The sequence below is a fragment of the Zeugodacus cucurbitae genome, chromosome 3, assembly GCF_028554725.1.
Source record: "Zeugodacus cucurbitae isolate PBARC_wt_2022May chromosome 3, idZeuCucr1.2, whole genome shotgun sequence".
Lineage (NCBI taxonomy): Eukaryota > Metazoa > Arthropoda > Insecta > Diptera > Tephritidae > Zeugodacus > Zeugodacus cucurbitae.
In genome coordinates this window covers 1,128,365-1,272,543 of record NC_071668.1, presented here as the reverse complement: position 1 = coordinate 1,272,543, position 144,179 = coordinate 1,128,365, and the positions used below count along the sequence as shown (strand labels likewise).

Here is a 144,179-nt window from a genome sequence, read left to right as displayed (position 1 = left end):
GCAGTGACAGCTGTAAACGCCAACTAGCGGACATCTCATGGCAGTGGCGTTGCGCTGGAAAAGCTCCGCTCCCCTCCGCGCAGCAATAACTAGTTGGTGTGAGATTAAAATAGCATCTGAAGTATTAGCGGACAGCCGTTGGGGCTGTCCAAAGAACATTTCAATATACTTTACAGCAATAACAACAGCAGTAAGCAACAACTTGCCACAACTCGAATTGACTCGTCAGCATTAATTTGCGATGGTGCGAAAAGACATGTGTTCAAGTGGGCATGTGTGTGTGCGCGTACATCGATAGTCATAAATCGAGACGAATATACGATAAATTGGGATTCAGGTCACTATGCTGTGTGTGTGCCGTTCCAGATTCTAACGCCATGACCGTAAGAATGTATGCAACAAAATGAGCTGTCTCACTTTGGCTTTGGTTCGATTATTTTTTGATTGCGAGCACATAAAATTCACTTTTAAACTTGATGGCAAGAAAATCACGTCCAACTATGTGTGTATATCAGAAAGAGTAATACGAGAGTTGAGAGAGATAAAATCTTTTTGAATAGAAATGAGGTAGAGAGAGTGATCTTTTGCTAGATATTTGAACGAGCTTCTTTTCACATTCGAGAATTAGAAGGTCCTCTCACTTTTAGAATAGAATTATTGGGATATATAACAAGATGTGTTCAAAAAATAACGGGAATTTTTGAAAAAAAAATCATTCGGCTACATTAAACTTGTCGCCTTCTAAATAGTCCCCATTCGATATTATGCACTTATGCCAGAGTTTTTCCAAGCGTCGAAACACAGGATAGTACATCTTTCTTTTGTTCGGTTTTCTACATATATTCCCCCCTTTTACAAATTCGTTTATTGCTTCCACTTTAGGTTTTTTCTTTGGACTCTCCATCTTCCTTCGCTGCTTGCCTAACCATACTGATTGCTGCTTATTGCGAACATGACAATAAATTTGCGCTTCGCTTGTCAGAAGCGGCGGCAAAAACATTCCAACAAAGTTGTTAACACATTCGTTAGCACATAGTAAGGCGAAGGAAGTTCGGAAAATGTGCGCCAAACGCAGTAAAAACGAAATGCATACACTCAGTTGCACGCACACATGCACACACATGGGCAAACGATTTCAATCGGTTTTGGCCATGAGCGGCAGCAGCGCCAACCCGCGCCATGGTTACAATGAAAGAAAATAGAAACAAAAAAAAAATACAATAAAAACGAAGAAGCCTATAAGTAGAGGGTAACATAAATGTAAACTCTTTGTTGTTGCTTTGTCTAGTTGCAACTTGACGTTGCTGTCAAAAGAACAAAATGCAGCGCGAAACAGCAAACGAACGCCAACAACAAAATAAGCACTGTATGCAACAAAGCATTGTTACTTGCAACTTCAATTTGCACTGCCTTGCTGCCACACGGCCGCTCTGCAGTTCTGCAGTTCTGCAGCTCTGTCACATCGCCACTGCCTTGACACGTTGATTGATGTGCGAACATTTGTTTTATGCAATCGCGTAACTCAATCTGTTGCAGTCGTTGACTACCGCCTTGTCGACTTGTACGATTGTGTCTGACTAATACACATACATATACATATGTATGTGTGTGTGTGTGTTTGAGCTTCTAAACAGGTATACGGTGTGCCGAGGTCCAGTTGTTTGCCACAACTCAATGTTTTCCTTTTCACGTCAAACTTGCCACAAAAAGTACGCTTACACACACCCATAATGCCAGAAGAGTATACCTCGAGAGGTCTTCAAGCTGTATATTCGACTTCAACAGCTTTTTTCCATTTCATATTTGACGCTGACGACATGACGCTCCGCTGTGCGCTGCCAAAGGGCTAAAATGTTGTCTATGTTGCACGCTAAGCTTTGGTGTTGCACTCCACATAAGACGTTGCAGGAATTTGTTTGCATATTTGCATATGATTTTTTCGCAAAATTCACAAACAATTTCCATATTTCCTGCTAAATAGTAATCACAAAAGAGAAATTTGTATAGAAATGTTCACATTTAGTAATTAATCACTCTACACTATTTTGCAACACTTTCTTCACACTATACGACGGCGGAGCCGTTTACAGAAAGCATAAGTCTCGCTTCAGTATTTACTGCAGGTTACTTTGGAACCCACTTCCTTTTTTATCTTTTTAGTACTACAGAAAGTTTCTTTTATGCTGTCCTTCCAATGGTTGGAAGCCTCTCTTCACTCCTTTAGCAGGTGACCGCTTGAAAACTTTCCGACAGTTTGAAAATGGTACTATTTGCTTCAGCATTGGTCTCGAATATGATTATCTTCAATTACATTAATTTCAGAATATTCTGTATGAGTTGAGAACTTCAAGAAAGGCTAAAAGAAAACGGAATCAAATCACTCTGTACATGCAGGGAATTCATTACCAATAAAATGGGTTGGATTTTCTTTTAAACTGAACAATTATTGAATTCTGAGTTTTTCCTCTAATTGATTAAATTAGCCAGAAGTGCCTTTAGCCTTGAGCTAGCTATTAATGCCCTATATGGCTGTCTGCCCAAGAGAGTTGTACCTAATTATATAATTATGCTTCTCAGCGTATCTTTTGTACTTTGAATGCCGTTGCTGCCGAGAGCACAGTACGAATTAGAAATAGGAAAAAGTACCGTTATACTTCCTTTACTGTTTCAATTGCAAGTGTTGCTATGCAACAACAAATACTATAATTACACATGTCTATGTCTGCCACACAACTAATACTGCCTGCTGTTGCATGCCACATCAGATATGGTCGTTAGTATTTATTGCCAGTAGCCGCCGCCTTGTAGCCGACTTGTGGACTGTCTGCAATTGAGTTGAGTTGTTATAAATCTAAGGGCTTCCATGGCACTTCAACACAAGTCGAATGCGAGTAGCTGAGCGCGAAATGTTTTGTCTTTCTTTCTTCTTCTTCAGCAGAAATGTGCGCATGCGCAATGGCACAGTTTTTCCATTGACTTGCGCATGTGCCCTAATTTTTTTTCTGCTTTGTCTTCTTAACCCTTTTACTGAAATGTAGCTGGTGCTTCCAACATGAAACACATGCGAATACAAACATGTATTAAAAAAATATATATATATGTATGTACGTAGTTATATACGGATTTATGTGTTGAATGAGTTTTTAAATGTTTAATTGCGCAGAATTTATTTCCAAACATCCGCCGTGTCTATTTTATAATGTTTTTCTTTTTGCTTGGCTGCCCAGCCTCTGGTTGAACTTAATTTTTATAGTTTGTTGAAGTTGCAACAAAAAACTTTGACTTTCACTGATAATAATGAACGCTTGCTGCAGTTATTTAAGTGTCTTTTAATGTTGACCAACTGAAAGTCACTCTCCACTCTAAGCTAAGTACGTGCTAGAAAGTGACGATTTTTATCGGAAATACTCAAATTTGTATTTTTACATTATATTTATATTTACTTTAAAGTAAATTATTTACAAGCGAAACACAAAGTAGAAAATCACATAAATTCTCGCATGCGAGAAATCTTCTTTCATAAGTACATAAATATGTCTTCGCAATCAATGATCTCAGCTGCAATTATTCAATTTCTCCTTTTCCGCAATTGTGGCTTAACGGTTTTAGCACCAGCGTTAATTTCCGGAAGTTGCCGTTTATTTCGAAATATTCGAAAATGACGCAGCTGTCAATCACACACCACAAACGGCATAAATTCGCGACCCAATTTCCCCCCAAAACAAACAAACGCCAGAAGTAAAACCATGTCGTTTGTCAATTGATGGCACACACATAGATCGGATTGTTAAGTTCCACTAATACTACAAAACGCTGGCGCAGTGGCTCAGCGTCGCAGTAAAATTTCATGATTATCGTAATATTTTTGCAGAAATTACCATAATTGCTGTGCTCGAATTAGGTTGAGTTGAGGTTTCCTTGCCACTCAACTTCACGCACACACACACACACACACGCAGCGAGAACGAACGCATGGGATTGCACGCGTAGCGCAGAGACCCGAGACCCGCTATATCCGATTACCAACAAAACCAACAATAAATGTGAAGCGGTGATGCCACATTTGCGTCTGCGTGGCGTTTCACTGGCTGTACATCAGTCAGCTGTTCTACATTTCGCACTCCAGCTGACTGTGGTCCGTCCGCTCGTTTCTATAGCCATTCTTCAATGGGTTTCTGCGTATCTGCCAGCACTTTTTACGGCCTAACAGTGATGCTTGTTTTCTTCTCATTCACCAGCAGTTCGAATAACATGGCTTTAGACTTAAATTACAAATGCGTGTGTGTGTGTGTGTGTGTGTGTGCGTGAGCTTATTTGCATTTGCGTAATCTGCACTCACTTCGATGACCTATTAGCGGCTCTGGAAAGTGCTGCTGATGCTGAACTGACATAAATCGCTGGACGCAAGCGCGCATGCAGAGATTGAAAAATCATACAATTACCTACAAACAAACACAAATACATAGAATAGAATAGAATAGATGGTAAAGTTTGAGTGACTGCAGCAGCTGTTAATAACTGTTATTAGTTAACTTGATATAGCTCTGCGTTCGCCGGCACATACCCGTATATGTGTGTGTGTGTGCTCGCATATTCATGCAATTTCAGCTAATCTACATACATTTATGAGTTATATAGCCGAGCGCTTAGCTGGATGAGTGTGTGCAAAAGAATAACATTACGGTTTCAATTAGTAGCCAGCCTCTATCGGCTCGTAAACTGTAACATTTCCAATGCCGTTCGTTGTATTGATTTTAACTGTTTAGATGTACGCATATTTTTCGTAGGAAAAACAAAACAAACAAACAGCGTGGCAGCTATTCATTGTTGCGGTAAACTAATGATTAGTTGCGGTTGAAGTGCTAGAGAAATCGATTTGCAACTCCAATTATAATCTTGTTTATACTCTCGCAACATATTTTGCACACAGTATAATTGTGTTGTTCAGATAACAGTTGTTTGTAACACTCATCCTTAAATTGAAGTATGCGATTGCCGAAAAATGCTCAGAATTTGCGACTAAATTCGAACCAATAACTTACCATCATGAAAATGTACGGCCTCATACTGAAAACCTTATATTTTCACAAGGTCTTGACTGATTTATCTATTTCTGAAATTCCTCAAATATATACTCGCGAAAATATGCATACCTAATTTTATTAAGACATCTCACACAATAACCGTTATATTTGGCAAAAATAAATTCCAAAATGACGAAAATTGTTATAATGCACTTAGGCTAAATCTTTGACCGACATCACCTAAACCTTAACTTGGCAGAGATGATCCCTAAATAACTAACGTACTCCTCAAATTGTAAACAAACCTTACCCCTTTAGAAACCATAAATGATAAGCAAACGATCCAACTACCGCTCAAAATTTAAACAAACCAGATATCACATCAATCTATATAATGTAAGCAAATCTGAGTTCACATAACATCTCTAAACACAAACACACCTGCCCTCACACGATCCCTCAAAATATATATAGGCTTGACCTCATATGACTCTTCAAAATCTAAATAAACCCCGGCCAAATGTCATTGACCTCGACCAATATGTAAACGAACCCCAGCCAAAGTTCATTGACCCCAAACCAAAATGTAAACAAACCTCTGTCAAAGGTCATTGACCCCGGCCAAAGGTTTGTTTACATTTGGGGATCACGTGATGTCAGGTTTGTTTACATTTTGGAGATCCCGTGATGCCAGGTTTGTTTACATTTAGGGATCACGTGATGTCAGGTTTGTTTACATTTGGAGATCACGTGATGTCATGTTTGTTTACATTTGGAGATCACGTGATTTTACGTTTTTTTACATTTTGGGATCACGTGATGTTAACATTTGGAAATCACGTGATGTCAGGTTTGTTTTCATTTTGGAGATCACGTGATGTCTGGCTTGTTTTCATTTGGAGATCACGTGATGCCTGGTTTGTTTACATTTGGAGATCACGTGATGTCAGGTTTGTTTTCATTTGGAGATCACGTGATGCCTGGTTTGTTTACATTTGGAGATCTCGTGATGTCTGGTTTGTTTTCATTTTGGAGATCACGTGATGTCAGGTTTGTTTTAATTTGGAGATCACGTGATTTTACGTTTGTTTACATTTGGAGATCACGTGATGTCTGGATTGTTTACATTTGGAGATCACGTGATGTCTGGATTGTTTACATTTGGAAATCAATTGATGTCAGGAGTCAGGTTAGTCCACATTCATTCACGTGAATTAAGGTTTTTGTACATTTTAAAAGGTAATTGGGGGTGAAGCTTCTTTCCATTTTGAGGATTAGAGGCTAGAGTTATTTGGAGTTCCGTGGAGTGAAGTTTATTTACTAATCTAATTATTTTCTTTACTTTGGGTATTTATTTGCCGAATATATCAGTTATGGTATGAGATATTTTACAATAATGGAGTAAAATATCAAAGGCTACACCCGAAATTAATTATATTAATATATAAACCCTAAAATAACTAATCATCTTTAAATTTTCAAATCAATTGTAGCTTAATTTTTACAAATTGAGAGCAAATCAACGGGAAGTGAGAGTAAACTAAAGACTTAAGCTACAAACTCCCTAGAAGCAAAAGCAGAGTGAAACATACCGACAAACTAAAACTTCTTCAGTTGAGAGAGCTTTTGGAAGCTTTTACTCAAACGACACACAAATAAACACTCAAAACTTTTCCGTATTTAACAACTCTAGAACTGACTCACTCATTAAATTCTTTATTTGTGCTGTTGATAATGGTAGGCAAACAAATATTATTATAATTAATTATACATATTGATTTGTGGGAATTTTTGTTTATTCAAATTTTTTTTAGTAATGATCGTGGACTTGAAAAAGTTCAGTTTGAGGTTGAATGGCAGGGCGCATGAAGAGCGTCACTATGAAGTCTAGCTTAATTTACAAATATTGTTTTATTCTTGGAAATTTTATTCATGGAAATATGAAATGTGAAAATAAATATAATTTGAGCAAGAGAGCTTAGTTTTCTTTCATTAAACCACCGACTTCCCAAATAATTACAAGCTAAATGTCTTATTGCTTCTACTTTCTATTTGTGTTTACTAAATACTCACTTAAATAAATAATAATAGCATTCGCATTCGCATCGGCTGAGTGCCTCACTGACCGGCAATTTTTTTCAATTATCTGCAACACTTTCACCGCTCGGCGCAAATATTGCGAATAATCGGCAGCACGTAGATCAGACTTCGCTACCAGCAGCAGTGGCAGTGGCAGTGATAATGACGACATTAACGACGCAGCAAAAACCGCATTCTTTAAATGCTGCAATAATAAACATAATGCGTTGGAAAACATCAAACACCAAATGCCTGGCCATTGTTATGGTGTGGTGCGATGAGAGCAGTGGCGGCGGTGGCGGCGAAGCGGAACGGCGGTCAACACAAATGGCCGTGAAGCGATTACAAAGAATGATGTTGCATCATTTGTGGCGGTTCGTGGTTGCCACAACAGCGCTTGGCATGCCGCGCATTCTTGCCAATACATTGCAACTACATTCGCTGTTATTGTTGTTGTTGCCTAATGCAGCTGCCGTAATACGCATGGCAAGAACGGCGGCGAGTCCATGACAGCGAAATTTTCGTTGTAAGACTTTAAAGTGTCGCGGAGGAAGTCTCAACTCTCAACAACAACAATACAAGAACAACCATCGTCCGTCGTCTGCAAGTTATCACATCACACACACCGACACAGGCGCGTGTGCGCAGCTGCTTTAATTAGAAGCATCGATAATTGCGTGAAAAATTACTCGGTATTTATTACAGCGTAAAATGTCGGTGGGGCAGCACGATTAGCTTAGCGATTGAATGCTGAAAATGCAGCGTTGAATCATGTTGCAGCCACTGCTCCAGCGCATGCGCGGTGTGTGTAAGGTCAGTGGCGTGCTGGCGTGGCTTCGAAAGCGAAAGCAATACCACGCAATCACCGCATTTTATGAGTTTTCTTTTAGTGTGAGCAGAAGAAGAAGAAGAAGTGTTACAATGAATTTATTGAATTTTAATTTTGCAAATTGCACACTTAGTGGCTAACATTACAATGGCACATAGACAATGAAATTGAAAATCTCTGAAACAGGGTGTTTATGAGGCTGAATAAAATATATTTTTTTTTAGAATGTATGAGTTCAAGTATGATTTCATAGCATCTTAATGCTCTTAAGAATGTTACAAGGAATATAAATAATGCATAAAATATGCCTTTAATTTTCATAGAATTCCAAACACTCTTACCACCCTGTATCGCTGCAGTTAAACTCTGAAAAACTATATCATATTTCATATTTCCACGCTAACGCAGATATTCATCTATTTTGTATTAATATTTGCACATTGGTAAACTCTCGCTTTCATTTCAGCTCACAATCCACTGAAAGCAATTAGACGCGTGCGCGCATGCGTACCATTACATGGTCTCTTTTCTGTTTTGCTTAGCTTTTAACTCAGTTGTCTAATGCATTTTTGATGACCGCAGAGTGTTTCAAGCGGCATCGACTGCCCACCCCGACAAAATATGCTTTTTACTGGCCTTTACTTCATACGCATGTACTTGCCGATTTCTTTTAAATTGTAGGGTTTTTTAAGAAGCACTACCGCCAATGATTTTAATTCTATATTTACTGTAATTTTTTTCTCATCTTCAACTGGGAAAGCTCTCATAGATGATGCCAGATTTTGACTTTCTTTTTAATTTGACTTTAATCACATTTTAACATGATTTTGGGATTATTTTTTAAAGAGAATCTTACAACTAATTCTAATTGCACAGATAGAAGACAGCAAATAGACAATAAGGTTCCCGGATCGTACAAGATGTTCGCTATCACAACTCAACATTGGATAGACAAGTAATTAATGCGTTACAGAAGATACCATTGATTGATTCTGCGAACGTTTGCCTAAAGGTTCTGGATCTTTCCGTCTGACTAACAGCCAGTTAAATTACGGATAGTAAGACTGATAGTAAACCGTAACTCACACTCGTGGTTATATTTTGTAAATTTCAGTAATATTTTCACCAGAAACCATCACTAACCCAAAAGGAATCCACTAATAACGGAACTCAACAGTTTGCGATTTTAAAATCTCTCTTATCTCCAGTGAAAATGCGTGTCGCCACCGAAACCCCACAGAGCTCACCAAGTTCATTGCCCATGAATTTATACAGCGTTCCACAGCTGGAGTCGAGCAATTACATTGGCGCATTGCAGTGGCAACTAACTGTCAGCTTAATTTCTCTTACATTCCACACAAAGTAATCACATTCTGATACAAGCATTATGATATGTACATCTACAGCGAGTGACAGCCCCAACTGATGGCTGGATTGGCCAATAAACCTACAGCTACTTAAACGGCGATACGAAATTGTTAAAAAAGTAAAAGTACATCGATTCTACCGAGTTACAACATTGCATTGCCTTTCATAACATTTGTTGCAACATTGCGTGGCATGGCTGTAACGCAATTGCTTCGACAGCATGCGCCTCGGAAGCCATTCCCAACCATAAAAAGGAAATGTCCACCGTCTCAGAGTCGAAATGCTGTTTCAGAGTGTCTGGGTGTGTGTGGACTGACACAAAGCAATTACTCATGTCCGACACATTCGTCACGCCATAACCAACGGTACGGCCCGCCAACTACGTGAGCAATCGATTTCCATTGCGACCCAGCTCTCTGGTGGGGCACAGCAAGTGGAAAATCCACAAATGCTTCCTGATTTCCATGCTGTACGCTGTTCGGTGTCTTGGCGCTGTTGATGCGTTATCTGATACCCAAACTAGTTCTGCAATTGCATGGACCCATATGTGTGTCTATATACGCACTGGATCTTACATTTGGCAGAGCGCAAGGTAGCAGGCGTATAAATACGCATAGCATATTGCAACAACGTCAAAGTAAGTTGCTGCCACCAACCACATGCAATCGCAGCCTTCGGTCTTCTGGGCATTTGTTCTTGGGTAACAGTGTTGTGACACGCAGCAGCGGAAAGCATTTGCAATGAGCGGTCAACAAGAAGAGTTACCTGGAAATGCTGTTGGCCATGGCAAACTAATTAAAACGGTATTTTTCGTCACCTGCGTCGCACGCATGTCGCGGAAGCACCGCCTGTATCTCGTGAGCACCACTGAATTATTCGTGTGTGTTTTGTTTGTACATATGTGCCTTAACACGAAGGCACGTCTAAAGTTCCACGGTTGCTTCGGTTTCCGCAAGAGATAGACAAACTTTACATGCGTTTCTACGTCAAATCGGCGAACAGCGGATGCGTTGCAACAAGATGTCGCACAACAAATGCGTCAAATGTGTTGCCTGCCATAAGCAGCACCGCTAATCTCCCGCACAGTGGGACAATTCCATAAAAGCAACTCGAAAAAGAACTGAAAGTCGAAGAATCCGATTTTAGGAAAATCGTATAGTTGCCGAACGAATGATCTTTATACAAGGTTAACATCGATCATGTTGTGATAGATGGACGACATGTCTCCAGTGTTTTTGATGTGCGTACGCTTCGTGGTCCCAACATCGACTCGGACCACTATCTTGTAGCAGCTAAGATACGCACCCGCCTCTGTGTAGAAAAGCGCACACGTCAACAAACACAAGGAAGGTTCGACATCGAGAAGCTGCAATCACAACCGACAGCCGAACGATTTTCTACTCGACTTGCACTCCTGCTCTCTGAGAGCACTCATCAGCATCTCGGTATAAGGGAGCTGTGGGACGGCATATCAAACTCCTTACGTACAGCTGCAACCGAAACCATTGGCTTTCGGAAAAGCCAAAAAAACAGCTGGTATGATGAGGATTGTCGTCTCGCAGTGGAGAGAAAACAGACTGCCTACCTCGCAATGTTGCGATCGACCGCAACACGAGCGGGATGGGAAAGATACCGAGAGCTGAAGATGGAAGCGAGACGCATTTGCAGAAAAAGAAAGAAAGAGGCAGAAATGCGTGAGTATGAAGAGCTTGACAAGCTGGCCGACAGGGGTAATGCTCAAAAATTTTACGAAAAGATCCGGCGACTAACTGAAGGTTTCAAGACCGGAGCACACTCCTGTAGGACCCCCAGCGGTGATCTAGTGGTTGATGACCAGAGTATACTGTGTTTGTGGAGGGAACACTTCTCCAGCCTGCTGAATGGCAGTGAAAGTACAACACCAGGAGATGGCGAACCCGATTCCCCAATCGACGACGATGGAGCAGATGTTCCATTGCCAGACCGTGAAGAAATTCGAATAGCAATTACCCGCTTGAAGAACAATAAGGCGGCGGGGGCCGATGGATTGCCGGCCGAGCTATTCAAATACGGCGGCGAAGAGCTGATAAGGTGCATGCATCAGCTTCTTTGCGAAATATGGTCGGAAGAAAGCATGCCCGACGATTAGAATCTCAGTGTACTCTGCCCAATCCACAAAAAGGGAGACCCCACAATCTGCGCCAACTATCGCGGGATAAGCCTCCTTAACATCGCTTATAAGGTTCTGTCGAGCGTATTGTGTGAAAGACTAAAACCCACCGTCAACAAACTGATTGGACCTTATCAGTGTGGCTTTAGACCTGGAAAATCAACAACTGACCAGATATTCACCATGCGCCAAATCTTGGAGAAGACCCGTGAAAAAAGGATCGACACACACCATCTATTTGTCGACTTTAAAGCTGCTTTCGACAGCACGAAAAGGAGCTGCCTTTATGCCGCGATGTCTGAATTTGGTATCCCCGCAAAACTAATACGGCTGTGTAAGTTGACGTTGAGCAACACCAAAAGCTCCGTCAGGATCGGGAAGGACCTCTCCGAGCCGTTCGATACCAAACGAGGTTTCAGACAAGGTGACTCGCTATCGTGCAACTTCTTTAACTTGATGCTGGAGAAAATTATAAGAGCTGCAAAGCTAAATAGAGAAGGTACAATCTTCTACAAGAGTGTACAGCTACTGGCGTACGCCGATGATATCGATATCATTGGAAACAACACCCGCGCCGTTAGTTCTGCTTTTTCCCGCCTGGATAAGGAAGCGAAGCGAATGGGTCTGGTGGTGAACGAGGACAAGACGAAATATCTCCTGTCATCAAACAAACAGTCAGCGCATTCGCGTCTTGGCTCCCACGTCACTGCTGACAGTCATAACTTTGAAGTTGTAGATAATTTCGTATACCTAGGAACCAACATTAACACCGATAATAATGTCAGCCTTGAAATCCAACGCAGAATCACTCTTGCCAACAGGTGCTACTATGGACTGAGTAGGCAATTAAGTAAAGTCCTCTCTCGACGAACAAAAACTAAACTCTACAAGTCCCTCATCATTCCCGTCCTATTTTATGGTGCAGAAGCGTGGACGATGTCAACATCCGATGAGACGGCACTAGGAGTTTTCGAGAGAAAGGTTTTGCGGAAGATTTACGGTCCCTTAAACATTGGCAACGGCGAATACCGCAGAAGATGGAATGATGAGCTGTATGTGTTGTTCGACGACATAGACATAGTCCAGCGAATAAAACGACAGCGGCTACGCTGGCTGGGTCATGTTGTGCGAATGGATGAAAGTGCCCCAGCTCTGAAAGTTTTCGATGCAATACCCGCTGGTGGAAGCCGAGGAAGAGGGAGACCTCCACTCCGGTGGAAGGACCAGGTGGAGAAGGACCTGTCTTCATTTGGTATTACCAATTGGCGCCAAACCGCCAAAAGGAGAGATGCGTGGCGCACTGTTGTGGACTCGGCTATAACCGCGTAAGCGGTTTCTACGCCAGTTAAGAAGAAGAAGAACATCCTTTAAATCCACCAAGAGTCGGAAGAGTTTCGGGTTCGAATTGCAAATAAAGATCGACAGACTTCCAATTATCCTAAATCGTCTTCCACAGCGGATCGCGAAATCAGCTCATATTTTCCACGACGACGATTTGTTCGGCCTCAGTCCACTGTACCGTTATATGAATATGAGATGATTCAATGATTTTGTGGCTTTTTGTTCACGGACTCAACGAAATGGCTGCAGGTGTTTGTGCAACATTGTTCTGTGGTATCTGAAACAGCTTTAAGGAACACAAAGCGATTCTTGTTGCAGCAACAACAACTACTCCTTATGATTTAACCACTGACTGCCTGCTTACTAGCCCACCTATCAGTTGGTGCGGTCATACGACTGCGGTCGGGCAGCAGTTTGTTTGACAAAATGACATTTGTATTCTGCCGCACTCAGCACGCAGCACTCCATAAGTGGCATGCAACATAAAGAGACATACTTATGTGCGAACAAGTCACGCACTCACTTGCCACATATTAACAACTTACAAAGCGATAAAGTATCCATGAGGTGGCACAGCACAAACGGCGTGTTGCATGCAACATACCCTTGGGGAGCAATACAGCAGGAACGAGCACACGCATGACAATTGCTGCGACCGAGACATTATTTTGTAATTCTATAGCGTTTTGTGGTGGCATCGTCACTATATATACAAACATATATATAAATAGATATATAAAGTATATATGTATATAAATATCGGTTTGTGTGAATTGTAAAGCTCATTCGACTGTTTAGTTTCGACTTAAGCAACGCGTCGTAAAGATAACCGCTAACTGCCACTTCGCTCGCACTGCCCACTCTATCTTCGAAACCGACAGCAGAGCTACTAGTGACCATGGCTAATGACACTGAGAGTGCATAAGCTCGTATGTATGTATGTAAATGAAGTTGCATGCAAAGTAAGAAGTAAGAAATTGAATTGTACTCAAAATTTATTATTTGTTTTCTACTTAACAGTAACAATAATTTAAAGATCAAGCACAAAATCATTTCTAAAATGATCAGCACAGAATATAATAAAGGGGCACCAACTCAACTCCTAAAGAGTCAAATTGTAAAATATTTTTTTTTAATTTTTTTGGTTTTTGTTTTTGGTTGACTAAAATTTAGTAGTTCTCAGTTGTTCTGACATAGTTGACACCGGACGGCATTGACACTTTGTCGAATCCTTTTGGGAACAGTTTGTCTGCTTCCGCATCAGTCACATGTGGTAGAATCATGACTTTGGTGCCGGGCTGCATTTGAGAAAAGTAATAAAAAATAATAGAACAAAGTTAGCAAGAAATAAAAAAATAAAAATGTGTAACGATAGTGACACTTACCGTCCAGTTGGCGGGTGTGGCCACAACCTTCAGCTTGTCGGTTAATTGCAACGAGTCCAAGCAACGCAGAATCTCACTGGAATATTAAATAGATTTCGTTGTTATAGAAATAGTATACGATTTTCTATTGCAATCAATGCGCAACTCACTCAACATTACGGCCCATGGACATGGGGTAGAACATCGACACACGCACTTTGTGATCGGGACTGATAATGTAGAGTGCGCGAATGGTTTTGCCGATCTCCGGATCACGTTTCTGTTCCTCGTCCAACATACCGAAGAGTACAGCCAAATCACGATGAGGATCGGCAATGATGGGATAGGGGAATTCTCCGGGAATATCCAGACAATAGGACTTAATATCGTTCACCCAGTCAACGTGCGATTTCAGATCATCCACGGAGTGCGCCAAACACTTGGCATTACGCTTTGCGAACTCTGGCTGGTGCACGGCGATGCGTCCCAACTCGGTGGTGCAGACGGGTGTGAAGTCCGAGGGGTGCGAGAATAGAACGACCCAACTGTGTAACATTTACATAAATGGCGTTAAAATAATCAGCAAATAAGTGCGAATGGAATTTTTATGCTACAAAGCAGCCAATAAATCACTTGAAATATAAATCTTGATATTCACGTGTGTAAGTGTGCGTGTTCTGCCTCTTTCCATAAACAAGCTAATTAATACATTTCAAACAACCCAACCCTCTTTGAATATTAAAATGTACTTTACTATATTTGAACTACTCAAATACATATCTATTCATATAAGTGTGTTGGGTATATACTATGTATATAGGCACCTGGTCACACCTACTTGCGAGTAAAATGACATTGTCTCAACATGATTTTGAAATTTGCGTTGTTATAAACAAATTAAATTTTTGAACATCGTATTTACATAGTAATGAAGTAAGCAATAGTTCTGATTTAGATTCTGAAATGGTTGCAGCTACAAAATATACATATAGTTATATTATATAATCTCTTAACGCCTAAGGCGCTTTTTTCAGGTTATTTTTTTAATATCATATTATTTAACCCTTATCAATCTCTGACTACTTAGTACAAAGTAAAATACATTTTTGTAAATGATTAATTTTGACTCACGAGTTTCCTTGCCAATCGTAGAAGTTGATAGGCCCCTTGGTGGTGTCAGCTTCAAAATTCGGTACTGTGGCTCCCAAACGCATTTTGATTTGTTGTTATTTGTGATTTGAAATCAAAACTAATACTTTTTTATTCAAGCAGAATAGCTGACGGTTTTAACTCAAGCGCAGTTTTTCACTTTCTGATGTCGAACACAAACGCTGCGCTGGCTTATATACACTGCCATCAGCCGATTGCTTACACACATAGACACTCTACATATTATCATTTGCATGCGATTATAGCAGCTTGTTGAGCGTGTGCTTTTCAGTGTATGTGTCTGAGAATTTCATCAAACGCGCAAAACTAACATCAAGCTAACGCTTCCTACTGCTCAAATAAGCAAGCGAGCGACTACGAGTATATCAGTGCCATATTTGAGTTTTTGTTTTTGCTGTCATTTCAGTACTACAGGTATATGGTTATATATGTTCAGATGTGTACATTTATCAATATTTACCTTCTCCAAAACAGTGCAAATAAATACGAAAATAATCTGAAGAGTCTACAGGTGTATTTATGTGTTTACCTTTGTGTACAATCTAAGCAAATATTTAAGTACATATTTATGTACATATGTAGATACTAATATATACTAGGTTAGAGTTGCTAACTAAGTGATTAACGATTAGCTTCGTTTATTAAGTTTTTATAGTAAAGCAATAGATATCGACCTATTCGAGCTCATCTTTATAGGGCTCATAAAATTTACAGATATCTTTTTAAAGATAGCTTTCGGTGAACTACAGAAGTGGCATCTATTATAGCAAAACCTAAACTTAATTAACATACATTTTGTATTAGCAGATTATTTGAAGAAAATATTTGTGGAGAGCTTATCATATTTGGGATTTGGCTAATAACTCAGATTTCGTACTGAAGTCCCCTATTTATGTAAAAGGTAATTAGATACTTTGAAACAGCAGGTGAATAATCCTTGTTTCCATCCACTATCCATAGATCCCTAAAAAGGAGTGATCAGAGGCTGCTGATCTCTTAATCTGGAAACTTAACAGCTGTGTATTTCACACTGCCAGAATTTTTACAAAACCTGGCAGATTTGTTGTCACTTAGCATTCTTCAATTATGACCGGAGAACTCTGCTTGATCAGCACCAATATCGATTTTAGTCCGTTTGCTCATATTGCAACACCTTGTACTTGCCCACATACGCTTTTGATAAAGTCGTGTGTATTTAAAGAAATGGTTGTTAAATCAAAGCGCGAATCAAACACTCGGAAAAGCGCTCGGATATCAAAAGTGTTCTAGCCCTTCTAAGTTTTCAAAATTATCCACCAGCTGTCTTAATATGTAAATATGTATGTGTGTATGTATAAAATTTGTGTTTTTATTATGACTTAACGACGCCGCCAATTTGTAATTTGATAATCAATTTCGTTTTGTTTATTTTTTTTTAATAAATTTTCCGCCGCATTTAGAGCTAAGCGCCGCTTTCAAACGCCGCTTAACCAGCCAGACCCGGTTTGTGGTGAAATTCATTTGAGACCCAGTGTGTTATCAGTTTCCAGTGGACATTAAGTAAACATAAACACGACGAAGCGAGCGTTTATAGCTGAACTACTATCTGATTTGTATTCAAAGGCAAGTGTTTGCTGCTGCTGTCACACATATATGTACATACATACATGTATCTATGTAGTAGATAGAGAATGTAGCATCGAATTGTACACTTGATTGTAAGCGTCTAGAAAAGCTGTTGTAAAGAGTTATAATTTTATATTTTATTTCATTTTTACACAGGGTGACTTTAGTGCAATAACAATATGATAACATACATATTTACATACTTGGCATATATAGAATCATTGGATGTTAGTATATACTAGTTGATATTTACACATAATTGAAAATATTGAAAACGATTGCTGTGGCTGTTGAATTTCCGAGAAAATTTACTAGTTTGCTAATTTGGATTGAGGTCGTTAACTACGAAAATGTTTGTGGCACACATACAGACAAACAGACAAACAGACAAACAGACATACAGATCTACGATGCATTTATGTTGAAATGCTGACTTATTAGCCTAGTTATAAAGAGGCGTTTTCCACCAAAAGATTAGGCATATTCTGAGAAACTCAACGTAATACTTAAACGTAGCCTTCGAAATTGGGCGTGTCTACTGTATGACTGTGCCAAATATGAAAGCTAATAATTTTTCTAATATTGAACTTAATTGGCATATAAAACTTAGTTTATCAATGCATATCTATATTAGTGTCAAATGCAGTATCATTCGTTATCTTATCTAGGCATTTACTATAGCAATAAAAAGAAAATTAATTTTCGATACGAGAATTGTATAATAATTATATTATGGAAACTATTTTAATCAGTCGCGTCGCCAGGCCAACAAATATGCGGGAATCTCAAAACAATAACTGATAATGTATATTTTATTATATACAGTGGAACTTCCACAACTCGAACTTCTATAACTCGAAGTTCTTCATAACTCGAACTCTTGAAGAGGCAATAGAGTGCAACTTTCATACAAATTTCCTTCCATAAATCGAACTTTTTGGTCAGGACATAATACAGAATTTAAAATTTTACTATTGAGGCAGAATTTTAAGAGTCTATTGAGAGTATATTGTACGGAGGCAAACAAAAAATATATTACAGATATGGATTGCATAAATTATCTAACAGAGGCATGGGATATAGACTTCAAAACGCCAATAATAGCAAACTTTATGCGATGTTAATAAATAGAACAGTGTATAAATCTATATTTTACAGCTTTTTGAAAATTTATATGTTTTAATGAAAATTCTATAACTCGAAGCCTCTCTAACTCGAAGTTTTTTTGTGGATTATGGTGATTCGACTTGGAGAACTTCCACTGTATATTTTATTTGTGTTAAACTTATATTATTTTATTAACGGATGATCCATATTTAACTTGATCAAACAGCGAGGAACTTAGTAGAAGTCGGTACGTTTGTACTTTTGAGTGAAGCCTAGATGAATCTTTATATAATTTTGACTAGTTTCTACATTCTTTGTATTCTTACTAAAAAGAATTCCATTATCATTTCAAGGCTCTAGAAGGATCGCATTACATGTACTCGTACATACCATTTTAGGATTTCTCCTTTACTTCTTTAAAATCAAAATATGTCTCTTCAACTGAGTGCAAATATTTTTATAACGAAATACGAATCATATGCCGACTTTTGTCATCCAGTGTATGTAACACGACGAAAATAAACCGAAAAGGAATCATATTATTAATATTAATCTTTTGTTATCGTTACTTGCTATTCCTTTTGTATTTCGAAGATCATTCCGCGCCCACACACTGATCCACTACCTATGCCTATCTACTTATACAAGCCTATTATACATTTTATACACTATCACTTATAAGTACATATGTATTGCATGTAAATATTAATAAACTCAAGCTAGACACATTTGGAATTTTAATGCATAAATTCGCACACAGTCTCAAAAGTTGTGAAATCATTTCTATTTTTCTTTGTTGTAATGAAAGGTTTTTAATAAGAGTTAAAATTTAGAAATTATGTTTTATTATATAGCAAGCTGCGAATCTTAAGTCTTAACTCGTTTGCCTCTGCTCAGCATAATCGTACGTGCTACTGGCCCTTTGGGCAATGGAGCAAATGCTGCTTATCGAAATCGCTTCATATCGGTAACACCCTCAGTAGCTGATAAAGTAGGCAGCGCTCCCGCCACACCCTCCACATCCCTCCCGCCGTCAATAAAACCTGTTATCAACACCTTCTGTAACTAAGCGTTCGTCTGTCTCGCGAATAGCTGGAAGAGAATAATATAATAAGCGATTGTCTTTCAATTAGCCGAGCAACAACGAAAGCCGGCGCACATATAAATAGCTTTGCAGCTCGCTGTTGTCATCAGTCTGTGAAAAAGTGTCTCCGAGCTTGAATCGTGTTATTCGTTGAAATATCACATTCGTGAAATATCATTTGAAAGTGTAAAAAGTTATACATAATATACTAAATAAATATCAAAATGCGTTTGGGAGCAGTTGTGCCGAACTTCAAAGCTGAGACCACCCAGGGTCCAATTAGCTTTTATGATTGGCAGGGAAACTCGTAAGTCTATAATTTAGTGTAATTTTTCAATTGATATTAAACTCTATTATACTGAACTGTAAATTTAACACGGACATCGGACAAATACATATGTATGTATGTATGTAAATTGAAATACCCGCGAAGAAGCATTAAAAGTTGTGAATAGTAGAATATCGTAAATAAAAGAAAATTCAAAATTAAAGGGCGTGAAATGATTAAGACATTAAACTGAAAAAATATATATAAAAATGAAGAGAGAATGAATATCAACAATCAGAGAAAATATTTGTGTGCTCCTTCACACTCACAAAATACTTACATACCTTCTTACCTGCTCTTATTATTTCATAGTTGGGTCGTTCTATTCTCGCACCCCTCGGACTTCACACCCGTCTGCACCACCGAGTTAGGACGCATCGCCGTGCACCAGCCAGAGTTCGCAAAGCGTAATGCCAAGTGTTTGGCACACTCCGTGGATGATCTGAAATCGCACGTTGACTGGGTGAACGATATTAAGTCCTATTGTCTGGATATTCCCGGAGAATTCCCCTATCCCATCATTGCCGATCCTCATCGTGATTTGGCTGTACTCTTCGGCATGTTGGACGAGGAACAGAAACGTGATCCGGAGATCGGCAAAACCATTCGTGCACTCTACATCATCAGTCCTGATCACAAAGTGCGTGTGTCGATGTTCTACCCCATGTCTATGGGCCGTAATGTTGAGTGAGTTGCGCTTTTGCTTCAATAGAAAATCGTATACTATTTCTATAACAACGAAATCTATTTAATATTCCAGTGAGATTCTGCGTTGCTTGGACTCGTTGCAATTAACCGACAAGCTGAAGGTTGTGGCCACACCCGCCAACTGGACGGTAAGTGTCACTACCGTTATACATTTTTATTTTTTTATTTTTTCCTAACTTTGTTCTATTATTTTTTATTATTTTTCTCAAATGCAGCCCGGCACCAAAGTCATGATCCTACCACATGTGACTGATGCGGAAGCAGACAAACTGTTCCCCAAGGGATTCGACAAAGTGTCAATGCCGTCCGGTGTCAACTATGTCAGAACAACTGAGAATTACTAAATTTTAGTCACCAAAAATAAAAACAAAAACCAAAAAAATTAAAAAAAAAAAAAAATTTACAATTTGACTCCATAGGAGTTGAGTTGGTGCCCCTTTATTATATTCTGTGCTGATCATTTTAGAAATGATTTTGTGCTTGATCTTTAAATTATTGTTACTGTTAAGTAGAAAACAAATAATAAATTTTGAGTACAATTCAATTTATGACTTTTAACTTGCTTATGTGTGAACTTTGTTGAAAAGGATATTTAAGTAATGAAAAAAAAACAGTAATTCCTTCGAAATGGAATAGAAAATATTCGTTTTTATTATTTACTTGTATGCGTGTAGACACTCACATACATTCGTTTTTTGTTATTATATTATTATAATTTTTTTTAGTCAGTTAATACTCATAATTTGTTACTTACAATTATGTAATGCTCGATTACAGTTTAATTACTTTTTTGTTTTTGGTTTTGAAGTAAATAATTGACAATCCGAAAATGTATTACTGAGCATTTGACAACAATACACAAAATCGAAATTACAATAGCAACAAAGCACTATGCAACAAGTGATTAAACTCTGTTTCTTGTCCTAATACACGCTACCAATAATATTGCAATGCTACAAACAGAGTTCTTATTTACTTAATACTTTACTAATTTGTGTTTGTATAGTTAAACATATGCTTGCGAACACTTTTTGGAAGCAATAAAACGCTTCTAATCTGCCTTATCGGCCAGAAATGTTATTGATAACAGCATTACTTTGCAAAAATAACGGTAATCAAATAGCAAATGCCTAAAGTAGTTGTACATACAATTAATTAAGGCTAACTTCCTCGCATTAAAATCAAAACAATACGGTAATATATTAGCTTATCAGCTAAAAAAACGTATTCATTTGTTACTGAGCTATTTTCAGCTTCATAATTGTAATTAGCACTGTTTCTGTTTAACATTCCTGACCTTTCAACTTATTATTTGGTTGTCGAAAAGTTAATGTCGTTGTGTTTGCGTTTTTGTTCGATTGTAAAAATTAGTTTCTTATTTTAAATACTCGTTTATTTAATTGTTTAATTTCTTTTTTCTAGTAGAATTTTTGTGCGCCTGACTTAATATGTGATTGATTAAGTTGTTAAAGAGGACAATTCTTGAGTACTTTTTCTAAATTAATTAAATAGTATATATTGAAATTAGTATTGAATTTCAGCATTATTGCTGCCTCGTCAAGTATATTTTAAATTAAACAACGTTCTACACCCTTAATCGGATATGTAGTACCGAATGTCTACGAAATGATTTTCGGCATGCCATAACCACTAAACTGTCATGGCCAAAAGAAGAAGAAAAACAGTTAATATGAAAGTTAAGCGTAAAGGTGCAAGCCGCATGCTCACTATGTTGCTAACAACAAGGCATACTCAAATCCATTGCGCCATTTTGGTTTTCGAAAACTCTTCGGAAAAACCACTCACTACAGTTACTTGCCCAGTGCAGTTGAACTACTTTCAAGCTGCATACGAACTGAACTAATCATTTAATATAATTAAGTAAGCCTACTTCACAACTTTTGCGAATTTCGAGAAATCTCACATAAAACTATTTCAAAAAATATTTTCATAATTTGTGCTTAATACTTAAGAGTAAAAGTAACAGTAAAAACTAGAGCGTGAGCGTTAAATATGACACATACCATATGTTGCTGGGCTAAGGGCTAAATACTAAGCACTTACCATAAGTGAGCTACTTAAAGAACGTAACGGCACTACATACAATACGATACATACTTAATAATATTACATTATTGTTCTTTCGCTAAAGAATAATTGCAACAAAATGTCCACTAAATGATGCCTAGGTGCACAAACCACCCGTTAGCCCTTAGCGCTGCATTACCATTAACGTTCCATTGACCAAACGAACGCCCACTCACTTGCATAGTCAACATTTCGGCGTATTGCTGACTGCGCTGCCCGCCTCCAAGTGCTGCATCAGCAGTTGTTGCAGGCTCGTGCGCAGCGCACGCTCCTCGTTCATTTGCAGCTTCATTTGTGACATTTCCTGCTGCATCTGTCGGATGGCGGTCCATAATTGGCGCAGCGTCGGTGTCATGTCCTCGTTCTCCAAGCCTTCACGTTGTGGCGTTGTGTTTGGTATAAATAATCATTTTGTTTGTTGTTGTCGTTTGTATGTGGTGGTTGTTGTGATGATGGTGATGAAGTCGATTGCGGTGTTCGAAGTGGTAAAAGAAAAGAAAAAACATAGAATATTGTGGAATGGTGTTGTTGCTAGCTGTGATTGATACAAGAATTCTATTGCTGAACTGTGATTTTGATGGTGCAAATACAATCGGAACAAACGTTTATCAAAAGAACATATCTCTATAGAAATAACATTCAACTAAATACTGCAATACAAGTACATATGTATGGAATCAAGGCTTATTGTAATATTTTAGACAAAAGTGATGGAAATTGCAAACGCAGCATTCAATATATTATTATGGAATATAAGTGTTTAATAAATGCTCGCTAACTACATACAATACTTCTCAAACAATATTGTCTTTTTTTAATTTTTTCCCCAGCCTTGGAAAATCATAATAACTAATTTAAGGGGTTATATACAGTTAGACGGCCGAAAAAAAGTGAATTTTCCAAAATTTTTCTGAGAAAACTTTTTAATTTATTGATCCAAACATTTATACACATATTATGGTATCTTTTAACTGTATTTTAAGACTTAGTACTAGTAAAAATATTTATTTGAAAAAGAGCTACAGCTGATCTCCAGGAGCTCCTCTCAAAAAAGACGTTTTGCGGTGACCACTATATCTCGGAACTGGATCATCCGCAATTAAAAAACCAAACAGATTTCGTTAAAATAATGTTAAATCTAGTAATTAATCGAAGGAATAAGCAAAATAAAATTTTTTGACAAAATGGCGGTTTCTCAAAAAAAAAAATCGATTTTTCACCGAAATTTCGGCCTTAAATTGTTTATAAAAAAAAAATATATTTATCGGAGAGAAAAAATCTACGATTAATTACTAAAAAATATATTTAAGAAGGTCGTGTTAAAATTTGAGACTAATCGCTCTAGCCGTTTTCGAGTAATGTTGGTCACCGACTTTGAAAACACCATTTTGAGAAAAACGCTTTTAAAATTTGGACCTTGTACTTCCCAGCACTCTGAAACGCCTTTTCAAATTTTTCATTTGCTTGTAACTTTGAAAATATTCACCGGAACGATATGAAATTTTCTGTGTGTATTCTTGAAGATATGTACATTAAGAAATTTAATTAAAAAAAAAATCGATTTTGTGAAAATTCTAACTGTATATAACCCCTTAAGAAATAAGCCCAAGAACGGAACTGTAGCTGTAAATGTTTAGCTGCCAGGCTTATAACGGCGGTAAAACAAACTGTAAATGATTGTTTTGCAAACGAAAAAACAATACTAGACCAAGGCTGACGATCAACTCGAGCGTATTTTCAATTAATGTATGGATCTATGTGGAAATCTATACCAAATAATTGTTAAATAATATATATTATCTAAAAATATGGAAAAATATGAAAAAAAAAACAAATTTCTTCATTGCTAATGGAAGCAACAAGACTAAAATGCTAAGCTACACTACTACTAAATAGAAAGTATACAAAAAGCTCGTTGCATGCAGACGCAATTTACTGCTTCGTTTGTCAACATGTGCCCGACTTTGGTATTGGTTGCTTTCATTTGTGGTTCTTTTTGCTGCGGATTGTGTGAGATAGTTGATTTTTGATTTCACGCGTGAGTATTAAAAAAATATGCTTCAATTCAGTTTGTATTATTGATTTATTATTTTTGTTCTTTGTTTTATTTTTTTTTTTTTTGTTTTAGTATTAATTTCAATGTAAAACACCTCACACACTGGTTCATGATGACTTAGTATTAGTTACTTAAAAGACTCCTGGCTAACTTAAAGATTAGCAAGTACATTTCAATTGTACATACATTTGCGTTTTGTATTCAATACATACAAATTTAAATACACATATACATAATGTTTTGCTGCATTAACATTTAAAGCATACAGGTTGGTTTGCTGTGTGCTTTTCTATTTAATATATTATTTTCTTTCATCGCTTCTTAAAAATTCTCAAAAATACAATAATATTGTATACGCATTTGCGTCCATTTGCTGGGCGTTACAAGACTATAAAGTAATAAACCTCTTCTTTGTTTCGTTTTACGTCTTTGGTAGAAGTTAGTAACAAAATTTTCTAAATAAAAAAAAATTATTATAAATATAACAAAATGTGTTTAACAGCAAACATGACTAAGGAAAGTATACTTGAAGATGATATTTTTTGTTAAACATGCATACCTCCACTCTTCGCCTATACATTCCATTCACTATGATTTTTGGGTTAGATTTTTTTTAATTTTAAGTTAGAGGCCTGTCATACAGAGCAATCGTGGTAATACATATATCAATAAAAATTATTGAAAATCATCTCAAAAAAACTATTAAATCACTGCGATAAAGTTTCGCTCAGTTGAAAAGGAATTATGCTAGAATTTGGCAACTGACTGTTAAAGTCGCTTATGGCAAAGGCAAGCAGAATAAACGGGAACTTTCAATTATCATGACACAAACAAAAAATTGTTCAGACAGTCTCAGTTTGGCTGTAAAAAAACATAATTATTTGGCTAGAAATGCATTCACTATTTGCCATACAAAATTAATTTCTCACAATTATACACTGGTGTGTAAGGGTTAAACCCAACAGAGAGCTGAATATGAGTTTTATTTGCACTTTCAACATAATCTAAAACAAAAATACACATTTTTCACTGAGTATTCAAATTCATTAAAGCTGGGCTGTTACGGAAAGTGGTTTCGAAAACCTAACTGAACTTTTTCAATTTCATTAAATATATTGGTAAAGCGTTTTGAAAACGACTGGTCGTCTAACTTATATACACACATAGTCGCTATGTACCTACATGAAAAAATATAGATATTTTGGTAAGATTGACTTTACAGTTTCAGTTTAACTGATACCCTTCATACAATACAATATGATCCAAGAGGTTTCGATAAATTCACAACTACTGCCTATAAAACATAGTTTTGCCAATTTACATGGTATAAAAATATATTAAGTATAACTTATTTGTATAAAGTTCATATTTTATGTAAGGCATAGAAGTACTCGTACATACATACATACATACATATCATAAATGTAAAAAGTGGATAGCAACTTTAAGTTTGCATATGTATTTACAAAACCAAACCGTATGTATAGTAAAATATGTAAATATGTGAATAAATATATAAGCAAAAATAAAGCTATTGCAAGATGGCCCGATTTTCTTCATTGTTAATATAATAAAATATATTTTGTTTTTGTTTAAAAGTATCAAACTTGATCGCCAATTTCAACTTTGTATCATAAAATTCAATACAAATTTTTACTTCGTTTTTGCGCATGCGCGAAGCCTCTATCACCGATCGGTATGCCTACAACTAATACTAGGACATTTACGTGTACAAAGTCTGACTTATCCACTACATACACATTTAGCTAATTTAACTGCAGCAGCGCTTGCACAACAGAAAAATAATGAACTAATGACTGTGGCACAGCGCTAGATAAGCGGCACGCAAACGCAAAATGCAGCAAACTAGAAATGAGCAGCAGCGATATGGCAGTACTGGCAGCGCTGGCATTGCACGCTGTCAGCAAGCGTGCATTAAGCGTCTCTATGCAGCCATTTAACAATCAATAATTGTTCATTTTACGCCATTGTTTCATAACAAAATTACCGCAACACCAACTGCCGGAGTGACGCTGGCTGTCGCCGTCTGCGCTGGTGCTCGCCTCATGGTCGCCGGCGGCGCAATTTCCCACGCTACTTCCGTTGCGTAACAGCGCAGCGCTGCAGCCGTGCGGTCCGTCCTCGACGTCGTCGCTGTCGCGTCCGTTATCCACCACATCCTCACCGCCGGCTAATTGTGGTGTGCTGCGACGCAATGGTGTCATCTTATGGCCGGTAGACGGGCCGTAGCCGGACATTATGTAGCCGCCGCCGTAGCCGGCGTAACGGTGCGAAACCGTTGTCTCAAAGGAACGATTCAGGCGACGATCGTAAAGACCTGGCGCTGGTGGACGTTGTTGTTTTTGTAATTGTTGTCGTTGTGTCGGCTCCTGTTCGGTTATCGTCAGCGGTGTTAGATCGAGTCGTTCCGAATCGCTACGATTGCGCAACGTTGCGGACGAAGATGGTGGTGGCGAGCGCTGGTGGGTTTGGTAGCTATTTTTGACAAGCTTTGGCGATGGCTTATTCTTACGCGGCAACAGTGGTGTCATGAAAATATTGTCATATCCCGAACCGAAACCGCTCTTCATGCGATTGAGTGATTTGCGGGTTGCGCGCTCCTCAGAGAGTGCACGTTCGTAAATTGGCAGACTAGAGGGACCACTGCCGGCATTTGTGGTGGCGCCCGAAAGTGAATAGCGGTAACCACCGGCATTCACACCGCCCGTTACTCCTGTTGTTGCTGCTGTTGCGGCATTCAACGACGAAACTGAACTAGAATATAGATTGAAATTGTTTGGACTCGCCTCGCGCCAAATGTACGAGGAATTCAGGCTGTTTGTGGAGTTTTGTTGGTTGGTCGCGCCGCTGTTGCCCGGAAAGGGAACGCCCGTATTGCACAGGTGTGGCAGTTGTGGATTTGATGTGGAAAAGGTTTTGCTGGTCTGCAGCTTTCCGCCGCGTATCGGCAAGCATGGCGTCCACGGTTGCAGTGCTAAATTGGGTCGGAACAATAGTGTAAGAGAGTGCGGGGAAGAGAGAAAGACAAAGAGAGAAATGAAATCGAAGAACGAAAAAAGGCGAAAACCAACACAATAATCGGAAACAACAGAAGTAAGTCAAAACAATGTGAAACGCCAAAGTCTGCGACGACAATGGAAAAACAGGAAAGCGTTATCAATAAACCAAACGATAACCAACACACCACAAAAAACCCAAAAACAACGAAAAAACACAAATACAATATTACATGAGGTGGGTTAAACAAACAAAAAACAAGTGAACAAATTGGACCGAGCTGCAGGTGTTAACAGGAGCAGAAGACTCTATGAGGATTCTTCTTAAATAGCAGGACAGTTATTATAAGAAGTTATAAGGTAAATATGCACAACAACATTGAATATTAAACTAGTTTATGTACATCGTTTAAATGAGATTATAGTTGAAGTCACGGACTTGTAAGCCAAAATAAGTTACAGGATGAGGCTAAAGGAGCCCGCTTTAAAAAGTAAAGAATTTGTAGCTGTATATACATATGCAGGTAGTTAATAGCGGTGAACGGTTACTTCCAGCATTAATCCAGAATGGAAAAGCACAGATTTACAACTAAGTCCCCGAGGTGAAATCGTTTGTGAAATGGGTACATTACAAGTCTGTGTCAGTCTATGCGTCAGCTGTAACCCGGTGGTGCATAACAACATTACTTTTCAACTACAAGGGGAGCGACAACAGAACACATTAATAGGACTTATAATAAATAGGTGAGCAAATATGAACGTTATGGAAAATGGACCCGCAATGACAACAACCCAACGTGATGGTATATATACCAGTATGCTTAACGAAAAATGTGATATCAAGAGCATATAATGGTTACTCAAATGGAATCATAAACGAAAAGTTTTAGGAATACTGTAGGCGTGTTAAATATAGTATGTATGTATATGTACATTTCCAATTGTTATTAAACTAAAAACTAAAATGACTTTTATTCGTTACAACGAGGCTTCGGGTTTCTCTATTCCATTTTCGCTAGCTCCTTATTTGTATGTGTTTGTATTGGTGAGTTAGTGTAAACAAATGGGTATTATTAATGTTTTATTGCTAGCTTTAATCATATATATGTATGTATACTAAGTGGTGGTTTAATATCTAGTAGTTAACAACTAGTTTCAAATAAAGTAAAAACAGCGTTACTTAAATCTAATCCAATATGTAAAACTAAAGATTATTTTATTCGCTAAATATCAACAATAATTAGAACTTATATGATAATTAAGCATTTTATTAAAATCAAATTGTTACTCTAATTAATATGTATTACACCCCTTGGCGAATTATGATTTAATTGCGTAATCACACTTTTCGATACGATTTTTGCAAAATTAAGTCATCCAACCGCAGTTGTTGTTTTAGTTTTTGTCAAATATTTTTTGTAACGGTATGTGAATTATGTTTTGAATGCAACCAAAGAATATACACAAGAGTTTCTTATTTTTTGTGTCAAACAAAATCCAAAAAAACTTACGAGCAGTAATTATGAAACCCACATGAAGCAGAAAACGAAAATACCTTGGAGAGGACACTGAGCAAGACCGAGTGCTAGAGTGCTGCATTCGTCGTTCGCTCAAAGTCTCCAACAAAGCATTTTGTGCAAAATGGCAAAAAAAAACACAACTTTTTTTTACAAAGTTCTCCAAACAAACAACAAAACCACAAGCAATAGTGAAATGAGGTGAGGAGAGTTCGAAAAAAATATATATTTAACAGATGCACCCACCTCTAAGCAATGTGCAGTATGATTAAGTACTACCAATAAGGAATATGTGAGTAGGATTGTAGTATTGTGTGTGGAACACTTACCCGAATGTATAGTGTTGCGTGTGGTGTTCTGGTAGGCAGCACAATAGCCTTCAAAAACTCTCAAAACCAGCACGTCCTCCTCGAAAGTTGGCTGCGTGCGGCGGCCGCTGCAGTAGCTGGCCAGCGCATTGGCGCTACCGCTGCCGCTAGTGACGCCACCGCCGCTTTGCGCCGGCGCATTCAATAAATTGGGGCGCAGCGGTGGAGCTGGACGCAAATTCGTTATACTCCAATTAGCTAAAGTGTAAGCGATACAGTGTTATGTAAACATAAGCACATAAGATATAAAGAAAAGAATAAATATCGCTCACCTCTTGTGTTTCCTGTCTTTGCGTTTGTGCTTGCCCCCACTGCTGCTGGGTATTGGCTCTTTGAAAAAGTGCTCGATGTCTGGGCTAAACTTGATTTGTGGTTTGGTGCCACCGGATGACTTTGTAGATTTAGTTGTTGTTGTGGAAGATGATGATGAGGTGGTGGAGGCTGAGTGTGCGTGTATTGATTGTAGCTGAGGTGGTGATTGAACGACAGGCTCCGTTTGTGTTGTGACGGATGCGACAAGGACGTGGCCATTGACGTTGGCGGCACCGCTGAGCTTTGGGAGTTTGTGCGTTGCGCCCCCAGCATGCCGAGGTTCGCAGGTGGCGACATCTGCAAAATTAAAAAAAAAAAAACATTTTTGGGTTATATAACACAAGAGATTGCTGATTTCGAAATTTTGTTAGTTTTCAAACATTTTCGACGCAATTAATACAAATAAAGAAATTAGAAATGCTTCATAGATTAGCTTTAGTTAGTTTTTATTTTATTTTCTCTCTTTTATTTTTTGAGTTTATGGTTTTTTGGTTATTAATTTGTTTAGTTTAGTTTTCGCACGGTTGCAACCACTGTCACAGCTAAATACATAGCGCAAGCAAGCGAAACGAGCAAATGATGGCGAAGTGGTGTAGTGTGGCAATGGTGGAGATTTTGCATTTCTCTTTGATCGAAAGGATTTTCAACTCAGCGTGATTTGGTGGAGTTTTGTTTTTGTTTGATGAATGATGAAGACAAGCAGATGACGTGAATTTGAACAAAAAGCAGAATACATCTTCAAGTTAAGTTAACAGTTAGGGTATTACTCAAGGGAACTGCGTTGATTTGAGTTATCACTAGCGTTACACAATTAAAACTTATTCCTCATAAATTCTGTTCGGCTATGATTTTTTTTATTAATTTATGAAATTTGAATTCATTAAACTGTTGATTGGAAATTGTAGTAACACTAGTGAAACTTCGTTCTCAATGGGCTTAGTACAGGCCATTAAGTCGTTAATGAAAGCGCTCAACTCGCGCACAAGTCAAATGCCAACCGAAAAGAAATCACAAAATGCTTGTTAATCAAGGTAAACACAATTGAATTTGCTCGCACCCCTCCAACGCCGCCTGGACTTGCACCTGCCAGCAAAACGCTTAACAAGTGGCAGGTGGCAAGTGCCAGGGCCGGTGAGGCACGAGTGTGTCAATAAAGATTGCTTGCCTTCTACAACTTCAGCAGAATCGGAGCAGTTCGCGCCATTTATTGACGAAGAACTTTGATCGCCTGAGTTGCCTTCAGTTGACGATTTAGCGCCAACATCGTCTGCCATCGGAAGAGAACTTAAGGAATCGCCTCGCATTATAAGGCCTTTGCAAATTGGACAATCCAATGAACTACTCGGACTTGAGACAGTTGAGGTGCTGGATGTGGTCGCAGTAACAGCGCCAGTATTGTTAAAGGATAACCGACTTGCGCGCTGACTGTGAGTTGCGGAAGGTGTTTTTACATCGGTAAAACCGGCATCATCCGCCGAACACAAAGGGCATTGCACCATGGAAGTGGTTGTTGTCGTGCTAGTGCTATCTTGTGCGCCTGGATTGGATCTACAGAAGCATAAACATTCTCGGCAAAGCGAAGAGTAGGCTGTGCCTTCACTAAACCCACTGCCACCACCAGACACACAGCTGGCGCAGCTGGAACACATGGAACAACGCGAATCCTTGCTAAGTTGAGGCGATTGCAGAGCCTTGGCGATGCCGCGTACCACCGCCGTTGGCAGTTTTTCTTTTTTCCACCAATGTGCGTACATGCCCGAACGAAATAGCTGTCCATCGGCCGTACTGGCCGTTGCTGGCGAGTCGATATCATCTAGACTTGACGAGAACTGTATATTTGTTTGGCTATTTGTCACCTGATTATGGCTTGAACTGCTAGCCACAGAATCAATGGTTGTACTACTGGCAGATATCTGCAGTTCAGCTGTTGTTAGCGTTGAGATAGGCGCACCTTTCGTGGTCGCGGTGTGAGATGTTGAGGAGTTATGAAACTGTTCAACGCTGTCCTTATTATCTATGAGATCTTGGGTGGCTTCGGGTGTGAGAAATTTCGCACGAAACATGCCACACACATCGAAGCGCGTGAGATCAGAAACCTCATTAGGATCGGAATTTGATGTTGATGACATGGGTAAATCTTCGCCACCATAATAATTTCCATGTGGTGGATCGGGTGAAGTGATGGTGCAACTACCAGCCATGCCAGAGTCGCTGGAACGTGGACTAGGACACTGCGAACTCTCACAGCATTTGCATTTATAGTTCGATGGATCGTTATTCTCTTTACGAAACTGCTGCTGGTGTCGATGCGTGCGCTCCATAGGAATGTTACGGTCTAAGTGATCATTATTACTGCTGGGATTTCCACTAGTTGAACTATTGGTTTCGCTGGCGTTAGGCGAAGTGTGTGTTACTGAAGTGTGGTCGGCATGTTCATTGGACATTTGCACATACTGATAACTTATACAACGCCTAATCGAACCGGGACGTTTATCTTTACTGTTATCCGAACCGCCACTAGCACGCTGTGGCTCTATGTACAGTTCAGTCGTGGACTGACTGCTGTGTAAGGCAGCAACGTCTTTGTCGTTGTTGTCGTGTTGCTCGTTCTTTCCCACAGCTCTCTCCCGTTCCTGGAGGCTCTGCGTCGTTTGATTGAAAAGAAATTGTGGTTTGAACATGGAAGGCGGCGATATGATGTCGTCGAAATCCTCCGCCATTCTATATATACACAGATAAAAGTGGTAAGTCAGCATTTTGCTTCAATATGCTCACAGGAGACATAGAAGCATAATTTAGACGCCATAACTATATATATAATATCTAATGTATTTTACATATCAAACACGATGGCGCATAAAATACACTTCCACGATCTCCCTTAAGCATAAACATTGACCAAACCAACTGCTCTTGCAGCAATGAAGACTCTCATAAATGTTTTAGCCAATATCTGTTTTACAGTAATGAATACGAAAGTTTTAAAAAGGACATGAACGAGGTTCTTAAATAATGCACCGAATCGGTTTTCCAATTGGCTTAACAAATATGAAAGCCTTCATCAATTCATTATGACTCTGCACATGTTTTACGCACGTTTGTCTTCCCAAGAAGCTCTCATCAAAATTGTACAACAACTCCGCCTGCAATTTGTCTGGAGCCGTTAAACACTCCGCCGGCAAGTCCAACGTACTGGAATGCGTAACATCGTCTTCGTCGCCGTCATCATCGTTATCATCGTTGTCACCGTAGTCATAGTCGGCTATGGCATTGTCACTCTCTAAGCTCTGATGTTTCAGGGCATCAACACTCAAATTGTGCGCCTCCTTACGATCTTGCCAGGTTGGCACATAGACGGCAGTATTCGAGCTGCGATTGAAGCGATTACCAACAAATAAGTTCGGCATACTGTGTCGCTCTGGCGGTGATTCGGAAACTTGAGCAACCTGCTTTATTTTAGTTTCATCCGACATTTTGGCTAGATTCTCGCATGCAATGTATGCACCTCCAAGGCGCTCACAAAATACGGAAGAGCCATGCGATGCTTGGGACGTTTGGTGATGCAAGCTTTTCTCGAGACTTGTGGTATCTTCAGACAGCTCCTCCACACAACTCGTGATGCCGCCACTCGAACTCAAATCTAGATGCGCTGTTGTTGTGTGGATGACGACACTATCGGTGGATTTGCGGACTAACGCTTGCATTGCTTTCGAACCGATGATCAGAGACTCTTTTTGCATAGCAACCGGTCCACCAGAACGATGTCCGCTATCTGTGCTATCTGAATCCAATTTGATTAGATTTATTGATGAGCAATGGCGCTCCTTTCGCTTTGTATGTTCCACGTTGTTGACAGCTGCTGCCTCATCAACCGAGTCGCGCCGATTCGCATGGAACTTTACATATTCAAAGGCGCTGGAATCACAGTCGCTATATTTCTCATAATCATCGTCTTCGTCACTTTCGGAATCAGTAGGCAATTCGAAGGCATCTTGCCGCTCCAATTCTGAACGCTCCGATGAGTTGGAATAGTCCATATCGTGAAGGTTCGACTTATATTTAACCGAAGACTTGAGTGCGCGTTTTCTGCGCAGGGGTATACGCTGCAAATCGATACTTTGTCGCGCTTGTGGGTAGAGCAACATTTTCACTAGGGTACTTTTCAGTCGACCCGTCTTTACTAGTTTGGCAAAATGTGCGCTGAGGTTAGCATAAGGTGCTGTGGGCGGGTAGTTACTCGGAGGCAATGTTATGCGATATGGTTTGCATGGAGGAGCAGCGTAGTACGCGCAGAGCGAGAAACGTGTACTATAACCGCGCGCATCTAAAATATGAGGGTTCTGCGACGTGGTTCAGTTGAGAACGTGCGTTTTATTGGATTTTACGTATTGTTGTTAATTTTGAGTTTCAATTGAAATTTTGGTTATTTTTTTTTTTTATTTATAAGTATATGTTTAAGAATTTGTGAGATCGTCGAATAGTTTTTCAATACGAAAAGTTAAGTAAAAAGTAAAATTAAAAACTTCAAGAAAATAACATTATTAAATGAATTACCTCAAACTCATTACTGATGTAAAATCGAATGTTCTGTATTCAAATCAATTTGCTTCTGACCTAAGTTTATTTCTCAAAAACTTTTATTTTAGACTCTTCAATCGTAAATTTATACGAGAGAAAGACATAGAGTTTGAGGTAACGTTGGCTTCGTGTTTAAAAGACACATCAGAACTTACATGTGGTGGCGGTTGAGGCGCGTGCCCACTACTAACGCCGCTCATCGATTTATTACTTAGATTGCTTAGCTGACGTTTGATGCCAATTGGCATGGTTGGATTTGAAGAAGTTAAGAGCTCAACCCATCTATTCGCTTCGTTGGGACCTTGACACACAGCAATGATACGCTCAATTAGGGGTCCATTAATTTCAAAGGCATTCTTCACTGTGTCGCTATCCTCGAGACGGTTCACGATGATGCCCGTTAGAGGCAGTTTTCCCTGAAAACAAATAAAGATGGGTGTTCAGCGAAGAATCACATGCTTATGTATTTGGAAATTTACTTCATAAATAAAGGCACTCATTCTTTGACTAACACTAAGTATCAGCAAAGTTTGGGGGAACAGCACAAAGTATCGATCTCTGTGATCAGGACCGACAGCAACGCTGCCCATGTGTATTATGTCACCTGCGAATGATAAAAAGAATGTTGGTAAGAGAAAAAAAGAAAAATTAGCTGCAACTCTTTGTTTGTTCTTGTACCTAAAGTACTAAGCTCCTGTCCCTGCCAGCCGCGTACTGGTCCCGTTAACACCTGCAGCTCAAGTTCCTTCTGTCGCCTTGTAGCCGAACATGCCGCCTATTAATGACCAGAAGTTTTGTTGCAATTAAATATCGTTACGTTAATTTAAGAGATACTCTACCGCAATATCCTTGTATACAGCAACACTTCGTTGCGTGTCACCTCGATCTGGATGACTGCTCTCCATGTGCCGCTCGAGTTCCTGTAGCATGGCAGAATATTTATCGAGTCGGCGGAAGGGTTTCGACAGGCCCGTTGTTAAAACCAACAGACCAGGCGAGGCAGCCCCTTGTCGCTCCATATACTTTTCCAATTCATCTCTGTGAAGCCGTATGTAATGTTATTGAGAAATCTAGGTTTTTAATACATTCTACTCACTTGTGCTTATCGAGTATGACAATGGCCTTTGGGTGGGCTGCACAGTAAGCTTGATGGACCAGTTTCATGTGCGGTGCCTTTGTTAGAAATAATTTACCAACCCGATCATTGCACTCTTCCATCTGTTTCAGTAGTTCTTCGTGTGTCTTTACGACTTCTACGAAATTACACATCAACTGGGCGTATTCATCCGCGTTGAGTCTATAAAAGTATAAATAAATATGCGTGATATAATTTTCCAATTTCTGATTGAATTATGTTTAGTACATTTGCGTCTGCTGTAGTGGTTCGAGGAAATTCTCCAGGAGACCTTGTATCTCGGCCACATGTGCGCGTTCCGAATCGAGCAGATCCTTTAGCACAACCGAACGGTACTCCTGTATCTCCTCTGGTGGTCGTATCGTTTCTGTGAGCGGCAAAGGTGCCTTGTATTCGTTAACATAGTTGCTGGGAAACCAGCCAGTCTTATCGTTGAGTGTGCCCTCCCACCAGCCACCCTCCTCGCGCTGAGTGACTGTGATGAGGTCGCCTTTCTTAAAGCACAATTCGTCATTATTGCCGCCCTTGAAGGAGTACTCCGCCTGGACGATGAGTGGCTGCGACATGCTGTCTTCTTGGTTGTGAATGCTTTCCACAATGGTGTTACAGCCAGTGCGACGTGTGGTGCAGTGTTTGTATTGAGTTGAAGCACACGATTTGAGGTTCGACTCAATAGAGATGTGTGAATGTGGATGACCGACTTTTTCCTGGTCGAGTAATTCGAACTGTAAAAGGAGGAAGAACTGATCAAAACTATATCAAAACGAATTTAAATTCTAAAATAATTTGAAAAACCTAAAAACATACGAAAATTTGGAAATTTGTATATAGATTTATGACTCTATTGCGCACATGGAAAGCAATAAAAAACATCTGGATTCATATTATTCTTGTACAATTGTTCAATTGCTGTTTGAATTTGGATATTCATTTATACCGTTCTTTATGTACATTTCCATTGACAAATATAAAGAATATCAACAATTTTCACTGTTTTCCCGCACTCTTTGAATACATACATATATACATAAAAAAAACACAAAAATTTTATTCAGTGTGTCACATCACATTGGAGAAGGAAAAATTCCAAGGTTGCCAAGGTCGACGCGTCGCGTAATCGCCACTTCGGCATCGCATTAATGTTGCGACCGTGCCGATCTTAGTTTTCTCGCACCTCAACAAAAAGCACGATCAACGCTTGTTGAAAGCCTTTAAGTGCCGTTAATTAAAAATTAATTTCGAATGATTCCGCATGGAATTCGTGGAAATTATGTTTATTGGCGATTTCACTAAATTCTACAGGATTAGGCACATTAACCGATAACTCTCTCGCGTTGTGAATGTTTTTGAGAATCAAGAAATTTATGACTTTTTCATGTTTTCGTCCAAGCTATTTATATTCATATGTTTGTACGTCCATTTGTATAGACGCGCATGTGTTTGTTTGAATAATTAAATGCAACTGTACACATAGCGGTTGAATTTGTATTCATTATTTTTTTGCGCAGATATTTTTTTGAGATAATTTTAAAAAGACACACACCGAAGTGAAAAAAAATTATATGAGAATTCCAAGGCAGTTTGTCACTGGGCGCTCAATGGCTGTGTGGGAACCGAAAAATTGCTTAGAAACAAACAGAAGTTCTTTCTTCACAGAGAACACAACCGGTAATAAAATTGTTTTTTTTTTTTGTGTGATTCTGTTTTTATTTTAGTTGGAAAAATTCTTTACTTTTGCGATTTTCTAACTCAACAACTGCGCGTGGCATTCAACAATTATCATTTATTATTTAAACATTAAAACTCAATTTTTTTATTATTTCCAAGGGATTATTATGCCAATATATTACAAAAACAATACATGCATGTACAATGAATTTATACAATAAAAGACACACACATTTTTAATTTTTAATGCATTTACATAAATAAAAAAAGTATATTAATACCAGCATTTGCCGCCTTTATTGAATGTTCTACATATTTGCCACAGATTTTCACTTTGTTTCACTTTGGACACGTTTGATATAAAAAAAATATATTGTTTTTTCTTTTGACAACATTCATGTTGCTTGATGGACCCATAAATGACACCGCAATCCTTTCAACCCGCAACGACAACAGCAGTCACAGCTTCACTGGCATCAACACATCTTAGGGAGACGGCGACATGTCACCGCCACATTCATTATCAGTCAAGTGTAAATATGCCATACAATGCTTGGAATATATATGAACAAACACACATATATTACTCGTGTTGGTTCGCCTTCACTTGCTCCTCCCTTATGCATTTGTGCCAATTGGATTAGTGATGGACATGGAGTAAATCGAATGCACTTTCATATGTGACACAAAGTCATAGTCATAAATCACACCAAACACATTAAATAAACAAAACAATAGCGGCACATACATATACAGTTATTTATATACACATATATGCAATTGTATGAATGGAAGACATTCAGAGGCAAAACACGATTTGGCTTCAACCGTTCCGACGTTGCACATAATTAGCTCTTGATGATGTTGCACTCTCTCGCACACAAAATACCAACACACACACATTGACCATACGCCCACAGCTATGCAAGCACAGAGAATTGCTCGCGGCGGATGCAAATGATTTCCTCCAAAGGAAACTGCCGCTCCGTCCGACCGTTCACTTAAAATTGTCTCCTGTTTATTTCCGCTTGTTCTAGTCACTGCACAAGAATGTGCGCTGCTTGTGACGCAAATTGCAGAATGTTTTTCACTTTTTGTTGTTGTTGTTGTTGTTGTGCACAAGTTTGCTATATTAAAAATGATGTCGCGGATCTCGCTTCCAAATGGAAACACTCATGAACAAATTGGAAAACAATGATTTCCCCTTTACAATTTCGTTGATTTATTCTATTTGATTTTTGTTATTTTTGTTATTTTTGTTTTTGGTGTGCTTTCCGTAATTTGTTTACACTTGAAATGAAAATTTCCTCAAAATTAAGCAATAAAAGGATAGTTTGTGTAGTATTAGCAGCGCGGTATCTACATATGTATTTTCTTCATACTCGCTGCCATCATTTGCTGCGAATAAAAATAGCCAATCGACATGTTTGTTTTGTTGTTTTCATTTCGCGCAAGCAGCGCAGTCGAGCAGCGACAGTTCTAGCAAAGATAAAACATCACACACTCTTGATTTGTTGTTGATTTTGGCACTAAAAATATAAATCAACGTCAGCAACGGCAAGAGAAGCGAACGCTTTGCACCGGGTTGACAGCGAAACAAACAAACAACGATCAACAAAAACCGGGAAAATGCTTTCCGCAAATACACAATGCACAGATACAGTGGTGGATCTCAGGAACTCCATGTTAGTCGGAATTCGGCACTTTTGTATACACACCTTACTTTTTCGTGAAACAAACAAGGTCATATTTCGACCCTTAAAATCTCTCGTTTCTAATCACTAAATTTTTTAAACTCGCTCATCGGACATGCGATTATTCAAATAAATAGTCGGGACGAGATTCGGACCTCGGGGCTGGTAAGAGACTCAATAAAAAATTAACTCTCTATGTACAGGGTTTCTACGACAGTTAGGTCTATGTAACCTAGAGATGCAAAACGATGTATCGATTTTTTTTTGTCAAAAAGCATGCCTAACTTGACCGGATCTTAATCAAAGACCGAATGTAGGCACACCTTGGATAACATTTTCCAAAACTATTTAGGGAACACTTTTTACATACTCACAGATATACATATACACTAGATTTACAGTTCACTTCACTTTACTAAAGCCAATCACGGAATGACTTGACATTTTTTACTGCCGGCTACTACATTGAAACGATTGTTGAATATATTTAATACTCTGCTTGTGTTTGCAGACTATTTGACGATTGCCTAATTGATTTTGATTGACTGGCTGATGCCCCGAGACATATCGGCAGCAGCGCCGCTATTGTAAGATTGATACTTGCGGACCAGTTGGTTGTTTGGCTTTTTATTTTTGGCACGCTGAAATGTTTATATGGGATAATGGTGTGAAAAGCGCGAAAAGCAACTGTAATGGAGAGTAATGTAATGTAAAAAAATGGATTGTAAAAATAACAATAAATACATTTGACTTTCGATATGAGATGGATCCTAAAATAGCCAAAGTATTCTTTACCGGCTCAAGTCAACCCAAAAATTCATATTTAATAAAAAATTTTAAAAGAGGTGCCGCTGATGATGAGAGAGGTTTTTAGGTCTGATTTTTTATACCAGAAAAAGCAGTGAATTTTTCATTTCAATTTTCGTAAAATTTAGGGTTTACTTCAGATTAGTATGACTTTACCGTTGTCAAGGGAGACTGTGTTTTGGGCACTTTGTCTTTTGTCTTGCCGATGATTTCAATTCGCTTCGTAAATTAGAAATTAATGATAATACAGAGTAGTATGTGGACACTGGATGCTGAAAACACTAAAATTTAAGTTCAAGTAATATATTCGTGGTATTTTTTTTTTAAGAGCGAAAGTTCGCTTGAATGCGAAATTATCAAAGGTGTGCGCTCGCAAAGACACCAAAAACAAACAAACACGACCAACAACAGATGTCAGCAGCCTAATTAATTGCTAAGCGATCGTTTCTAATAGAAAAAAATAAACTAAAAATCGCGATAAAGAAAGTAATCAAGATCGAAAAGAACGATCGAGAGATCTAGAGTGAGATAAGAGAGAGAGAGAGTCGCATGGGACAGTGTTGACAAATGTTGCGCAGCGTTTCCGGTTTATAAAAATAAAACGGTACATACTCTATATGTATGTATATATGACACAGTGTGTGAGTAAATATCTATATAGAATTCTCGCACACCGCCATTGACACACAATTATATATTTACACTTGTACATATTTAAGGAATTTTGAATTTTACAAAATGCAACAGAAATGTTTAAAAACGGTTACAAGGTCAACACACAGCCGCAAAAAACATACAATTCTTTGTAGAAATCAGTTTTTTCCACTCCGCGTGGAGTTCGTCGGTTTTTACATTGCCAGCGGGCTTTCTCGCAGCGTGTTGACAGCCACTTTGCGCGATATATCATCCGCACCGCACACACCGAAGGCCACAGTACTCGTTATGTCCACGATATATCAGTTTTTTAAGTTTAACGGTAATTTGCCACTTTGGTTTTTCAATATGCTACGACTATGCAAGCTTAAGTTTTTGACACTGAAATTGAAATGCTTTCGGTTTTTAGCTTTTTGCTACAGCGAACTGAAAAATTGCTGCTCGCGCATTCACGATTCTGTGGAGACTGAGGTGGCTGCCACGGCGAGCGTGTTTGTCAACGCCAAAGCGGCTGCGGTCGAAAATCAAACAATCATGCGACGCACGCACACAGCAGGAGCGCACCAACAGCAGCCGAGGAGCAATGCTCGCCACGCAGCCCCAGCGCAACCCCCGACGCAGTGGAGGGTAAGCGTTTTAAGCGCTTTGCACACACCCCTTAAGCAAAAGACGGCCATTCATTGAGAATTTTCCTCGGAAGCAATGCTTTTTTTTCATAATCTATAAAGAAATCACTTGCTAGTCCCCATTTGCCTTTGCGGTATTTGCAGATTTTGGTTATTGCTGCCATTAGACAAACAAACGCACGCAGGTGTATATACACAGAAATCGGTATGTAAATATATATTTTTGTTTTTTTTTTTTGCTCTTCATTGGCGTTGTTGCTTTGGCAAAGTGTTTATTTTTCAGCTTTTCGCCTACTCTTTCACTTTGGCACCTCAAGCGTCTGTATGTGTGTGTGTGTGTGTGTAAGTTTGTGGCGTTTTCTCAGCGTGATTATTAAAAATTGTTTTAAAAAAGCATTTCAACAAATTTATGTCCTCATAAAAATAATTTCGCTAAGGCGACCGCGCATTTACCGACATACAAACATGTACATATGTATGTATATATAAAATTGTTCATGTATATGTATTTGTTTCGATGTGTGTTCGTGTGTTCGTCTGCCGCAAATGAAGAGGTGGATCAAAGAGTGTTCAGACAGTACAATACGATTTCGAGGTTTTGGCTTTTGACGATTCCCTTAAAGCTTACATGATTGCAACTTTGTGGTTCCGGTAGATTAAACTTCATATTTCTGGAATGTAGAGGTGTGATTATGGTAATATTATTGTTCCATTCGTTAGGTTAGAGCTTTCATCATGATTTGTAGATATAGGAATCTTATAAGGCCAATTTAAGTGCGTAATATCCGACAAACCTTAAAAACTCAAGTCAAATAGAGTTAATATATTTTGATCATCTTAATATATTTACATACATACATATATGTACGTGTATATTTAAAATTTTAAGGAATACCGACTAAATTACGTAGGTGCATATATACTTATTAAATACAGCACAGACGGTCTCTCTTCATATTTATTCCATTTGCGACCCGAATATATTTATTTAAAGAAATTTAATGTGGATTCCATACAATTTACTTGCATCGTACATACTGACATATAAGAAAATAAGAAAATACATGTGAGGCCCTCGACTTTTCGGTAATAGTATTAATCTTTAAAAATTTGCAGTGTTTTCTCCTCGTTCTTCATATATGTATTATGTCTAAAATGGAAAAGTTTTTCATAAACACGATTAAACCTTAGAAGTCGACCTAAAGCTATAACCGAATCAACAGGTTATAGGCCTTGGCTAATCTAAACCCTGCATCCCCTGATACAAAGGACGCTGAAACTCCTTAACTTAAAGGGCTAGGGGTAGTGAGGATTTTCAAAATAAATATTTTTTTTTTGTTAATGTAATATCTTAAAGATATAATCTGAAAATTTGAAGTTTATCCGATAATTGCTTTTAGAGTTATTCGACAAATAACAACGAGCGATCGGGCACTCCAACACGCTAGTGTGAAACTTTAAATGCTTTTTTCTCAAAACTATGTTTTTTGAATTGGTACTGTAATTTGAAAACCGCTCGGTAGATTTAAATGAAATTTATACAGCTTTTAATAATGCATAATAAACTCAAGCCTGAACCAAAGATTTTTTTTTCAAAAGTTTCGATTTTTTCCCGAAAATCTAGAAAAAAACTTCCTGAGGGCGCCTTTTTGTCAATTTTTGAAAAAAAAAGTTTGGTTCAGGCCCAGGATCATCTATTTATAAAACTATTTTTTTTTATCCGATTGATTTTAGATGAATCTCCAAGGAGTTATGATTGTCATCGGACCTTTTTTTGAAACTGGGTCAACATAGACAGCTATAACTTTGGAAATTACGATTTTTTTTTCAAATTTTCGTGACTTTAAGTCAAAACATTGTATAATAATGACATATTATTACTTTTGTAAAATAACATGATTTAATAACAAAAAAAAATTACTGAAAATTCTCATTTTTTGGTGTCTCTGACTACCTCTAACCCATTAAGGAAATCATTTTAATAGTTTATTAGAAAATAGGATATGATTGCTTTAACCGTTTTTTTTTCTATAATCTAACGGCATTTATCCACAATTTGCACTGAACACACTAATTAACACAATGGAAATAGCATTGAGTGCTTGTCCTTCGCGCTAAATTAATTGCATACGATTACATCAGATTACAATTGCATAAAATTTGAAGAACAAATGTGTGTAGTACAACAACAACAACAACACCCTGCATTCCAGCACACTAGCAAGAGCCGCCTGCGCTTTGCATTCTACCCACTGATTCGAAAATCATAAAAATATTCAGTAGCGTCTCAAAAACGTTGCTCAAACCTCGCAGAAACGCCCGAAATTCATTAAGTTAATTACACTTGGTGAATTTTTAGATGAACAAGATTCGGTTGAATGGCTGCATCAATTATAAGCCGCGATTTACATGTGTTCCGATGCTCTTACATGTCTGCATAGCTCATTGGATTGCATACAAGATATTTGCTTTTTGTTGTACGTATAGAATATGATATTGAATGAGTTACTAAGATAAATAATACATGAGGGTTCCGTGGGGAGAATTATTTCCGATTCGAAATTACTTTCTCTGTAAAGACGGACAAATATACCCAGTGAAAAATACTGGATACTGAAACTAAGTGCGCAAAACCTGAGTTCACACTCAGCTAAAAGCAAAAGACTTTAGTGGAGGGCCATCATAGTGATCCATTTCTCATTTAACTCCCAAACTCGAAATGTTTGCGTCTCAATGATTTAAATATCTCGAATAATTTACCCTAGACCACGTCTCTAAGAGGTCAGAGTAAAATGTAATGTCGCCTATTTTCTGAAGAATTTTATTCCAAAAGTTCCTCCGATCATCTTAAAAATTTCCTCTTATAATCTTCTTGTTAAGATAATATTGAACCTTCAAGTCCGATTCATTGTCCTCACTCGTCTCTTATTAAATTTTTAATAGCGCCAATGGCAAATATTTTCGTTTTTTTTTTTTTTTTGTTTTTCTCCCTGCACTTGCAAGCACTTCCGGAAACCAACTGACATACAGACATATGTAGCTGACAATCGCACATAAATAGTTGTCATGTAAAGAGAATGTCAACAAATATGAATAATGCCACGAGTATTGGCGAGAGAACGTTCGCATTTTTAAAAAAAAATCTCACAATTATTTTTAATTATTATATTTTTAAACTTTCTCGGAAACAACGAGGATGAATGCACACGCAGACACAATTTTTGTAGAGATAAACACCCATATACATATGCATATATGTATATATTGTTAATACGTATGTAGGAATATTTGCATTCAAGAACTCATAAAATAAACGCACAGATCAATTTAATTTATAGTATGTGTATCCTCGTAAGCGCCATTACACTCTATACGAAGAACCCACATCTGAAAATCAAAGCCTTTATGGCACGTGGAACTGATTCTAATAATTACACACTCAACTATTTTTAGATTTGCTCTTGTTTGGCTCTTTTCTGCAATGGGTACGAAAATAAAAACTCCAAATCAGCGTTTACTTTATGCTAGAGGATAATACCCATTAAATGCAAAAAGTGCTCAACTTAAAATTGAATATGTCACACCAAAAGCATAGTGGAGATGAACAGCACCAGGCGACGACATTCGATTGGCACACTGCCAATTGCCCAGACGCAGACGTCAAAATGAAATTTTCCTCAATTGCGACAACGGGGTATGCTGGCCGCGAGGGGTGGGAAATTGGAAAATACCAATTCTTTATTTGACATCATTTTGAGCGCCTTATTTAATAGTTGCGGAAAAAACTAATAAATAAACTGCGAATAAATGAGAGCAAAACTATTTTGGAATCGATCGTTAAAAATATTGGAAAATGAAGAATTTTACTATAATTTGACGACATTGTGTTGGATACTTCTCACACGCGTCTACGGCATAAAGTAAATACAAACATGTAAACATTTTTGTTGCACAGATGAGGCAACAAATGCATAAATAGTGCGACACTTGCCTTTGCATTCGGTTAAACAACGCGAAAATACACTTCGACTTCTTGACTTCTTGTGAATCTTGTTTGTTAATCCAACCAGTGATTTGATGATGAATCCGAATCAAAGTGTTTACAAATTATTTACAAATAGTGCATAATCAAAGCACTTGCACTCAAAGCATTGCAGATCTGCGAGTAGAAACAAAAATAATAAACAATCTTAAGGAAAATAAACACAATAGTACTTGAGTACATTAAGTAAATACGAACTAGCACAAATAAGCACGCAATAATTAGAGAACATTTGGCAGTAAGAAAAAAGTCAAAATTCCTAGGGAGGGAATACGAAGAGCAGACGACGCGTGTCCCCATCAAAATAAAACAGAGAAAATCGTATTTACATGGATCTTATGAAGAACCTAAAGTGTCCAGCATTAATATAAACATATGCCGATGTTTCATTTCTTTGATCCAGATGCATTGACAAGAAGAGGCTCATAAGTTCATTAATATTAATACAAAAATAGAAAGTTCAAATTCAATGATTTATCGCTGTTCCAAAGTGCGACCAATTGAAATTGAAATAAAACATAAACTAAATGTTTCCAAATGTGAAATTCCTTGTAATAATTGAAAATATTTTCAAATTAGTCATAAATTACAAGCATGAATACACATGTACTACAAACGAATTGTATGCAAATCCAAAAAGGAAAAACAAACTCGTATTGCCCACACTAGCGGCAGCAGTAAATTTATGTTTCCGTGTTGGGGTCTTGAAGTTTAACGGTATACATGTCCCAACTTATTGATTTCAATCAAGGGTGGCGCAATGCCACAACCAGACAGACACACCGTTTTGCCCTTTTTATGCGGCAGAGCAAAACAACAACAACGAAAACATTTGTTTGTGCAACCTAAATTTAGTACGCGCTCTAGAGCGTGTGCAACCGAAGTGTGAAGATCAGTGGCTACAGCTGAAACTTATGGGATTTAAACTATGACAGACAGACATTGTAGCAGGTAGTACATACACAAATTATGCGTCCGCGGAGTGATTTTATTAAAGAAAACTTCACAAGATTTAAATCGAAAAAGTAAAAATCGGATAAAATTTGTCAAAGCAAATAGTCGACTAAAAAGAACTAAAAGCAATAAAGCCTTTTCACTATGCATGAATGAATATCCACATTTGTCACATCAACGTCCAAAAAAACACATTTTAACATGCAGACTTGCGAGTTGTATAGAGTTAAAGCGGCTGAGGAGCAACAGTTTGTGGTGTGAGCTATTGGCAACTCGCATCTATTTATATGTAACTGCACGTTTGTATGGTGCATTGTGTTGCAACTCGGCTGTCTAGCTCCCCTGTGAAAATTGGCGCCATCGTCGGAGTAAACATTGTGTGCAGCATTACTGCAGTCAAAGGCACATCTACAAACCGCAAGAGTCATTGAGGCACATATGTAGCCATAGATTAGAGCACGGTGTGCAATGATACAACAACTCTTGAAAAAAACTTAACCATAGCACTAAACAGATTTGTGGCAGATAAAGGTGTCAAAATGATAGGATAGTATTATAAACAGCAAAGACTTATTTAGGGCTAATATAAATATTTCAAAATAAAACTAATTTATTTTATTTAAATTAAATGTGATTTTATCAGGTTTAATGTTACTTTATCATATAGCACCTCATCTGCGATTATTTTGTCTGCATTTTTAGCAGAGCATATCGTGAAAAGATACACTGTTCAATTCTCCTCTTTTATTCTGTTGCAACTCAGACTACATTTCTTTGAACATACCGTGTATGTTGTTGCGTACTTCTGCAAGCGACCACTTGTCGCCCTCTTTTGTACGATGCTCTTTTGTGAAAACAGCAGAACAAATAAAAGTAAATAGAAGAAACATAAAAACATAAAAAACCTGGAAAATTGCATGAAGTAAAGTGCACCATATAGTAGCTACAGTCATGCTATTGTCATCGTTGTAATGCTAGCAATTGTGTCTGTTGGATACTCTTGGGTTGCGAGACAATAGCAACTTAGATGACGCATGAAACATATGTATGTACAATATCAAGTAGTGTGGAAAGCATAAATATGCAGGTAATTGTGCAGATATTAAAAAAAAAACAATTTAAACTATATGAATAAAAAAATACTACAATTAATATGCAGTTCAATAATTCTATATTTTTTCCATCTACATACATACATACATGTATATGGTTTCGAATACTTACCGTATAATTATACTGTTGCCGCAATCAGACTTTATTCAACACACTGCAAAACAATTTTATAGTTAGTTACACCCACAACACGGCCGTTTAACATTATCTAATAAGAAGTGATTTTTAATTTATATTTTTTGTTTTTAGTTGCTAAACGTAATGAGTAGAGTTCTTCAAAAACTTCTTATAGATTTAATAAGTAGTCACAACTCATCGCTTTAGGTAACTGACTTTGCTCAGTAAATTTCTTAATCACAACTATGTGTATGGTAAATATTTAATAATAAAACTTTATTAACAACAGCAATGCGCACAGGTTTATTCTTTCTCAATATAACATCGGCGATACGGACAGCGCAGTCGACAGCGGCAGTGACATTAGCTCGAAAAAGAAGTGAATAGAAGGCAGCGACGTCGACGACGGAAGCAACAACAGAAAATATATTAAGCAGAGGAAAACTGACTATTATTCGGTTGGTTTATGTTCTTTAAACACTAACAACAACCCGGATACCAATCTGCACTTCTTCGCGACAACTTCAACAAAATAATTAACATTTTTTTCGCAATTTTTATAAAGTTTAACAGCGAAAAAGGCGATTAAAATGACACACCAAGAAATTTACTCGAAAAATAACTCGACTGCCGAAAATGACTAACCGAGTTGCCAACTCCCATATTGAATGGCATATTTCTGTGGAGACTAAAATTGGCTGTGATATGGTACTGTATTATTAAAACACTGACCGCACGAAGAAAATTTGCATATTTTCGTTCTTATTATATTTATTCATATTGTAAAAATATTGTGATCAGCCATTAAAATTAAAAATAAATAATTATTATGTCATAAGGCAATTCGAAAGCAGCACCATCTGATATAAACAAGAAACAGCACTGTCAACTTTGGAGAGATATGTCAATTTGAAACAGCTGAGCCAGTTTGTGAAGACGCTAAACGAAAGATTTTTTATTGTAAATTATTCACATTAATTATAATAAAATACAAATAGAAATGGCACACAATCCTTTAGACAAAATACACGCATTAGATGAAATCGAACAAGAAATTATAATGTGTCTACAAAGTGCAGGTTTGTTATTTAAATTCTTCATGCTATACATATGCATTCAATAAAATTTTTTCCTCTTTCCTCAGGTCAGGCGATGCAGGAACTCAGCAAAGAAAAGTCTTCGCAAAAAAGTGCGGAAACTCAAACGCAGCAATTTATCAAATCATTATCTAATGTGGAATCAAAGTTAAGCGAGCAGATCAATTATTTAACACAAGTGTCCACTGGACAACCACATGAGGGCTCTGGATATGCCTCGGCGAAAGTACTGCAAATGGCTTGGCATAGAATACAACATGCACGTTCCAGAGTGCGTGAACTAGAAGAGTCTAAAGTAAGATATTATAAAGTGTATAAATGTATTTTTTAAATAATATATTTTTAATAGGCAAAATATACACACGCCGCACGACAACAACAACAGCAGCGGCAACAGCAACACGCCCAGCAATTAGCGCAACAACAGCAACAAATGGCTCAACAACAGCTTCAACAAAGTCATGACAATTCTATTAATCCAGGAATGTCTAGTGGTGGAGCAACACAAATGGGACAACAACCTCCCAATTAAGACGAATTAATAAATCAGTCGATTATTTTGTATTAGGAACTTAGTATAAGAATTTATTAAAAATAAAATTTGGTTTAAATGATTTTGTACAAGTTTTCTATTACGTTAATTTTTTTCACCAATACCGAAAAAGTTGTTTTCGCAGACATAGCGCAAACACTGAAGTAACACATTTCGCTCGTGTCGAATGTCTGGCTCCAAAAGTTTCTCTAACAATGTGTTTTGTTTCCGCAAACGTGCTTTGCGATAGTCTAGCCCTGATTTTTGCTTATTAACTCTTGAGAGTTTGTCAGCTTTCTTAATAGGCTTACTGGAGGACTGATTACTTTCATTATTTACCGCGTCATTCCTTCGTACATTTTGTTGTGATGATTTTGTGGGGCTCGGTAGATCTGTTGAGCGTGCTATGGGTGCTTCTTCCGGCGCTTCATCATCGGAGCAAACTAAATCCGTGGCTTGTGGCTTAGGGCTTTGAGCAGTATCAATAAGACTATCGCTTACACTTTCACATTTCTCTATGAGGCTCGGTTCACTTGTATCGCAATTAATCTCCATATCGATGTTTTGCAGAGGCTGTACCTCCTCAAAACTTGTTGAAGAATCGTGTATATTTTCAGATTCTATTTCTTCAATTTTTTCCACCTTAAACGAACTACCGGACTGTGTACCCATAGAACTGTTTAACAGGTCCTTCTCCTTCATAGTTATATCTGTGCTGATTGTCTCATTTAATTCGTCATCATTTAAATGTTCCGAGTCTTCATTGTCCGTTTCATTTTTACTGGAGTCATCCTCAGAATCTTCATCCGATCCATACATTCCAAGCAAGCTGCTTAACACGTTCGTTTCTTTTGTTTTCTTAGGCTTGGCGTGCTGATACTTGGCCAGTTTACTTGTGCCCTTGAACATCGAAATTCCATTGCAGTTTATATCCTCATCTGCATTATTTTCTGCCCTTTTTGTTGACTTTATGCTTGCTATAACATCGTTTTGCTTTTTCTCCTCAAGCTTTTGAACTTCTTCCTTTTTACGCCGTTTATTATTGTTGCGTTTCCTTTTTTCATGACCATTCTGATTCTGATTTTTTAAATTTTGTTGTTGGTTATGTTTCCCTCTTTGATTTGAATCAGGGCCCTGATTTTTTTGTGCCCGTTTACGATCCTCTTGCTTTCCAAACCTACTTTTATGCGCTTCCAGACGTTCACCGCGTTTCTCACGTTGTTCTTTAGCACGTTGTCGCATTATAGAATTTTCTACTGTAGGATATCTAAGAAATTAATAAATATTACGAATATCCATAATAGATTTTTGGTAAGCAATTCACTTACTTTCTTTTACGTTCTTCCCGCCAAGCGGCTATTTCTTCAGGCGAGCTGAGCTTTTTGAATTTATCAAATAAACCAGAGCTGTGTAGTGTTGCGACATGTTTATCCATTACGGAAGGGTGTCCGCGATAGTTGCAATTGTCCACTGGACATTTCTCATGTTGCAATTTGTGCCGACGTAGATCATCATTAGACTGTAACTCCATGTCGCACGCTTCGCAATATTCAGGCCCAGCAGTGTCTGTTTTCTCAACCTGTACAGGTGAAAGCTGTTGGCGGATATTATTTATTTGAAAATAAAATAAAAATTGAAACTCACATTATTTTTATTTGCCTTTTGAAGGTATTTGGAAGGGTAGGTGGCTCCTCTTTTTCCATACATTGGCGGAGGCTGATGACGCGCATGAAGAGTCATTCCTGAGGGCGTAAGGAAGTGTGGTCTTGCTAAAGGTGCCTCCATTTTCTTATTGAAATTCGGTGAAGGTAATACGAACTTTTGTGGATCAGCCATTTCTAGGCAGGAATAAGAACTACATATATCCTAGACTAAGCCTCCGCGTGTTTTTGTTTACAAAATAATCAATGACAGATTACCATATGTGCTACCAATAATTTATTTCCACTGGGAGTTGCCAAATCAAAATGAAAATTAACTTAAGCAGAACACACAGTAAACACTTCGAATTTGAACATATATTCTTTTATGGGTTTTATTAACACCTTTACTTTTTCTAAAAGAATGCTAAGATCAAAAACTACTTATTAAAATATTTAGTACTTGATTAAAACAAATTTTAACAAGAATGTTTAATTAATTGACATCAAGTTGTTTTATAAAGAATTATTAAAAATCGTCATTTACCAACACTGTGCAAAAAATGGCTTTCAACACTATTGTCAAAAGTTGCCGATGTTTCATTGTCAGCTCGCTGTCATTTCTTGTTAAATTATTTTAGCGGCGTTTTGTCTGGAAACGTGTTTCTTTTGCTCACACGTGTTTGATCAAGTTTTCTTCAGGTTTTTAATACATTTCAAGTAAATTTGTTAATTCTTTTGTACATTGTAAATTCATTTAATGATGGCAGTTCATTTCTTAGGTAAATAAAATGGCTGATGTTGCTGATATTCCCGTTGAAGAAGTGAAAAATGGTGCGGCCGAAAAAGCCGAAGAAGTAGGCACGGAAAAACCTACGGTCACTGCAGATGAACTCAAGAAAGACGCTGCAGAAGAAGTCAAAGAAGACAGCACAGAGGAAAAAAGCGATGTTGCAGAAGAGGGCAAGAAGGAAAGTTCCGAAGATGAAAAGACCGTTGACCCAACACTGACCAAACAAGAACGCGCTATTATACGCCAGGTAGAATACTACTTCAGCGATGCTAACTTACGCCGTGACAAATTTCTGTTGGAGCAGATCTCCAAAGACGAAGAGGGCTGGGTACCTCTTTCAGTCTTATTAACATTCAAACGTTTATCATCTCTGAGTAGCGATCCAAATGTGATCATTGACTCGCTTATCAAGTCAGATGAAGGTTTATTAGAGATTAGTGAAGATAAGGAGAAGCTGCGCCGTCACCCGGAGCGTCCCATTCCTGAACACAATGAGGAACAACGCAAGGAAGTGCAATCACGTACCGCTTATGCTAAAGGTTTTCCATTGGAGACCACCATGTCCGAGCTGATTGATTTCTTCGCACCTTACGAGAAGGTGCTGCACATTACCATGCGCAAGTACCTAGACAAACCCAGCAAAACATATAAATTCAAAGGCAGCGTATTTGTTACATTCGCGAAGAAGGAGCAAGCGCAAGAGTTCATCGAGAAAGAGAAGGTAAACGAAAATAAAAAAATAATATTAATTCAAAAATATATTTATATTTCATACTTTCCAGGTTCAATATAAGGAACGTGAACTTCTGCGCAAGTGGCAAGATAAGTATTATGAAGATAAAAAAGAGGAGACCAAGTCTAAATCAAAGAAGGGCAAAGCAAAAGCAGAGGAGGAAAAGTTACAACTGCCCAAGGGTACCGTTGTATATTTCGAAAATTGCACAGACGTCGTAACCCGCGAACTGTTGCGTGAAGCTGTAGAAAAGGTTGAAGGAAATTGGGAAATCTCTTATATAGACTATAGCAAAGGCGACAAGACAGGCCATATCCGCTTTTCGGATGAAAACAATGGATCTCAGTTCCTCGAGAAATTGACTGATAAAAAGGTAGATTTGTGAAAGTGTATAAATTAATGAGTCATCTAATTGTAATTTCATGCTCTCATTTTAGCTAAAATTGAGTGATGACTTGGAGCTGGTGTTGCGCACACTCGCCGAAGAGGAAGAGAAGACTTATTTGGCTAAGGCTGTTGAGCAAATGAAGAGTCGACGAAATCATCACAACAAGAACAAGTTCGGGCACGGCAACCGCAAGCGTCGTGGCGGTCATGACAATCGCAATGACGAGAAGCGAAGGAGATCTTAAGCAAAATTCTGCAAATGAAGTAATGCAGATAATTTTTAACAAATGGCTCGAAACGGTCATGGCAATGTTATATTTATGTGCATAATTATATGTAAAGTTTAAGTAAATAGCAGTAATGTAAAGTCATACGCGAGTATATGAGACGTACGAAAATCTTGACGCATACACATTTTCCACTTTTTAATTCAAAAATATAAGAATTCATATATTTTTCAACATTGTGTGCTTCGTGAATGTTGGTGTGTCAACCGAAATTATTTGAAAATAGACTTAGATTTAAAGAATCACCAATATTTGAAAATATTATAAAGAATATTTTTTATCAAAATATATATATATGCATAACAATTTAATACATTCGCATGTATTTAACGACTGGCTCGAATTGGCCAAAGTATAATAAAACAAACAAAAATCAAACAAAATGTTCCACAAAGCTACATTGCAGATTGTTTCATTGAGTTATTTGTGGTAATAGCCGCAATAAAATCAAGTGGGAGCGAAGTGGTTTTTATCAAAAGTAAGTGTTAGTAGTCAGCACTGCCTAGCGAGAAGAAAAAACAAATTGTTTTTTTTTTTTTATTTAAGTTTTTTATTTTGATTTCTTTAATTTAAATTTATTTTGGTGCTGCTGCTCTTTTAAACACTTAATCCTTGGGGGATACTTTATAAAATTAGTATTTATAATTTATGCTGGTACACACGCACACACACACTCATGTATGTTTGTATGCATGTTTGCCTGTGTACGACGCCTGCTTGCGTGCGTATGTATGTGTTTAAATAATACATAAAGAATTAATAGCAACAAGTGCATTTCCACTGGATTTTTTTTCTTTCCTCCTCAGCTTAGCTCAACAGTTTAGAGATACACAATGCTCCTATTAACTATACAACGATATACTGTACATATGCATGTATTTATGATGTTGAAAGCAGAACAGATTTGTTTTGTTTTTATAATCAACATTTGATCAACTTGCAGTGGAGTGCGTATATAATGCTTAATATTTTAGCTTAACACTCTGGAGCTTTATAGTGTACACAAATCTTGCTGCGGAAATAAGGGGGCGATTGGTGTAATTACAAAAAAAAAAAAAAAATAAATAAATAAAAATTTACGATGGAACTAAGTAGCGGAAAATACTAAAAAATTAATTATTTATTTTTTTATTAAATGTTATTATTATGAAATTAATTATTTTAATTATTGTTTGTATTTGTAATAATATTTCTGAGTTGCCGTAACAAGCTTTGTGTTCACTATCAAGTCCAATTGTGTTTGCTGCAATTCTTCAATACAATTATTTTTTGTTTTATTTTTACTTTTTCTTTGTTTTTGTAATTTATCTTTGTACATTTGTGGCTTATTAGCTTTTTATTATATGTAAGTATGTATGTATGTATATAGTTTATATAGTTGTGTGTATATTGCTAATATTTTTACAAATTAATATTTTATCTTTGAAGTCGTGGCTGTTGAACCAAATCAAAACGATACTTAAAACGTAAAAATGTGCTCCAAAAACAACAAAAATCATTATATGCAATCGAAAACATGGGGGTTAAGACCACTAACAACTATTAAATTACATATTATCATAAATTACTAACTAAAATAAGCAATTTGACAAAATATATATAAATGTATGTATGTATGTATGTATGTAGGCGTGTGTATTTAATTGATGTCGTGTGTGTACGATTAACTAAACTATAGCGTATGTACGTCTGTATACATGTATAAATATGTTTAAGTTAAATGGTAATGTTTTTTTTTTATTAAGCATAGTAATTGTAATTAATAATATGTATGTAGGTATGTATGTGCTAAACGCAGCATGTACAATTATGCGTTCCATATTGTTAAGTGTGTATAGTACAAATTAAATTTAAATTGTTTAATTGTGAAAACGGTAAATATGCATTGACCTTTTGTTAGGTTACAACTAGAATTTTCATATTTTAATAGTTACAGAGTTACAGTACAGTTATTGGAAAGTGTTCGTAGCATTATCACGTATGTATGTATACAAAATATTAGTATTTTCATTTTGAAGAACTCATGTCAGAAACAAAACAAAACTAAACAAAATAAATGAAAAGTGAAGATAAACGGTAAACTTAGTGTTAAATATAAGTAATTCTCAAAAGAATTGAAAATGCAAAAACAAAAAAAAAAACGAAAAAAACAGACAAAGAAAGTCCAAATAACACATATTAAATCATTTCTTTTTGTACAAGTTCTCACACAACCATATTCATGAACTTTCATGTTTTGGGGGTGGGGGGAGCAATGAAAAAAGCGCGTAAAAAATAATTATTAGCAAGGGGGGTTGAAAGAAGCACTCTTCCGTATCACAAATTTGAAAAATTTATAAAAAAAAACAAGAAATGCTGCCGGTGTGTGAGCGTTAAAGAAGGAACTCTGCCAGCAGCGTCGCGCCTAAATTTCATGTGGTAAAAGTGCTAAGAAAGCTCTGCGCATGAAAGTGATTATAGTAGATAAATAAAACTAACTAAAAGTATAGCCGATCTGAACGTATCAAACTTTAAAGCAAATTTACGCTGAATTCTCGTACCAAACAGTTAATAATAATCCTAATAGTTGCACTAAAACGCAAGGCATACAACATGTAAAGCGCGAACCTCGTGCGGAGCGCGGGCCTCTGTTAAGCTTTAAGCTGTTTCCTAGAGCGACCGCTCCAAACTTAATCAAAAGCGCTAACGGTACGTCTACACATACATATGTACATATTTGAAATATCAATAGGTTTCTTCTCTCTTCTTGTTTTTTTTTTTTTTTTTACAATGTAATGGTGGGGTGCATGCTTGGAACATAATCATTTGCATTAATTATGGTTGTAAACACCAAAGCGAAGCGCTGCCTTCGCCGCTTTTGTTATTGTTGTTTAAAAACTTAGTTCGCACATTTCAATAAATTGCTTAGTTGTTGTTTATTTACAAACAGTGGTGCACACTTGGCGACGCGTCGTTTGGTGCGTCGGCCCAAATGTGTTCGTATGTCTATGTAAAATTACGCTTTAAGGGAAGAGTGATTTGGAAGTGCAGGAATCATCAACCGCGTGAACAGCGTATTTCAACTTCAGCTGCATTCAGAGGAGGTCACGGCCTATCCGTTCGTCCGCTGCTTGCCTTTCACTTGTAGACGGGGGAGAGGTCGAGCGTGAGGTTTTGCAGCGCTCGATTGCGCGCCGAGGAGCGTGTCTGTTTGGAGGAGCGTGTGATCTCCATGACCAGACCCTTGCAGTCGTTGCAAACGGTGACCAGCTCACCGCGCATGTTCTCCTTCTGCTCCTGGCTGAGTTGTGTGCCCGATGCGGATAGTGTGAAGGCGCGTGAAAACTTCGTTCTGCAAAATACACAAACACACATATATATGATATAATTTCGAATTCAGGTTAAGAAGGCTGTTGTGTCGCTACTCACTTCCGGTCCAAGGTGCTGCTGTTGGAGTGCGCGCGCGCAGGACTGTTGGCAGGCAAGCTACGTGGTCCCTCCATGCTGCGTGACATTAGATTGATGTGTTTGTTGTTGTTGGCGTACATATTACTGTTAGCGCCATTTGATAGATTACTGTTATAAGAAGACGTCACTGCGGAAGCATCGTCCGCCTCGATGGCTTGTCCGGTTACACAGGTACCCGGTCGGCTGGTCATAATGTGGCTCGTACCGGGAGTACTCATGTTGGATCTTTGGTGTTTGGGCGATGACGGAGCGCTACCCACCGTGTTGCGAGTCTGTAACGGTTTGTTTAAAATTATTTATAAGCAATTTATAGTAACACGTTGTCCAGACGACCGTTACTCACCTTACGCTCTGACTCGGAACGCAACAGACGCTCAATTAACGATTTGGGGAACGTCTCGTCCAATATGTTGCCCGTTGAAGACGAGTGAGTGTGGTGAGCGTGATGCGATGGTGATGGCGTGCTGGAGCCAGCCGGACTGGCGAGTAATGAGGGCGAAATCAAGACCAGCGGCACATTGCGGAAATGTTCCGTTGGTATTCTCATCTGAAAGTAAGGTGTGTTATTAGCAAGCTTTGAATGAGCAAAGATGCGGCGCGCCTTCCTTACCTTGGTATAGCATTTGGAACAGACCGTGCGTTGGCACAATTTACATTGTATGCCCCAAGGTCCGAATATGGAGAAACGTGTACGTAGGCACAGGAAACAGACTTTGCGCTTTTCGACATCCTCCTTGACACGCACACCCACAGGCAGTCCTTCCAGCTCGGCCTTCGTCATCACCGAACGTATGTGCACGATCTCCTCCAGCGTCAACGAGAGACGATCGTCACCGCGTTCGATCCAGGTTTTCTCATCCAGAAAGGACTTGCTCCATGGGCCAACCGAGGATGACGAACGGCTGCAATCGCTGCTCTCACCGCCGGCACGTGCGCAGTGACTGCCTCCGATAACGGGACTTTGGGAACGCTTCAATTGCTGTTGTTGCTTTTGATTATAGTTATTGTGTAGCTGAAGAGTCAAAAATAGATTAATTAACTGAAAACAGACGGAATACTGGTGCTGCTTACCTGTTTAGTTGTGCCTGCAACTGCATCTGCGCCACCGCCAGGCACAACCATAGAACTCACATCCGACTGTCGGGATTCGGGTCGCGATGGCGGCATGGAATGAGTCTCGTCGAAATTACTCTGACAGCCGACGATGGTGTGGCGTCGTAACGAGGCGCGCCGAGACTCGCATTGCGTGGCGAGATCGTAAGCTGGCGAAAGGCAAAAGAAATCGGGTTCAGTACAATTGTTAGTGTAATGTGTGACAAGAAAATGGCATTCATGTGAGTAAATAAAGCGTTTTAAATGTGAATAATGTAAATTATTGCTGTAAATACTTTAATGAATACAAAATGTCTCGAAAACTACAGCGAGTTTCGACTGAATTGGAAAACATGCTTTTTGTGTGTCTTTGTTAATTGGTGTAAATATACTTGTAAAAAGTCCCGTTAGAATACCGAAATTATGTTTAACGGATGTAGATGGGAATATGGTAAAAATGAGTTTGGAGGTTCTATAGGAAACTGTAAAAAGTCAGTCAGTGACCAGGTGAGGTATGATAATGAAATAATAAACAAGGAACTAATGCAAATAATACTTGAGGGCATTTAATTCCAATCGTTAATTTTAATCAAGAATATTTAGACATTTTCATCAAATAATCATAACATTTTTGGAAATTCGCACAAAGTGGAAATGTTTTATATACAGTTTTACGAGAGTATCATGCAATCAAATCGAAATCGAGTGGCATTAACGAAAAATGAAAAGGGAAACAATAACAGCAACAACAGAGAATGTGCAAATTGACTAAATTGAGTTTGTTTCCTTTTCTTATTTCAAAATTACCAAATTACTACGATTGAGAGCCGCAGAATGTGGCGTGGGTGTTAATAAAAATGGTCGGTTATTTTTTATTTACAGACCAGTGAGCGCCTAAAAGTATATTTGCATGAGTTCGTTGTGGCGTTTTAGGCGCTTAACGGTGGTCTCAACGTAGCATGAAGAATGAGTCACAAACGAATGATATACGAACGAAGCGAATGAATGAAATGGCAATAACCGAATGGTGAAGCAAATGCATACACTTCAGTCTATATGTTTGTAAGTGAATAAATATATTTTTATGGCGGCACGCGTACATAAATGGATCCGCATTAGATGTTCGATGTATATTCACAGGCGATATGGCTTAAACAATAACATAAAGGTTGAGGTTATGTTTCTATATGTACGAGTATGATTCGAACGCTGCCGAGCAGATGAATGAATTAGAGATAGAGCAGGAAATAGAGAAGAAGAAATAGTATATTCATATTTACATTCCAGCGCGTTGTCGAAGAACCTATGGTACTCATCCTCGGTGTACGAGTCCTCTGCACAAATGATGCGTAGCATAATTTACGGCGCAAATGGGAGAGTGGATTTTACAGTAAAAATTTCCATTTAGACAAATTTTGCGATTTTTCATTATTTGCATTTTGCATTTGCATTATTTAAAGCGCATTTGATTGTAAGAGAGGAGAATACATTGGAAATGATTTTTAGTGTCTTTCTCTACTTAGAAGAAATCTCTCAAACTGCTTTTACTTTTATATTTTTATGTTTTGAAAAAATCTCCAAAAATGCTAATGGATAATGCGCGAAGAAAGCGGCAAATTCACTACATTAAATAATCGTAGAAGGTGGGAGAGGTTTATAGGGCGGTTGCGCTACATACACCTTCCAATAACGGCATAGACTAACATGCATAACTACAGTTATATCAAATATATTACAAACTTAAAGTTTACAGTTACAGTATTTTATTTCACACTTAGTACTTAGTTACTAATTATTGCATAGAAATACTTATTCGAGTTTTTTTTGGTGTTTCTACAAACTAACGGGAAGTTCCTTTGGTCAAGTTATTGAGCTGGGTCCAATTAACACTACTGGAGGTTTCGTTAATTTTAAGGATTGCAGTTTTTTTACAAATACTAGATATGTTGAGCTCTTAACCTTCACCGTAGTTTTTAGTAAGCGAAATATTATTTTGATTTTTTTTTGTATAAAATCGCGTTTTCAAGCAAAAAGAGCATATCTCTAATTCCTCGTTTAGTCGATTTCTTTTGTTCTTTGTGCTCACAACAATAACAACAAATGTAGTAAACATAATAAATAACTAAGGTGTACATTGCATTTTAGTTCAAATAAAAACCAATCAAATACCTTTAAATATACCGTTAAGCAAAAACAAATAAATAATAATTTTTTTTCAATAAAACACATTAACCAATTGTAAATGTAAATCCAATGAGGAGAATGTGGCAAAAAAGTGGAAGAAAAGAAAAGTAAAAACAATAATAAAAATCCATTAGATGAAAATAAAATAAAATAAAATATAATATAATAATAAGAATAATAACAAAATAATATATAAAACAAAACTAATTTAAAGCAAAAAAGTAGTATAAATGCCAATCAAACCAACAACAAATATAATTACATTAGAATTTTATAAGAACGCGGTTGGTATACCGTACTGCGATGCGCTCCTAAAGGTATGCTACAGTTCAAGAGGTGCTTAAGCGCTTAGTTACCGCCCCTATACGGAATACCAACCTCGGTTTGAGTTTTATCATTCAAATCAAAATCACTCAAATATACCAACACAGGGCGTCTTCAAAAATTTCAAAAACTTACTTGTTCGGCGTAGCACCCGCGTAGTCAGCGCTGACGGCAACTGCGTTGTGGGCGCATGCCCCCTCACATTGTTGTTAGTCACGGCGCTCGCAGGGCCACCATAGCCCGCGCCCAGCGTCATATAGCCGCCGATCGGGTAGGGAGGCATTTGCGGCTGCGAGCAGATTCCGACATGTGCGCTGTGACAGTTGCCATATCTGACAGTTGACGACGGCTCATCAAAGAAATTGTCATCATCCTGTGCGGGGAGAGAAGAGAGTACAAACGAAAGTTATTAAAAAACGCTTTTAGAAATTCCTATATGAGTAATGCTTAGCGAGGTTTTGTTGTCTGGCGCTGTAGAGTAACGGTGAACTAACAGGACATTCACCGTAGCATAATCACTAGAGTTCTGCATAGTGAGTACGAGTATATTGTCGTATTTGATTTGAATGGGCGTTGTCACGCGCCACACCGTGTGATTGGCCGGCGTGTGGGTGTATGTGTGTAACAGGCGAACACGCAAGGTTCTATTTTTTGTGAGTAAATATGTTTGTACATACATATTTGAGGAAATATGTGATATGAATGGCTTCGCTTCGCTATGAATTTTCGGAAATAAATTATTTGCGCATTAAGCAGAAGAGACTTAATTAATTTGGGCCTCATTGAAGTGAGTAAGTTGACTTATCAGTGGAAAAATACATGCTGAACAGTGTAATAGATTAATCGCCACATAAGCGCACAAGCAGTTGTTGCTAACTACGATTGAAGCTTAACAATCAATTTCATTTTTGAGGTTACGTTCAGTTTTGAAACATTAAAATCCATTTTTTGCCAAAATTGCCAACATTTGTAATAATATTGATTTTTTTTTCAAAATTACTGTTAAATTAAATTCTGCCTCGAATTTAGGCAAAAGTAACGTCTCCCATAATTCATTTCAAACTGTCATTGAGTATTATTTGCACCATCAATGCCAAGAGACTTTCCATTTCACCGCTTAGCATAGACATCCATTTCCTTTCATTGACATTTGATTTTTTTGTAATTTTTCTTGTTGCACTTGCCACTAACAATTTGTCCAAAGCCGCAAAGTGGTTGTCGTTGACAATTCCAACTGAAAGCGATAGCCAATTAAGCGTGAGCAGCACATTTTAGGTCATTGAAACCTACATATATATGTCTATGTTAAGTAAAAAGTTTTCTGTGAAGCAACTCAGCAACGTGTAAAGGCATTTAATGCGTTTTCTATGGTGTTTGGAGGCAAAAATAATATTCTCAGCTTTTACCTGCACATTATTGCTTTATTGAGGGGACGTTGGACTTGGATTGCAGTGAATTTTGGGTATTTCTTGGAAGATTAAGTGATGTTGATTGCTGTTTGTTGAGTTTTTTTTGGCGATTTGATTTGGGTTTGGGCAATTAGTTTACTTCCACATGTGCAGCAAATAGTATTGCGTGCAGGACCACTGGCAGGCGCACGAGGTCAACTGCAATTTAACAAAAATCAAGTCATTATGTATTTGGACACGAGTATGTGAGAACACTGCTGTTGGTGTTTAAGTGGGACAGCATTTAGCCAACCAGAAGCGCGGCAAATTATTGGGTAATTTATGTCACGAATTCATCATTCATCATTTCGCAACACTTATTCAACGTGCTTGCCTGTGCCTGTGCGTGGGAGCGCAGCCCTGCAAGTTGCAACGCCAACCGTACACCTGCGCACATGCAACCCATATGCACAACAACGCAACCCAACTGCTGGGGTTCATATGAAAATGCAAGACTTGCAGATCAAGCTGTGCCTTTCTAAACTATACAATTTCAGCGTTGCATAAGCGCCGGTCGGTTCCCGCTGCTGAAATACTATTTATTATCAAATAGCTGGTGTAGGTGTACTAACAGAACTAGCTTGTTTATGTGTATGTGTGTGTGTGTGTCTGTGTTTACCTGCAACAGTGAGAAATCCACTTTGATTAGCCGCTGCTTGGAGCGCGGCGTCAGATGCGGTTCCATGTGCTCCGTTAATTTCAATGCATTCACCGTTGCATGCGCTGGCGTTGTTGTTGCTGCTGCTGCGGCGGCTCTTAATGTTGCAGATGATGATGAATGATTCAGTGTTGTTGCTGCTGGTGTTGTTGTTGTCATTAGTTGTGTGGTTGGTGGGAGCACTGCAAAGAAAAAAGGAGAAGACAGCAAATTTAGTAACAATCGCACATTCAATAAATCGGAGAAGAAGAATATGAATGTAGATCACATATATTGCAATACAAAATTTAATTTTAATATAAAATATATATTATTGCTCCCGAACTGATCTTTAAAGAGTAGTCCCGGGCATTCCCGTCCTACTTTATGGTGCAGAAGCGTGGACGGTGTCAACATCCGATGAGACGGCACTAGGAGTTTTCGAGAGAAGAAGATTTATGGTCCCTTAAACATTGGCAACGGCGAATACCGCAGAAGATGGAATGATGAATGTTCGAATGGACCAGTACCCGCTGGTGGAAGCCGAGGAAGAGGGAGACCTCCACTCCTATGGAAGGACCAGGTGGAGAAGGACCTGTCTTCACTTGGTATTACCAATTGGCGCCAAACTGTCAAAAAAAGAGATGCGTGGCGCGCTATAACCGCGTAAGCGTTGTCTACGCCAGTCAAGTAGAAGAAGAAGTCCCGGGTTTTAAAGTACAACACAGATTTTTGTTTTCGCTCGTTCGACACCTTTGATCCCTTACAGGCAGTTGTATGATGATGTCTGATGAGATAAAATTGCATATCGTGAACTATACTAGGCGTCTTCCAAACTCATAGAACTTCAAAACACTCATCTATTTCTCAAAACAATCACAGAGCACACGCTAAAACATATTGGAGATCGAGTTCGTTCGAGATTCAAAGCCTCGGGAAGAACATTTTTAAGTATAAAGAAATAGCGTTCTAATAATGATTGTCTGTTAACAAGTTTCTTTGGACGACAAGCTACTTGCAACATCATGTGGCTTCGCGTCAAAGTCAAGTCTTTTAAAAAGCAGTACCCGTTTTAATGGCAAATGTCACACACAAAAACATAAATTTCGTAATAAAATAATGCGTGAGGCAACAAAAACAACAGTAACAACAAACAAAAAAAGCTAACAAAATACCGATTTGTTCAGTTAATTTAACTGTATATGTAACCATAATGTATTTCTGTGCCCATGAATCCAAGAAGAAGACACCATAAAATCTTGTAATACAAAAAGAAAAAAACGTTTCGAACCCGTTTAGCACAGTTTTCAAGAAGCATTTTTATTTTGTGGTCTTTTCTTTGCAGACTAATTAGCAGCACTTCCTCTATGGCCATATGCGTAAACGTAAATTGTGCCTCAAGGCGAAGAAGAAACAAGAAAGCAACAAAAGAAACTTATCTAGAGCAATAATATGAGAAGCGACAATGGACACACATTCGTGCAACATTTGAAACGCATAATACAAAGTTGGCACAGACATTTCACGGACAGATAGTGATCACAAGACAGGCGAATATAAGAAAAAAAATCGTAAAATTTAAGAATTTTTGTCGGCGCCTAATTAAAGAGTTCGAATAGCTCACAGGTATGTATGTAAGTGTTTATCAGTATTTGTCAAGAAGTGAATAACCCACATTAATTAAAAATCAATACGCATTCTGAGCGTCTATGAACTATCCAACGACAGACAGAAAATCAAGAAATATATATGAAAGCATACAAACACACTCAGGAAGCATGAAATTCAACAAAAAAACTGTCAATTGAAAAATTCTCGAAAAAAAGTTATTGAGGCGCTGTGCCGTTGCACTTACGCGCGAATTACTTAAAATGCCTCGGTGCTTGCAGCGCACAGTTTAAGCGCTTAAAAGCTTACACGAGTACAATGCGGTAACATGAAATTTTAATGATTTGGACTAACACTTTGCCCAGAGGCATTCGCAACACGCTTTCGAACAAAGCGGCATGCCGCACTGCATAGCGGAGAGCGAAAGGGGGCTGAAAGTGGAAAGCGCTTTTCATAGTAAAAAGCATATTCACCTAGTTATATATACATATATATCTATATATATGTATATACTTATGGCCACAGTTTAGTGTTGAAGAACTGAGTGCGCACTTCCAGCGTGCCACACACACAGCCGTTCAGTCGTATGTAGAGTAGAGGTGTGTTAGTTGATTTGGCCCCATGCCATGGAAACCAAGAATATGGGTCACATGGACTTGCTACATTCATAACTATTGTTCTATGCTCGAAAGGACATATTTACCCGAGTATCCACCATTTACTCCAGCATATAATGTATAAGTATATATGTAGGTAAAGCCTGTTGTAAGTGAATCGAAAATATAACGGAGCGAAGGCTGCAAACGGACGCATTGACGGCACGCAATCCTTTGCAGGTTGCACGTTGCATGCCACACCGTGCAGGCTTAAGAAATCGACAACTTGGAAGATTACGCTACAGAGGACTCAGCGCTCAAAATCCAACAATAAAATAAATATTTAAGAAAATAAGAAAGTCGCTCAACTGTTTGGCAGGATTGAAAGAAGTGCATTGCCCCAGTTATTGCTAGCTAGGTACTGAGTATTGCAGTACTCTCAACTAAAAGGCAACAGCCAACAAACAGGTCACTTAGCGTATATTGCGCCTGCATTCGGCCCTAAGCCGCCTTACCTGAGCGGGGCTTTGGCGTTGGCGGATTACCGCGCGGCGCTGCTCGAGGCGGAGGCGGCTGCGGATCGTCCGACTCATGCTGTTGTTGCTGTCGTTTTTGCGCTTCTTGCGCGCTGACACCACCGCAATACAAAGCGTCGCTGGCCACATCCACGGCCTCCACCTCCTTGGCTTCCGTTGCCGAGTGGTTTAAGTCTGCGCCAGACGTTGAAGCGGACATGGCGTTTGTGTTGTTGGGCACAACAAAGCCGCTGGTTGTTGTCATCTTTGTTGTTTTGTTGCTGTTACTTTTGTGCGTTGCTGCTTTTGTTGTTGTTGTTGTGCTGTTGCTGCTGCTTGGTTTGTTGTGCTTCGATTGCAAGCTTTTTGGTTTTGTTTGTTGATGTTGTTGTTGTTGTTGTTGTTGCTGCTGCTGATGCTGCTTTTTGACATTTGGCACTTTAGCACTCATTGGAAATGGAACACATTTAATTACTTGATTTATTGCACTTGTTGTGGACACCGTTAGAAGAACACTTCTCCACTCGTTTTAATTTGCACTTGACTTAGATGAAGGTTTTCTTCATTACTTTACTGTAAATTTCATTATTTCTTATTGCACCGTTATTATATTTTAGCATTTTTCCTTCCGCTCAGTTATCGAGCCACAACTCAAAGTCGTCCTTTCACTGCTAATTTTAAACGAGTATTAATCGCTTCATCACAGGTTCGTGCGCCTCGTCGTCACTTTTCGCTGTGTCACACTGGGGTGTTTCACTCTCACAACATTCCATCGGCTTGTTTGTGGCGCGGAGGACGCACAAGCTTCCCTTACGCGCTCACAGCCGTTTTTGTGGCACTCGCGAGCACGAGCGCTTGCCGTTTGCTATCGATCCAAAGCTGAAACACAACACAAGGGTGGAAGGGGCGTTGAGCGACGTCGCGTATGCAAGAAGTGAACAAGCGAAGGATACAACAATTTCGTGTTGCAGAGCTGAGTCGGGAGTGGAGGCGCCGCGTGGGAGGAATGCCGTCTGCTTTATGAGCTACTCGTATGAGCATTAAGAGTTGTGATTAAGTTAAGAGTTGTGGCAATAATAATGCACAACAACACAATGATGATAACAGTAAGTGGTTGTAGTAAACAAATTGCCACGAGTTGACGAGAATGTCACAACGAAGGATGCTAAAACGCATTCGTGTGTACCGAGTGTGTGTTTGTGCGAATGAATGCAGCTCGAGTGCAACACAGCGAACGGCGAACAGAGTGAAAGCACTTGAAGGCAAGAATACGGTAATTTATGATGAAACTTTCACTGAAAAGGCGCTTAGCTTGGCTGTGTGGTAATTGTATTTACTATTTTTCATGGTGCATAGTTTAAGGCGCACAAACCATTTCTTTTGTTTTGGGATTATGAAACACGGAATAATTGCTTTTTATTCACAAATATAGCAAACTGAATAGCAAACGAGTCATTCTTAGAGAATTTCCATCCACTTGTGCTGCTATTATTAAGTCTCTTATTATTATTATGTAGTTAAACCCTTTAGGAATAATTTAGATTTAATATGTCGAGGTAAATGAGTACGGCACATTCAAAGGCCTTAAGTTATTTTTAATCACTTTGTGCACTTCGAACACCCACAAATTGCATTCAACTGCTGCAACAAAAAACAGTTAGAAGTCGCCTCATTTGCTTAACTCACTACCGAGCGCTGCGATTATGGCATGCCATATGCAGGGAGCGCAACCTTTGTTGTTGAGTGCGTTGTGCTGTCATTAAGGTCATTTTCGCAATGAAAAAAATCTATTTTTATTTATAAATTATGAGAAGACCTTTAGAAGTGTCCTTTCCTCCCACTGGACGCGTTATTCCTCATTTATGTGAGTGTAATACGCATCGGTAGAGATACGAGTATTACGATTTACCTCACTTCCGCTCATCTCCCGCGAGACATTTAATGTTGACCATCACTTGCCACACTCACCACACCACTCGGTGACGCACTCCCTCATATGCAGCAATTTATGTATTTATTACTACTAAATTATAGGCTTATTGCATATATTGTGCATTCCCCCAGCGCACACAAAATATATCCCGTTAGCAGTAGCACTACGCGTAACGTTACTATATATTTTGTTGATATTTTCTATTCGCCACTCGCTATCGCGTTAATCACGTTTCCGTTTCGCACACCATTTCGCAGAAAGCCCGACACCAAACTGAAAATCGAGTTCGTGCTGCAGCCAAGCAAAAGCCATTGGCAGCAACTTGCCACTGTCTTTTGTTGCTGTTCCATTTCCAGCTTGTTGTCGCTTACGCTCACCATGAGCTGCTTGGTGCTGGTGGTGGTTGTTAATCGCTCTCTCTAATGTTGTTGGTTGTGCTTTAGGCAAAATTAACACAATAGCCATTAAAGCAGGGGCTGGGTCACTACTAACTTATAGGCATAAATACTTTTGAAAAACCCTTGCTATTATGACTTCAGAGATAGGATCTACAGGAAGTTATGCGATTACAATTATTGAAGGGCTTTTAGTTTTTCTAAGATTTAAAATTAAAACTTCACTGATAATGCTAAGGAACAATTACCTCTCTTGATATCTCTTTGTGGAGTAGTCAAATGTATGGCAAACTACAAAACAACTACTGGGTTTTGAGCATAAAACGCCACTTCGTTTCAACATTTATTCCGCAAGCGCGCTGCTTCTACTCAAATAAGTCTCACCGAAAGCTTAGTAGTAGGGGTTGCGAAGTCTCAACTATTCCTAGAGTGTGGCATGCAACACGGAGCTTAATGTTGACGTCACATTTCAAAGCTTCACCAGAAAATGCAAATGCATTTACTGAAGCTGAAGCGATTTATGTAGGTGAGCGCACTCGTGACGTCAGCGATAAAGTGATAATTGATACGGTTGCAGGCGGTAAGTGTGCGCACATATGTGTGGCACTTATGTAAACTTAGTTTTTACTATATTTGTGATGCATGCAAATGGTGTATGAGTGCAGACTGGGGAAGTGACAACATGCAGTGAGTGTGTTAATTGCATTTGGTAAACAGATGTTTATTTGATTGTGCAATCATAATGTAGATGATTGAACAATCACAATTAATTACTTTTTAGTTATTAAAAATTACAATTAATGCAATTAAAAACTTCCTCAGCTATGCATTTCCTACTATTTTTCCACCGTCTCTTTGAAAGGACTTTACCATGCTATGCGGACAGATTTTTTAGAAAATAAAGCAAAGATGAAATTATAGACATAAATAAAGCTTTTCATATTATTATATAATTTTTTCTTATAAATGCTTCAAAAGGAAGGAAAGCAATATTTGTTGATCCAATATCTTTAAGGCAGTAGTCTGCTTTACAGGCTTCAAAAAATCGATTTTTTTGTTTTGTTTTAAATCTCTCCCAAAACTATCCAAGAATATGTCTTTAAAATTCCAGAGGCCAATTCGACAAAAACCAAAGTGATCTAGCTTCAGTATTAAATTATCTTCTATTTGAACTAAAAAAGTTGGACAAGAGTATTATTTAGACTACTTGTTTTGCAACTTAAAATAATTTTTTTTTTCCTTAAAAAGTGAATTTTTTTTTCAAACTTCGAATAAATTTGGAATTTTATAACTTCTTCGGTATTTTTTTAGTTCATAAAAAAAATAAACTTATAAAAATTAAAAAAAAAAATTGATTCGACTGTTTCAGATGCATCGCACGACCTCCATCACCGGCGCTCCAGAAAAATTCTTACAACTTTGAAAAAATTTCAATATTTGTTAATAATAAATATTGTTTTTTAAGCCTTAAATATAGTACACTATCGTCTTAAAATTCCGTTTACCGCTATCATTTCCTTCGCTTTAAAAAAAAATTGCTAAAAAAACGTTTTTTCGGCTTCTAAAGCAGACTACTGCCTTAAGTGATGCCTCCAAGTGTGACATTAGAGTACTTTCTTAAACTTGTACTTTTATCGAAAATTATGAGTTTGGTTTGAAAATTTTCGGTCAGTTGTTTCGGCCAGAGAAGCGTGTCGCGCAGCAACATGCTTTCCATATACATACATACTTTGCGTATATGCATGTACATATGTAAATCTGCATGTCATCGAAGGTATTTAATTGGTTTTAAGAAAAACTAAAAAAAAGAAGACCGAAAACGTGTTGTCAGAGTTCAAATGATTAAATTTTATGGATGAATTTGAAACATTCAGCGCAGTCATAACGGAAAATCAGTCAGTACATCAAAAAATAATTGCTGTTAAAATTTTAGCTGCCTGAAATAATTATTACTTTTGTAAAGCCGTAGTTTTATATAACATTGCTGCGCTTTTTTATTATAGTATTTTTTCGAAATTGATTTTTTCATAGAAAATTTGAGAATCTTTATTTTATCACTTTCAACCAAAAAATGTATTGCTAATTTTTTTTGAATAATTTTTAAATTGTTAATTTTTGAATTGTTGGTTAATGAAGTTAAAAAAATTACACGTAAACAATACAATCCTTAGAGTTGGTCTAACACAAGTACTGTTTCAAGCTTACTAACAATCAGAGTAAATATTACAAGAATTTTGAAGATAAATAGAAGAATAATATTGTTTTCATAAACAACACACTCCAACAAAATATTTGTTTATCCAAAGTATTTTATATTTTTATTTATTTAATTTTATTTTATTTAAATGCCACACACATAAAGACACACTCACCAGAAGCTAAATACTCCCAAAAAAATGAAACTCTACAAACGCGGAAAAGCTGAATGTTCAGCAAAACACCGTTGTTTCCTTTGTGGTTAACGGTTGGTAAGTGACAAGTTGTTATCAGAAATCAAACGATTGTTAAGCAAATTGTTTTGCAACTAAATACATATACACACTAAAAGCAATTTGTTGTTGTGAAAACAGCAAAAATAGCAGCACAGAGCTTTTGAAAGCTTCGCTTGTAAACTTTTATGCAACTGAAGTTGTTGCTGTGCAGAGACAAGGAAATTAAAAAAAAACACGCACACATATACATAAATGCATGCGTAGTATAACCAATTGCAACGCGCCTAAAAGTATGCAACGAAATATAGGCAAAGAGTTTACAATATCTATATCGTTGTTGCCACACGTTTTTCGCATGACTTACAAGTAGCAGAACTTACATTGCTACGCTAACAAAAATGGTTTTCGTTTCAATTTAAATTCGTTCAAAAAACCTATTTTTGCTGCAGAAAAGACACATAACTAAAAAAAAATAATTTAAACTCTTCTAAGATTTGCTGCAATTTCCAGCGATTTAAATTTTTGAACGAATGCAAATTTTTGTCAATTCCTTAAGCATTCTCACCAACAGCGCTAGCCAACAGTAAATCCTTCACTTGCCACACTGTTTTTGTCAGCTGACAAATCGCACAACAGCGCCAATTCGGTGATCAAAGCGGCGCGCGCTACACGCCACTTTGCAATTCTAAATCATGCTAAACATTGCCCAAGTTTGGTGCCGCCAAACGTGCCACTTTGTGGCAGCAACAGCAGTGGTCAGCAGCCAGCGCACGCAAACTTATGTAGAAATCGCTTTGCTGTTGCAACCACAGTGCGGTATTCAATAGAACAGAATGGTATGGTGGTGCAGGTTGACATGCGCCGTGATGCTACGCAAGCGATCGACCGCAACCGCATTGAATTGCCACAAGAACAAACTGAAAGCGCAGCGCCGGACAAACAAGCGATTTGTAGTAGCGAGTAGTCAAATGCAATTCAAATTGCTTGCAACAAAGCTCTGGTGAGCCTCGAGCGGCGCGCTATGAAGCCGAGTGCAGTTGGAGGCTTGTTCGAGGCAATCAGGCTTCAGCTGTCGGCAAGTGGCATATTTTATGCGGCTTGAATGTGTCTTATATTGTTTTCTCTTCAAGTCACCTTCAAGCTAAAATTAGAATATTTAAGCGAATGACGATCTTCCTTAGTTCAAAAAAGCATTCAAAACCCTTTTAGCACATAGTCAGTCTTTATCAGTGGAAGTGGTCGAATTCCGTGTCAGTTGCTTTGTTATGAAGTCTTTTGTAAAGTCAGTGTATTTTAAGGTTCAACATAGTTAGTAATACAGTGGAGATATATCTGGCATTAAGTAATTTGATTTTGACTTACATCGATCCTTGAGTCGGGGCGGTGTTGGCGGTTGTATGTGCTTCAGTGTTTGTCCCTTTCGTATCGAGTCCATGAGTTGTTCGCGCGGCGATGGTGTGCGTTTAATGGGTGGCGGTAGTTTACGTTCGGACGCCTGCAATTACAACAAAAAAGGTCAGAAGGGATCGAAAAAAAAGCATTCGCTCATAACTTAGATAGAATGGTATAAAATATATGAAATTGATTTATTAAAAATATTTGAAATGAAATTAATTAATTTGGCTTTTGCGCGTATATTTTGGCATTCGTTCAATGAAAGCTCTGCAAATGCGGCGAAATGCGCCTTTTCACCGTTAGTTAGTAGTTAGCCTTTGCAGGAAAGTGCCCCTCTCATATTAACTTGCAGTTACTCTTTCACCAGTGCGATTATTGGCAATTACCGCAGGAAAGTGCAATGAAAATTGCCCACTTAACACTTTTCCGAAAATCAACAACAACAATGCTGAACCAAAGCAAAGAAAATGGCAAACTTTTCCAATTCCAAAGCAAATAGCGTTGATAAAACCAATAACCTCCTAAAACCACAACTGTGCTAAAATGAGCAGTGAAATTGTGCAAGCGCATCAGATGATCATCATGATCCAGAGAGGCAGGGAGGAGTACAGGCGGTTGTATATGTTTGAGTGTGGTTGGACATACCTTTTTGAGTGGCGGCCGTGACCTGATGAACTCCAATATCATGGCGTGGGCATCTTTCTTCACGCGTGGCGGAATATCACCGTTCACCATCACTTTGCGCAGCTGGTACTTTCTATGGATGAGAGAAAGACATACATATACAGTTATTATTATATATAAATCAAATATTAAAAGACTAAGCTAAAGCTAATGAATTGATCATTATAAAGCGGCAATTGTATGCAGAGAAAGTCTTGACAATGAGAGAGAGAGAGGAGGGACCTAAGTTAGAGTTAGGAGGAAATGTAGATATCGATAGAATATGAGATGTTATAAAATATGAGAATATAATTTTTTTTAACAAAAAGTACGTTTAATTAAAAAATATCACATAATTTCTCTCTCTCTCACTCTCTCTCTGTATTTAGCAGAACTTACTTGGTTCGTATATCCTCCATGAGTATCTCATACGGTGTCAACTCGTACTCGATGGGTGTGCGCGAATAATTGTTCTTCTTCAGACGTACACCGCGCCGCAGCTCATCGATCACCTGGACCCAGAAGCGTGCCTGGAAATTAAAGAAGCATTGATAAGAAAAAAAATTGGTAAAAGTCTATAGCCTATATAAGAGATATGTATTAAGTAGAGTAGTAAAAAATCTCATGCAGGAAGAATTTTAATAAAATCACTTTTTTACTTTTTTAATAATCTAACTATCGAAGGTAAAAAGAAAATTAGTGGTTTTGGATAAAAAAAAAATCATAAAAAGTGAGAATCTTATATTAAAAAGTGTTCGGATTCAGATTTTATAGAACTTAAAATGAATAAAAGATTTGGCGCTAAACTTCCAAGTATAAAATCTTCAATAACTCATAATCTCCGATTTTCAAATTTTACGTGCATATTTTTAATAACAATTTTGTGGGTTCTTTCATGCAGTATAATATTCTTTTTTTTATTAATCTTTATAAGAATATAAAAGGACAAACGAAATGGAACAGCACATACTTGCAGGGCTCTCCAAATTTCCAGTTCATGCTTTAATTTCAAGAAGAGGGAAAAATATTTTCAATTACTTCGTAATCATTTTTTAAAATTATGAGAATCTCGATATCACTTGTCTTATGAACGCAATCACTATGATAAACATTGAATTTCAACAATGTACATACATAAATAATTTATATATATACAGTAAGATCGAGAAATCAAAGGTTAGATAATCACATAAACACTGATAAATCCAAACAATTTTCGACAGAAGCAAGAACTTAGATAAACAGACGGCGCGTCTGCGGGATCAAAGAATATTGTTGCAACAAAAACATTTGCAACATCAAGAGTGGTGAACGGCGAATTGCAAAGCATATTCGATTTGCCGTTATAAACATCGGCTGCGTTGTAAACAGTTGCACATGAAATCGGAAGAAAGGCAAAAGAAACACGATAATTGCATAATTTTGCACTTGCAGCATTGAACTTTACTGCCGAAGCGTTCCCCAACAGACAGACCCGAAGCGGCAATTATCGTAACTCAGCGCGCAGCCCACAATCGCCAGCTATGTGGCCGCTATACACTCTTCTCGCGGGCTTCTTTGCTGTTTGTTGGCTTTAACGTTTCGCTGCCGCCATTGAAATTTAAGAAATCGCCGCAGCAATTGCCGCCGAATAAATGAAATTGAAATCGCCACATTAATTAATGTCACGTAAACACACAAACGCACGGCACACGCCTACTTTTTGCGCCGCAACGTGCAGGAGTCGCGCACCCAAACGACGCACTGCCGCACAGCCGCCGCGTGGCCCGCACAGTTGCTTTGACATTTCGACTTTCACTTGCAACACGCTGATTATTGTGTGCTGCTGCTGCTGCAAGTGCGATCAATGTCGTTGCGACTGTCAGGCGTGTTGTTGTTTTGCATTTTATTTGCTCGCGGCATTGTTTGCATTGCTGCCGCGCTCGCACGCAGATCCTTTCATTGGTGATAAATTTATGAAAAATTGTGCTGTCTTGCATTTTTTCACTTTTGCTTATTTATTTGCGTGTTTCTTTTTCTTTTTGTTTTTTTTTTTTTAACGCCACGCGGCCTTAAAGCAACGCGCTGTGGTGGCGTATTATGACCGCGGGCGAGAGCGAAAAATTTATGCTTGCTTGCAATTAATAAAACGTTGCAACATATGGTCTCGCTTTGCATTGCATTTCGGTGAATTATTAATGATCTCGCCTTGTTGTAGGAGACAAGTAAACAATTTTCATATCAAAAGAGTGTAAATATCACATTGATATATGTCACGGATTCACAAAACCAACTTTTACGATGGCGCTCGTGGTCGCTCACGGATTAAGTTGGATACTACAAAACGAATAACGCGATATTTTATATAAAAATAAGTATTATATATCATTCCACAAGGACATCTTGCAAAAACATCACATTTTTCGCTCTTGTACAGAACCGAGATCCATAAATAAAATATGATTCCAAGGTAAGGTTTAGTAGCGCTAAGCCAAAATCTATTTTTAACTCCATTGCAATTGAAAAATCTGTAATATTAGCAACCGCACTTAAATATTTTCCAACACATTCTATTAAACCGCTCTCGGTGAAGCCTCATGTGCCGTTGCATTTCAAGTCACCGATTTGTCATCGCCTCCGTCAGCAGCGAAACAATTGCATAAATTTTCACCCTTTTTTGGTGACCGTTAACAACTGGCAGGTGTTTATTTATTATTAACTTTGGTATTTTCGTCGTTGCGGCAATGAGTTCGAAGTTAAAGCGGAGGGACAGAGAGGTGTGCGTGCGATCGGTTTAATTTTCCTGACGCGCGTTCGTTCCAATTTCTCGTTTGTTGTTTGTTTTTGTTATTATAATTATTTCAACTGCATATTGCGGCGTAATTTGCATAATTCTTATGTAACACCAAAGTGTCAAAAAATTCGATTGAACCCGCTGCTGGCGACAAACGACTTACAAGCGACCGCCGAGGCGGGTGTGTGTGTGGTCAACGATTGCGTAGGTGTTTTGAAGTCCGATTTCATAACGGCATTCCTTTGAGTGACATTTGTGTTGATTTCTTTGATTATTCGAGTTTTATAAATACGGGAATACGGTTTTGAAATGTCAGTTGATGATGGACAGCAGCTATGCCTTAGACACTGTATAAAACATTGATTTTTTTAATTTTTCAGTTGTAATAGATTGTAAATTGATAAAATAGATAATATTTATGCTGCCACAACAGAGACCTTTCCTCTCTCAACAAAGTTCAAGAGTTCATTAGTCAAAAAAAGAATCTCCAAATACTTCGTTACAACTGTACTGCCGTTAATATCTCTGTGCCGCATGGTTGCCACTGATAAAAGACATCAAAATGTGCGTGAAGCGATTACGACAATCAACAACTCAAAGCAATGCAGATTGCATGGTAACAGCCAAATGCAGTGTTGCTCTTCTTTTTGTTGTTGGTTTGCTGCTTTTTGTTGCCGAACCAGACGTTGTACTCGCCGCAGCGGCATGATGCAATGCAATTAAATGATGATTTAACATGGCAGCCGACAACATTTAACGAACCAAATCTGCCAAAATGTGAAAATATGTAAAACAGCGGGCGAGAGACAATAACAACAACAATAGTGCTTGAGAGGTGCATATGTACAACAAGTTGTATTAGCATAAATAACAGCATAATATTATATGTTCAGCTTGTTGACTTGTTCCTACTTTTGTTGTTGTTGTTGTTGTTGCTATTGTTAGTTTTGATGTTTATGCTGTTATGTTGTTTATTGAAAACAGAAAATGAATGAAAAGGTTCAAAGCAGCGGCAATTTTGCAATAACTGTGCATTTATTGCAGCTAGCTGCATCACAACAAAAACAACAAGCAAAGTACCGTATTGTGTGTAATACAGGCGAAATTGTAGTAATACGCACCGTAGAAATGAGCACGAAAATAGCGCAAATTGTTCCAATAAATTGGGACAACAACCAACAACAAAGAATTACAGCTTCCGCAAACTGAAAATCTGCATAACAACATGTAGGCAACCGACAACCGGCAGCCATGCATATGCAACAAGCAAATTTCTTGCACTCTATGTCTCTCTATGGACAACAAAACACACTATCTGTGGCGGGCGGGTCGTAATCGTTGATATTTACTAACTTGTATTTGATTGAAAATTTGAAAAAGAAAACATTGTTGTAATTGGGCTGAGGCTTAACGAGTGTTCCGCCATCAAAATCGCTGCAAACGAGTTGTTGTAAATTGTTGCTGTAATGCAGGTACCGTGACGGAAAGACATTACAGCACAAAATGGTTTACGGTCGCACCTTGGTCCACCCGCCTCCACCGGAAGGTGTTCGATTTGGTACGTTCATAGCGGCATTAGACAAATAGTGGTTGGTTAAAGACACAATAGTGACAAAAAAACAACAACCTACCATACAGTAGCAGCAGTTTTTAGTTTTTGTGTTAGCGTGAATGATTTCAACACATTACAACGCTTCGTTGGTTGGCCGCTTGACTGCTTAACTGAGTGACTAACTGATGGGCTGCCTGCTTGACTGAGCGCCACCCAGCGCAGCATGACGGCTGTCGCAAAACACCAAATCTTCAAATGAAATTGTTTCTGGATCTGTTTCGCGTTACTTGGTCACCACCGCATGACGAAAGACGGGTATCGATAGTTAGCAAGGTAAAGAGTTGAAAGAGCTATAATAATGTGCAAAATGCAAAAATTTTAGAAAATTAGTTGTTTCAGCTCACCAAATCTACTGCCAACCTTATCCTTAAATTTTATTAGTTTACAAATGCATTGATTGTTGCATTTATTGTATGCTTTATAGCACATATTCATTCGATTTATTGTTTAAAATGATACTTGAATTAATTTATACTCTGTTAGAATAACTTAATTTCAATGTTGTCTTTACCAGCATCTTCGTTAGCACAAAGCGGAAACTAATGAAAAGAGCTGTCAATTAAACACAAAGCGGATGCTGATTAGAACAGGTGATCGACGCAACAGAGTTGCATTAGAAAAGTCTACACAAAACAACTGGCAATTAAAGTATTTTTAAGTAGATGTGCAGCAAATTTATTTTTTTTACAAAGCAAATTAATACAACAATTCCTTACTAGTTTAATAATTTAATTATTATTCCTCTGAAATCTCTTATTTTTTTTTTATATTACTTCAATTCATATTTTATTTAATTTTGGAGACTTAAAGATTTTCATAATTAACCTGTTGCAACCCTGCTACCAACTCCAATTTTCGCGCTATTGTCTTGTGTCAGTTTCCTTCCTCGCGTCAGCTGCTAAAAAATTTGCATTAAAATTGTGAATTCAGCAATTTCAAGTGAAAGATTGTTCCGAATAAGTTAATCGGTGAATAATTCGCTAAAATTGTGTGCTTTATGCTAAAATATGTAAAGATGTAATGTGCTCGGTGATTAATAGCTAAATTTGTATGAGATATACTCATATGCGGGCGTGTGTGCGGCTAAGAGATGTGCAAAAGGAGTTTCGAAGATATGGAATCAATAGCAAATCATCTGGTTGGAACTTGAAGCTGGAGTTTACTATGTTGTATATGAGGTAAGCTTTTTGCCAAAATAATATCAATTAGCTTAAGTACAATGCCAATAAAACGTGATCAAAGAGGAGGCGTCTATTGTTTAGTTTCATTTGCCTTTATATGGGATTCCTTTGCGACCGTCTTCGGTTAGTAGTAAGAGAAGCGCTTCACCGCTTTGGAAGATCTTAGCAAGATAAAAGTTTTCTTCAAAAGCGTTCAGATCTTCGTGGCCTTATATTCTCATAAAATTTGCTATTAAATGCCATGGTAAGAATCATTGTTTCCTCACATAGCAAGGGCAAATTTTACTTTTCTTAGCCGAATCAGACAGCATTTAGTTGTGGGAAGTGGACAAAAATAAGCTTTATTGTTTTCCCCAAAAAGCTCCACCACCGGATATAAACCTTAGCATAACTAAAAAAAAATTGCATTGAGTTCAGCAGTCAATGAGTCAAGGCTACAACAACGAAAGCTTAAGAAACAGTTAATGAATAAAGAATTTGAGAACCCGTTTTGCTGAATGCCATTCACAATTTGAAGGTGTAAAATTTTATAAATAGTTGATTTAATAATCGAACAATGAGCAATTGGCGCGCAATTAATTATGGCTCTTTACTTAGTGACACGTACTATATTTCAATTGTACATTATTTTATGATGTCTGTGTTTTTTCATTAAATAGATACTTTAGACTAACACAAAACATAAGCATAAACAAGGTGAGACAATGAAAACTGAGTTGCAACTCACGTTTGAGCAAATAAAAGGCGAATTTTGAATTGTCATCGAATGTTTATTATTATTTAGACGAAAAGCGAAAATACTTGAAGCAACAACTTAGTGAGCACAAATGAAGTTGGGAGTATAAATAAATACGATATATGTATACATTTACAGTCATTATGCCGCAGCAAATGACATTGGCAAGGCCGTTTAACTATAATTTACTGTGACTATTTAAAAAGATTTTGGGCGCTTGATAAGAGCCCGAAGCGCGTTCGTGTAGGAGAGCGACAATTGCTGACTACATTTGATTTTATTTGTTATGTTTTTTAAGTGACCGATATACATACATATATGTACATGACGCAATTTGTAAAAAGACACTGATAAAGGTGATTGAAGATAGCGCGTTAAGTTAAAGGAAATCACAAATAAGTGGTGAAATGATAAAGAGCACCAAATGCGAAATGAATTATGAACCGTAAAGCAGCAAACGATGAAGTTAGCGCTATATTTATAGTGAAAGAGCTTAGAATGAAACCGAATTGGACTTTGTGAAAATAATTTAAAGGAATTGCACAAAGAAGCAGGAGAATAAGTTAACAAAAAAGACTGTCAGGCGGTAGAGTTGTTTAAAAGCAACAAATTGTATTTATTGAGTGCTCCTACCTATGCTAAGCGCTAATCAGTGTTTTGGTGGTAATTCAAAGAGTAAATAGATAATTTATAAAAAAGACTGCAAGTGAGCGTTAGACTCGGAAAATCTTCAGTCTTTTTACTTTTTTTGAGTTTTTTGAATGATCGAACAACGGTTGTAATAATATGTAGTTAGCAGTATATGAGTGAAGCCGTGAATATGAGTGAAGCGTTAAATAATTAAATAAAAAATGTTACTTCAGCGTTAAAAAAAGTAAACTTTGAAGTTTAGTTTAATAAAAATAATAATAGCAAACGAGTTACATAAAAATGTATAAACATGTTTTTACATGTTTTGATATAGCGACAAATGTACATATTCGAGTATGCAGTATATATGCATCTATATATAGAAAGCAATTTCTCATTACTTGCAATAACTTCCTTTACTCCAAAAAACGTTTGATTGATCATTTCTTTGATCTTCCCGCTTTTTTTGCTTTTTTGGTGACATTGAGATTATATACATAACCGCGTACGTAAGTCCTCGCGAGGGTGTACGTAGATACATATATAAACTCGTTTATCACATTTCTAATCTCGACAATTGTCACTTGCCGTTGTTAACCAAAACGAATTGCCAACAAATTGAGTTGAAAAGAAAGCGCTTACACACATTATATAACCAAATGAGTTTTCAAGCGCTTAAACAGCGCGTTATGACCGTCACAAAATAAGCGAGGATCATTAAAGTCGGCACTAAGGCGTACACATAATTGTCGTGTGAATTGCAGGGGCACGCAGAAACACACACACACACACTCTTACGTATGTACGTAAGCAAGTACGTAAAACATGTGTTAAACACATGTTATTTGAAAAGGGCTGGCAACATTGCTGCCAAAAGCTCAACAGAATGCAATGCAATTACTTATTTTGTTGTTGTTTAAAATGAAAGCAATACACAGCTATTTCTGAATTGTTTCTAATAAAAAAATCTCGTTTTTTTCATGCTACCATTTCAATTAGAGCAGACATAATGACTCGAAGTGAATTAATTATTATTATATGTAACACATATGTGCGCCCTTTTAGCCAAAAAGCAAAATGTATTGAGGTGCGCCATTTGAATTTAATATGTGCTTGTGTGCGTGCTCTTACAAAGAGTATATTTTCATGTTGACTTTTTGAGAAAACCGTCGCAATAAATCATTGTGACACCTTACGCACCGAACAACTCGACTCTCGGCTTTGTTGAGGACTGATGAGATAACAATATTTATATATATGTATCGCATATTTGATTGGTTATATAACAGAGCAAAGTAACTCCAACACAAACGGTCTTCATTACCCATAGACCAACAAATAGCTTGCAATGGAATTAGAAACACACACCCGCTAACATTCATATATGTGATGGCAAATACAGTTTTGTTGGTTTCAGCTAATTCAATTAAAGGGCATAATCACAGCGAATTAGCCCTAAATAGCGTGCTGTGTTTAACATTAGCTCTTTTGATACATATATACACCTATATAAGATCTAATATTATTAGTAGGTGCGTAGGGTTTGTCGCTGTAAAGGGCGTGACTGTTTTCGACAGAATGTTACTGACCTATGATTGAAATCTAACACTCCTCTTATATACTTACATATACATATATTTACTAAACTCATTAAAACTTTATTTTCAATTCAAAAATGTGTTCTAAATATTTACAAGTTTCAAAAACAATGTACAAATTCTTCTAAGACAGCAGAAATAACCATTAAAATTTTCCCTGATTATACTCGGTGTGTTCAAAAAATAACGGGAATTTTAAAATTTCCAATTGTCAAAAATATTTTCTTTATGTTGATCTTACACTTATGCCCGGTTTCACAGTTCGTACTTAAGTTGTGCCCAAATAAAATCTTAGCTAAGCATTGTTGTTGACTGAGTAGTCATTTGCGTTTCACAGTTGATGCTTATTTTCTATAAAATTCTATTATGATATATGGCAGCACAATGAAAAACATTTGTTTACAAATACCATCTGACAAATTGAAATTATTGTTGATGAAAAGTAACTTTGAGACGAATAAATTTAGAATCTGGGAAATGGATGGAAACAATAAAAGGACACCGATTTTCACCGCAAGCGAGTGGGGGCACCTATTGCAACTCGCAGGAAAGCATATAACCGTCATTGAATGCAAGAAATTCCAAAAAAATTTTCAGCAAATAATTTTTATTTTATTTTTTTGACAAATAAGTAAATATTCAAAACAAAAGTCAGCTGTTACTTAAGCACTGCTTAAGTCTCCCATTTTCAGTACTTAAGCAGAACTTAAGTATGAACTGTAAAACGCAATATTTCTGTTTTATCTTAAGCACAACCTAAGCACTGACTGTGAAACCGGGCGTTAAACACCCCACAAATATGAAAAAGTTAGATTTTGGATTGACAGAAAAATATCTTCCAGCAAGCGTTCTCTATAGAACATGCCATTTAAGACTTACCCAATCGTTGAAGCCTAGTTTGGCTAACTCCTGTTTTGATGTTTGAGAACCGGCTTCTAAATGGAGATTGTCGGCACCTTTGAAAACAGAAAACAAACACAGTTCTAACAGTAAAATCTAATACATAAATATATTAAAATTATTTAAAAGTTAGAAAACGAGACTTATAAACTTTTCTGAGCTATTTATGTGACTTCACTCTAAAAATTATTCAAAAATTATTCCGTTAATGAAAATGTGAAATCACTGGCACTCACCATCGTTCAAGACCTGCTGCAGGAATATGCGCAATTCGATTGTTTCGGTGACCAGCGCACGACAGACCGCCTTGTAGTGCTCCTCAGGTACAGTGGGCTTCACGTGATTTTTGCAGGCCTTTAATAAAAAAAGCAAACACAACAATTTGATGTAAATAAGAAAGTCAATACAAATTACGGAATATTTGAGAAAAATCGATTTGTGAAATGTGAAGTGGAGCGCTAAAAACTTAAATAATTCGCATATCTCATTGTATATATGTATGTAACTGTATGTATATATGCAAGCATTGGGACCTGAGTATGTAAATAGCGATATGCAGCGGTATTGCTACACTCGAGCGACGCCGTTGACTGTCAAGTGCCAAATACTTGTTTACATTGTCGGGCGTGGTGTGTGTGTGTGATAGATAAACTTTGCAACAACAACAAGTGCAAGTGCCTGTGCACGAACAACAGACTGTTGCAAAGTTGGAAAATTTTCACGCCTCGCTGTTACTCGCTGCTAGTGCGAAAAAGCCGCAAAACGCGCCGCAACTGCGCACAATTAACAGCGAAGCGTGAAAAGGCAATGCGAAATGCCAACTATGTGTGAAAATTCATTAAAGAAAATTGTTACAGTTTTCATATTTGTTTTGTCATATATCGGATTGCCGCGCCGGCATGATTGAGTCATCGCTTGTGTCACGCCTGACCGATGCTCGGCCGCTGCACTTTATTTTCCACACAAAAAAGCGCAATTTCTTTGCAACTTTTTGCTTTGTTTCCCCTTTTCTCTTGTCTTCTTCCACTTTTTCTCTAGCTTGCTTTCGTAATTTTCCATCGATCACCTCCAGTCTCCGACAGCCTTTGATCACACATTCTAATGCGAATATCACACGCTTCAATGGCACAGCAGCGTCGCTTACCGCGCGCCGTCTCCTTTCTACGTTTGCAACGGAATTTTCACGCTTGCTGCATCGCTCGCCGCAGTCCGCACAGCCATTTGTCGCACTTGCCGAAACGGTGAACATAACAATTCTTAAGCCATTCATTTGAATGTGGAAATTATTATTAACGCTTGCGGTGAAGGTGCCGAGTTGCCGAGTTACCGAGCTGAACGCGTGCGGCGGCGGCAGCGGCGCGACTGCTAATGCCAGCGAGTGGGTTATGCAACCTTGTTTATGGTGATTTGATATCTGGGATGTAATGTTGCCGTTTTGTTATATCCGCTAGATACGCGCCACAAGCACACAAACACACAAGTGCAGTTACATAGTATTCTAGAGAGCTCATAAGCGCTCGTTAGCAGCTCGCTCAGCCAGTTGTGCAGCCGCAAAAATTGTGTTGTGGCAACGGATTATGTCTGAACTGGTTATTAATATGGCGAGTTATTAGAAGCATTGGGTATTTGAAATATTTATTACCGTTAAATTGCGAGGAAAATTAAACAACTCAGCGGTGCTATTCGCAAGCAGCGATTTAATATATAGTGTATAAATACTTATATACAAATGAGTTCCGAGTTGCTTTTGTGCTATTGATTCTAGTAAAAGCTGGTTGTGAAGCTAATAATGTAAAATTGTTGAGATTTCTAACACTCCAGCTGACACTTGACACTTGAAAAATATGAAAAATATGAAAAACTCGTCTGACCAGAAAATTTCGCCAAGAAGTGTGCCAATATTTATTTGACAGAAGTCTTCTGCTGAAAAAGCGCAGCCACTTTTCCAGTTTTCGGTTCGAGGCACCTTTCACCTTTGTCTTTCATTTGCTTGGCAATGCGCCATATAAATACTAAGAATGTATATATGTATGTATGTATGTTTGTTTGTGAACAGCTATATTGCCATAAATTCGTGCAACAATAAATATGGCAAAGCGTTGCATAGCTACCAGCGTTTTTGCATAACTTTGCCATCGCAATCGACATGCTATCACACACATACACACACATACAAATGCAGCATGTGTCCATTTCACGAGCACAAGTTTGTTGGTGGTCGTTTCTAACCGCCTTTTGTGGCATGTTGCACGTTTTCTATTACTGTTAGTCTATGAATGCATGTGCATATGGTGCACATGTTGAACGATTTGGCTCGCCGTGTGCTAAGCTTATTGCGCTGTGGCAAGTGCAGCAGCGAAACAATAACAAAAATAAGAACAATAACAATAGCAAAAGCAACAAAGCCGTCATGCCAATCGCCACTGCGCCCAGACGCCGCCAATAGCTGTGTGGTGCTCAGCTTGAGCCGTCTTTATGAGATGCCCAACCAACCAATTCACTGACGGCCATTAGAATATTGGCCGTTTGTTTATAACGCACTGACAGCTGACGTATTTTATTGACCCATTGTTGCCAGAGGCCCACACAATGCACGTGTGCGATTACGCAGCCAGTCTCTCCATGTGTGTGTGTGTGTATTAGTGCGAAAATATATGCATTACACAGCGAGCTGGCGCTTAAGACCGAGCTGTGTGGTAGGAAAAACTGTTGTTGCTACTTGTTTTTGTTGGATTTCAAATCTTTAGTAAGACTTGGAGTCCATTGCCGCTCAATTCCCACTTTAGTAGAAAAATTTAGGAATTTCTGTGTGTGACTCCGAAAGTTGCGTCCAAATGACCAAAGGGAAAGTGGATAAAAGAATAGCGCTCGGAAGTAATATTTAGTTAGGAAGCGGGGTTTGGTCCTATTTTTCGATTAATATAAAAAAAACTTACTTTCTCTAATGGCGGTTGTCCTCAACAGATTTCTCCTAAATTAGCCATTAGCCGTCCGAGACTATTTTAATTGGTAGACCCCTTCATTTGTCGCATTAACCCAAGGGTCAGACAAATATCTACATAAATATAACTAAATTATAACTAAACTCCATTTAGCCAATTTCCTAAAGTGCTGAGTCCGCTTTATTTCCCATAAAAATTTAGAGTTATGAAACAGATTTGTTGCAACACTGCCAATGCGTTTGCCAGGTAATTGGCCTAGTGGCCCTAAATGCCGTAATCTGATTGTCAATCCCTCACTGAGCATTTGTCAAAGTGAAGTAAGAAGAGAAATAAATGAAAAAAAAACAACAACAAATAATAAGTAAGCAAATTAAAGCAAACCAACGGGCACACCTTAATCCACTTCAATGGCCACTCGATCTGGAGTCAACAGCGGTCATTGCAGCATAGTCCGCGCACCGACAAGCGATTGCAACGATAACAATGGCATTAAAATATTATAACGGTCCAACAATTATGCTCGTTAAATGCAGCTTGTAATTGAATACAAGCAAATTTTGTGTCGGAAAGTGTGGGAACAAACCGAAACGAGTGAAGCGTCGATGACAGATTGCAGTGTTTAAGTCTGAGGAGTGGTGAACAATCAACATAACCAGGTGAACTGATTTGGATTATTGCAGCTCTTCAAAGAGATGGACATCAAAATATTATATATAACCGAATTAGTAACCCGTTCAGCCCAGCTACTACTTTATGGTACTTATATTTGAAGCCGACTTACGCCGTTATTGCTAGTAACCACAGATATTCATTCATAACAATAATTTGGATCTTAAAACACCTTATTCTTTATTCAATTAGGAATTAATTCGACAAACTTACCTCAAGCACATAATCAAATTCTTTGGTTTCAATCCACTTCTCATCATCGCCCTCATCATCCCAACGTTGGTGGCCCTCATCAATGCCCTCATCGATGCAGTCATCATCGTTTTCTGAAAACCAGAGAAAATTCAATTTATTTCAATTCTTAAACTCTAAAATATAACAGTTCTATATACAACATTGTGGTTGCTGAAAAAATAAAATATTTAAATATGGAGATCCAAGTCGAAAATGTGTTATTCATACGCAAAAACAAAGACAAAGGCAGTGTCTGTGGATTTCGCAATTCATTTGCAAGCCCCAACTACCCAACGTCTACTCCTCTCTGTCGCTATGACAGGCGCTGTGTGCCACTTGGCGTCGATCAAAATGAAATTCGCAAAGCAGGGCAGCAGTCACACGCGTCCTTGAAAAATCAGACCCACTACTCTTAATTCGTGGTCGGGCAACGGCTGTTGCAAATACACCGCGGTACACACAACAAACACACGGACAGACAGGAAATGTTATTCGAATTCGAAGTGAGACCGTATTACAACCCGCCGATCGGTGATCGCCAACTGCAGACCGCAGATCGCGAGTCGCAGATAACGGACAGATGGTGACATGAAGCTTGCGGTTTTCCGCAAAACCAAAATTTACACAACACCAACATGAACATACAAAATATATAAATCAAAACGCAAAAAAAAAAAAACAAAAATGTGTAACAACTGAATTAATGCACCGAAAAAACGAGCAACGCAAAAGTAACGAACGCGAAAATGAGAACAAACGAGAAATAAAACGAAAGAGCAATAAAAATAGCGTCGAAGCAAATACTGTTGTGTACCGATTTGAAAAATAAATCAGAAAATATTAAAAATGTGGAAATAAAGTATGGAATAAACAGAGCGCCAGTGACGGCGTTGATTCGTCATTCACTTTTGTGGGCAGTGGTTCACGTGTTGACAATTTTTTCTAATTTTAATTCAAAGTTGGTGTTTGTCGAGAGTTTTTTCAACACTTTGTTGACACATGCTAACAACAATGATCCGAACAGTATGAAGCTGACGTAATTGGAACTCTTTCGGGAGCTTGGGAATGATCTTAGAACTTTAAAGTAGCGTTACTGACATAATATGGACAAACCGGGAACTCTTTCGGTAGCATAAGAACGATCTTTAAACTTTGAAAGTACCGTTACTGACATAATATGGACAAACCGGGAACTCTTTCGGTAGCATAAGAACGATCTTTAAACTTTGAAAGTACCGTTATTGACATAATGCGCACAAAGTGAGAACGCTTTAGGGCAAATAAGAGTTCTCTTAGAATTGGGGATCATTTTTGAGATCCTTAAAACTTATTCCATACCTTCTGCTGTCATGTGAGCAATCAGCTCTTCCAGCTCGTGTGACATTTGACACTGTTCATCCTCCGTCAGGTTGTAATCCAATGCGGTGTACACGATCACTGCGACTTTGCGTAGGATCTGAAAGAAGAAAATATGTTTATTTAATAAATTGAAGAAGGGATTATAGAATTTATATGTAAAAATTTTGATAATTAAAAAGTGGCGAACGAAAACTGATGTAATGAAATTTAAGGGAAAATATAATGCAAAAAATTCACAACTTTTCTTTGGTGCCTCACCGATCGCACGCGATCACTTGTAGGCGCATCTTCAGCCATTCGCTAGTCCGCACCATTGATTGTAATTTGATTTATTTGCTGTTAGTTTGCGGCCGCGAAGTCGTGATATTGCAAAGATATGCAGATGCCCGAGTCATCCAAGCGGCAACAGCGGCAGCGACAAGTGGTTTTGGTGCCTCGAAAGAGCAGCAGGCAAGCCGAAATGTAGGCAACAAAATATGAAGAAAAAAAAACGCGAATATTTTACACGCCAGCGGGCAGCGGGTAGGTGTGCGCGTAACTTTCGCTTTTCATTACGGTTTGTTAATGAAATAGGCTTGAATAGGCTTTATGCCGGGGGCTTTTGGCCTTTGCAATGGCGCAGTATGAGTGTAACTGTTATTTTTTCAGTAACTATTAAAGCAAGACATTACGTTTGCGAGTATCGAATCTTAAGCCTGTAATCACGAATGCGCGCTTCTGCCAATGTTCAAATGAACACACACACAGGCACTGAGGCACACTTGAAGACAGTTAACAATCAAATTTTTCGTTTAATATCTTCATAATTTCCATTTTAATGCGCGCATCTCGCTTTTGCTCGTGTGTCAATGGCTGGCTATGCGCTAACGGAATTAATAGCATTGACTGTGGCATTGTGACATCACAGGTGCCTGGGGCACGCTCCGAGTGAAGAGGATACTGAGCGCCCGCAGGCTGTTAACCGCACTGCGCAGCCGCCCACACGGCACAAGCAGCGAGCGTCATCGGCCGGTTTGCCATTGACTTTTGCCGGCAGCGGCGAATTCACACACATGCCAACATATACTCAACTCATCAGCGCCGTCAGCGCCGTCATAAGCGTCTGTTGATTGTTGATTTCTTATTAATTGTTGTTGTTGTTATTGCAAGTGTTTGTAAAATTTAAATTATGCACTTGTTGCCACATCACTTGACTTCGCTTGGCTTAATGTTGCGACCTTTTCGCTGCATTTTCTCTTAATGCACCGTTATGTTGTTTGGTTCGTGTCCGCCTAGTTATTGTTATTGTTGCCGGTGCGCCGCGCGATCGTGGAATGCATTCACATCGTTGAACCCAATTGGCGCAATGTCAAAAACATTTATGTGCAATGCTGTTGTTGTTGTTGCATTGGCGCGGTGTGAATTTTTGAATGTCGTTCAACTCGGCGCCGCAGCAACAAAACGCCTTTTCTTACTCTCTTTCCCCCCGTGTTCGCTATTTCTAACCAGTGTGCGAAATTGCTAATTTTATACGCTCGTTTTGCTGCTCGAAAAAGTTGTTAGTTACGCGTTTCAAATTTCAAAAAAATGCCGTTTTTAACGCGCGGCGAAATTAATGTGGCAACACTAAAGTTGCAACATTTTTATTATTGTAAAGCACTTGGCATTGTCGCCAGGTCCACACTTTCGACGACATTTCATTGTTGCTTGTACTCGCTGCCGACAAATCGTTGATGAGCGCTGGATTGCGAATGTCAGCGGCGTGGGAGTTTTCCGGCGATTATGCAAAAACGGCCAACTGAAAGTGGAGTAACTGCAAAATGAAGCTTGTCACTGCGCAGGCGCATAAGTGATCTTACATAATGCTCTGCTGTTTGCGTATGCTAAGTAGGTTAGACTGTCAAGTGGCGAACGTTGTGATGACCACGACAAAATGACAAATTGGCAAATAAATATGAACGATTATAATGAAGAAATGTGAGAAGATCCGGTGATATCGAGACTTAATTGATATTCACGCTAATTGCAGATAAATGTGTTTGTTTTCACTCTCCCGCTAATATGACATGTGAAAACTGTGGTTCGAGGGATTTCACTACATGCACTTATGAAATTGAAAATCAAAATTTCTTTCGAATAACTTGAATTTGTGGTTTATGAGCATATGAAGTTGTATGCCCCACCTCATTAGTACTTTTAATTGCGACTCTCAGAAGATCTGCACAAATTAGTTAATTGAATTCCGTACAATTGTTGTGCAGCAATTCTTAGACACTTGCAAGCGAGTACATTGTTGATTTCTCAGAGTCGATAACGAACCCACCAGCGGTGTAAGGCGTGAGCGTCTATTATTGCAACGAAGTAAATTAGCCACAGGCACTGACATCGTTGCAGATGGGTTTGGGAGTGTGGCAATCGCGTACAAATCACCCTTGCCACACGCAAAGGAAGTGCGCGTCGGTTGAGCGCTTTCCGCTCCAGTTGGGCTGCGATGTGGCAAGTAGTTAGCTGTCGACTGGGTGCGAAACAAAAGAAATCGCAAGCAACAAAACACTTGCGGCACTCAACATGAGTCAATCGTTAAATGCTTTGACCAACTTCAGGTTGTTGTTGTTGTTGCTTAAGACATTTGTGACATGCTGGAAGCAGTCAGCAAGTCAGTGAAGTAAATACGCTTGCCATGTGCAACGCCAATAAAAGCGTTTGCGCAACAACAACAACAACCCCTTTAACCCTTTGGCGTGTTTAGCATTGCCACATAGCATTTTCCCAGTGCGACGCGCATTCGTGTTTGCATTCTAAGCAAATATTTTCCCAGCGCATTTCCTGACCAGCGTCAAAGCCTGGGAAAACGCGCGCGCCATCATTAAGAGCCGCGGAGAGCGAGCGCCGTCGCATTCACATTTGGCAGTCAGACAGCAGCGCTAACTGCTAAACGCCCGCGGAACGCGGCGGTTCAATGTGCTTAACCTCGGCGGTGAACTCACGCCGCACGCTTTGTGGATGTGGAAACATTGCTTGTTCAGCTCCTTCCGTATCAGACTCAGTGTGTGTGGAACGAGTGAGCTTCGGACATGCGGCGCTACGGTGGGCGGGGGTGTGGCGTGTCGGGTAGACAAAACAATTTTACCAACGACAAAGAGCTTTTCCTTGAGTACATGAATATGCTTGAGACAGTGTTTGTAGAGGACTGCTAGGTAGTGAAGCGACCTTATTGCAACATATCACGCGCGGCTTTTAAATGAGGTTGGCGGTTGTCGCTGCTAGATGACTAATGTTGTACGGCAAACACCAAAAAGGTGTTTCAGCTTAATGTTCTGGAATAGATTTTAGAATTTTTGGACAAAATAAACATTAACAACAAGTTAGAGTTATAAAATATTGCATGAAAAGGGGAACTAAAATAAATTTCGATTTCGAAACTTTTTATTAACTTCAGTTTTACTAAATTGCAACAACAAATGCGGGTATTTCGAAAAAATTCGGTTATCTGCGATCAGTTGTTTATGGCATTTGTCAACACCTCCCGTCTTATCAGCATCGGAAAGAGAAATTCGAGGCGACAATAAATTGTGTGAATCAGCAGCGCGTCGCACAGCAGCCAATCCAACCAAGCATTCAACCTAGTTCACATTCAGTGGATGCGCACGAACGGCAGCAGGTTGCACAGGTGTGTTGCGCCGACGCACATATAAATATATGAGTACCGCTATGAATAGACGTAAATGCTTGGCGCAGTGTCAGCGAAATAAGTTGTGGCATGTAATAACGTATGATAAATGTGTCATAGGCTGCTAAGCATCGCTGTGTAAATATGTATGACAAAGCGCGTTGTGAAATGCCGCTGCTGATTATGCATTGCGCGCGCCGCTGATAAACACGACATAGACAATGCGCATGCGCGCGCTTGCTCAAAGGCATTTTGCAACACTCAATTCACATATTGGTGCCTGTGCGGCGTTCTGAGTACACAAGTGAATAAAATATGGAAACGCTGATAAAGTTAACGCGTATGGACAACTTCACTTTCGCCAACTGAAAATCGTTTGGTTTAGCATGGAGCCTGGGAAGTCACCTAGTCGCCAAGCACAAGCATCTGCCAAGTGACACATTATTTATGCCTGCGGCCTGCCTTTGCGCAATGCGCACCTGAATATTTGAATATTTGACTGCTTCTATGTAGTAGATAGGCGCTAGCAAATTCGCTTATGCAGTTAGATAAATATTTACAAATCAACGTGCAGCTGAGCCTGCAACACGCTGGTAACGGCAAGCTCAAGTTGGCATAATCGCAAGTGACAACATTTGCAGCGCTGCAGTCGATTTGGGTCAAACATGAGCTTGCGCATGCGCACACCTACACACACATGCATAGAGCGCATAGAAAAATGAACCGACGCGAGTCTGATGACTAAGAGCACCTATTTGCCAGCGGGCGGGCAAACAGCGGTAGCGACCCAGTAGGAAAAACCATCAAACAGTCGTTGAAACATTTCCGAAAAGTTGTCAATTCTCGCAGATGTATGTTTTCTTTTGTCTTCACTCGCCTCAATCAAAACTTTTTTGCGACAACAAGTAGTGATTTTCCTACACGCATGGCATAGAGACAAGCGCAAGCGCAATTTGCCACATTTACATACTTGAAAGCAGTAAGCTCATGCGCGAACACAATGGCGGCGAGTCGGCGAAGATTGCCGAAAAAAGTCGAGATGATGACATTAGCGGCATGACATAGCGCTTATGGTTTATGCTATCATATCATAATACTATTGTTTCGAGACAGCTGAAAATCCATGCAAAAAGCGCGCAAAAGAAGAAACAAAAATACGCGCGGCATACTAGTGCCAACAAGGCAAGGCAAGCAGGTAGCTAGGGTTGAAATGAAAAATTCATGAAATCATTAAGAAAATCTGAAAATCGCTGTTACATTTACATGCAACATGCCGCGGCGTAGCGATGCCAAATATTTTGTGCGCATGTTGCATGTTGCGGCTGCTCCACGCCATTGTTGCACGTTCGCAAACAACATAGTAAGATGCCAATTGTTGTGGTAGTCGTAGCTGCTCGCCGTTGCCACTGCGCATGCGCATAACGAGCGATCACTGCCAGTCAGTCAGCAAACACACGAACATAAAAGACTCTGCGAATTCAGTCTCGTTGACTGTTTCCCAGGAGATTTGAATCGTTGTTTAGTTGTTCTGCGCGCACGGCTGCATAACGAGTCCCGCGCGCATGAAAAGCTGCCACAAAAACAACGCTTTGCATCGTTGTTACAATGTAACTGACAACATTGTCGCCGCTGCTGGTGTCGCCTAGACGTGCATATGCACACTGATGCAGACACATTAATATACAGGGGTTCCCAACAAGCCTAGAAAAAATATTTCTTCATCCGTTCAGAAATTTTTCAATTTCAAAACTAATCCTCGAAGAAGTAGAAGACAAAGCTAGTGCTCTTACTGGGAGAATGGGTACCGCTAGGCGGGATCGGAGAGATGCTTAAGTTCGCAGCTTATATTTTAATTTAACTCAAGCTTAAAAGCTTACTGGGTTAGCGACGGTTTTTGTGTGAAGGTTTTGTTCCCTTTGGGTTTGCTACTTAAAAAAGTGCGGCATTTTTTCTACGAATCTATTTTTTGCGAACCGAACGAAGGCAATTTCAATGCAAACTACAAGTTGCTCGTTCGAATATACTTGAATGAAAAAATATGGGACTTTTTCGTAATTCAAGCTAGGTCGTGGCGATATTCAGTCTAAAAATTCGTGTTATGAGATGTAGGTGTCTTCTTATCTGGAATTTTATTCCATAAAACTCGATCATTTTTCGCGTATCATATTTAATACCCCAATCCTTTTGGGGCCAAGAACCAGAGGAAAATATTGTCTGGTGACTTCGTAAAAGCTCTCAATGAAAGCTTAATGAAAGCTCTCAGGATTTATAAGACGATACTATGAGCCTAGAGTAAAATATTGTCTGGTGACTTCGTAAAAGCTCTCAATGAAAGCTTGATCACAAGATTGAAATGACGACACTTTGATTGGTCTAGACTCCTAGATCCTATCAAGGTTTATAAGACTAAAAGGCCATAATTTGTACCTCTCTCAAATGACAAAGTAAATTAATAAAACAGTGGTACCAGTGGCGAAATTAAAAAAATTTTGAATGATACAAAAATTAATTATTTATAAATTATCAATGAATTTCTTTCACGTCATACTAGAGGCATGCCACATTTACGAGATAAGAGCAGTAAATCCAAAAACCAAAACATCATTCGGATGAAGTTAATGGGTTACTTGGTGATACCTCGTGTAACGGTAGTTGTGATTGGGAAAGTAAACATGAAAATCAATTATTTATTATTTCCACTTAAGAAGCGCTCCATAACCGAGTTGACCAACGAGTTAAATGAATGGGAAAACTTAAAAATATTATTCTTGAAGCGAGCAAATCATCAAGTTGCCTTGAAAACGTCTATTGACCAAACAATCAGAGTCGATCGAACTGTGTCACCGATGATTTTGCAGCATTTTCGAGTGTTCCTAATATTTTACAAAAACAAAAAGTTTTATTCTGCTGCACAATGGGCACTTAAAAATTAGAAAGGCAGCTCACTTGTGCATTCGAGCCGACCGCAGTACCGTTAGACTTGACAAAAACCGTAGAATTAATGAAAACAAATTAAGAATTTGAGGCTTTGCCACTTGATCGACGAGAACAAATCGGCTGGTGGCTCAACACAATGCAACATTACAATGCAAAATAGCGAAATCGGTGGGAAAAAAGAAACGCTGGTAATTCTGTGCCGAATCGCCAGTTTTCGGCTGCGTGCGACTTCCAAGTTGAACTCTGGAACTCGGGCAAAGAAAATATGAACAACAACGCTGCGACAGTGTTTGGCAGCTCCGAGTGCTGCTGGGCCGCTACACAAAAGATGATATCGCAGAATCTTAATTGGGTAATTGGCTCAAGTACCGTAGTAGACGCTAGTAATAAGGAGAAATGAGAAGAATTGACTCGGCGACGGCGGCCGCGAAAAAAAGAAAGGTAAAGTCAAGAACATTTCAACAGAAAACACCAAATGGATGGAGCTTGCTGTTGTTGTTGCAGCTGTCGCGGCTGCAATCATAAGAAGGAAGAGAAATGAAACTTGTTTGCCGCAGTGCAGGCGAATGAAAGGCAAATAGACAACAAGAACGAGGCTCAGAAACTCAAAAGTTCGTAGAATACATAAATGTAAGTTAAGCGCAACAACAACAATGAAACAACAAGATTTGCCAAAAGGCCCCCAAGCAACATAAATGGCAAAAGATATCTTAAGTGTACTACTCTAACAACAACAATGTTCAAAGAAATGCGCATGCGCAGCTCACAATGAATGTGGGAAAGGAGCTGCATGCACATAACCGCAGCCAGTAAGGGCAATTGAGCCATTCAGGGAGCTGTGAAAGCATTAACGGCGGCGTACAAGATTCATTCATTAATTCACTTGAAGCATGCAACATGTGGCAAGCGAGTGAGCGTGTTTGTACTTGAGCCAACTAAAACAAAGACAATTGAAATAATTTCGGGAAAAAAATGAAAAGTCACGCGTGTTGCAAGTAGTTGAGCTTGCTGTAACAACAAGCGAGCAGTTTCTAGAACGTGTGTCTTCCAGTGTGGCACTAGTCTGCGACCATGCGGTTGCATAGCTGCACCGTTCGAAGTTGCAACTTGCCACACAGGTTGCTTTTGTGTATGCTTCTAGATAGTTGTGAGACACATCCTGAACATAAACTGTTAGCTGAGTACAAAAACACGCCGATTCTTTTCACTTAGCGAACTTAGCGAGGTTTCTGGATCCACAGTGCCGTCTGCACTTCAGCTTCGCTTTAATTGCGTCCAATATTTATCTAGTCCAATCAAGCCCATTTTTCAATATACACTTTATTTCATATTTCAGATCCTCTTTCTTCTCCCTGCTCTTTTTCTGAGACACAGCGAGCCCGTTAGAAGGAGGCAAGCGCTTTCATGCCATCCAGGTGAAAGATTATCGGCTTAAACGGGTAACGCGCTATTAAATTGCTAGATTTTGTTGTTGTAGTTGTTGTTGCTCAGCATTTGCATTTAGCAGCGAGCGGCGAGTGGCAAGAACCGCAACACCACACTTACGTATACACCAGTCTATCGAACGATTATAGCGAAACCTGCTAACTAAGCCAAGTCCATCGGTGATTGTCGGCCGACTAGCCGCTGCCGAGTGACTCCGCCGTGCCTAGCCTATTTTTCTTTCATTCCTTGCAACACTCGTTTCGTTGTTTTGCGTTTGTTTTGTAGATCTCTGGCAGCGATTCCAACGGGAACCGTTGTTTTGACCGTTGTGCGCATGCGCCAACTCCCCGGCACATGCAACAACGAATGTGGCAATTCAATTCTGGGCAACTGTGTGTGTGTGTGGCAGTGAATGGCCACATCGAAATCAATTCGAAAATGATGCCGTAATTGCTGTTTTTATACTGTTTGCGCTTAAAACGTTGTTGTTCTTGTTTTTGCTGCTATTATTGCAAATGTCGGTGCGGGGCGGTGGGGTGAAGCGTTGCTGTTGGCTGCCACAATAAAAATGCTGTTTTTCACCACGGTTCCAGTCACGATTCTGGCATCTGCCACACAGACGCGCCAATTCTTTTACTTTGTGTGTGTGTCTGTGTTGCATAAACATGTTTCTAAGTTCGTACTAAATATGTAAATATGCCTGCCACACACCCTCATTGTGGCACATTCTCGTATTTACACGGACTGCTTTTGTTGTTGTTATTGCAATTGTTGCATCCACAGCTTATGAACTGAAGTCAACGGAAATCTGAATTGATCCGCAGTTGCCACGGCTTCACGGCTCCACGGCAGTTGGCAAGTCAACGCTTCGAGTTGACGCGTTGCATGAATAGCTGTCTGGTGTTGCATGGTGAAACTTTAACATGCGTGTGTGCAACATTGTACAGTTAGTTGTTCATCAACTTATGCGTTCACACACATGGCATGTGTGAGCTGCTGTGGTGTGCGGCATGTCGCGTGTCGCTAGACGCTTGCGAGTCTACAAGTCTCGCCCGGTGGCAGCGACTTGTTACCCGCGCGGCTGCATGATCAGCGCTTCTTTCTAAGCCGCGTAGACAAGTCCACATACATACATCCTCAACCATAAACATCATGTATTTATATGCAAGTATTCGTGCAACATAAATCTAGCCACTTGGTGAAAGAACTTGTCTCGGCGTGCCACGATTTTTCAATTGACTTTATTTGCGCAAAAGCAAGAGACCAGCTTCGCAACCGCTTCCCGTCTTGCTTGGCGGTCGCGGCTCGTCTTGCCATGTTTCGATTGGTCATCTCGCGCTGGCTGGCTCGGCTGGCTTGGTGTTGCACCGACTTGTCTTAATCGATTTATTTATGTCTATATTAACCAGAACTGTGTCTCTTGGCAGCAAAAGCCACTTCTATTACGGCTGTGTGTTAACATTAGCGACACTTTTTCTTAGCGAGTTTGTGTTAGCGGTGACGACTTCACCATTTTCAATTAAAAAACGCTACTTGCCACGTCTTTTGCGGCAAGTTATTTTCAGCATGGCTGTTGTGGCTTCTTCGATGCACACTCTTTAGTGTTACAACCGCGGCCATCTCGCGTTAGTTTGTGGCATAAGGCCAAGGCAGTGAGACAAGTACCGTTGCTAATCCATTTCACAGAGACGTTGTCGTAAAGTTTAACTGCAAACAGGTTTCGCCAATTGATAAGCGGGTTCTCCTAGTTAATGCGCACACCTAGAAATTAATGGACACACAGACATACATAGCCATATATAAGCATGAGTCTCTCTTTCTCTTCCTCATTTCGAATCAATTTCTGCACAAGCGATAAGCGGTAAATATGCTTATTCGGTCATTATGCCAATCCTCTGAAAACTTGCTGGAGTCTCACACTAGTAGACAACCGAAAATGCTGTAGTTCAGATAGGTGGGCCTCCCGAATGGGTCGACAAATGCCCAATAAATATTTGGTAATATTACCGTTATTGCTTCAATATTTTCTTTGTGTCTTTTGTGGATGTTCAAGTGATTCTTCTCTTCTATTTGCTGTACACAACTAAAATAATCAAAACGAAATGCAAATATTTGCGCTTTCAGTAAAGCGTGAGAACCTGAAATGATTTATTAGACAGCTCCCAGCATCAGCACCGCCTTCGACGAGCTCAATCAGCGCCTGTCTTACTCGCTACTCTACGTGTCGAGCTGTCAATCCAATCAAGTCAATAGACGAGGAGCTGAACGATTCAACAGACACCATAACGAGTATAAGCAACAACAATGAGAACTTATGCTTATGAAATATTTTATTTTCTCCTTTTTGTATAAGTTTGAGTCCATAATGACTTAGCTTCTTCCATTCTACCGCACTCAATCATTTTAGGAAAATGTTTACAATATAGCCGCCTGAGAGGCATGCTGCCGCAGTCAAAATTGACGCTTTGTCGAAATTTCTACTTCTTTGCTGCTTATTACTAACCATTTAACTTGATCGACACTTCAGCAAATGCTCGTAGCTCTTCGTTTAATCAACTTATTCGCGCACCTCCCCTACTTCTGTTCTTCGTATTTTAACTTTAAGAAAATGTTTTTTCACAGAGCAGTTCCCTGTTGCAAACAGTTTTTCACCACTTTCGTGTTCTTAGTTCTTCATTCTTGCCACAACGCGGCGGCATTTCAATTGCATGCTTGAGCTGCAGAGCGAGAAATGCTTTGCGCATGCGCGACTGTGCCAACAACAGCGGCGTCGCATCATTCACGAATCTAGCTAGCTACATAACAGGAACTAGTTGATTGCTCCGTCGATCAGTCAGCCGTTTCAAAATCAACAAACAACTTTCTGGTGCTAGCCGATCTACAGCAGATGTTTTGGAGCCACTCAATCGTCGCTCCAATCGACGGTCAGACAAACAATTTGACATTTGGGCAACTGATTGCTGCATTGCTGATAGACGAAGACTGCCGCTCACAATGGGCGTTTATTATTAATAATATAATAACGGTAAATTGCTTCGGTAAACTAGTTTTAAGTTATTGGCAAAACTTTGAAGAACTCAGAGTAATTTAAGAATGCTTTTTGATCCGTGTTTTTATTTAGTTTATGTTAAATTAGTCATCGCTTGTTCTATTTTCTCCATATTCTGACAAACGATTTGCATTTTGTACTTCCATTTGTCATTTCGGTGACGATCGCTTCCGTCCACTCTGGCAGACAGTTCCACTTGGATAGAATGCAGTCATTTGATGTCATTAATGGCGATTTTTTCTGCTTTCGTTTACATTTTTTTCACAGTTCAGTGCACAAATTGGGTTCCTCAAGCGGTCGAGTCAATAAACTTGCGTGTCATTGAAGGGTTCTATTGGGGATATACGAGTATATGGTAGAAAGGGAACTCTAAAATTAACACACCCAGTTTGAAAAGCACGAAGAGAAATATTATTGACTGCAGTGCTTTGGATATTTGAATAATCATTAATTTTGTAAGCGAAAAGCGGTATAAAACTGTTTTGCCTTTGTTTATGCGCGCTCCGAGATAAGATTTATGACGATAAGCATCTATTAAAAATATTTTACTGTTTGTTATTGTTGTCACAAGGTAATAATTACTCATAGTCAAACACTGAAAGCTGTCAGCAGATAGCAAATAAATTAATAAAAACAAAATCAAGAACAGAAAACATGTGATCTTCCAAATATGGCCAAACACTTATCTACGAAATTGTAAAAATAGTGGAATTTCTACTTTAAATACTCTTATTTCATTATTACATAGATATATTTACGCGAGATATGATCATAAGATCTTATCAAATTTATGTTGCGTTTGCTGAAGCAATATTGATTTAGCCTAGATTTCTTATCGGTTTGGTCTATTTGTAAATTGTAACTTGAGCGAGAAAAGGTAGGTAGGTAGGTAGGTAAAGTGGTTGTCAAATGATGCACCTAGGCCTTTAAGAGACCCATTGGGAATCCACCGGGACTAGAGCCCCTTACACTACAATGTCCTCTTTGAATCACTCTGTGGCTTTTATAAAGTTGGGCAGCTCAACAAGTTTAACGTGCGCAACTTCCGAGATGTTGTCTAGAATACCATGTCCGATTGTTGTGAGTCTTTTCTGTACAATGCTTTGCATTCACATAGAAGATGCACAATAGTCTCTTCTTCTTCTATTTCCTTACTGCTTCTGCAGTAGTCATTGTTCGGTAACCCCAGTCGGTCGGCATGTCTTCCAATAAGACAATGACCAGTTAGCACTCCCACTAGAATTCTTATGTCCTTCCTTTTAAATTTCAGTAGCCGGCTCGGCTACGGCTTTTATTCCAATTAGGCCACGTCTGCCTACTAGTTGAACAAATAATAGATTCTATCCACCTGGATTCAGCCCAATCTATGACCTGCTTATCTTACAAGTGACCAACGGTATGCATATATCCTCCTTACTCGGATCCAATTGTAAAGTTGGGCTTAATCTGGCTAGTTCATCAGCCACACAGTTATCTGGAATTTCACTGTGTCCAGGAACCCATTGCAGGTTTATCGTGTAGTATGAAGTCAATTCCATTAATATTTCATGGCATTCTTTTACTATCTTAGAGGAGATCCTTAGGGTCTTAATTGATTTTAAAGCCGCTTGGCTGTCTGTAAAAATATATATAATTCTAGTCGTAAGCACCCTATTTGCCAGCACGAACAGCCTCTATTTTATTGCAGCAATCTATGCTTGAAAAACGCTGCAGTAGTCTGGTAGTCGGAAGGCGATTCTGGTGTCTAATTTTTCCGAAAAGACGCCACCTCCCACTCGTTTATCTAGTTTAGATCCGTCGGTATAAATATTTATTTCTTGTCTACCTCGCCCTTGTCCCACATCTCTCTAGTAGGGAAGGCGGTATTGAGGGACGTATTTAGATTTAATTCTAGTGGATTTCGGAAATTCGTGGTAGTCGGTAGAAACGGGAATTTGCTAAAGATTTTAGAATGTCCCTGGTTATAAGTGACTAGTACGGAAGATTCCCTGAGTCTAATTGCAGACTTTACTGCCATCTGTTTACAAACCAAGTCTATAGGCAGTAAGTAAAGAATAACCTCTAGTGCCTGACTTGGCGTTGTTCTAAGAGCTCCGCTTATACATATACTTGCCGCTCTTTGTAAGCTTTCCATATGCTTTATTCCGCATTTCTTTTCCATTATTGGCCACCAGACCAGTATGCCATACGTCATGATCGGCATTACCCCTGCTGTATAGAGCAAGTAAATTAATATGTGGGATCTGATTTCTAAAAAATTACATGAATTTCAAAAAAATATCCAAAATTTTAATAGTATAAAATTTCTGTAACATTAATGTAAAGATCTTGCAACTCTAATTGCATTTTCATTACTACAATTATGGCTATTAAGTATGCAAAGCTCTTCATTTACTTTCGGACGCATCGGAAACCTAACCAAATCCACAATTATAAAAAAATGGTAAATGCTATGCATTAAGAAAGCAACAATAATAGCAACAAATGCACAAGTAACTGATAGCAATAGCAGCAAACAGCTTGTGACTGCATTTATTGAAGCTGGCAAATTGTTTTGTCCGCCGGTCGGTCTGTTCGTACGTCGGCTTGTTTGCTTTAAAGTTTAAACGAATCGCTTGAACTACATTTCGAAGCAAATCTGCCATGACCCATTTACCGTTAAGTAGTTGCAGTTGAAAGCATTTGCATGATTCCACAGATACACACGAACACACATAAACTATAGAGTTGCATTTGGAAATCCGTAAATATCATGTATTTGAAATAAAAAGCGAAAGAAACGGCAACAGCGATGGCATTAAAAACATCCAGAAACAAGTTATTAATATTAAAAGGAAAATCGCAAACATTTTTTCTTTCTAGTTGTCGGATTGTTGCATGTAAAACGTCCAATGTCAATCTAACGGGTGGTCCAAACAGTGCTTGATGAATTACGACCCAAACTCCAAGCTTTGATTTAAGGAGTACCAGAAGGACCATAGCAATGCTTTTTATAACTGAGACATACATGTAGTACATATTATAGTATGCTTCAGAAACCATATGTGTATCACCGGTTTTCCGAATTTTGTTTGAAAGCAAATGGTGTTCCGTACTACAATAAAGTTCTAGAAACCATTGAAATTTTGTGGTGTTGTGAAATGTACAACAATGGGTTGCATTGAACACACCGAAAGCTTTAAGCTCTTCTGTCACAATCATATGTTTTCTGACATTTTGACATACAGAAAATAAATTAAATTCAAAATTAATTGAAATCAAAAAACAAAATTTGAAAATAATGATGTGAAAAATATGTAATATGTATTTAATATGTATGTAATAATAGGTAATATGTAATAATTATATTGGACAATAATATTTTAAGATTGCTTGAAGTTATAACTAAGTCAGGATCAATTTTCCTTCCTGTTATTCATAATTATATTTTGCTGGAATTTATTTGTATCAGCTGATGGATGTAAACATAGTACAATACTACATGTGTGTCACTATGTTGGTATGTGGTTTCTTGAGCTTTTATTGTAGTACACATCGTAGTACAGAAACCATAGGTCTCGTATTAGTATAGGTTACTCGTATTAACGATTGACTCCCTTGTATCAATATTGAACAAGGACTAGGAAAATGTATACTAGGAAAATGTATACTAGAAAAACTTGATTAAACGGGAGCTTTTGAAAAGCTTTTCTATTCGAATGTACCGAAATATGTATATGTTTTGTAATTTCTTCACGAATCACCCTGTTTATTAATATTTGAAATGAAATTTGTGTCACATGTACATGATTAACAACAACAAAAACAACAGTGATAGTAACACACGATTCAACAGTGCTTCGCTAAGTTGTTTTCTTGACAATTTGAAATCTGGCTTAATGTTACACCGATTTTTTGTTGTTGGTCGCAATATGAAACTGAAACGCTTTTTAATTTATTTTATCAAAACACGGCTATTGTGACAAACAAGTGGCACATGTGTACCCAGTGGTAAAGTACTCTAAATTGATGAATGTATGTATGTATAGTTTTTGAAAATATTTGCGAATCTAATGCGACGATTAGAAGATGCTCACGTTCTTCCTAAACTCTATATATTTACATATCTAGATTTGTTATGTCTAGAGCGTAAATAATATTTATATTTGCATATCTAATGGATAATAAAATATATATATAGAACAAATATCTAGCAAAATATATAAAATCTATATCCAGAAAGAAGTCATATTTAATCAGAAATTGTTCGAAAATAATTCTTAATTTTTTTCTTCTGAGTTTTTGGTAAAATAAAATTGTTGAGACAAGAACTCACTCTCGCTCAACTATTTTCGAACATTTTATGAAAATTTAAAAGCGAGTGTATGTATGATAATGTTTGTTTGAGGTAAATGTATGGATGTGCCTTCATGTGTGTAACTATTAAAGATATATTATATGCTTGTATACATAGTAGAAAGCTTTCTGCTTAGGTTCATATACTCTACGCTATTTGCAGTCGTTTGCTGCTGTTGTTATTATTGTTGTTGATTTGGTCTTTGACACCTTCTCCGCTTTCATTAAGCGCTTGAACTCTAGCACCTCAATAGAATTGTTTTTTTTTAGAGTTTTTTTTTCAAACTTTGTTCCGTCACTTTCGGCGCGACTGTCATTCATTAAGCGCTTGAACACTTTGTACCTTGAAGTATAAAGAGGTGTCTACATGTGTGTGCAGCGAGTCTCAAATTACTTCCATATGCAGCTTACGAGGTGCACAACAACAACAACAGCAACTTAAGTGCTGTACTTGTTGTTGCTATTGTTGTGGTAAATGAGCAAGACATATTCATAATATTCTTTATAGCGCTTTACCAAACGCCCTTTTGTTGTTCTTTATTTTCCGTTTATTAACACTTTTTTCACACAGCGCTCTCTCCCCTCGCCACTTGCGGGTGTTGGCTGAAATGCTCAAATGGCCAAGCAACACTTTCACACATTCTTCTTAATTTCTGCGCCATCACTTACAACAAAGTGGATGCCAGCAAGTAATTTCAATTTGTTTGTTGTGGTTGTTAGTGTTTTTTTGGCTTTGGCTCGTAGGTGTTGTCAGCCGCAGAGTCACACATTTGCATATGTGAGTGTGTGTGTGTGTGCTTGAACTTTTTTTTCTCATTTTGACTTTCACAGTAATGCATTTTTAAGAGCGATCGAAAAAAATTACAAGTACATATATAAGTATAATGAATAAGCAACAACAACAACAACAACAATAGCAACAGTGTAATGTAAATAAAGAGTAAATGAAGACACGAAGCATGAATTTCACATTCACCGCAATGGCTTCCTTTCTACGACCTTTGCAAGCCCGGCTTGGATTGCTTGGGTCCCCTTGTTATTCTCCGCTGGAATTATGGATTTTTCGCTTTGGCCATTTTGTTTTGCTTTTATTGTTATTTTTATTTTTGTTGTTGTTCGCTTGGGCCACAGAAATGAGGTTCATTAAACAATACTTATGGGAAAATCATAAAAAATTAATGATGAACAACATTAAATTATGCATAAAATTGCATTTGTAGTCCGTCACATGTGTGTGTGCGCGAAGGCCTCATACCTTCTCGGTTCAACATTGGTGTTGTTGTTTTATTAATATTCATATTTAGGCTCACAAACAAGGGTATGAGTGTTTGTTGGTGGAACGGTTAACTGGGAAAAATGTGTCGGTGAGAATTTTTCTAGGACAATGCTCTGCAAAGTTCTCAAGCAAAAACAGCAACAATTTATGTTTTCGAGAGTTCTTGGTGAAAAATCCCTCGACTAGAACAATGGTCCATAAATAAGAACGCGCGATGAATTGGATAATTGCCTCGAAGAGAGTTGGTTACAATGCATGTAGGTGCTCCCCTTTCTGTATAATTTATTAATTGGCATAATTTCTACAAATTTCTTTCCACTTATTCTAATTGCGGAAATGTTTCTCTGGATATTATTGTTTTTATTAAAATAAACAAGTTAGGTTAGGTTAGGTTAGGTTAGGTTAATTTGGGTTAGGTTAGGTTGGGTCAAGCGGTAGATCTCTATGACTGCAGGGCATCTCAATTAGATTGTCTCAACTGTTATTTGTGGCATCCAAATACGCCCAACGGACTACATTATATAGTTCTTAAGTCGGCTTAAGTCAATTCCAATCAATTTGCTACCTACGGAGATATTCCAAACTCACTCTGGCGAATGCTGGACATTGAAAGAGGATGTTCTTGTATTATTCCTCCTCTACTTTCTACTAATATCAAGAACTGTATAACGTTTAACTGATATTTCAAAAGTTACCTTTGACTTAAAGCAAGTCTTCTGGACTTTTTCTGTTTTAAATTCACTATTCATTGTTCCAAGCTGATAGTGAAAATGAAAATATGTTAACAGGAAGTTGATTTAACAGAGTTACTCAAGCGAATAACATAAATTTGAAGGTGTGCGCTAGGGTTACCATAATTATTAGGGCAAGGCCGACGCTGCGCCCTTTGGGCTCAATCACTTTCCATAAAGGGAAAATGTTAATGATTTTATTTACAACATTTTCACAGACCATTAAACCGCTTTGTAATTGTAAAATTTAAGATTTATAAATTTTGTAAATGCAAGCCAAGCAATTAAAGTAAATTATCTTCAACTGAAATTAGCTTTTAAGTTATGCGCAGTAATCGTAGTGCTTTTAGGGCATTCCACAGCTGGTAAGTTCGCTGTTTATGTTTATTTGAGACGCATTTGGGTAAACTGGATCGATAACTCTGTGGTTTCTGGCAAACAAATTTCGGTATCAACGATCACCAACGATCACCTCTTGGACTATTGAATAAGCCGTGATCTTGGAGGGACACCTGTATAAATTTTGGAGTCTTTTATATTGCTTTGTTTGAAAGTCCCTGGAGAGGTGTTTTAACCGATTGTCCGATTGTCCGATTTCACTTTCATCAATTAGTGACAAGTAAAATGATCCGCCCTAAAATATAAACCCCATCCAAAGCATGAGTGTTTGAACTATTGTGATTCTTTTGAATATATGCATATTACACATGTATGAGTGAGTGTGGCGTCTTTAAATGAAGTAAAATTAATAATTTAGCGATTATTGTAATTGCAATGCCTGTTTTTAACGCTTGCACCATGATTCATGCTGACTTTTGCAGCCGGCTCTCAATTGTTGTTGTTGTTTTTTATAACTATATTAATATACATAAATGTGAATGCACGCTATTCAAGATACACAAGGTACTTTCTGAAACCGCGTTTTTCGATAAGTGAGGTGCAGTTATGAGACATGTGGCTATATATACAAAGGCAAGTGGGGATTTATATTTATCGATGACAGAATTCTTCTCAGCGTTATTTCGCAAACAATTCTATGGACAAGCTGAAGTATAAATTACTAAAACCGCAAAAATAATTTATATTCACTGCAATTTCATCACGGTATATGAGGCATTTCCTTTATCTGGCTGGAAGTACCCAGTAGGGGAATGCAATTGAGGCGAGCTGGAGGTAAAACTTTACTAGAGCCACTTCCAGCACAACGGGAGTATAAAGTCGGTTGGGAGGTGTATCAGTCTCTTCCGACTTCACGCTATTTTGCACAACTTTCATTAGGAAACTTTCAAAAAAATCCAAATTTGGACAAATTGTAACTAGTTTACGGCTGGTTTCTCTGAGATCGGCTCAGATATTCATATACATCCACATGTGTGTCAGTTGAATGTCAATGCAGTAAATGATGAATTCGAGACATTTCCTTTAGGCCAGTGCATTACATCACTTCACAACGAAAGAGTGAAATAGGAAAATCCGTATTGCGATCCGAAGACGCAGTTGTAATGGAGAAAACACTTTTGCTCGCCACATTGCCACAAATCGCTAGCTTGTGGATCGAAAAGGAAATTGCAGAAAATCTCTTAGCGTTTGTGGCTGGTGGCTAAAGGCTCGAGGCTGCTGTGGCAACCAACCTACCGACCGACAAGCTAACGTCTATCTCAACAGCAGCGGCTGACGATGGTTGTGTTGCCGGTGTACCTTCTACTGTTCGACTGTGTGTGTGTGTCTGAGGTCTGCATTCATCTGAGTGCCACCGTTTAATGCGTGCAGCGATTCCAATTTCCATGTTGCCATAATAACATATTTCGAATTGCATAATAATGGATTAGGAAGGGAAAAATAATTATGGAAGACAACATTTGATATCCACACACAGCCAAAAACATACACACAGAGGCCTCTCAATATGTCTGTGTATTGGCACGAATACGCATCGCTGCGGTTAGTTCCGTCTTCGAGCGCAGTTAGTTACTGTGTTGACTGAGTGACTGACTGATTGATTGACTGACTCATGTGGCCTGTGGGTAGATAAGTAGGTAGCTGGTACGAATATAAAGAGGGCCCAATTGGCTGCCAAGCGCGCTTGGCTCGAGTTTGGATTTTGCGTTTCGGTTTTATTGCTGCTGTCTGTCGTCAACGCTTTACGGATTACGTATGATTACGTAAGATTGGTGACGACGCATTGACGCACCACTACCACCACCAACGACATACACCACAAATGCCACATGTTGCATGCCACATTAACGTCGCCGTCGCGCCAGAAATCCAATGTTGCATTGTTAATTCGCTTTTGTCGATTCGATTCCGCATCTGATCGATTTTAACGTAGATGGAAATGTGTATGCAAATCATTCCACGTACATATATAAAGTAGTATACAACGGTATTATATAATGCGTGCACATATCAATCTTAATAAGCTCTATGCGATAATTTCCATTTGTCGGAAACCGTCAAATATCGCAGATTGCTTTTGATAACAACAACAAGAAAGAGTGTTTGAGAAACAGAAAAGCTTGATTTATTTATTTCTTTATTATTTCATAGCTTGATAATATTTTATTTACATTTTGCAAAGATCCTCCAATCAGTAAGAGATTTTAAATTAAGCAGAAAACCCTTGGAGAAGACATAAAAAGTGTGTTCAAAAAATAATGGGAATTTTCATTTTTTTAAATGTATTTTTGATTCGTTTACATTAATGTTGTTATCTTCAAAATAGTCTCCATTCGATATTATGCGCTTATACCAGCGCGGCGTAGAAGTCGTGTTTCGGTAGGGAGCCTGACGTCTCTTTTTCTATTCAGAATTTGACTTCTATCCAGAATATTCAGGCTTTCGAAGATTTCTATTGCAAAATATTTGAGCTCTCTTTTCTTCCTTTACTCTAAGAGTACTTTCATTTTTCCGCGAATAAAGCAATTACAACATTCTACATAAGACACCCCTCGCTATTTCAGCGACAAAGGTCATTGTCAACTGTTGGCAATTAAAAGCATGAAAAATGGCAACAATTAATTAAGGCAAATTAATTGGCATTTATTAGCAATTGTAGAAATTTCCTTCATTACTAAATGTGTTGTTGTGGCATTTTGTAATGTGCGAGTAATTACACATAAGAACTGCTTCTGTGTCTAAGTGTATGAGTGTGTGCAGTGACTGTTGAAAACTTGCAAGTACAAAACTGGCGCATGAATAGAAAACAGAATATAAAATAAAATGCTATAAAATTCTATTCCGACTGCAATTGCATGCTAAACCAGCGCTGAGCAGTTGCTGTCGTTGTTGTTGTTGCGCGTTGATACTTGTCACGCACCGCAGCTGAACACAACAACAATGAAATGGAAAACGAAATGAATTTGTTAAAACAAGCAGCCAGCGAAGCTAGACGGGGTAATATGAATGCTTAAAGCTTTACTAGTATATGTATGTATATAAAAATAGAAATAGAAATAAATGACAGAGATGGCTTGCACATAAATACACGTACGAGAATTCCGCAGCGCGGAGCCCTATTTATGATAAACGCCTTTGTGTCGCAAAACTTTTCAAAGCCGAGAACACTCCAGCGCTGCCGCAGCAAAAACCGCAGAGCAGAGCAGCGCTGCTTCCAAAGTATTTCCCTTTTATTGTTATTTACTGATGCTCGCTGGCTACAGCTGTGTGTGTGTGTTTGTGCGTTTCATATTTCATTAACTTGGAAATCCGAGCGCTTGATTGCGGTGACAAAAACAAAAGTAAGCGTAGTAGCTAGCAGCAGCAGCAGCGCAGCACTTTGCTTCTCGCAGCCGCTTGCGCAACGGCGCGGAACAACACCGGCGGCAACCCGCCTGACTCATGCAACAGTGGACGAGGTGAGCACCCACTATCGCACGCCACCAGCACGGTTGCACTTAATGGGGCAGGTAATTGAACTATTGCGCACTTGCAACAGTGCTACCGTGGCATCGAGCAGTCGCACCACCAATAAGTGGCAGCGACGGTGTGCTTTTGTTTCGTTTGCAATTTAGTTTTCTCCATATTTGTGGCTTTTATTGGCAATTATTTAATAAAAGTCTATTGTGCGCTCGTAAAACAAAGTGATGCAATTGTTTTTCAGCTAAGTAAGAGCGCGGAGCGGGGAGAGGAGTGTATATCTGCGCATTATTCGCGCGATTTATTGCCTCGTGGGTGCCAGATGTCAGCACAAACTTAAAAAAAACTAAAATAAAAACGCGAAATTTTCATTGTTAAGGTCGCAGACAATGGCGTTTTAGCCAATGAGCGCAATTGTGTAAAGTTAGCATTAGACAAGGCATTCATTAATTTATGTCACAATTTAAAAATAATTATTTTTTCTTCACTCTAATCTCTATAAATTTATCTCTAATGTTTGTCATAGTCGCAAGTGCTTAATGCTTCCATATTTGTCGGTTTTTGTTGCACCCACTTCTGCAAGATCTCAATTAGCTGTCCACTCACTTCAGCGCCATATGCTTATCTAGGCGACTGATCAGTTTGTGTACGCTAGGTGGCGCTGTAAACGAGATTTCACTAATTCCGCATTCATGGTGACTATTTAAGTCACAAACTGAGATCGTCATGTGACTTTTTTAATGAGAATTGTAAGAAAAAATTTTAGCTGATTTTTGAGAATTTTTTTTTAACATTTTAAGTAAAATATATTTGTCTAAAATTTATGAAAACTGCAAGGCGCTTTCTTAAAATTCTGTCTTCCCGCATTCACCATGCATTTACTAAATTCAATATTTTTACGATACTCACCTTTTTATGTGAAGCCACCAGAAGCGCGTGATTGTCATCACCTACAAAGAGAGAGAGAGAGTGAAAAAAAGTTAAAAATGCGAAAGCGAAAAGTCATAAAAGTCTTCCAAAGAGATTATCAACTCAAAAAATTAAGTGAAGCAAAATTAAATGGTTTAAGCAAATATTTGGTTGCAAAATGTAGTCAACAACAATGCACTCCAGCCAAGTGCTCGAAGACAGCCTTCAAAAGCATGGTAAATGAAGAGTCATAACAACAACAACGAATGAGTTGAAGTGATGAATTTGTTATTAAAATTTAAATATTTCTTCACGAGTTTAATCAGTGTGCCCAATGACATTTACGAGATCACGACAAAAATGCACGAAGCGTGATGCGATGCAGGAAGAAAGAGGCACTCCAAGCAAGCTGCGTAGACAAGCAGACGAGAATGTTGTTGCATACAAACTTGGTGGGAATGTGGGGTTAGAGGAGTTGGCGGTTGGCGGTGTCTCATTTTTTTCATTGTTGTGTGTTAGCAGTGATTTTTTTTACGCGCCTGTGGGGTGTGTGTGTGTGGCCCACATTTTTCAAGTTGCAAATGAGTTTTTAAAAGAGTTGTTTAATTCACTGAAAACACATGCCTTTGCACAAATCGACGGTAATGGCGCTGGTAATGAGCGGTATTGGGTTTCTGAGTTCGCTGAACCGTTCGAGCGCTCATTTAACATACTTTGTACACACACACACACAGTCACATGAGCAATGTGCAAATATAAATAATATAAATTGTTAAGATATGCAATGCTAATGCTTGAAGTCAGTTTTTAAAAGTCAACTGAAGTGCCGAAGCGTTCACTGATGACGGCCATAAATCGCTAAGCGGCTGTGTGTATTGCTGTTGTTTTTGTTAGTAATTGAAATGTTAGGCGACACTGAGTGTACTGGAGCTCCGCTTGGCTCGCGCTTAGCACCTGAGCGTAGCTCGCCGGTGAATACACGCACTTGAACACAAAAAAGTCTTCATCAATTCAAGGCGGCAGAGGGCCGTCATATGCAAACAGCTTGGCAAATGTAATAAATATTAGAAATAATTAATTGACAGCTGGAATGTTGGCTGCTGACTGCTGACTGCTGTTTATTCATTAAATTCTTTCAATTGTATTATTTATAATTTTTAGGCCGTTAAAATTCAAGTTATTATGCTCCCGTGGCAAGCGCATGACATCAGCGTGTGGTCAACCGATACCCGAGTTTGCCTAATTTGCTTTCGGGAAACGCGCGTAAATCAACAGAAATAGCAAAACAAAAATAAATTGAAAAAATAGCAGCGCATTAAACCGCTAATTTATGGGCTTCCACCCGCAGCTCTAACATCATTATTATAAATATTATTATTACGTGATAGCGAAGCAGTAGTCAACAGACCCCAAAAACAAAAAAAGGAACAAACATATAACTAATGAGTGTTTGTAGTTGTTTTTAACGGCCAACGGCATTTTCGTATACAAAACGACCGTTAAATGTCAATTAAACGTTTCAGCAAATTAAATTCCGCTTGCGTGTTCCACATGCCACACAATTTGTGTCTCGTAGCAACGCGATTTCGCAGAACGCAGACAAAGTCAAGAACCAATAATTTGATTAGAAAATCTTCACAGACATGCGAGAACATATGTAGACATGTTTGTATGTATGTCTGAATTAACTAAGATACTCTCAAGCCACCATGAGTCCCACCATTAAATTGCAACACTGAGACCCCCTCTGAATGTCTCCAAGTATCACTGTCCAAATATATGAATGTGTAAGTGCGCCCATTGATTGCGTGTGCTCATGCTTGTAGGAGGTTCTTTAGAAAGTCATTATTATTAAAGGAAAAAAAAAAAACAGAATAAAATAAAATATTCGCAAACGCCAATGACATCATGCGAATGCCACAAACGACGTGTTGTTTTGTTGTACCTTTGTGTGAGCGCGCTTTGAGCAGCTACTTTATTCAATTAGTACGAACGAGTATCTAGTTTAATTAATTTTGTGCGCGTAAATTTTTGCATACCGAAACAATGGAAAAGCGAATGCTCGACATTGAAAATCGTACATGGCCGGTTACTCCCCTTCACTGGTGGAAAGGTTGTGCGGCCCGTAAAAAAGAGAAAATGAGAACTGCAAATGCATGCGCGAAATAAGCGATAAAACAGGTGAATTAGTTTTAAATTTCGGACTAAACACTGACCTGGTGATCATTTCAAAGAATTAAAATAACAAAAATTGGGGGTTGGAAAATGTAGATTAAAAAAAAAAAATATTAAAATTTTCCACAAATTGCGGCTAATGAGCGCGCTGCCCAGAATGCTCATATCATTTATGTTTTATCGCTTTTTACCCAAAAGCGGCCGCGGCAGTTTGCCATCTTTAACTGGGTCAATTATAGCCATTACTTAAGCGTGCGTACACAACAAATAAGTATGTTTACTAACTCAAGTAATGATGGTCTCTAGCTTTACTAGTCAACCCATGTTTTTTTTTGCCTTGCGATCTTCTTTGGTTAGTTAATTTGTGGGCTGAATTGTGTTAGAAGGTCTCTCTAGATTAAATATAGACATTAAGCAGCGCTTACTGAAACTATGTAAAGGTTCATATGTATTATATGCAAGAAATGCCGGGGCATAGTGTGTGCCAGTAGTAAAAATATTAGGCAAACTAAATGAGATCTTCTTGGATGTGAGATTAGTGACACACTGTGAGAAATTTTTGGTTAAAAGTAAGAAGAAAACTTGAGGAAATTTTTTGGTTGCTAATTAAGTATAAATTTAGAAATAAATTTCACCAAAATCTAATGAAAATATATTATCAAAATTGAAGAAATAAAAATTAAAAAAATAAAAATTAAATTTTTTTTATTCCTAACCTCCAAATTATGCGAGTAGTACCACCATGTTAATCCGGATGCGGAATAATCCGATTTTATATTTAACGACAAGTAAACTGCATAGATCCCAAAATTTTTCTATTTCAAGAATTCACCAGAGTTGCCAACTTGATCTAAGATAAAGCATTAAAGACCATGCCCTGACTCTGCGCCTCGAATTTCTTCTAGTGTATATCGCAGCTGCCCGCACACACTTTGCGGCTTCTAGTTTTCTGACAGATTATGCTATTATAATAGAGTAATTAATAATTAAAGAAGTGAAGAAAGTAGTCGACAAACTTCAATTGCGTGAGAAACCTGCTCATTTGTTTGCGAGTGTCGTAAAAATGCCATAAAAAAACTTAAATCCGACATTTGCATAGAAAATGCGAATATGAAATTTGTGAGCCGAGCCAAGCCAAGCCAGTGAGTGGTTGACGTGTGACCCGGAAACCACTTTCAACGCCAGTTAGTAAGAAATAAGAAACTAACTATTCCATTTTACCGTTATTATTGTTATTGTTGGTATAGTTGTTAACTGCCATTTTCTTTAATAAACTAAAGCGCAATTAATTCAACAAGTTGGCAAAAGCAAGCAAACATAATTAGTTTCATTAATTGACTGTTTGTTGTTGGCATTTGGTGGCATGAATGATTGGCGGTAATTAAAGCCATTAACGGTAAGAGTCAATATGCGGTGGCGCTGTGCTGAACCCCGCCTTGTAAGCGACTTACAGTAGCGACACCGGTGACTTTGGCAATAAATATTATATGTTAACGGTAGATAAAACTAAATGCAAAAAAAACTAACGGAAATTGTTAAATGAAACATTAAACATGATAACAACAACAGCAACAACAACAACAGGAAGGTGAGCACACTCTCTGTGGGCGTAAGAGCGCCCGGTGCAAATATCGTAGCAACAGCTGCTGCTTGCCAAATGTCTACAGCTACAAACACATTCGAGTATTCGTACAACAAAGAAACGGCACCGGCTGCCACTTCCTCGCTGGCAATGTTGCACCTGCTGAGCTCACCCGGCGAAAAATGAAGGCCTTCCACCCAGTTTCGCCAATGCAATCGTTGATATAAATTCCGCTTAATGAAATTTGAGGGGTAGAGGGGTCTCTCCAAATCTATTGTTGGTTTTTGTCTCACCAGTAATAGCAGCAACACCTCCCCTCCCGGGGGTACAATGGCAAATTAAAAACTCCGTGGCGTGGTCAATTATGAACCGTTGTTTATATAGTGCGCGTGCCTAACGGCACATAATGCGTCAAATTGATGGACTGGTGGGTTGGCAGTCTGTTGGTCTAGCTATGCCAGTCACCCCTTCACCCCTCACCACATCGGTTAGTTTAGTGGCTATAAATTGTTTATCGATAACCGTTCAAGCAGCGCCAACAAAAACAACAACAACCAATACTTATGTTGTTGCTGTCCACAGCCATAGCCAACTATCACCGAAGGCTATCGAGCAAACAGTGCATTACAACAACAAAAATGTTTAATAAGCCACAGCTGCACAAACAACAATAAAAACGCCACTAACACTGTGTTGTTGCAAGTAGAATTGTAATTGCTAATGTTCATGTTGTTGTTGTTGTTGTGATTATTACCAACTAGTTGCTGTGCATTTAGCCGGTAGTCAATCAGCTGGCTTAAGCGTAATTTACCGTTTTTTTCGCTCAATTTTCGCAATTCATTTCTTGTGCATTTGTTGTTGCAACATATTTTTTGTTGTTGTTGTTCACTTTTTGCTCTCATGTTGATACTGCGCTTTTTAACTTTATTATGTACGCTCACAGCAAACGACAAGCGAGTAAACGCTGAGTGGCTGCGCGTACGACTTAATTCACGAGGGTACAAACACACCCAGCGACTTGGAGCCCGCTCAGTGTATGTGTGTGTGTTTGAACAATTGACGCTAATAAATATTGATATTTAATTAAAGCCAAATGACTAGAAAGTGGCCGCGGCCGAAAGGAGGCTGCCTCGGACCCGGGCCGTACAGAGCGTCGAACCTGTTTGGGCTCGGTCTACTGCGTTGTGGTGACTCGGAACTGAGACAATTTCGTTAAATGCCATGCTATGTGCGGATTTTTTCACTTTACTTGGTGAAATGTGAAAAATGAAATTAAATGGGAAATGTAGAGTGAGTAAAATGCACCGTTTAATGAGTGAGGGAAATATTTATTGGAATTTGATGTGGAGGCATTTATGAACATATGTGTATATATATTACATGTGAATACTACTATATGTAGTTATCACATGGGTGGGCTGAGTTGGTAAAAGCGCCAGTTTCCGGCATTTGAGGAAGTGTTTGAGCCGAGTATGTAAACACTCTAATGAATATGGAATAAACAATTGCAAGGCCTCTTTGGTAGATCAGTGTATTATTTACATAGTCAGATTTGGGGATTTTTTCTAAATTTTTCTTCTTAAATCTCCAGAAAAAATTATCAATATAACCAAACTGCATTTTCTGATGAACACAGTTACTGCGATAGTGTTGGTGTGACCTCATGCACAGTCGCAGTGACGACAATGTAATGACTCATTCGACTGGTGGTCCTCATTCCAACCACAAATAAATGTATTTTAAGCGATTTCATTAACTTTAAACAATTCCATACCTATTTTTCTTATTTTAAAGTAACATCCTTAGTATGTGCTTAATCGAGCTCTTTAATGCAGCACTTCAAAACTACACACGTCTACACGCTGTTTTCGAGGGTTTGATAAGCGACAGCTTAAAATAAATAACAGCACTTGTAAATAAATAAATAAGTGACAACAAATAACTGTAATCAGCACAAATACATGTGCAACTCTATTGCCTAGGTGTGTGTGTATGTATATGTGTATGTGTGATTGCATTTAAGCATATTGACGAAGAATACGTGCGTGTCTCAGCGACTCGCGGCTCTAATATGCATCGTTAAAAGACAGATATATATATATGTATATATATTAGATATATAGGTATGTGTGTTTGTATAGGTGTATGCGTGTGTGTCTGCGTTTTGGCTGGCATAAAGCTTTGTTTCATTGTGGCACTGTGGGGTGCGCTAACCGGCATTGTGTTGTTGTGCCTTGTGTCTAGCCTAGTGCCAGATTAGAGCGTGACCAAACTGCTTTGCGTACGCGCATATATTATACCCACACACACACACATTCACACATCTTTATAGTTAGCATTTAGCAGTCATTCATTGCAAGAGATTAGAATTAAATTTTCAAAAACAAATTAGACAATTGCGTAAACACAGAAGCTGACGCTATTACTAAGCACTTACAACAATCAACCAACAACCTTGACCAAATTGTGAAATGAACTTGTAATATTTTCAGCTGCAGCTTTGTTGATTTTCGACTTTTGTCTGTTGTCTTGAAGACTTTGGCACTCGGAGTTGGTTGCACAGCAATAAGTTTTTAAGTAAATTATTTTAAGGTTTTCTCTTGCTGCCTTCGGAAGAACCCACAAATAAATAAATGATAGCGTTTGCTTTACGTCACAAGGTGATTGTGATAAGAGGCACTTATCGCAGTTGACTTTGCTTGATAACACAATTGCAGAACATTAGAAATGGGTGGGCAGCAAGCAGCAGAAGCGCGGATATTGTCTTCTGTTGTTATAAAGCAATTCAATTGTCTACTTTAAAAAGCAAAGAAACCTATATAAACACTATGGAAATTTATAGGATTAAAGAACGATCGATTTTTATAGCTATCGATAATCTACGCCGCACATTTGGAAAAACCACGACAGCGAAGGTTGTTATAAAGAGTAGGAGAGATTTATGCCGGTATTCTGCGAGCAGTCTCAAGTCTCTAATAGAGACGAATCTGTGGTGTAATCTCTATAGTGACTTTTTGGTATTCTGGCGAGTTTGTCTCATCTCTATTTGAGCAATATCAGTCTCTAATTTGTGATGTGCTTTAAACCAGGTCACAGAAAAACAAGAGCACAATAATGGTTGATGCAATTGGCCTAATATATATTATAATGAAAAAAAAAACGAGAAGAAGAGAGGTAATGTATTAATATTTGTAATTTTGCAATAATGGATAACAAAGTACCTATGTTTTAGCTACACTCGTAGGCGCAATCTGGCTATTTTGCGCAACAAGGAAGATCACTTTTTATATGAAGAAAATACGTTTAGGAAATTCTTTCGATTTCCAAAACACAAATATGTATGTATATATATATCCAAAATCTAAAATATATAATAATCATAAAATAATGAATTTGTATTTTTTACAATTATTTACCTTCGATTGCCATTATGCTCAAATGTAAGGATGAGAACATGTGTTAGTCGATTGTTAGGTTGTTAACATTTTTCATATTTACTTAACAATTGATTCAGATAAAATGCATATATTACGCATTTATTATAAACTATTTCAGTATTATTTTCATTAATAGTATTATCCAATTATTTACAAGAAATTTTTCTGCTGAAATTTGGTAAAAAAAAAACTAATTGCGTGCAATCAATTCATAAAGTATCATTGTGAACATGCACTCATCTCTAATCAACTAAAATAAACAGCTGATAGCTTGCTTTTCTTTTCACCACACTATTTGGTGAACTTTTTTGAGACTGTATCAGCCAGAATACCAAAATGATACTTCCTGACTAACAGGGTCGCCAGTTCGCAATTGTGACAAATAAAGACATGAGACAAATGTGACAAGCAGAATACCGGCATTAATTTCAGACTATTTTCAATTGTTTGTAGATCCTTCATCCAGAACAATTTTAACGCTAATTCAATATTTTTTGTTAAGTCGAAACAACCTATTAAAAATCAAATCTTGCTCTAACTAACACAGTCTTTTACAGCGGTCTCGAACCATCGAAGTATTAAATTTGCAGATCCTGTGGTCTTGAACTCTTCAACATCTTCAGACTCATGGATGACAATGAAAATTATAATTTTCAAAACTAGCATTCGGGTTCTAAAATAATAGCTAGAGTATATAGAACACTTCCTAGAGTACTCTGCTAGACTCTTTCTCGCAAACCTTGGTCTCTTAATTGATTTAGGAAATAGCTCAGTTGGAGTCCATTGTTTAAAATTAAAACTAGATTCAAGAGCAGCATGCAACTGACTAAAATGATCTGAGCCTAAAGCCTATAGCTGAGGGGGTTTACCGGCTATTAATTAAACGAGTATCATGCCGGCAGATTTGAGATTGATATACCTTTTTAGCGCTGCAAGTTAAGCTTGAAAATTATATGTGAATGAGGCAGCAAAGATGTCTTCTTCATTAAATTATTTTCATGTTGTTGTTTTTGTGCGAAATTTTCTCACAGTTGTTGCGCTTAACAGGTCTACTGCCTTAAGTCTAATGTTTATTTTCCATTTTTTTTTTCATTTTTACTTTGCAGCGCATAATACCATTGTTATTGTTGTTGGTATTCGCACGCGTTTCACTCGCTTTAAAGAAACACCCGCTGCGTGTTGGCGCTGCTCCCAGCGTGGCCCTTCGCAGCGCTCTTCGCTCTTCTAATCAATGGCGCACCACAAACACAAACACAACAAAAGACGTGTCTAAGTATGCGTTGATAATTTTATTTATTTAACTACCGTTATTTCGCATTATTTTTTGTAGTTTCTGCGAAGAAAAAAAGAAGTTCCTAAGCCGAGAGGCTTTGCCGAAATGCGCTTTAATGTGAACTACATTTAGGTGTTGCCAATGCGCATGAGTGTCTGTATGAGTGTCTCGTTTGCTTTAATTTGTTTATTGACTTCGACTTCTTCTTCTTCTTTTATGCGCCATTGTGTCTTAACACCTTTATTGTCTCTTTTATTGCACCTTCGTTAGCAAATTATTATTGGAGTCTTAATGCTGTCGTTATTGTTGTTTGTGTTGTTGTTGTGCCTTCATTTTTGACGTGTTGACGCGTTGACGTCTTTCTTTCGCCGGCGCCTCTGTCATTAATGAGCCCAAGCAGACGAGCGACCGCACGCTAATGGCGGGTGAGAGGGGTGAGCTGCCGAACAGCTGAGCAATGCGAAATTCGCACCGAATTTGGTTAACTGGTTGTTGTTGTTATTGTTATTCATGTTGCAGGCCAACATTATCAGATGTTGTTGGGAGTTCGCTGGTGTTGCTTTAATGACTTTTTTTTTTAATTTTAATGACTGCGTTGTTGTTGCCTTCGCTCATTTGCATTTCGTGTAAAACAATACAGATGTGTGTTTGTATTTTTATATGTTTGTATGTACATATGTATGTAGTGTGTTGATTACCATTCAACATATTAATTTGCTGTTGGCGTTTTTTTCCCCATTTTTCATACAATTTCGTATTACAAATCTGCTCGTATTTCATACTAAACGTCGGCATTTAGCTGATGAGCGCAATAAATTTGGATAATGGCGCTTTTAACGTTGTAAATGACTCTGTGTGTGTGTTGCCAAATGCAAATATTGATGACATGAATGCCGAAATTAGTGAATGAATGCAGTTGAAGCAATGACTTGTGGCAATTTGGCGTTTATTTCGTTAAAAAAAAAATTACTTTATCTGCAATTGCTTCAGTTAATGACTTGTATTTTAGATTTGGGAGAAGCTGGTTTAGAAGAGCCTTGGCCGTAATTGTTGCAGAAATCAACTTTATTATGAGAGATTTGTATTATTAATCTTCAATTCATAAAATACATACTTTTTTGATTGCAATTAAAAATATATGAAAGTCATTGTATGTGATATCTCTGCAAAATTTCACCTTGAAAACTCAAAAGTTTGGCTAACACATCGCGTGAGCAACTGATTAAAGTAATTAGTTATCGATTCGGATATGAAATGACACCGCCGCAAAGCAAATGAGATAAGCGATTACATATAATAATCGAACTTTGTCATCCGGTGTGGTGGGAAAGTATTAGAGTCCAAAAGATTTGGTGGATATAATACAAATAAAACTTTTTGAAAATTAAAAAAAAAAATATTAAATATAAAAAAAAGTTTTTATTGTTATTATTGTTGCAGTAGCATATAATATTTTCACAAAAAAATTTTAGAGAGAGTCACTGAGTCCTTTCTGACTACATAAAATCAGCGCAAAATATAGAAAAATTAATTTTGATAAAAATAATTTTGAGGTTATGATCGCCAACCAAGGTTAATCAGCTGATTTTTTGTTATAATTTATATATCTATTTTTTTTTTAATAATATACCACTTGTTGTTGTTATGCTTTTATTTTGCTCATGATTGCACACGCAAGCAAAACAAGTTGGCTTATCTTTAGAACTGCTGACTCCATAAAAGTCAGATACTAAACTCGCTACTAAATTTAAAAATTGACGTTATTTCGCAAATTTCAATTTATTTCGGTGGGATGAAAAGCAGCGCTAAATCAATACAAACATGATTCACACACACACTGGCCTAAATGTAGGTGCGAAAACCGCCAAATTAATGAAGGCAAATAAATAATTTTCCCTGAAGCACCGTTAAGGCCTTTATTTGCATAACAGCTGTTAAAAAGTTAATTTCATATACTAATTAATCGGCAAATAACTGCATACTTAGTACTAACTTGTGAGTGTGTGTGTGTGTGCACTTTGCAGCTGTTTGCTTAGTGACAAACGGTAAATATTGTTGAATCACTTGAGTTGTGAGTGCTTCTCGATTGCCATGCAAATTTCAATGTGATAGGCAGACATATACATTTGCATCTATGTACTATATGTAGGCACGCACACAGAGACACCTTCAGCCTTATCTTATCAGCTGCGCGGCTTCTTCCACTAATTACACGCTCTCCACGCGATCTCTCTGCTACATCGGCTCTCTTTCAGCTGATTAATGCAAAATTCATTTGCGATCGTCAGCAGTTTATTGACTTCAGTTTTCATTTCAACGATTGTCTAACGAAAGATCAAAGACTACTAGATTGCCAATAGATAACTGTGGAGTTAACGAGGGAGTTAGATACCCAGTTTCACAACTGAATTTGTGCTTCAGTAACTTCACTCGTGTGATAATATCATAAAGTATCACTAATATCTCAAGGTTGCACTTCCCTCAACTAATAAAATAAAAAGGTTCTTGATGTTCGCCTACTTGTTGTTAATCTTATGCCGCCGGTGTTTATGATGTTCCCACTTAACACTTTGAACTTAGCATTTAGTGTTCACATGTCATTAATTCGTATGGAAAAGTCTGAGTTTTTTATGCACTCGTTTATTTGAGCGCTGACACTTGTTGTTCCAAAGTGCTAAATAAAGTTTTTCATAAAAGATTCTCAAAAAGTTTTAATATCGCATATTTATTACTCAGCTGCAAATGACAACCGGCGAAACTGCATCGGACAAACAACCCAGTAGACATTTGTGTGAAATCAAAAGTATAATAATGCAACCAGCATACCCTACCTACCCTACCTAACTAAACCTGGAGATCAAGCGCAGTAAAACTCTTGTCAACAGGTGGTACATATTTATTACTGAGAAGCAGATCCCTCTCTCGAGAAACAAAAGTTAGGCTCTACAAGTCTCTCAACACTCCCGTCCTATTACACGGCTCGCAACATGGAGATGACAAACCGAGATAAGAGGGCATTTGCTACAATCGAGAGAACTGTTCTCCGCAAGATCTTTGGAACCGTCCTTGTAAGCGAGGAGTACCAATGAGGATGGAACTGTATGAGCTCTATGGCGACATGAATATAGTTAAGCGTTTAAAAATCTAACGAATGCGCTGGTGGGTCCATTTCGTACGCATAGAATACGGTGCTCCAGCGAAAAGCCCGTTCGATTCAAGACCTATGGGTGGCCAACGGAAGCAAAGGCGCCAATGGATCTTATGGAAAGATCAAGTGCATAGGGACTTCGTAAAGGATAGATGCCACAAAACGAAGTTTTGTATCACGGCCCAGACCAAAACACGGTTGTAGTGCCGAAGAAGAAGAAGAAGAATGATTTTACAGTAAATAAGAGCCTTCCGAAGTGAAATTTGTAAACTTTTGAATAGAGTTGCAATATCTCTTATTGAAAACGTAACATTTTTAATTAAACTCTTAAAACATATTATTTTTCGAAATTTGTTGTCTGCTTTGTTTTTTTTTTTGCACCGACCGCTGTCAGTTTTCTTACTGTTTATAGCTACATAAAAATTACATTAACTGTTAAGTAAGTAAATAGGCGTATTTAAGATGTTTAAAGTGCTAATGACAAAAGCAAAGCTTTTATTGGAAATTAATAATTTTTAACGGTTTTCCAGTGTTTCTTCAAACATAACCAAACAACTTGCAAATGTAGACTTGGCACGCCAACAATATTTTATAAATTTTTTTGGCGAAAAATGCAATTGCCTGGCTCTGTGGCAAGAGAGCCAAAGCGAATTGTGGATTTCAGTTGTGATGCAATGCAAAAAATATTGCAAAAACGCACGGAAAATGCTTTTGTGTCAGGTATTCGCATAATGGAAATGCGCCTTAAAAGCAAAACCAAAAAAAAAATACTCGAAGCTTGTAGGAGTGTTTGCACGCGAGTGATATATATGTACCATTAATATATATAATATAGACATATGTTTGTACAAATACCAGCACATTGCAACATAGTCAGCAATGATATTTATTTAAAAATTAAAAAAAATATATATAAAGCAGGTTCATATAACAACCATTTGAATGTTGAATGCTTTGAATTCCGTCATATGTCCATATACATACATACATTTATACATATTTATGTGTTCATTTACGACAGCGGAGGCATTTGAAAGCATTTAACGCGCCGGCGCAACGACGTGAGTTGGGACAGCGTGCTTTTGTGCCACGTTCGCCATTAGGAATTTATTGCTTTGGCTTACGGCCAGGTCTCTCAAAGAAATGCCAGCGAACAACACTTCGCTTGTTGGCCAAACAAGTGTTTGCTCATATTGATATTTTTATTGGCGCGACATTTGCATTAGAAGTTTCGCAACAACTATGCCACTCTGCAAGTGCTCGTTAATATTCAATTGCGAAATGTTGCATGCAACAACGGAATGCTAGCTATACACATGGCACTAAGAAGCAAAACAAACCAGTTAAGCTAAAAAGTTAGCAAATCAAAAGCGAGTTTGCGACAAAATTTCAAGCGCTTGACAAACACGCTGCGCCACTTTTCTAAAATCGACAAGAACAAACAATTTAAATAGTAAAATTTCTAAAGAACAACAGCAACAATAGCAAGGGAGTCCCAGGTGCCATTGACACGCGTGTGTCTTTTGTCATACAAATTAAGGCGCTACCGCGCTTGTAGTTCTATCAAATATTACATAACTGTTTCCTTATGAGCCAACACCGTGAATAACAAAGTGCTTAAAACGGCGGCAACACGTTCTACTGTCTTTATTTGCATTTTTTATGAATTTGCGAAAGAATCTCACGGTGTTTATGTAATGACCAATGCTGCGGACATTTAAAATGTGGCCAAACCCAAAAATATTTACATTTGAACAGCGAAAGAACAACAACAAAAGAAAAAACGCCTCACGTTCGCGCACAAAGCAGCTGAACGAAACACAAAACAAAAGAAAAGCAAAAAACACGGGCGCGACTTTCTTCATAAAAGAAATTTTCAAGCGCGAGCGCGACGCGCCTAATGAAAGCGGCAGCGGCAGGTAGAGAACTCGGCAAGAACAGCGGCGGCGTAGACAACACGCTAATGGAATGGGTGAGTCGGTCGGGCCACGAAACCTTTACCTTTTCACATGTTCACGTGCAAACCGTGTCGATTTGGCGAAGAACGCAGAAAGAAATTGTGAGTGCCGGTGTGTGGCGTGGCCGGCAACAGGTGGGCGCACCTAGCCAACAAGTGAGCCGCGGCACAACTTTCGTTGTCGACAGCGCGGCGAACCCAAACACAGCAACAGCGAAGCGCGGCGACGCGTTAAAGTGTGCAAAGCGAGCGCAAGTGCTTAGAAGAGTTTTGAGTATTGAGAGTTTTTTTGAGAAGAGTGTTTGAGTATGTGTGTGTGTGAGCGCAGCGCTTTTGTGGCAAGCCAGCTTAGTGGGGTGCGCACTTTTGCTTTCATTAACCGCTTGCCGCTTTCTTTGCGCTAATGGCTTTTTGGCTACACTCAAGTTCGTTTGTCTGTGTGTATTTGAAAATATTCAAAAATAAAAATTAAGATTGTATTGTCTTCCAGCGGCTCATGTGCGCATGCGAAAAACAAAAGAATTCAAGTGGCACCGAACTCGTTTATCAACTCAGCATGTACGTAAGTGTGTGTGTGTGTCTCTTTCAAGTATTTACATATGAATATTGTCTGGCGTTAACAACTTGCTCGCAGCGCATTTTGGCAAATTGCAAATGGCCAAAAATTACGACTTTTCGGCGAAATATACCGCAAGTGCGTAGACGTCGACGCCAACGCCGAAAGAAACGCGACGCGAGATAAACGCCAAACCGAACGAGCGTAAAATGAAATATGCATGCCAAAGCGGGCGCACACATAAAAGCCACAATGCGGCATTAAAAGTGAAAGATGTGCGCAGGCGCACCGCCGCGTCGCCTTTATCAGTTACTTATACTCGTATAACGGCACACTCAGAGGCAATTAAATACATACAAACAGTAGGTGCAGCAGCAATCATTATAGTCAACGCTGCATTTATTGTTATTGTTGTTGTTGTTTCGGATGCTGTTGTCGCTTAACTTAATTTGCTTATCTTGAGCCTGCGTTGCTGTTGTTGTTGGCTCGTTGGTGACAGCAAAGAAAGTGCGAGTGGGCAAGCGCGCGCATTGCACAGCCACACCGAGACCATTAACTGGGTCAAATTCGTTGCACTTGTTGCACTTGCTACAACAACGCCAACCTGTTTTAGTTGTCGGGCCGTTGATCAGCAGCACCACTAAGTGCCGGATGCTGACGCACTGTGGTTCGGTTTTCAATTAAATGCAGATTATTTTTTTTGGATAAAAATCGACTTTGAAAGGCAGAGAGGCACCCAACTTTTTTAGTAACGAATTTCCGAGAATTTTTGCAAGAGACCTGAAGACCTTTAAATATTAAAATTCCAAATATATTGAATATTTTGACGAGTGTTATGCCTTTTATTTCAATTTCTTTTAGTTTTATGCCGCTTGTTTGTTCGATTCGCCATTCTTCAAAATTTATATAAAAACAACAAAAATACTGAAAATAATGCCCGCGGCATTCATGCGCGTTTCTTACGAAAAGTAAAAGTCGCCACACATTTTTCGATTCCTACCAAACCCCACAAACAAACCCACTTCAGCACGTAGGCAGCTTGGGGTTTCGCTTTCTGTTGTCTAACTGACAGACAGCCTCTGTTTTCACTCTTTGGCTCATCCCGTCTTAACATTCTCGTTTTTGTCTTTCATTCGCCTGCATTTGTCACCGGGCGTCGTCTGTCTTTAACTGCTACTCTTTAAGAAGGAAGCATACTATATTGTTGTTGCTGCAAAGTTTCCATTTATTAATTACCAAAGAATTCTTAATTAATGCCGCGCCGCGCCTGGAGCGTTGAAGCGACTTTCTGTTTCACTTCAAATTTCAATATATGCAAATTAGAGCACGGCGTGTTGGCTTCTGAGCGTCATGAAAGTGTCACCTTCGCGCAGAAGAAATCATAAACAAGTTGACTTAATGCTAGAAACGCATTAACAAATGAGGTCAAAGCCCCGCTCGACCAGCCCGGGTGGAAAGTGATAAGCAAAAACAGGTGTCTCTTAAGAGACATACTTGGGTATGTAAATGCCTTAATAACTGTGTAATAAAAATGTCGCCTGATGGTAGAGATTCGCAAATTAAATGTGAGATGGAAGAAATCAGCAAGAAGAAGAGAGAATGGAGAATCTAATATTGAAGAAGGCTGGATGAAAAAGTAAGGCCAGAGCATTAAATATGTTGAAATATGGCTAATCTGAATATTTGGATTTGTAGATTTTGAGGTTTCGAGGAGATTCTACAAGAACGGATTTATTAACAAAATACGCTTTGAAGAAGAAAAGGAGATGCCAGACGTTTGATACCAAAATATTGATTCTTATACGGCGAACGCTTCTTCTAAGACCAAATTTATGTCTTTACCAGAGTAGAAGGCAAAGAAAAGAGTTGACTTCATATCCAAGCTTTAATGTACTTATAAAGTCTTTGGATGCGTTTTTCGACAAAGACAGAAAGCAAGAGTTGTCGCCTCTTCCATTAGTATTCTGGCACCGGCTATCAATCCATTGGTTCCCTCCCCCCAAGAAAAAAAAAATCTACAACCAAAATGATATACTCAAATTGATAAAAGAAAACGAATTTATCACAAATTTCTCCTTGGCTGCAGCGCCGAGAAAGACACAGATGTCGATGAAATGATAATAAGCAAGCAAATAGAAGAGCATGCTTGCCGAAAAGCAGAAACCAAAAAAAAGCTCGGTAATTTCGCCGTAGAAATCAGGTTGTATAAATAAATCTACCGTTGTGTTGAGTATGCTCATACAACAACAACAACAACAAAAGCTAGAGCTAGAGCAAGTGTTTATGTGCGACTGGCAAAGAAGTTGTGATTTCATTTAATGATATTTCATTCTCCGATTCTGTGTCTCGAATTTCACGCTTGACGGCGATACGCGATACGCGCCGAACACGGAATTATTTACCAAAACAAAACAGCGATTTACGCGTACGCGAGAATGCTGAGTAGTGCTAGCGCTTAGGGCCGCCGTCAGCGTTGCTGTGTAGCAATTAGGTGCGCACTGTTAACAGCATTAATGGTAACTGTAATAAGTAACAACAACAACAACAATGGTGTATGATCAAGATTTGATTTTTATTTTTCCATTTTTAATTTCTCTTCTTCTTCTTCTATTTTTCCATTTTTCCATTTTTATTCATTTATTTCTAATTATTTTTGGTTTTATTGTTGAATTGCTTTTGGAAATATAAACCGTTTAAACCTTTTTGCTGCGTCAATTTGTATTTTTATAGGTACACACACACACATCGGCAATTGATGATTTGTCTCTTTTTCCAGCAAAGTCAGTCGGTCGGTTGGTCGTTTGTGCGTTTTGCGGCCGAATGTTGAAAAAGTTGAAAAGCGAAAACGCCAACAAGCAACAAAGAAAAACTTGTTTGCTTACTTAAATTAAATCGTATCTATTTCGTATTTGTATTTGTTGTTGTTTTTTGCTGTGCCCCTCCGGTATTCATGTAGTACGCTTTGGCGATTTTATTAGTTTATGCTCATTAAGTTTACGTTTAAATAATTGCATACAAACAAGCAACGGTCAAATTTCGTCGTTTGCTGATGCTGCTTTCGGCCGCTAACGGCCTTGCGCCCATGCAGCGCTCAGTTGCAGAGCCGCGCACATGCGCACTTGTAAGCATTTGCATAGCGCTGCGCATGCGCTTGCGGCGCTGAGTTAACGCACGTGAGCAACGCGCTCCGCACTCAACACACACACACATACAAGCGGTCTCATGGAAACGCTCGCTTACCGTTTAATGAAATGCCAGCAACTTTGCTTTCCACATTTGAGCTTTTGTTCGGATTTAATCGTCTTCACTTTTGTTGTTGGATTTTCCACGGCGCATACAAGTCGCTCTAACGGCTTTAGTGGGCAATAAAAAGCCAATTGTTAGCCATTATAAAAGAAAATTTTACTGTCATATAGTATATATGAGCGCCTTTGAATTTGTGTTGAATTTCTGAATGAAAACTAAATAGGCTTTCTTTATAGACACCCTGGCGTTTTCAATTTCTCTAGATTGCATATAAATTTACTGCCTTCGACGCCTTCGAAATACAAAAAAATGTGTGAGAATGCTGTGCTAGACTGGTTCTCAGGCCAGATTTCGGGAGATGCACTTTATTTGAACACCGGAAGAACACTCTTTGAAGCTTTTCAGAACTTACTCAGTATAAAAGTAAAGATTATGCAATGGTTAACAGTAAAACAACAATATTTAAAAAAAAATATTTATTTTTTATTTTGTTTTTTCTATAATGTCGCTATCATTTCATTACGTTGCCACACTCCTTTCCTCGCTACTCATATCAATTTCACCACAAATAACAAACAACATTAATAATGTCAGGGGAAACGCGGTGATTTTTGCTAGTTTCATAATTTCTTCGGCAATTTTTTTGCACTCAAACCATCACAATCAGAAAAAAAATAAAAGAAATAAATTAACGAGTGAATTTCAAGGAACACAGGCAAAAGCTCACACCCGCTGCCAGCAGAGATAATCGGAATGGCAAACACATGGAAAATGTTGTTGGGGAAAATTAATTTTTGATAAAGCGAGTCAAAATAATTCGAAACAACACTAATAAAACCAATACTTAGACAACTGATAACTACAAATTGCTTTTGAGCCAATTACAACAACACACACACACATATATATACAAGCGTGAAGGTCAAAGTCGAGTCAGAATCGAATTTAATTTGCTGATTGAAGCAACACCTCATTCAGCTGACAGCTTAAAGGCTCTAAAGCGCCCACATACGCACATCAATCTGTCATTATTTGAACGAGAACATAAAGCTAATGGCGATTAAAGAGTAATAGCTCATAGCTGAATTACGAAGACAACTACAAGCGTAAATAAACGCAGCGGCGGCGTGACTTAATGCGCACGGCACAGTTAAAAATACGCGAACATGCTTGTAATAAATTTATGAAACGATTAAAGAGCTCGCCATTAAATAACAGTTAGTTATCTAAGGCAGCAGAATATTGTAGGCGAGCGCGAAGAAAAGCCCACGGCAACTTCCCAGCCGAGCTAACTAAGCTGCATGTCCATGCAAGAGGCAGAGCGCCGTGAGTGTGTGTGTGCGTGAGCGAATAATGGTGGGTGTAACAGCGACGCCTTAACGCCCAACATCGACATAATTGCAAGCAAGATACTCTCATACATACATACATGCGTCAACCATAATATGTATATAAACAACGCGTGACCAGCGCGCATGACAGTTGACCTTCAAAAAGAAAATGCTGCAGCCATATTGCTTTTTCACTTGTTATTGCTGTAGCCGTTTTTCCACAGCTGACAGCATTATACGCAGTGCAGCTTGGCATGTCGCTTGAACTGTTGCTCCAAACTTTTTGCTTGGCGCATTGCTGAGTCCTGATAGCTTGTCAGCGCCGCTGTGCGCCGGTGTTCGCTTTGGTACGCCATGACGAAAACTACCATGGCGGCTCCAGCGACTTCCGTCAGCCATTGTGGCTGCTGGAAGTGATTTTCGAAAAAGAGGAAAACGCACAAGTTCCGTTAAATGGTGCTCCATTTTTCGGCGCACGACAGCGCCTGCTGCTGGCGTTGCTGAGCGCCTGGTCGTGGCGCCACAATGCGCAACACGCGTCTTGTAACCTCACAAATCGATGACTTGCGCGTTGCACAGAGTGCTCACTGTCGGGGATGCCGCATCAGCTGGTTGCTGCTGTTGTTGTTGTTGCGGTTGATTTTTATGGTCGCGACAATGCGACACGACGGGTCGTTGTTGCTCACTTGCTGGTGTCACTGCAGCTGGTGTTTGGTTGGAAGGGTGGCCGAAGTGTTGGCATAATGATTAGTGAGAGGGTTCGTGCGTCAAGTTTACTGTGGAGGATTTTTTATTTACTTAACAGCACTATTGACTAAAGTTTTTCTCTACTACTGAAGGATATTATCTATGCTTCAAGCTTTTTTCTCACTTCAACTTGTTGTATTTGTTTTGTTGAAACTTGGCAATCCTAAGCAACCGTTAACTCTGCCGCAATTTCGTCATGCTTTCGCTGTTGAACAAATCGTTAATGCCGAAAGAATCAATGAAGTTGCAAGCGTTGCACATAGGCAGTCAGAAGTGCGCAGCAGGTGATAGCCAGGACGAAATGGAAAACTTCTAGCTGCCACACGATGTGACATGCCGCGCGCTCTTTAAAAATAACGGAATGTGTCCACAAAGTCGAAGCGCGGACAGTTTTAATTGAATGCGCTGGAATTGGCAATCAACCTTTTTGATCTACAATTGTATGAGTAGTCTTAATCGTTTACTGAATTATTAATTAGTCATTTAATTGAAGTGAATAATCATAATTTGGCATCATAAAAATGAAAAAAAAAAATCATAAATTATTTATGTTTGCGGAAATGGGTGGTGCAGTTTTGTATGCTGCAGGCAGATGTGGCTAACTAACCTCAAAAAGATACGAAAGATAATCATATTGGTAATTGAAAAACCATTACAGCTTCAAATCTTGCTACGCTGATGTAATTGTAAAGTATTTTCGAGCATGAAAATTAAAAGTCACTTAAGCCCAAGGCCGTCTGCCGTGTTACATACATACATAAATAGTACAGAATCGCCGAATAAAAAACGCGCAACAAGTGCCTACGAGCGCGCTGTAATTAATCAAAATTGATTATAGTATTTGAATAAAAACGGCCAGCGGCTTCCGGTCGCTTCTTAAGAAGTTGAAATTGGATTTCTCACCGAACTAGCTCCAATATCATTACAACGAAACTCACAGCAGCCACTTAATCGTGCAGCAAAGCACTTGGCGATTGAAGCTTACTTTTGATAGTAATTCGACGCCGAAAAGACTGAGCAATTACACAGCGTCGGCTAGTAATCCTATGCAACTTATAAGAAGCACTAATCAATTGTAACACAGCAATAAAGCAACGCTTCGGTGCTTGGAGCCAAAAGAACATACAAATTGTTTTCCAATAAACAAAAAAGAAAGGTGTTAAAAAGTAAAAATTGTGAAACTCCCACCAAGCTCGGGTGCGCAGCGTTGCATCAGAAGAGACTCGCCATGCGGCAATAAATCAAAAACTGCTGTCTCTAGGCGATGCATTTCATTTAGCTTAGTCTATAAAGATGACTACATGGAATTCTAAAACGATTAGCGGCTAAAGAGTCTTCTCGCTGTTGATGTTTGTTCCTGGGGTTGCACTTTGAAAGTGCGGCAGAACAATGAACAAAGAATGGGCGAAGCTTTGGGACTTTCTCAGGGCTGCGTTCGCACCAAGGGAAAACAATAAACGTTTTTGATGTGCATTGCGGCCGCACCGTACTATCAGGTGATAACTGCAGTGTGGACCAGCTCTGAAATGAATAGTTGAAAGAAAAATACTATTTTGAGCTCAAATTGAGTGATGGACGCAATTAGCGCTTTGAAAGATTTTCTTGAAGTTAAATGAAAAAAAACCTTTTGTGTGGCTTTTTTTGGTTTTTAACTCAGAAGATTTCTTCGACAAATTTATTAAAAATTGCTATTGTAATGGCAGTCAAGTTGTAAATTAATGTTGTTTATAGAGCTCTTCTACATAAAGGGTGATTTTTTAAGAGCTTGATAACTTTTTAAAAAAAAAAAACGCATAAAATTTGCAAATCATCGGTTCTTTATTTGAAACGTTAGATTGGTTCATGACATTTACTTTTTGGAGATAATTTCATTTAAATGTTGACCGCGGCTGCGTCTTAGGTGGTCCATTCGGAAAGTCCAATTTTGGGCAACTTTTTCGAGCATTTCGGCCGGAATAGCCCGAATTTCTTCGGAAATGTTGTCTTCCAAAGCTGGAATAGTTGCTGGCTTATTTCTGTAGACTTTAGACTTGACGTAGCCCCACAAAAAATAGTCTAAAGGCGTTAAATCGCATGATCTTGGTGGCCAACTTACGGGTCCATTTCTTGAGATGAATTGTTCTCCGAAGTTTTCCCTCAAAATGGCCATAGAATCGCGAGCTGTGTGGCATGTAGCGCCATCTTGTTGAAACCACATGTCAACCAAGTTCAGTTCTTCCATTTTTGGCAACAAAAAGTTTGTTAGCATCGAACGATAGCGATCGCCATTCACCGTAACGTTGCGTCCAACAGCATCTTTGAAAAAATACGGTCCAATGATTCCACCAGCGTACAAACCACGCCAAACAGTGCATTTTTCGGGATGCATGGGCAGTTCTTGAACGGCTTCTGGTTGCTCTTCACCCCAAATGCGGCAATTTTGCTTATTTACGTAGCCATTCAACCAGAAATGAGCCTCATCGCTGAACAAAATTTGTCGATAAAAAAGCGGATTTTCTGCCAACTTTTCTAGGGCCCATTCACTGAAAATTCGACGTTGTGGCAGATCGTTTCATCATTCATGATGAAATGTCAAAGCATACTGAGCATCTTTCTCTTTGACACCATGTCTGAAATCCCACGTGATCTGTCAAATACTAATGCATGAAAATCCTAACCTCAAAAAAATCACCCGTTATATTGAAAAAAGCAATATCTCTAAAGCCATTAGAGATTAACTTTTAAGCAAACCGCGCACCCGAAGTTTTTCTATATCCTCAATGAAAAGAGAAAACGGTTCGTGCGTTAATGCGACTTGTTTTTGGGCAAACATAATGAGCCCGACGAATTTCGTTTTTCCGGTTCACATTTTCGCATAAATTTCACATCAAACAAAAATCAGCTGCTCACACGACCACAAAAACAATTACAACAAAAAAGTTTGGAAACAGTTTTTAAGTAGCAAAAGAAGCTTCAATTCAATGCCTCAACAACTACATAACACTAATACTGCTATTAACAGCAGCAACAACAAAGTGACTAAAATCGACACCATAAAACCGAAAGTGAAGGTTTTTGTCGACAGTCAAAGTACACAGACCTGTAAATAGTAACGGTACTTACATACCTCGAGCTGCTTGTTGGCTTTCATTTTCACTTAAAAAGCCTAAGACGGAAAATGCAGATCCAACGAAGACTAAGCAAACGACTAACTAACAAGTGGTCAGAACACCTCTAAAAAAAAAACAACAACACCAACAACACCGCACCATAACTAACCTATGCTACTAAGCGGCCCACAAGCTCCAGCTCCGCGTTAAGTCAACAATTGATAAGCAGCGGCCAACAAGTGGGGCGAGCGCAGAACAACAATGCATAAGAGAAGGAGAAACGCGGGGAATGGAAGCAAGTGCCTAACCAGCTGGTCAACCTTTTCCGCTTTTCAGTAAACAAATTGGCCAGCTCATTTCGTGCACGCTTTTCTGCGGCGATCTAACGAGGCAACCGCAGCAACAACAACAGCAATGCAAGTTAAGTGCAGAAATGCAACAACAACAAAAATATATGAATAATGTGTTCACACATCGGCGGTCAGTTGTCGGTGACGAGGTTGTTATTGCCGTTGTTGTTGTTGTCATCATTGACCACGCTGCCTTTGGCTGGCTCTCGAGCTACGCCGTGCAAGCTCGCTTGTGCAACCGCAGTCAGGCGGATTAGCGCTGCTAAGCTGTCGCTGCTGTCTTTGCTGTTGCGGTGACCACACACACACACATACATAACTGTTGCTTGGAGTTGGCGCTGTTTGTTGTTGGTTACTCTTTGCCAGCAAGAGGGTATCAGCAAGCGTATTTGTTTGTTTACTTTGCTGCGGTGCTGCGGTCTCTGGGTCAGTAGTAACAAGTTGTTTGCTGTTCGTTTGTTGTTGTTGTTGGCTTTTGGATTGTTCAACAGTTGTTGGGGCTGCGAAGAAACTAATGACCTTAGCCACCACACATCGGCCGCAGTTGGGCCAAACACCGTTTCGTGTGCCCCCAACAAGCAAATGAATTTGGCATCCAAACACACACACAGTCCCATGTATTCACACAGCAAGAAAGCACACGAATTGGGAGAAATATAGAAAAAATCCAAAAGTTGGTGAAGCTGGCAGCTGGCAATTGGCATTGGTATGTTATCAAAATTTCATGCATCACGCGGTGCCAGAAAACTCTCTCTTTTCGAGTCAATCGAATCCAACCAGCAATGAGGTGTCTTTCTAAACTAATAAAAAACAACAACAGCAACAATACGCCGAAAATGGGCGGTCATGGAAATCATAAAATATTGATGAGCTGTGGTGCTGGAAACTAAAGGAGTAAATATAAAAAGTAAAGAATTTGTCATTAGATGCGATGGACTTTGACCGAATCTTCGGAGTTTGTAATATGCTTCGGCTAAGAAGGGATTTGCATGCTAGTTACAAAACTTCGTGATTTTTGGATTTGTAATTCGAACTAAAGTGAAAAGTCTCGAGATCTCTAGCATTGGAACGTCTTTAGTAGAAGAAAACATTTCGTCTCTCTTAGTCGACTATACAATAAACTACTCAGAAATTCAATGAAAAACCACTAGAAGACTGGATCAATACCCACTTTGGGGATTCCCAGTTGACTACACCTCAATCTAAATCACCGAAAAAACCCAAATAAATATACTCGCTGGAAAATCTTTGCCAGCTTCTGGACACTTTACTATTGAAATAAAATATTAACAACTAACACTTACCGTGCGGCTCCCCGTCCGCCTCCTGCTCCTCGGCAGATTGTTTGTTCTGTTGATATAGCTGTTGTTGCTGTATATGCGCCTCCCTCTCCTTGCGCTCCTCATCGGACCACGAGCAATGCACTGCACCGTCGCGATGTAAGTTCAAATTCTCAATGCCTTCCGGTATCTCCAGTTCGTTGAAGATGTGCCTCTGCCCAGCAGCAGCCACCTGTCGATAGAGCACCATGAATTGATACAGCAGCGCCCAGGCCTGCTCCTCAGAGAGCGGTGACTTGAAGGAGTCCAAAATGTTCTTCAACGTCACACAGTTCTCCGGATTCGTGCAGAGACAGACGGGCGGCGGCATCGGCAACACTCCATGTGTGGAGCCCGCCGTGGCGGTCAGTGTGGTGCTGCTGCTGCCGTTGCATTTGCCATGTAGCGATTGCTCACCCTGGTTGCTGTCCGGCGACGTCGAAAGGAAACCCTCCTCGGTGTCGGAGTTGATGGTGAGTGTAGGCGCCAGCTTCTTCTTTACATCCAGTCCAGCGTGGAGCTTCATAGTCTCACTTAGGCGGCTGTCGATGCAGACACCACCACCGCCAGTATCGTCCACCTTCTGGCTGTTTGTGTTGTTGTGATTGTTTTTAGCAATATTGTTGTTGTTTTCCTCAGTCATGATTGTGTGATTATCGTAGCACTTTACTTTCGTTACAAGTAATTGTGATGAGTTAATGGTTAAGTTGGGGTTTACATATACAAAAAATGGTGAATCGTCGTCGATTCGTCGTTCGATGCGTAATCGCTTGGTCGCTGGAGACGGTTCACTTGCAGAGCACACACAATTTCTGCTTCTTGCTGTACGCAGACACACATATATAATTTCTTAGCACAAATTCTAACACACTTTTCACTTGTGGTCGGGTTGCTCACAAACATTTTATTTTTGATTTTCAATTACATTTTCTAATTTTGGTGCTTCGTTCTTGGTCAGACCACGTTGGTCAGACTGCACGCCCGACTTTTTTTTCAAATTTCAATTAGTTGTTGTTGTTATTTAGGCTTACGGCTATTGTTGTCGTTTGAAGGTAGTAGGGCTGGCTATAGAATTTATGCACCGCTTCACGAATAAAAGAGAACAAACAAAAATTTTCACAAAATTCAGACACAAAATCAAATCTATCAAAGTTCGGAAATAAAAATGGAATTTTCGTAAAAAATATTTCTGCTGTTATTTTTCTGTTCACTGAACACAAAAAGCAATCGAAATTGTTTCGACAAAAAATAATAAATACACAACACAAAAAACACTGCGATAAAGTAGTTGAGCAAAGTTTATAGTTTAGTTGTTGTTGTTGTTGGTTAAATATACTTAATAATTGTACACTAGCTAGTTTGTCAATTTAGATTAGTTTTTTTTTGTTAGTTTTGTTTTGCCGTTGCCTTGCTGTTGTTTCGGTGTTGTTTTAGAGTTTTATTTTCCATTGGAATATTTATAAAGTCCGTTAGTTGGCGTATGATTCACGATGAGGCTCGTGAATGGCGCCTGCACACAGCAGCGTTATCTATTGCGAACGCCCCGGGTGTTTATATGCATATAGGTTGGGTGCAAGCGGTATCAATACTTTTCAAATGCAAATTTCGGAGAAAGAAATTACGTTCGAGTGGAACTTAATTATGAGAATATTTATAAAAAATATTCCATAATTATTAAAATAATTTGGGCTTAAAAATTAAATAAAAAAAATTTAATAAAAAAAAAATAACAAAAAAAATTAAAAAATAAAAAAAAAATTCTTCAAAAAAGTTAAAAAAATTAACATAAATTTCCAAAAAAATATTTAAATAATATTAATAATAATGTTTATTTAATAATAATAATATTTAAATAGTATTTTTTTTTATTTTTTTTATTTAACTAATATTTTTTTTTTTTAATTTTTTTTTATTATAATAATATTTTTTTGTTGACATGAAAAAGCTTTTGGAATATTATAAATGTATACTAGTATCAAATTTAATCTCATGCGTAATTTCAGCAATTTTCTTTAAAACTTCTTGACTTTAAATTTATCGATTTTGCATTGAGCATGTCCTTGTCGCATTGCAATGTCCTTAAGCACAAGCTGAGGCTTGCATTGAGCTGTCAGCACTTGGCGTCACCTTTAAAATTAACCAGCAAGAACAGTTAATATTTGCAATGAAACACGAGCAAGTGTCAAAAATGCAGAAAAAAAACAGTTGTAAGGAAATGAGCAACAACAACAAGTAATAAAAAGCGTTCATGCCACATATATCCTGACAGCTGTGGCGACTGCACACTCATATCCGCAAACGGACGGACACACTACACTCGATGGCATATAGTAACCATGGGTAACCTTGAAGCGTTTGTGAGCTTGTCAATTTCGCACTAAACCACAAACTTTTTGCCCACGATTAACAGCAAATTTTTCACTTAATTTTTTTTTAATTTTAAACACTTTTTTTAAATTCTATTTTTTGCTCACATTTCCTTTTCGGCACTTTCATCAGATTTAAACTTTAACGTACATAAATATATGTATGTATATGTTTAATTTGAATTCACGCTTACTTTGATTTCGACTTTCCGCGAACGTATGTACGTTTCTATAATTAAATACTGATTTGCCTTATCTCGAACGCAAATTTATTTATTTGTTATTTTCGACACTTGATCTCTTCAACACTTGAATGAATCGAATATCAATAGCGCGACGTATTTCCGAAACACTTGTTTAATTCCACAATGACCGTTTGCTACTAACGTGCCATCAGCGAGTTACTAGTCGTGCAGTGCGGCAAGCGATTTGGTCGCTCGCCGAAGAGAGCCGCCGCGGAGCGTGTGCGAGCGTAAAGTTGACGAAAGGTGAGCAAGTCTCTCTGTTGCGGACGAACTGAACGAAGAATATGTTGGATGGAGTAGGTAAACAAAAAATACTCGCATTCATCGTTTTGTTTTGATTCCGACATTCGAGCCGGTAGCGGCAGAAAACCATTGACGAGCTGTTGTGTTTTTCATTTGTAGACTTTCTTGAGTGTGGCTCATAAGTGCGGGAGTGCGTACAGTCCAATGTATTTAAATTTTTCACTGGCATATGCCTGTAAAATGAGCGGGATTAATATAGACACGAAGTCGGAGTCTCCCTTAAAAGCACTCTAAAGGCCGTTTCTATTTCTGTGGATGTTAGGTCTTCAGAGAACGTTGGATATATATTGATGATGACTTTCTCTGGTTATGGATTTGTTAAGATATCATATCTATAGTTTCAATTCACTGTCATTTCATTCTAAGAACGGTCTTCCATGTAAATATGGTCTATAAATGTTACACATGTAAATCACCTGAGAATATTTGCCGACACCTCTGCTTATGTGTGTGAGTGAACAGCATTTCTGATGTGAACAAGACTTTGTTCAGTTCTTCTATTAAGGATAAGGGCTCCGAATATGAATGAAATTTCGAAAGGAAAGTTGCATGTAATTTAAGCTGTTGTGTAATCGTCGTAAGTGGAGCTCGGGCTCATGTTTTGCATCATGGGTTAATTAGGGCAAGTTCGTAAGTAATCTGTATGTACAATATAACTCGAAATTGAGTAAAGCACAGGAAGTTATTTCTTATATTCCCAAAAAATAAATTTACATTTTTTGTGAATGTCTTTATGTTTTGTATTTTATTAAAATAATAGCGAATCTTCGGCCTTTAGCAGCACAATCGAGTAAATGGAAAGCCTTTGTGCGTTATTTGTGGGCTGACAGATCTTTCATAACTTATATTGTTGAACCATACTGCACTTCCTTATATAATTAATATCGTCTCCTTTAAATTCATTTATGTCAACAAATTCCCTGAAACCCATTAATTTTGTATTCCCCATTGCTTATTTTCACGGCAAGCGTTAAGACGCCGTTCAAAGAATCACTTTTCATCAGAAATAATTTACTAAACACCAAAGGACATACAAAGGCGCGCAAGCAGCACCGGTTGCCCCAGAGCCATGTCAACTTGAAGACCCTGCTGCTCATTACTCGAGCCAAACAAGCGTGCAATATTCATTTCTAATGATGATGCATGATCGCCAGCGGTGGCACGTTAACGAGGCACCAATGAGCCGAAGTCTAGTAAACAAAAAACAAAAAATGCTGTGGCAAGCGCGTGTTGCACACGTTGCAAGTAGCATTGCATTAGAAAAAGCGCTGAAATGATGTATGAATCTGCGCCGCGCTGCGAAATTATCGACAACTGCCACATACCAGCGTAGCGCCAATTGTGTCGCCGCCGCTTCACAACAACATCAATGCCATCTCTGGGGAGACATTAGAAATTGCCGTTGATGAGCGCGGCCGCTGTTGGCGAAACACGGCGGCATGTTGCACGCTCGCTTCGCTGTCATTCAACTATTTTCATTGCTGTTACCTTTATTATTGATGTTGCTGTTTTAGTTGTTGCTGTTGTCGCCGTCGGCTTATTATTAATTTATGCATTTGCCAACTGCACGTGCGCATCTAAGCGACAGTCCAAGTAGCGCCGGGACCAAAACTTTGGCTTGCCTGAAGGAGCGTTTTTCTTTTGTTTCTATTGTTGTTGTAGCCGCTTACACTGGCAGTGATGAAAAGCTAGTTAAGTGCAACCATTATGAGGAAGGATGCGCCGCAGCAGCCGCTTGCAATAAAGTAGATGTTGCAAATACAAATGAGGGAAATCGGAAATCTTTCACGCTTTACCGTTAATGAATAAATGCTTGCGCCATAATTGAATGATGATCTTTATCGGCGCAGCTGATTACATAAAACGTTTTAGTAATAAGAAAAAAATATAAAGGCCTTAAAGGAAAAAATCACAGTACTGCTTGCGGGGTCGAAGTTACTGTTACTAACTACATAACAGTATTTCGGCTCGTTTTATCAAACTGTAAGCTTCCCTAAAGTATATGCATCTTTTGGTTTCGAAAATTCGGAAAAGTAGCGGCCACTAGACTTCAACAATACAATTTGCCAAGAAAGCTTTTCAAAGCTTAATTACTCTGGTAAGCTCAGAGCTTGTTAGTCTCTGAGTAGCTGGTGATATAGGCGGTTCTGTTCTTCTTCAAACCAATACTTACTAGTTAAAGACCTATCAGTTCTTAAGCCGAGGGTTTCTGGCTTAACCTCTCTCTGGGCCAACGTACACAAAAGAAAGGTTGAAACCAATGTTCTTCACAGTAATTATATGATTAATTCAGTATATGACTTTGGCTTTTTAAGCAAACAAATCGAAGTAATTTTCTCAGGAAACTATTTTTAAATCTTGCTAAACACTTCTAAGAAGATTGTCAATGATATTTATATTTAATTACATTGCACAATTGCTTCCAAACTCAATATTCTTAAAACTTCAGTGAGAAACGTAACACAAAAAATTCAGAAAATAAGGCAACGCACAGTGGGTAACCCGAATCGAAATTAGTCAGCCGCACAAGCGAAAAGCGAGCGAACGCTCAAGTCCGTCACACAAGTGCAGCGAAGCGCAACGCTGCCACAATTTGGGGCGAACGAACGAACCCAAAATCAACAGAGAAAAAAAAACAACAAAAAGCGATTTAACTTTTAGAGTCATTTGTTGAGCCCTAACAGCAGCTAAGCTGTGATTATTTGTACGCGTGTGGGTGGCTGTTGACAGCCATGAACCGATGAGGAGAAGAGTATTGTGTGTATATAGTATTAACGCTTGATGAAGTTTTGCTGACTGATATTCGTTGAGAGAAATAAAAATTGTATCACTTTGTTTCACGCATTCGCTTTTAGCCCCCCTGCGCCGAGCAGCCTTTGGTTAGCTAATGTTTATAAGCGCTTGTGACGCGACAAAGGCAGCAATGTGCAGCTTAAACCATAACAAATAACCGAGCTCTGTGTGCGTACAGAGACTGAGCCCCCTTTTGTAAATTCCCCGGCACAGTGAAGCGCTCGGGAGGACGGCTACATTGTTGCTGTGCTTCTTGTCAGCCCATGTTGCACACCTTTAGAACGGAAGTGCATTTCCGTTCGCTGTGGAGCGAAGCTGGAGCGGCTGAAGCTCTGAATGCGCACTCTGCCTCGTAACGTGTACTCTTCTGAGTCCGTAGAACTTTATGTCGATGACTGGAGAATTTATTGGCTGTCAATTGTTTAAGCCGTCTTTTGTAATTGCTCGAGAGAGGTTGCTTCATTAAGGTTATATTATAAGTAAGCGGATTATTAGCTGGATGTATGTATATATCAGGCATGGGAAAAGGTATTAGCTCCGAAATATAAAGCATTTCTTCATAAATATAAAATTTAAGGCTTCATCTATTGGAAAGGGCTACCATTGCTACTATTGATATTTGGAAATAAAATATTTTTATACATTTCTACTTACTATCATTTCTGTTAAATGCAAGATTCTTTAAGAAGCACTACCGCTTTCTTGCTTTTTTGCTCACAATAAATGAACTCTAGCTCCACTTCATATACCCTAGTAAAATAATCTATTCGTTCGATTCGCCACTCTCATCTAATCTAATCTCAATGTAATCTGATTTAATATATCATAAGCAAAGTTAATTTTTTTTTATTTTTTTGTCGCAGATCGCCTAATGTGATTTCGCATTCGCGAAGGTTATCCTCGGCAATTCGACGCCGCGCGAACTCCAGCCTTTTACTTCTCACAGATGTTCTAAAACCACCAGTCACCGCCAAACAAATCCATATTTGGCAAGCGAACGGTATCTGTTGCATGTTGACCCAGTGCGAGCCCAAAACTAAAACTCCACAATCTGCAGTCAGCGGCGCGGTGCGCGGCAAGTGGAGGTGGAATAAAAAATGCAAAATTTATGCTCGCAAATAAAGGAAAAAAAGGCACAAAACACAACTCAACAACGCTTAATTTGTTTCACGCTTTGTTGCACACCACACTTGCGGATTTGAAGGAAAACACGAAGAAAAACTTTACTTTAAATTAAACATAAAAATTCAGACAAACACATGGAGACGTATTACACACAATTTTTCAACATGCAAATGTCTTGTTATGGTTTTTGTGTTCGACATTTTCGCTTTATTTACATGCTGCCACACACTCACACACACACATATGTACTTGAATGCAAAGAGCTTCGACGGCAGTGCCAGCGCTGAAGTTGCACCGTGTCTCGCGGGTCTGCGTGTATTGGCTGTCCGCGCCGCTGATGAGGAAATCGCTGTTTGCCGACTGTAAAAGGGCATAAAACTCCGCTCTGCCAGCCACTGGCTTGCAAATATTTTACGACGCTGGATGGATTTGCGTATGTTGTTGTGGTGCATTAATCTTGTTGGGCCACATTCGTAATTAGAGCCGAAAAACGTGATCGCATTAAAATGGAAAACCTATTTACTATATGCGTGGCTTAGAGCATAAAAATTGTGAAAACCATCTAGAATCATAAATATAGCTAATTGGAGATAACGGTAAGTGTCATGATAAATTTCTTCATTTGAATGCCTTTGTGAATACAGAGACCAAGAAGCCTATTTCAAAGGTTTCTGTTTATATGAGTAGTCTGATAACTTCATATTTACCAAATATAAATGATGTTTGAATACCTCCCACTTGGGTTCCACATAAGATCGTTGAATTTGACGGTTATAAGTTAGATTAGGTTAGGTTAAGTAGTTGTATGGAACTGTGAAACCCACCGGGACTGAAATCACCTCACGCTATTATGTCCACTCTGTGATCTTGATAAAGTTAAATAATTGAAGCGTCTATATATTTATATATAGTCAGGATCTTCTGCGCGAACATGATTTTAGTGTCTTGAACTAGTTAGATTCAGCTTTATTACAGAAAACCTCTTCAACTAATTTTTTAACTTCTTTTACAAACCATTTACCGAAAACTGGACTTAAACCTTCCTAAAAAGCTCACACTTCGTTGCTTGTTCGTGATTTCTTGGCCAAAAACAATACTGTACTGTGATTCCGTGTGACTTTTTCCTATTTCCAAAAATAAAGAGAACCTTAACGGACCGTTATTTTACAAGCAAACAAGAAATCACTGGAAGAGCCAAAGGCTATCCCAAAAATCGAATTTGAGAGGAATTTCGAAGATTGAAAGAAGCGCTGGCATAATATAGAATGGGTACTATTTTAAAGGCGACATCATTAATATTGACGAATGGATAAATAATTTTTTCAAAAACGAAAATTCCCGTTATTTTTTGAACACACCGTGTATAATATTTTTACCATCCCAAATGTGCGCAAAGAACTTCTGTTCCATTAAATTTACGCAATGCGCATTTTAACGACCGTTTTTTTTAAGGCGGAAATCGTGAAGAACGACTCCTGACTCCCACAACAAAAGCGCTGTCGCCATGCCACATGCCACACTGGAGCATCTACCCTGTGGTGGTTGCAAAGACAGTAAAGCTAACGGTTAATAACTGCTTATCGCCTCATAAATGCCAAGTCAATAATTCCATACTTTCTCGAAACGCCACTAACAGTATTTAAATAACCGTTAACGGTAATTGCTTACACTTTTACTCGCATATGCAGATATGCATATGTGCGGCTTAGCATGCCACAAATTGGCCAGAAATAAAAGAAAATCTCATTCACTTGCACTTGTGGCTCATTTACATTAACATTTTCATTTTCATTTGCATTGTTATTTGTTGTTTTTGTATTTGTTTTCGTTTTCATTTGCGTTCACTTAAGACCAGTAGAGTTTAATTTGGAAAGCGATAAATAAATTTATTACGTAAAGAAAAATAAAGAAAACTTTTCGAATTTTCCGCCTACAACATGAGGCACACAAGCACACAAACACACAAATACACGCATGCGCAAATGCCAACAACAACAACAATAACACACTTAAACAGAGAGCGCTTTGAAATTTCTTTATGGTCATTGTATAATCGCTCGCCAGCAGTGTGTTGTTGTTGCTTAAGTAATTATAATAGCAAGTTAAATAATTGCCGATTAAAAATTTAATTAACTAATTTGTGCGCTTTAAATAGCCAGCCAAAGTCAGCGGTAGCGCTAGATAAAGCCGTAGCACTCAAGACAAACGGTCGGAGTGACCGGAGCTGAGCTGTACGGGAAAGGAAGAAATAAATATGGCAAGTGCAAGTAAAATGTCTGTGGTCAGCGGCTCCGGCTGTTGGCAATGCTGCCGAAATATCTAACTGTGTAGCGGCAATTCGCAATGGCAGCCACCAGTGTTGCATTGTTCGGCTTCTGGCAAGCGCACACACATTTCCACATACAACAACTTACAACAATACTCCAGTACTATTTGGCAGCTATGAGCGCGATGAAATGTAATTCGTATAGCTCGGTCCATTCATAGTTTACGGCGCATGCGCAACCGAATTTCGCGGCTCGTTCCCCTTGTGGGCGATTTTGCGGTCCAGCCGTTGGTCATTTCGTCGCACTGTGATGCAGGAATGATTTAAAAAGCCTCTCCAAGTACCATATAGTATTTATAGTACCATACTTTTTTTTTAATTTTTACTTTTTTAGTTAATTCTTTCCCATTCATCTATCGTAGTCGTTACAAAATCAGATATATGTACATACATATATATACCGCTCCGGCTTAGCACGGCTTTAAAGAAACATTTCTAAAGTTATAAGTTTTTACACACGCTACACGTATGTACTTCCCGTTTCTTGCGTGGGTTCATTTAAAAAAGTAAAATGAAGAAAATGATAGTCTTTGGTGTCCGATGAAGATAGCGGAATAAAACTTTACACCAATATCGATAACGATTATCGGAAACAGAAGTCTCATAACGGAAGCGGATATGATACAAGCCGAAGTCTTCTATGAATAGGAAACATTTATGTTAAGCCCTGAAGCTAACGATGCTTCCGTCACTAAGCACTTTCTGGAGAAGGGACGTTTCCTGTCCAATTTCACTCTATATCGAACATCCGTTTCCGGCAAAATATTTCCGGTTGTTTCATTCCGGTTCCGGCACATCATTCCCACATCTGGTTCATTCGGTTATCCCATATCTTGTTTTAGTTGGCTCATTCCGTTTCCGGTTTCTGTAACCAATATTCAGCCACCACATTTCCGGTTCCGGCAATATCGTTACCCATATTCGTTTCCGGAGGCCCCATTTCCGGTTCCGGTAACATCAATCCGGTTACCCCATGAAGTCAATGACCCCTCCCTGATCACGTGATGACATTTCAAGATCACGTGATATTTCTGTTTAGAGGTCATTAACCCCGTCCAGATCACGTGATGTCACATCAAGGATACTTGATATTTTTGCTTACAGGTCACTGACCCCGCCCAGATCACGTGATGACACATCAAGGACACGTGATATTTTTGTTTACCGGCCAATGACCCCACCCTGATCACGTGATGACATTTCAAGATCACGTGATATTTTTGTTTACAGGTCAATGACCCCGCCCAGATCACGTGATGTCACATCAAGGACACGTGATATTTTTGCTTACAGGTCACTGACCCCGACCAGATCACGTGATGTCACATCAAGGACACGTGATATTTTTGTTTACAGGTCAATGACCCCGCCCAGATCACGTGATGTCACATCAAGGACACGTGATATTTTTGCTTACAGGTCACTGACCCCGCCCAGATCACGTGATGTCACATCAAGGATACTTGATATTTTTGTTTACAGGTCACTGACCCCGCCCAGATCACGTGATGACACATCAAGGACACGTGATATTTTTGCTCACAGGTCACTGACCCCGACCAGATCACATGATGTCAAATCAAGGGCACGTGATATTTTTGTTTACCGGTCAATGACCCCACCCTTATCACGTGATGTCATTACAAGATCACGTGATATTTTTGTTTACATTTTTTAGTGAGGTCAATGACCCCACCCTGATCACGTGATATTTTTGTTTACATGCCAATGGCCCCGCCCAGATGTCATTACAAGATCACGTGATATTTTTGTTTACATTTTTTAGTGAGGTCAATGACCCCACCCTGATCACGTGATATTTTTGTTTACATGCCAATGGCCCCGCCCAGATCACGTGATATCTTTCCAAGATCACGTGATATTTCTAATTACAGGTCATTGACCCCGCCCAGATCACGTGATGACACATCAAGGACACGTGATATTTTTGTTTACCGGCCAATGACCCCACCCTGATCACGTGATGACATTTCAAGATCACGTGATATTTTTGTTTACAGGTCAATGACCCCGCCCAGATCACGTGATGTCACATCAAGGACACGTGATATTTTTGCTTACAGGTCACTGACCCCGATGTCATTACAAGATCACGTGATATTTTTGTTTACATTTTTGAGTGTGGTCTTTGGTGTCCGATATTTTTCACTCGGATTATGAAGTGAGCTTGTATATTTCTAATATTTTGACTTTCAGTTTCAGATAAAGATTCTCCGGAGTCTTTTTGTTACCCTCACCTGGGAATTATTTCCAGAAAGTTTAGATTATAGTAATAGATATAGCCTATGTTACTCGAGGAATGGTGCAGCTTTCGAATGGTGAAAGAAGTTTTGAAATCGGCACAGTAGTTTTTGAGCTTATTCATTACAAACATACATAAAAATCTTTCCTCTTTATAATAGTAGTATACATAAATATTCTCCCAAAGTTCGTGTGCGGAACACAGGACCTTAATTAGCTTTATATACGGTCTTGAATATTGTGATATTATTTAAAAAATTTATTTTTTTATAAAAATAAATAAAAAATAATTAATTTTTTTTGTAATATATCCCCATTTTTGTCCCACTGTTGGGTGGCCTATGCAATTTATTGCTGATTTCTTCATTACCATATTTTTCTATTGTCATCCATCGAATGTTGTGTGCGCCTGAAGGTTTGAGCGATTGCGATTTCGAATATCATTTCTGTTGTTGTTTGTTGTTTGTCGAATTTAATTTTCATAGTTTGAACTTAATCACTTTTTCTGTTATCCACATCCACAGCAGCTACTGGAAATGAATTTCACAAAAAATTGCGCCGTTATTTTTCTTATTGTCATCTTCAGCAAAAACCAAATGCTTCATATTTTTGAGGTCAGCCCATGAGCGCGCCTTTCATTTCCCTTTTTACCGGCCCTCACCTCACCGCTCCGTTCCTAAGTGGGGCTTGCTTGCAAATCGCGCAG

At 38.5% G+C, this 144,179-nt stretch overlaps 6 protein-coding genes and 3 long non-coding RNA genes across 15 annotated transcripts; 4 read left to right on the top strand and 5 right to left on the bottom strand.

Annotated features, from left to right (window-relative positions):
• Positions 1 to 13,767: 13,767 nt before the first annotated feature.
• On the bottom strand, positions 13,768 to 15,482 carry Prdx6_1 (peroxiredoxin-6). Its single transcript, XR_008470488.1, has 4 exons — positions 15,286 to 15,482; positions 14,325 to 14,699; positions 14,176 to 14,251; positions 13,768 to 14,088 (listed from the first exon to the last, which is right to left on the bottom strand). It is a non-coding gene; the product is annotated as a peroxiredoxin-6 (long non-coding RNA).
• A 3,730-nt stretch (positions 15,483 to 19,212) lies between these two features.
• Positions 19,213 to 20,700, top strand: LOC128920422 (peroxiredoxin-6-like). Its single transcript, XM_054227641.1, has 4 exons — positions 19,213 to 19,427; positions 19,761 to 20,135; positions 20,209 to 20,284; positions 20,372 to 20,700. Exons 1-4 carry the CDS (start codon positions 19,345 to 19,347, stop codon positions 20,498 to 20,500), a joined length of 663 nt encoding a protein of 220 aa, XP_054083616.1. The 5' UTR covers positions 19,213 to 19,344; the 3' UTR covers positions 20,501 to 20,700.
• A 910-nt stretch (positions 20,701 to 21,610) lies between these two features.
• On the bottom strand, positions 21,611 to 47,599 carry LOC105209695 (rho guanine nucleotide exchange factor 7). Of its 4 annotated transcripts, none has more exons than XM_029038719.2 (11): positions 46,897 to 47,599; positions 35,456 to 35,952; positions 35,189 to 35,389; positions 34,932 to 35,130; positions 34,771 to 34,867; positions 34,572 to 34,696; positions 34,248 to 34,508; positions 32,611 to 33,854; positions 30,680 to 32,235; positions 29,475 to 29,811; positions 29,281 to 29,400 (listed from the first exon to the last, which is right to left on the bottom strand). In XM_029038719.2, exons 2-11 carry the CDS (start codon positions 35,791 to 35,793, stop codon positions 29,397 to 29,399), a joined length of 4,362 nt encoding a protein of 1,453 aa, XP_028894552.2. In that variant the 5' UTR covers positions 35,794 to 35,952; positions 46,897 to 47,599; the 3' UTR covers positions 29,281 to 29,396. The 4 variants fall into 4 exon arrangements, with proteins under 4 accessions (XP_011178557.2, XP_011178559.1, XP_028894552.2 ...); XM_029038720.2 differs by lacking the exon at positions 46,897 to 47,599 and adding an exon at positions 40,194 to 40,855; XM_011180255.3 differs by lacking the exons at positions 30,680 to 32,235; positions 32,611 to 33,854; positions 46,897 to 47,599 and adding exons at positions 21,611 to 22,616; positions 26,309 to 27,295 and having other exon boundaries at positions 29,164 to 29,400.
• A 184-nt stretch (positions 47,600 to 47,783) lies between these two features.
• Positions 47,784 to 48,613, top strand: LOC105209696 (mediator of RNA polymerase II transcription subunit 11). Its single transcript, XM_011180259.3, has 3 exons — positions 47,784 to 47,981; positions 48,047 to 48,294; positions 48,349 to 48,613. Exons 1-3 carry the CDS (start codon positions 47,903 to 47,905, stop codon positions 48,529 to 48,531), a joined length of 510 nt encoding a protein of 169 aa, XP_011178561.1. The 5' UTR covers positions 47,784 to 47,902; the 3' UTR covers positions 48,532 to 48,613.
• Positions 48,554 to 50,492, bottom strand: LOC105209697 (nuclear FMR1 interacting protein 1). Its single transcript, XM_011180260.3, has 3 exons — positions 50,176 to 50,492; positions 49,860 to 50,125; positions 48,554 to 49,798 (listed from the first exon to the last, which is right to left on the bottom strand). The coding sequence occupies exons 1-3, from the start codon at positions 50,365 to 50,367 to the stop codon at positions 48,637 to 48,639; spliced, it is 1,620 nt and encodes a 539-aa protein (XP_011178562.2). The 5' UTR covers positions 50,368 to 50,492; the 3' UTR covers positions 48,554 to 48,636.
• A 249-nt stretch (positions 50,493 to 50,741) lies between these two features.
• Positions 50,742 to 52,769, top strand: La_0 (la protein homolog). Of its 2 annotated transcripts, none has more exons than XM_011180252.3 (4): positions 50,742 to 50,891; positions 50,954 to 51,685; positions 51,747 to 52,070; positions 52,135 to 52,769. In XM_011180252.3, the coding sequence occupies exons 2-4, from the start codon at positions 50,963 to 50,965 to the stop codon at positions 52,327 to 52,329; spliced, it is 1,242 nt and encodes a 413-aa protein (XP_011178554.2). In that variant the 5' UTR covers positions 50,742 to 50,891; positions 50,954 to 50,962; the 3' UTR covers positions 52,330 to 52,769. The 2 variants fall into 2 exon arrangements, with proteins under 2 accessions (XP_011178554.2, XP_011178555.2); XM_011180253.3 differs by having other exon boundaries at positions 50,744 to 50,891; positions 50,942 to 51,685.
• A 2,498-nt stretch (positions 52,770 to 55,267) lies between these two features.
• On the bottom strand, positions 55,268 to 134,814 carry LOC105209693 (protein spire). Of its 3 annotated transcripts, none has more exons than XM_054227639.1 (18): positions 134,528 to 134,814; positions 132,039 to 133,137; positions 107,844 to 107,884; positions 85,654 to 85,771; positions 84,295 to 84,407; positions 80,707 to 80,824; positions 80,450 to 80,526; positions 71,440 to 71,570; positions 71,023 to 71,134; positions 70,345 to 70,477; positions 61,486 to 61,706; positions 59,554 to 59,791; positions 58,191 to 58,244; positions 56,890 to 57,080; positions 56,429 to 56,830; positions 56,162 to 56,365; positions 55,780 to 56,090; positions 55,268 to 55,702 (listed from the first exon to the last, which is right to left on the bottom strand). In XM_054227639.1, the coding sequence occupies exons 2-18, from the start codon at positions 132,694 to 132,696 to the stop codon at positions 55,489 to 55,491; spliced, it is 3,336 nt and encodes a 1,111-aa protein (XP_054083614.1). In that variant the 5' UTR covers positions 132,697 to 133,137; positions 134,528 to 134,814; the 3' UTR covers positions 55,268 to 55,488. The 3 variants fall into 3 exon arrangements, with proteins under 3 accessions (XP_054083614.1, XP_054083613.1, XP_054083615.1); XM_054227638.1 differs by having other exon boundaries at positions 134,614 to 134,814; XM_054227640.1 differs by lacking the exons at positions 58,191 to 58,244; positions 134,528 to 134,814 and having other exon boundaries at positions 132,039 to 133,301.
• LOC128920423 (uncharacterized) lies at positions 114,593 to 115,454 on the bottom strand. The gene is made up of 3 exons (XR_008470489.1): positions 115,017 to 115,454; positions 114,822 to 114,961; positions 114,593 to 114,732 (listed from the first exon to the last, which is right to left on the bottom strand). It is a non-coding gene; the product is annotated as an uncharacterized LOC128920423 (long non-coding RNA).
• On the top strand, positions 114,634 to 114,988 carry LOC128920424 (uncharacterized). The gene is made up of 2 exons (XR_008470490.1): positions 114,634 to 114,774; positions 114,833 to 114,988. It is a non-coding gene; the product is annotated as an uncharacterized LOC128920424 (long non-coding RNA).
• Positions 134,815 to 144,179: the final 9,365 nt, after the last annotated feature.

What these genes read in the sequence shown, in the direction of transcription:
- LOC105209695 (XM_029038719.2), bottom strand. Translation starts at nt 35,793, where the DNA reads ATGTCGCAGCCACTCATCGTCCAGGCGGAGTACTCCTTCAAGGGCGGC. An exon ending in CCACTACAGCAGACGCAAAT is followed by an intron (nt 35,390 to 35,455) that starts GTACTAAACATA and finishes ATACTTTTATAG; the next exon opens with ACTCAACGCGGATGAATACG. An exon ending in CTGTATACAAGGATATTGCG is followed by an intron (nt 34,868 to 34,931) that starts GTAGAGTATCTC and finishes GGTCATTAATAG; the next exon opens with GCGGCATGTTCGGCTACAAG.
- LOC128920422 (XM_054227641.1), top strand. Translation starts at nt 19,345, where the DNA reads ATGCGTTTGGGAGCAGTTGTGCCGAACTTCAAAGCTGAGACCACCCAG. An exon ending in TCTATGGGCCGTAATGTTGA is followed by an intron (nt 20,136 to 20,208) that starts GTGAGTTGCGCT and finishes TTAATATTCCAG; the next exon opens with TGAGATTCTGCGTTGCTTGG. An exon ending in CCACACCCGCCAACTGGACG is followed by an intron (nt 20,285 to 20,371) that starts GTAAGTGTCACT and finishes TCTCAAATGCAG; the next exon opens with CCCGGCACCAAAGTCATGAT.
- LOC105209696 (XM_011180259.3), top strand. Translation starts at nt 47,903, where the DNA reads ATGGCACACAATCCTTTAGACAAAATACACGCATTAGATGAAATCGAA. An exon ending in AATGTGTCTACAAAGTGCAG is followed by an intron (nt 47,982 to 48,046) that starts GTTTGTTATTTA and finishes CTCTTTCCTCAG; the next exon opens with GTCAGGCGATGCAGGAACTC. An exon ending in GTGAACTAGAAGAGTCTAAA is followed by an intron (nt 48,295 to 48,348) that starts GTAAGATATTAT and finishes TATTTTTAATAG; the next exon opens with GCAAAATATACACACGCCGC.
- LOC105209697 (XM_011180260.3), bottom strand. Translation starts at nt 50,367, where the DNA reads ATGGCTGATCCACAAAAGTTCGTATTACCTTCACCGAATTTCAATAAG. An exon ending in AAAAGGCAAATAAAAATAAT is followed by an intron (nt 50,126 to 50,175) that starts GTGAGTTTCAAT and finishes ATCCGCCAACAG; the next exon opens with CTTTCACCTGTACAGGTTGA. An exon ending in CGGGAAGAACGTAAAAGAAA is followed by an intron (nt 49,799 to 49,859) that starts GTAAGTGAATTG and finishes TTAATTTCTTAG; the next exon opens with ATATCCTACAGTAGAAAATT.
- La_0 (XM_011180252.3), top strand. Translation starts at nt 50,963, where the DNA reads ATGGCTGATGTTGCTGATATTCCCGTTGAAGAAGTGAAAAATGGTGCG. An exon ending in AGTTCATCGAGAAAGAGAAG is followed by an intron (nt 51,686 to 51,746) that starts GTAAACGAAAAT and finishes CATACTTTCCAG; the next exon opens with GTTCAATATAAGGAACGTGA. An exon ending in AGAAATTGACTGATAAAAAG is followed by an intron (nt 52,071 to 52,134) that starts GTAGATTTGTGA and finishes CTCTCATTTTAG; the next exon opens with CTAAAATTGAGTGATGACTT.
- LOC105209693 (XM_054227639.1), bottom strand. Translation starts at nt 132,696, where the DNA reads ATGACTGAGGAAAACAACAACAATATTGCTAAAAACAATCACAACAAC. An exon ending in CACGGCCGCCACTCAAAAAG is followed by an intron (nt 70,478 to 71,022) that starts GTATGTCCAACC and finishes TTGTAATTGCAG; the next exon opens with GCGTCCGAACGTAAACTACC. An exon ending in AGCAGCACCTTGGACCGGAA is followed by an intron (nt 55,703 to 55,779) that starts GTGAGTAGCGAC and finishes TGTATTTTGCAG; the next exon opens with AACGAAGTTTTCACGCGCCT.